This window comes from Schistocerca americana, chromosome 4 (genome assembly GCF_021461395.2).
Source record: "Schistocerca americana isolate TAMUIC-IGC-003095 chromosome 4, iqSchAmer2.1, whole genome shotgun sequence".
Lineage (NCBI taxonomy): Eukaryota > Metazoa > Arthropoda > Insecta > Orthoptera > Acrididae > Schistocerca > Schistocerca americana.
Window position 1 is genome coordinate 561737632 of NC_060122.1, and position 122136 is coordinate 561859767.

Sequence of the window (122136 nt, forward strand, 5' to 3'; positions counted from 1 at the left end):
GTCCCCACCAACTATAACCGTATGAGTGGGGTATTTATTTGTTACGAGACTCAAATTTTCTCTGAACTGTTCAGCAACTATATCATCGGAGTCTGGGGGTCGGTAGAAATACTGACCCGAAAAGCTTGCTGGTAGAGTATATGAAACAAAGCCTTGCTTAAGAGAACATTAAGAGGTTTGAAAGGAAAAAAAATGTTATTAGCGTTCCGTGAACGACGACGGCATTCGAGACGGAGAAAAAATTCGAGTTGGGTAATTGTAGGGATTGTTGGACGAGGACGTTAACTCCATTTCTCCGAAATCCAGGTCCACCGCCTTTAACACTGCGCCAGCTCGATCGGTAAGGGACGGGATGGAACGCTTACGATAAAGCAAGGAAGTTCCAAGTAAGAAAATCTAAACTGAAAGCAGTAGAAGAAGGGGAAGTCACAGATGTAAAGATTGCTGGACATCAAAAAGAATGAGAGAAGGAAAAGGTCTGACTTATTTACCGCATCATCCTAGTATTCATTTCCAAGTGATTTAGGGAAACCACGAGAGTCTACATTGTGTGGGCTCGATGAGATTTGAACAGCGACATGCCTTCAGGCTATTGTGTCATTGCTCCTCTGTAGTTTCCACAAATTGCTATGTTCCAAGCCAAAACTGTTCCTTCGACAGTACCACGGCGGATCCCCTTCCGAACTTGTCTAGTTCGACCTTGTACTTCTGTATCTGCATCTATAGTCCGCAAGCCACCTTGCAGCATGTGGCGCAGGGTACTTTCTGTACCACCGAAATTTCCTCTCTTTCTTGTTCCATCCGCGGATGGTTCTCGGGAGAGCGATAGCCGGTAGGTCTCCGTGTGGGCTCGAATTTATCTAATTTTATTTTTATGATCTTTTTGAGAGATACACATAGAAGGAAGCGATATATTTGTTGACTTTTAATAGAATCGTATGCTCTCGGAACTTTCAGTATACCATATCGTGATGGAGAACGCCTCTCTCGCAGCGTTTGCACTGAAGTTCGTTGATCATCTCCGTGACGCTTTCGTACTTATTAAATGAACCTGTAACGGAATGCGCTCGGCAATATTCGAGAATCCGTTTCTAATGAACAGATTTAGACCAAACGTTGCAGTTTAGCCTTCTTCCCTATATAACTTCAACATTTCAGTAGCGTACAATAGCCAGGCCACTGTCCTAGTGACACATAACCCAGAGCTGCAAAGATTACATTCTCCTCTTCCGAACGTGATGACAGCGCTGCAAACTTGCCGGGGCGGATTCCAGTTTTACCTGCGATGATAATAACAAAAGCACTGAAAGATAACAAATGTTTTAATATTATAATAATTTGTCTACATCGATGATTAGTAGACATTTAACAAGTCTTCCACGAAATAGCAATTCAGAGAAGTACAGCTTTAGAAAGTCATTCGTCCAAAAATGTGTGTCACGCAATTAATTTAACAACTATAATAGCAACAAATCCTCACAACTTTGACATCATCAAAATTTACTCGTTGTAAAGTCGAAAGGCAGATATATAATTATCAGAGTTTCACTTAACTGTGCGATTGCAAACACAGGTCTGCACACTATGTCTGCGAGAGGTAGAGCGTTTTAATTAAGGAAGCGCAGTTTCTTTCGTCTGTCATTCAGGTTTTCTTTTTTTTTAGTTTTTTGGAGGGGTTCTTTCCCTTTCTGTCTTGCTTTACTTAATTATCTTTGATTTGCCCGTCCAGCTGTGAACTCTCGATCCTAATAGGATAAGTTGTCGGCAGCAGGTTTGGTCAGCATCCGACCGGGCACCTTTATCTGAATCGAATATTGTCCACAGGTGGTAGGGACCGATCCAAGTGTGCAAGTAGCTGAAAAGTATCCTGCGTTAAACACACGAGGGGCGCTCATTAAGTACCGCAAAACTTTTGTTTTAGCAGGTTAGCTTTATTCAGGATTTCAGTACACCGCATTATTTCCCACTTTTTTCTCTACAAAACCCTATTTTCCAACATAATCTCCATTCAATGTGAAGACCTTAAGGCCACCTTGCTGGGAGGGTCTGCATGCTCGCATGGTACCACTCTAGTGGCCGACGTCGGAGCCAACCTCTTGCTCCGTCAATAAAATGGTTAAAATGGCTCTGAGCGCTATGGGACTTAACACCTGAGGTCATCAGTCCCCTAGAACTTAGAACTACTTAAACCTAACTAACCTAAGGACATCACAGACATCCATGTCCGAGGCAGGATTCGAACGTGCGACCGTAGTGGTCGCGCGGTTCCAGACTGAAGCGCCTAGAACCGCTCGGCCACTGCGGCCGGCCTCCGTCAATAACCTCCCCATAATCCACCTGCTGCTTCCCGCGGAGATCATCCTTCAATGGTCCAGACATACGGAAGTAGGAAAGTGCGAGATCCAGGCTGTAGGGTCGATGAGGAAGAACACTCCGATGAAACTTTGTGAGCTCTTCTCGGGTGCACAGACTGGTGTGAGGTCTTGCGTTGTCGTGGAGAAGGAGAAGTTCGTTTGCATTTTTGTGACGGCGAACACGCTGAAGCCGTTTCTTATATTTCCTGCGGGTAGCACAGTACAGACTTGATCGTTGCACCACGAGGGAGGACATCAAACAGAATAACCCATTCAAAGACTGTCGCCATACCTTTACCGACTGAGAACGTGGCTGTCAACCTTTTCTTCAGGCGAGTGCAGGCATTCTCGGAGAATTTCATATATGAAGTCTTCACGGGTTGTCAGCCGAGTAGCATCGTCAAGATGATGGAGACGCATTCCATCGAAACGTTGCTACGAGACGACGACGCTATTCGGCTGACAACCCGTGAAGACTTCATATATAACTTTTTCTTCAGATACGAAGTGCTGTGGCGCCACTCCTTGGGTTGCCGGTTTGTTTCCAGTTCGAAGTGATGAACCTACGTTTCATGACCTGTGACGATGTTCGACGAAAAGTAGTCACGATCAGCCTCGTAATGCGCAAGCAATTCCGGCCAGATGGTTTTCTTTGCTCTTTATTGTCCTCTGTTAGGCGGTGAGGAACCGAGCGGGCACACACCTTGAGTACCCCAACTGGTGGACGAGTGTATCAGCACGATCAACAGAGATGTCCAGTTGAGCAGCGAGATATTTATCATCCGTCGATCGCCTACAAGGAGATGGTAGTTCGGTGGTTTTTGACACTACATAAATGACGCAGCAAATAGTAGAATTACCGGTTGTATTGGTGGCATTAGTAGTAAAGGGAACATCAACGAGTGAATGTGTAAGAGAGGAACCAGGAACCACCGACTTTTCATTGTTTTATTTTTGTTATTTTGTTTGATTGTTTATTCGCATGCAATTAGAACCGCACATCGTTAGTGTTAGTCCAGTGCGTATTTTATAACCTTATAGAATATAAATTGTATTTTATAAGTAATAAAAATTAGTTGATCACGCAACTTCTCCCATTTTATGTAATCAAAACAATTAATTTTGATACAAGTACAGTTTAAAGCCACAAATATGAAAACATACATAGTTATTGTTGTTATATTGCGCTCAGTAGAACGTTCTTCGTCATGATCAAAGGCGAGAGTTTCCTGTTGTTACTGATAAATGTGAAAGTTGTTTTTGAAGTAACAGAAACATTTTTATATAAGTTCGGCGAAGTATTGAAGCGATGTTTGATACATTTTTATTTTGCGTATTTTATTTTACCTTTTTGTTCAGAAAATTGGGTTTTCTATTGCTATATGATAAATATGTATTGTGTTCTTTATTTCTACAACATTGCTCTGTTTCACGTTACAAATCAACAATTTTCGAATGAAACCTGAGTTAAACATTGACGGTTTCAGTTTCGCTATAAGTACTGCTTATTTTTGAGTAATAGGCAGGAGGATAACTATTAGCACAAAAATGTACCGGGAATATTCTACGACGTCCCAAAACAAATTCCACATTTTTTTTAGCCAAAATTGGCCGAGAAAAGAAACGTGTTGCATTATTTACTGAACGCCCCTCGTAGATTGTAATTTTCTAGAATTTCTTGTTATGTTAGAGACTGTTAGTTTCATGCTGGTTTATTCTCCCAAAGTTAGCAGATAAATTTCGAAATTTATGTATGTAATAATATATATTTACTGTTTGTGTGGGGACGGGAGAGGAAGGTCATGCCCGCTCCACGCCCCCTGACCCGCGCCCGTAGGCAGCACTACAAACAGTTGAAAGCCTTACGCAAATACAGATGTATACTCTGTGAAGCAATAAAATGAAAGTGGCAGGAGGCATTTTTTAGTGCATCATGTATAACGATTTCTTCTCATTTAGTGCGTGCGAAGTATGACGACATGCTTTCAGGCGTGTTATTAGTCTAATTTACACCCGCAGTTTATACATGAGCGATATATGTGGATCTCAGGAGCCTTTGTAGATTACCTCCCTAAAAACCAGGTCACGGAATTTTCTATCTTGGTTTTCGAAGGACATTTGACACCCTTTTTCGTTTACCTTTCAGCTGAAAATTCTCAGGACTTTCTTTAAGTGAAACAAACAGGTCTGTACATTTCTCTGTGTCTCTTCGTTCTCAACTGCTAATCTGATATGATATGAAATCCACAAACCTGAGTAGTATTCCAATAGGAGCCGTGCAAGTGTTTCGGGAGCAATTGCTTTCGTAGACGAGCTCGTTTAGTTACTATGTCAGTATTGGTCACAAGGAAGTGTCTGGAAACTAATGTTGTGCCACTGACAGCCTTTAACACGACCAGAATTTCTTATTTTTCGGTCCTACGATAGGTTTTTGCTACTGCTGCTGTGCAATAGTCAAAATATTGTTCCTCTGGTAATCAAAAGTGAATCGATTAGCTGATGAAAATAGGGTCGAGAGGCATAATAATGCTGAGCAGAAAGGACTGCACTACAGCACAGCACCAGCAGTTCTCCATGAGACACAGTAGGTTTAAAGTGTCGAACCCTTTCAAACTGACTCTGTTAGAGCCATTAAATTCAAATTTGGGGAAGATGATTCTACGAAAGCAATAAAACCTGACATCAGCAGACTCTGTCATCGACTGCTGAATGCGGAACAGAAAGGCGCAACTCAAAAGCGAGCTGCCCCTACCACAGGTAGCGTGATGTATGACTATTTACACAAACGCCAGCGAGTGGTTCGCAACCCTCCCGGGCGCAACCCGTTAGGAACGCAAGCCAGCCGACCCACTAAGGGCAGACGCGACCTCATTCTCGCTTCCGGTTGCCACAGGGACACGGAAGACATTCCTCCACACGCTGCATCCGCTTACAGATCCATTCACAAATGCCAGACGAAAATACGCCCACCGACTGTGCTTTAGAGTTTTGAGACGAGTGTTAATTTTGTTAGAAATCCGTGTCCGGCCGACATAGATTATTAACGTATAAAGCAGAAGAACCATTCATAACTTTTCACGTTATAGGTAGTACATAGTACAACTATGTGACTTTCATACAATTTACCTTGTTCATCGGTCTTCTGACTGATTTGATGCGGCCGGCCACGAATTCCTCTCCTACGCTAACCTCTTCATCTCAGAACAGCACTTGCAACCTACCTCCTTCTGTATTCTAATCTCCATCTTCCGCTACGGTTTCCATTGAGTACCATAGAAGTTATTTCCTGTCGTCGAAAGACATATCCTACGATCCTGGTCCTTCTTTTCTTGGAAGTGTTATCTTTGCATTCTTTTCTTCGCCGATTTTGAAAAGAACATCCCCGTTCCTTGCCTTATCAGTCCAACTAATTTTTTTAAAAAAAATGGCTCTGAGCACTATGGGACTTAACATCTGAGGTCATCAGTCCCCTAGAACTTAGAACTACTTAAACCTAACTAACCTAAGGACATCACACACATCCATGCCCGAGGCAGGATTCGAACATGCGACCGTAGCGGTCGCGTGGTTCCAGACTGAAGCGCCTAGAAGCGCTCGGCCACTTCGGCCGGCTCTAAATTTCAACATTCTTCTGTAGCGCTTGTATTATATCATCTGAAATGCTTCACTTCTCTTCTGTTCCAGTTTTCCTACGGTCCATTATTCACTACCATACATTTCTGTGCTCCGAATGAACATTTTCACAAATTTCTTCCCCAAATTTAGGCTTATGTTCGATACTAGAAGACTTTTCTTGACCAGGAAGCCCCTTTCTGCCAATGTTAGTCTGCTTTTTATGTCCTCCTTGGTTCATACGTCATGGGTTAGTTTGCTTCCAAGGTATCAGAATTTCTCCACCTCGTCTACTTCGTGACACAAACTTTTGAAGTTAAGTTTCTCGTTATTTTCCTTTGCGCTACTTCTCATTACTTTCATCTTTCTTCGGTTTGCTCTCAATCCATAGTCTACATGCATTCGACTGTTCATTCCATTCAAACTGTTATTGTAATTCACCCTCATTGAGGTAGCAATGTCATCAGTGTCTTACATCCTTTCTATACTCGTTCTTGGTCTTTCATTCATCTTGTTCCCACTTGGTACTTGTGCGACGGTTTTCGCACTTATCGGCGCTTGCTATCTTCGGTATTGCTTGGATGATGTTTTTTCCGTGAGTGTGAAGGTATTGCCAGTCTCATAAATTCTACACACTAACTTGAATAGTTCTTTCACTGCAACTTTTCCCAATGACTTCATAAAGTCCGATGGAGTGTTACGTACCCCGTCTGCCTTACGTGATGTTAAGTCTTCCAGAGCTCTGAAATTCTAATGGTGGACCCCCTGTCTCTTCGATATCGGCTTCATTTTCTTCTTCTATCCCTTCATCAGACAATTTCTCTCCTTCAATGTACTCTTTCCACCTATCCGCTCTCTCCTCTGCGTTTAACAGTGAAATCCTCACTGCACTCTTAATGTTGCAACCCTTCGTTTCAATCTCTCCGAAGGTTGTTTTGACTTTTCTATATGCTGAGTCAGTCCTTCCGACAGTAATTTCGATTTCTATTTTTCACATTTTGTCTGCAGACATTTCGCCTTGGCTTTCCTGCACTTCGTATATATAAGCGATTTATATTGCTGTATTCCTGTCTTCCCCTAATCATTTTTGTACTTCCTTCTTTTGTAAATCAACACTCTAAGACAAAAGAAAGAGGCTCCACGAAAGAACTGTCCGAATGGAACGGAAATCGATAAATATAACGTACATGTAGAGACAAACAAATGATTACGATTTCGGAAAATTTGGATGATTTATTCAAGAGAAAGAGTTTCGCAAACTGAGCAAGTCAATAACGCGTTGGTCCATCTCTAGCCTGTATACAAGCAATAGTTCGGCTTCGAATTGATTCATAGAGTTGTTGGATCTCCTCCTGAGGGACATCGTTCCGAATTTTGTCCAGTTAGCGCCTTACATCGTCAAAATCCAGAGCTGGTTGGAGGGCTCTGCCCACAGTGCGCCAAACGTTCTCAATTGCAGAGAGAACCGGCGACTTCGATAGCCAAGGCAGGGTTTGGCAAGCACGAAGACAAGCAGCAGAAGCCCTCGTCCTGTGTGGACGGATATTATCTTGCTAGAATGTAAGCACAGGATTGTTGGCCTGAAGAGTAATAAAATGGAGCGTAGAACATCGTCGACATACCGCCATGCTGTAAGGATGCCGTGGATGGCAACCAAAGGGCCCTAAGGGATCCTGCTATGAAAAGATATTTCATCCTAAACCATCACTATTGGTTGTCTAACCGTGTGCCAGCGACACTTAGATTTGTATCCCAGCGCTCTCTGGGACATCTCCACACACGTTTTCGGTCTGGAATCTCAGTGACTGGAGTAGACCTGTCTTCAGTGATAAGTCCCACTTTGAACTGAGCCCCAATGACCTGTGAATCGGTTAGCCGTCTCTAAGGCTTTCCCTCTGTGGGTCATTACTGTTTCATTTGTAGTAACTGGCGTAATATATGCACTACCGGAAACTACTTCTGACAGGAATCTTCGCTTCATCGTCTGACTCCAGTTTTGTGTCACACAGGCCGTAAATAATGTTCAGTATAAGCTTCCTCAATCTATTGATCTTTCTCTTATAAGGTGCAGTCACATGAAAAGACACACATGATAAAAAGGAACTACACACTTTGTTATTTCAAAAGTAATCACCATAACTGTTAATACATTTAACCCTTGGTGAGACAGGACGGTCAGTGCCTTCTTGGAAAAATTTTTACGGTTGCCCACGCAACTACGACTGTACCCTGCTGCGCGCCTCTTCGGACCCACATGTTGCCAAGCTTGTCTCGACTAAATTTCCTTGGGAACCCCTATCACATCTTCCATATAGTCCAGATCATTCCTCCGATACGATTTGTATTTTTTTGTAACCCTAAAGAAAGACCATCGTGGCCGTCGATTTGCTTCCGAGAACAGGCGTACGCCTGGGTACAATCATGGATCTGTAGGTAACCCGTAAACACTTTTCCATGAAGGCATTGACCGTCTTGTCCCACAGTGGAATAAATATATTAACAGTTATGATTATTACTTTTAAAATAATAAACATTTTAGTTACTTTTACGAGTTTAGTACTTCAATCGGTAAAAACGGAACTCTTATAGGATCACTTCGTTCTCCGTCTGTCTGACTGTCTGTCCGACTTTTAAGACCTTTTTCTCTCAGGAACGGGTGGAGGTATCACATTGAAATTTATGTCACATACTAAGGTCTGCTGTCCATTGGCGGTGTAAAACATTCTCGAAGAGCCTAGGAATGTATCATGGCATTTCATAACGAAATGTTATGCTACACTACATATTCCCCAACTCGAGTGGAAGATATCACGCGTAATACAACACCTCATATGATTTACACATTTAATGTAAAGAAATTTATTGTTATCGAATACATACTTCACTGCTTTTATTAGTTCAACTCTAACCTTTCAATATAATTATGTGGGCTCTATATTTTTGCCATCAATAGTTTTTAATAAATTATTTATACTATTTAAAATGTGTATTATTACTCAAGAATCCAGTCTTTTGCCTAGGTTTTTCATTACACGTTTTTACGATTTCTCATGGTGCTTGTCTCTTGATTGCTAACAAATACGTATCATTTTCGCCCTGCTACTTATTTATAAAACTCAGGAATGTGCTGCACCTTTGCAGTTCTTTAAAGATTATCTTATAGTACCTTACTATAAGGATAATCCTCAGAACATATAAGTATCCCTCTCAGAACAGGTAAGTTATATAAATTATTTATTATTTTTCTCTTTCATTCTCTTAGTCTGTACGAAGCTTCATCTTATTTCATGAATTTGCCCCTTCATTTCCTTTTAAGTTATTTGCTTCTCCATCTTTCCAGCGACCAGTACTCTCTCTCTTATTAAATAAAAATACGATGTCATGTACCCTCTAGCTCCTTCTCTCATAACAGAAATATGGTTGCCTCCACCCCTTCTACGGGTCCACCTGAACCTCATGTAGATTCTCATCTATGGGGGTAGTCTACGCAACAAACTCCGTAGTCTACTTTAACAAGATACATCAAATTTATCCAATACCCTAATAATAAGTACTCAAGTGCTACTATCTTTCAGGATTCACTACTGTCCAACTTTCCTTCTAATATATTATCCACCAAACATTTCTGACTTCCTGACCACTTCACAGTCTACTTTCTTCAGGCCTCCTCCTCCACATACACTCATATCTATTTTCTTCACATTCCCTTTCTACCTTGTGTGGCGGTGATCATTGCACCTTTTCAGTGTTGGCTTGTCATCTATTGTCTTATAAGAAAAGAAGGTTACAGTACTGTTTACCTCCCTTCGAAAAGTGTAACCGAGCCAGCATCTCTTCTGTCGTGCTTTTCATCCTCCTGGTAACCCATATGTGTGTGCGTATGTATATGCCTTTGGGTCCTCGACAGCTTTTTATTCGAAGTAAAAACACTTATAGTGATGTCATAGTAATGTATCTTAGTTAGTTATCCTCTTGGATGAAATCGTTTCACTATTTATACATTACGCATACACTTTTCTTTCTGGCTTTCTGGCTTTATTTTGCCTTGTATTCCATTTGCATTGTATGCATTATTTTATCAAAGTTTGCAATGGTCATTGTAAAATACTTGCAACATCATTTGTAATTAAAGAGATATTATGCAGTCCTTTATTACAAATGTGAACGTATACTGATTTTCAGCGCTAGCAATCATTTTGAACTGCGTGGTTACTGTTAAATGAAAGCATATTTGATTTGTAACTCCCATTTATGTTACGAAAACGACACAACTTGAATTTTGCTTATAAACTTATCAAATGTAATTTGCGTTGTTAATTTCTGTACGTTACTTTGTTTCCTACTTCTAAATTGTTTATTGTATCAAATACCTAAACATGCTCATCAGGAAATAACGAACCTAAATTAGGCTGTCCACAATTTATCTCTGTGTATTAATTTGCGACTGCAGTTTTATAATTTTTCAACAATACTACTGATAGTTGCTAAAAGTATATACAGGGTGTTAGAAAAAGGTAGGGCCAAACTTTCAGGAAACATTCCTCACACACAAATAAAGAAAAGATGTTATGTGGGCATGTGTCCGGAAACGCTTAATTTCCATATTAGAGCTCATTTTAATTTCGTCAGTATGTTCTTCCACCTACGCTCAATGGAGCACGTTATCATGATTTCATAAGGGATACTCTACCTGTGCTGCTAGAGCATGTGCCTTTACAAGTACGACGCAACACGTGGTTCATGCACGATGGAGCTCCTGCACATTTCAGTCGAAGTGTTCGTACGCTTCTCAACAACGGATTCGGTGACCGATGGATTGGAAGAGGCGGACCAATTCCATGGCCTCCACGCTCTCCTGACCTCAACCCTCTTGACTTTCATTTATGGGGACATTTGAAAGCTCTTGTCTACGCAGCCCCGGTACCAAATGTAGAGACTCTTCGTGCTCGTATTGTGGACGGCTGTGATACAATACGCCATTCTCCAGGGTTGCATCAGCGCATCAGGGATTCCATGCGACGGAGGGTGGATGCATGTAGCCTCGCTAACGGAGGACATTTTGAACATTTCCTGTAACAAAGTGTTTGAAGTCACGCTGGTACGTTCTGTTGCTGTGTGTTTCCATTCCATGATTAATGTGATTTGAAGAGAAGTAATAAAATGAGCTCTAACATGAAAAGTAAGCGTTTCCGGACACATGTCCACATAACATATTTTCTTTCTTTGTGTGTGAAGAATGTTTCCTGAAAGTTTGGCCGTACCTTTTTATAACACCCTGAATAAACGTGTCACAGCTTTGTCGTTGCGCACATAGTAGCCAGTTTTCAGACAGTGAAGATGTAGTCAGTTTGTAACGCCAACTGTTCATTGCTGCACACCACCTATGCAGTAATAAAACAATTCGTTGTAACTCCTGCACTTCCGTTGATGATTTCCACAATGTGGCAAGATTGCTACAATTTGTTACAGCAGCATATTATGGACAACAGGATATCAGCAGCAACGCAGATATGATCTGAGGGTTGAGTATTAAGTTCTACCACTGAATTAACATCGCCCAACAACAACAACAACAATCCGTATCGTTAATTGCTAATACAGGCCCTTTGGTTGTGCATGGAATAACACTTGTGATCACCCACGCCCACGGGAGGTGCACTGTCTGCGTATTTTCTTGGCTCTGCATTAACAGAAGCTCAGCAACTGTGTTTTCCTCCACTCTAGCTCAGTTAACTTAAAATAACAGTTTTTCTCTCCATATTCCCGTGAATATCGTTCATTTCTCGAAGAGCCTAATAGTGTAGAATGCCATTTTCTAACAAAATGTCAAGTTTCATTAAATAGAAAGCGGTCCGGCAGACATTTTCACTCGCCGTCGCTGATTCCGCATGAAGTCCCGATGCAGCTAATGTCATGAATTCCTTGCCTTTCCTTGTCCCCCTTTCCACCTTCAATTACATAAAAAGTGTCTTTGACAATAAGCAAAGAGTTATGGACCAGCACCAGGGTACGAGTATCTCGGAAACGGCAAAGCTGATCGGCTGTTTGCGTGCTACTGCCTTGAGCATACATAGAAACTGGTTGAAGGATGATAAATTCGCGTGTAGGCAACATGGTGTTGAATTCCACACCTAATCGCAGACGTGAAGGTCGGAGAGCCCGCTCAGTAAGGCAGCAATCTGTAGCAGATCTGGCGACAGAATAGTGCTGGTCCACGCACAACTATATCGGAGCACACCGCTCAGAGAAAATTGTTGAATTGGTGCTCCTCAGCAGGAGACTCTTGTGTGTTCCACTGTTGACCCAAAGACAGCCTCAGTTACAACTACAATGGACGTACGATCATTTAGACTGGACTGTGAATCAATGGAAACCTGACATCTGGTCGGATGATGTAACATGTGAAAGGGTTTGACTGTTACTATAAGTCACCTCCACTCATATACGAATCGATCTGCCCATGGTTATTGATCTTGGGGTGTTTTTTTTATTAGTATGTGTGTCTTATACTTTGTTGTTAAATGTTGTACAAATAAGGAGAGGTACGCGCAATGCTGTCATTCGGCTCAGCGATCACTGCCTACTAATCTGCGTCGCTAGCCGTAAAGAAATTATGTCGCACCGCCAGCCAACTAATGTCGAAGGCAGCAATGAGTACCCATCATATCGCAGCTGGCCGCTGGAAGCGTAACCGAACGCCGAGTGCAATAATAACTAAACTGTTGAAAATGACGATATTGTCATTCGTTTACTGTTTTAATGGTTCCGAAAGGGTCCCACATACATCTAATATGCTAGTTCTCATCTAGTTATCATCAGGTTGAGCTCGAGTTCCCATCTGGTTGTGGTTGAGTTCCCAAACTGAAGTCGTGATCATCGGATGTTAGTTTACCCTTAGTGCATTGGTCCTTAATTGTACGAAGTATGTTCCGATTGGAGAAATAATTTTAGGTTCTGTGGAGTATACAAGCGAATGAAGAATATTCACGATAAACAGTGATATTTTGCGGAGATCTTGGTAACCGTAATAAAATATTTCATAGCGAAATACATTTCGGGTTGATAACTAGTAGCAGGTATTGTCACCGATGTAGTGGGAAAAGTAAGTGCGTTGAGAAGATCGGCACAGTACCGACAGAGCTCTAGCTGAATATCTAGTGGTTGTGTAAGAGTAACGCTCTCGTACGGAAGAGGTTATTCCGTAATTGGTGGTTTGTGGAATACACCACTGAGCAAGGTACGGTCTCAGTAGCTAGCTATTGATGTGGATTTGTAGTGAGCAACGAATACGACACTGGTTTCATTGAATACAGACCCTAGTGTGGTTAATTTAGTGGAACTCATGTTCACAGTGTAACTACAAAAACTGTTTACATTCTGCCAAGATCCGTATATTTGAATTTTTGTAAGTTTATGCCCGCTGGAACCATTTATTTAAATCACGACTGGCGATATCGTACACTTGAAAATATTGTGACGAGTGGTTCAAATGGCTCTCAGCACTATGGGACTTAACATCTGAGGTCATCAGTCCCCTAGAACTTAGAAGTACTTAAACCTAACTAACCTAAGGACATCACACACATCCATGCCCGAGGCAGGATTCGAACCTGCGACCGTAGCAGTCGCGCGGTTCCGGACTGGAGCGCCTAGAACCGACGGCCACCGTGGCCGGCTTGTGACGAGTGATCCACACCTACTTGTGTTAGTTAAAGGGGTAGTTTCTGAACAGCACAACGCCTAAAGAGAACAGATTTTGCAGTTTTTCAAGGTTAAGGCCTACAGTGGCGGTGGCAAAGTAATCTCTTTCTCAGCGCAGATCTCCTTGTAACTTCCTTTGTAGGGTTAACGGGCGCTCGTTTACAATCGTCGCTTCGAGAATCGTATTTGAAGGAAACAAATAAAAAAGAAACGAGCTTCACGCTCATGTGTAAATCGAAGTAGAAGTTTATATCTACTTCTTTCGACCCTAGATTTAAAAGTAAGAAAGTTTTCTTTGAAAGAAGGGTGTTATAAACACTTTTAAAATGAAAATCATTAATAAAACAGAACTCACTGTTAACATTGCTTGGTTGCGAAAAAATCTAACAGGGATACAAGGCAATTAGTTCGCTATTCATTAATGAAGAAATAAAGAAATGTTTAACTGAATTTGTAGGTTCAGATTAAATCGAAACAGAGATAGTAGTTAGTTTCTGTGTCTGACGTAATTGGTTGGTTGGTTTTGGGGAAGGAGACCAGACAGCGTGGTCATCGGTCTCATCAGATTAGGGAAGGATTGGGAAGGAAGTCGGCCGTGCCCTTTCAGAGGAACCATCCCGGCATTTGTCTGGAGTGATTTAGGGAAATCACGGAAAACCTAAATCAGGATGGCCGGACGCGGGATTGAACCGTCGTCCTCCCGAATGCGAGTCCAGTGTCTAACCACTGCGCCACCCCGCTCGGTGACGTAATTATTTAGTGAATTATAAAATGATTTATTTTTGGGAGAGGAACCACTCAGATAAACCGATAGATAACACGAGAGTAAAGATTGCTAATTTCCGACTAGAATATAATTTGATCAAAATATATTAATCAGTTTGTTTACAAATATAACAACTGTTTTGAAATAGTTACCATCGCTGACTCATCGTGAGAACAATCTTTGCTAGCGTCAATCGTTGAATTATGAACTAAAGGAGCTTCGGTATCTTTGTTTGTTTTTTTTTGGGGGGAAGGAGACCAGACAGCAAGGTCATCGGTCTCATCGGATTAGGAAAGGACGGGGAAGGAAGTCGGCCATGCCCTTTGAAAGGAACCATCCCGGCATTTGCCTGGAGCGATTTAGGGAAATCCCGGAAAACCTAAATCAGGATGGCCGGACGCGGGTTTGAACCGTCGTCCTCCCGAATGCGAGTCCAGTGTCTAACCACTGCGCCACCTCGCTCGGTCGGTATCTTTCGATCTTATGTAATATATGTATATATTTTATGTAAATTATGTATGTATTATACATTTTTGTGGATTTCATTTTATGAGATTTTGAATAATAAAGTAGTAATTATATACTTTATCGGTAGGATAAATAATGTGGTCACAGGTAATGATCAAAGTCAGCAATGTACAGGGTGATTCTAAAGTCACCATACATTTCAGTGATATAGTAAGTCACTATACATTACAGTGATATAGTAACGGAATATTTACTTCCTGCAGATACTATGACAGAATGCTAACCAAAGAAGAACGAATCGCTGTTGTTTCTGCTCGTCTTCGTGGAATGACGTATGAACAGGTGCAGACAGACTTTGCCCGTCGATTCCGGAAAACAGGCCAGACCAGGCTTGCTATCAAAACCCTCGTCAATAAATTCCAGCGTACTGGTAGCGTTGCAGATGAAGAACGTCGAGGGAGGCCTGCATAACGCCAGACATCGTGCAAAGAGTGCAGGATGCCATCACACATAGCTCTTCCGCATCTGCCAGGAGACTTAGTAGGGAGCTTGGTATTCCTCAAACCACTGTATGGGGAGTTTTTCGTTACAAGCTACACAAACGTGCGTACCATATCCACGTCGTACATAAGCTTGAAGCGAAGCACTACGCAGCCAGACAAGCTATGTGTCATGACCTGCTACAAACTGTGGAAAATGATAATTTGATGCAAAATGTCTTGATCAGTGATGAAGCTACAATTCATACCTGTGGACATGTGAGCAGACACAACTGCAGGATCTGGGCAGACGAACAACCAAGTGTGCTGCAGGAGTGGCAACGGGACACGGCAAAAGTGAACGTGTGGTTTGGGATAACGAGTCCAACAGTGTACGGTCCCTTCTTCTTCGCAGAACAAACCGTTACTGGAACTACGTACTTAGATATGTTGGTACAATTTTTGGAGCCCCAGTTTATATCTGAAAGGATTATGGACACTGTTGTTTTTCGACAGGATAGTGCACCACCCCATTTTGCCCTTGTTCGGGATTATCTGAATCAAGCATTTCCCGGCAGATGGATTGGTCGTGCCTCTCCAGGGATGAAGGCACCCCGCTTTCCTGGCTTGAGACCCTTAGATTTTTTTGCATGGGGGTTTATCACGTCCAAGGTATACCAGGTCAAGATCCGCAGCACTGAACACTTAACACAGCGGATTCGAGCCGCAGCTGCGGAGATTACACCAGATATGCTTGGGCAGGTTTTTCGGTCTACAGTGGAGCGCTGGGAGGTGTGCCTACACATGCATGGTGGTCACACCGAAATGTACTGAAATTATGTCCTATTGTAACATAAGTTGCAGTGTCATTACATATTGGTTAATAAAATTTGTTTAAGTACAAAATGTATAGTGCCTTTAGAATCACCCTGTATTTTAAAAGATAGTACGCCTAATCACATCCCAATCTAATTTAATATTACAGAAGGAGGTTTAAACTGGGGTAGAAAGCTATTACCCAAAGAGTCTGAGCCTCTCTACTAGTCTTGATGCACGAAGGTGGTAGCTGTACCGCGTCTGCGAGGCTGGTGTGGGCGGATTCAGGCAATGTGCTCTCGCAGTTGGCGTAAGAATTCTGGTTGATCATCCCTTGGTTGTGACAGAGTTTGTTTCCAGATGATGTTTTGTTTGTGGGGCGCTCAACTGTGTGGTCATCAGTGCCATCACAAAGCCCCAATTTTTAAACAGTCCAATCTAACCACTCTCATGAATGAAACATCCAGTCCATGTGCAGAGAAAATCCCAAACCCAGCCGGGAATCGAAGCCTGTGAGCCAGATGTAGCAACGCTAGCAACTAGACCTTTGTTTCCATAAATTCCCCTGGATGCCTCAACGTCTTGCTGTACACCATTTCGGCCAAAGAAGCGTCTAGATTTTGTTTAAAATGTTTCTGAGGCCGAGTAGTACCATGGAAGGGCCTTGGTCCACTCAGTGTCTTGGCACATTAGTTCTGCCTTGAGTGAGTGATGGCCAACGGCCTTGCCGCTCGAATAACACCGGTTCCCGTCAGATCACCGAAGTTCAGCGCTGTAGGGCTGGGCTAGCACCTGGATGGGTGACCATCCAATCTGCCGAGCGCTGTTGGCAGTCGGGGTGCACTCAGACCTTTTGAGGCAAACTGAGGAGCTACTCGATTGAGAAGTAGCGGCTCCGATCTCGGAAATTGACACATGGCTGGGAGAACGGTGCGCTGACCACATGCCCCTCCATATCCGTATCCAGTGACGCCTGTGGGTTGAGGATGACACGGCGGCCGGACGGTACAATTGGGCCTTCACGGCCTGTTCGGAAGGAGTTTAGTTTTAGTTTTTTTTAAGTGAGTGATGCCATCTCTCGATCATCCCATTACTGGCCGGGTGATAGCTCATCATTTTGTGGTGAGTTGCGCCACAGAACTTCACGAGTTGTCTGAACAGGTCAGATTCAAATTGCCGTCCTCTGTCTGTCGTGATGTGTAAGGAACAGCCAAAGTGTGACACCCAATACGACACAAATCGAAAGCCAGAGTTTCTGCTGTAACGTTGTCCACTGGTGCGACTTCCGGCCAGTAGGTGTAACAGCTTATCAATGTAAGTATATAGCATTGGCCGTCGCACAATAGCAATGGACCAATGACATCTTTGTGGATGTGACTGGAATGGGCCGTTGTGATCGGAAAGTTCTCCATCATCACTTGCATGGGACTGTGTGTCTTGCTGCGTTGGCATTTAAGACAACACTTCGCCCATTCACGGCAGTCTTTCCATATACCCGGCCACACGAAATGATTCGTCACTAGGCGGATTGTAGATCGAATATTAGGGTGGTACAAGTCCCTTCTGAAGGCAATTGGTAGGAACAGCCGCGGTTTCGACGTGCTCATGTCATAATGCAGCTTTACATCGCTCCCTGGAATTTAGATAAGTTGCAGATTCAACGCCAATCTTCCTGCAGATAATATTCCTTGTAGCTCTTGAACTGATTGTTGAGCAGCGTCGAGTTTGGCGTAATCAATCATGCAAGTAATGGTTCCGACCTGAGACAAACAATCGGCTACCACATTGTCGATACCAGAGATGTGCAGGACGTCGGTGCTGAATTGTGAGATGAACATTAGCTGATTGTGTTGCCTAGGCGAACAGTTCGTATTGTTTTGGCGAAAGTCGTAAGTTAGTGGTTTGTGATTGGTGTAGGTAGCAAAGTCTCTAACTTCCATGTGAGGTCTGAATCATTTGACGGACTCATAAACAGCCAAAAGTTCTCTTTCGTAAGCACTCCACAGCTATTATGAAGGCTACAGTTGGCGCGAGAAAATCGAGAGTGGTTGCCATGTGTCACTACGTCGTTGTTGCAACGTTGCGCCGATCGCATTCTGGCTAGCGTCGACCATTAGTGCCAAAGGTGCAGTAGTCTCAGGGTGCGCCAGTAGCGTGGCGTCTGTAATGCTCTTTTCGGGCACTTCAAACGTCACATGCGTGCTATCAGTCAATGTTATAAGCCGCTGGGCTGCAATCGAAGGTTCTTGTAATTCGGCAGAGTGTGGCAACTGACAGCGACAAAAATTTAATATACAGAGGAATCGACGCAGCTCCTTGGCTGTATTTTGGCATGAAAACTATAAGATGGCTTCCACCTTCTCCGGCAGTGGTAGCAATCCTGCTGCTGTTATCCTATTTCCTAGAAAATCCACTTGGGGCTGGCCAAAGACACGTTTGGCGGTTTCAGGACGGCGCTGTAGTGTTTCAACTGCTTAAACACTTCCGTTAAATGCTGCTGACGTTGCTCTGCTGATGACAAAAAAACTAAAATATCGTCCAGGTAACCGAAATCGAAAGATAGGTCCTGTATCACAGAATCAATGAAGCATGGCCATATTTGAGCAGCATTCCTGAGTCCAAAAGTTATAAATTTGCTCTCAAACAGGCCAAAAGCAGCGATGATCGCTGTCTTGTGAATGTCTCCTACAGCTGCCGGGATCTGGGTGTATGCTTCTGTAGAATCCAGGACGCTAAAAATGACTGCAATGTTTAACGCATAGTTACAGTCATATAACAATGGCACTGGGTATCTGTCCGGTATTGTTCTGGCATTCAGTAGTCACCACAAGTCCGTCATGCATCATCCTTTTTTGGGACCAAGTGTAGCAGTGAGGACCAGCGGCTGTTGGAAGGCCGCATTACATCTTCACGAATCATGCTGTCGATCTCTGCTTTCGCAATTTTAAGACGATCTGGAGGAAACGTCGTGGTCTGCAACACATGGGAGTACCGTCAGTCATCTCTGTACAGTGAACAGTGTCGTGCTCGACCTCCTTAGGCCCTCCAGGGCTCTTGTCAGAGCTGGAAATCCTTTCAGCAACTCCATGTGCTCACCGTTCACCTCGTGTATTACTTTGGCAGAATGAACTTCTGCTTTCCGCTGAAATCCAGGCATTGTTAAGCCTTTGGTGTTGTCAACTAGGCGTGAGTACTTCATGTCCAGCAGTAGATTATAATGGGAGAGAAAGTTCGCTCTGATGATAGGTACGTCTGCAATGGTAAAATCGGACACAAAAGTTCATCGTAAACCCAGGTCTAGTTCCAAGTGCAGGGTGCCGTACATCATTATGACTGAGTTGTTTGCAGCAGTCAGAGAATAATGTATTTGGTCGGTTCCTGTGCAACATAGTCCATGGATAAACAGACTAATCAGACTCAGTGTCAATTAAATATTTCCAGCCAGATCGCCGACCACTGACAAACAGGCACAGAGACACTGAACGGCAATTGGAGGAGGCATCCACTTCCGACCGCAGTTGCCATTTGGGTGAGAGTAGGAGGTTGTGCAACTGCACGCTTGTTCCCCAAATTTCCAATGATACCAGCAGATACCTTCCTGCTCAGGTTCATTTGTGGAAGGTCATCGATGAACTGCTGTGTAAGCATCAGCGGTATCGATACCGGCTTCTTTTGTTACTCAGGTTGTATTCACATATCAGTTCGCCAATTTACTGCGTCAGTAATCTACCATGGCTGCCAAGGTATCTTAATCTGTGAGCGAAACAGTTGGCGTAACACTAGCGCACTGCGCAGTAAGTGCGCAGACAGGAGCCGGTGTCATCGCATCCTGGATTTTATCGGCCAGTTCTGCTACAACATCCAGTGGTGTGTCAGACTGCGGCACTAGAATTGCTTTGACAGGTAGAGGCAAACGACTGCTCCATATTGCGCACAGTAAGCTGTACAGAATGGTTCCCGCATCCACTTTGCTTCATAGGTGCCACAAGTACTGCGAAGTCTTTCTATTTTCCGGAGTGAGAACTTCATGGATTTGCTCTTCCTGCGATACTGACACTCACTGGATCAATTTTACTTCAATCTGGTCATAGGAGTTAACCTCTGGTGGTGAGGTAATTACACTTTGCAATTCTGGGGCGTACTGGTGGTCAAATTGGCTTACAACCATCGCAAACTTGGTAGCGTCTTCCGAAATTCCAGAATAGAAGAAACTGGCCTCCACCTGCACAAACCACAAAGCTGGACTGTGTGGCCAGAAAGGTGGTACTGTTATAGCCAATCTGCACATGGTGGAGATGGCGGGATTCAGGTGAGTCATTTTGTAATTATCTTCTGTAAATGCTCGTTAATCGTATGGTACTACGCAGGTATAACATGTCGGGGTCACCAATTTGATGGCACAAACTGGGCAGACTGTTGTTCAACTGTCAGAACCTGCGTGCACTTCATCGACAGAACCACACTACATAAAAACTCCTTCGAAAAATATTGTTAGCTTTATTGATCACAGCCACAAGAGACGCCAAAGAACACATCACTAGTTCGCTCATTCTGAGTGAACATTTGAAAATAACATACAGGGAACAGAAACATCAGTGTTATCTCTTAACAATGCAGGAAATAAACTGATACGCAGTGTCTCTGGTGGCTGGCGCGCGAAACATTTGACGGCACGGTTTCCAAACACACACAGCCGACCCACGCGATATAACGCTACGTAACTACACAATGTCGCCACATTCTCCTTCTTCGTTCAAATGAACATTCTTGGTACCAATAATTCTGTAACTGTTCCTACCATTGTCAAAAATTATTCTCCAGTTAACTTCACTAACCCTGTCAGAATCACCAGTTTAATTATCCCGCATTTATTCTCCAGTTAGGCTTTATTACTTGTTCGTACAATGATTTTTCCGCGCCATTCCAAGAATATACATAATTATTAGTGTAGCGATCAGGCAAAAATTTTCTGTCAAAATTTAATTTTCTTGGATATAACGAGGAGATAATTGTACTCCTTCTAATCTGTTATTCTTGTTAGTCTTTTATTTCATCTCTGGTAGCCCGAATCTACGGATTTCGCTAATAATTATAACAACACTTATCATTCGTACACCCAATCAACCACATAAACTGCGACTGGCATTCACTCACTTGGGTTTATTCAGGTCAGCTCGCATAGCCCCATCACCTTTTGCCTGCGGGGAAGTTTTTTATTTATAGATGCAACGGCGATTCCCTTGGCATTCAAAAATCAACTTATGATTCGTTCAGAAATCAACTTAGCATGTGTTCAAAAACGTTCATAAACCAACAGGGATGCGTTTCAAAATCACATGAGTAATTGATAGATCAATGTACGCTGGACGCTAGGCGTTATGTGAAAGAAAGGTTTTTTTCTTCAAGAATATGAATTTGGCGCGCCCTGAAATTGCCGCCTGTGGTAGATACCCCGGTTTGAGCCCCCATCCCCTTCCCCTCCCCTAGATCAAGGCCTGCTACTGGGGGAAGGGTGGCCACTTTGCCCGATATAAACTACAAAATTTAAACTGAATTTGTATACTAAATGAAAGGGTATTTTCAAAATAAAAACATTCTTACCATCGCAGAAAAAGAAAGTCTCACACTGCGTTTACTTACCAACGTCACAAATAAAGTCATTGTCTTCTTCTTCACACCCGGCGCAAGCCTCATGTGCCCATCATAAACAAGCCCAAACACCTTATCCATCCTGCATTTTCCCTTGACTTGGAATATAAGTCCCCCCACAGAAAAGGCAATGAGTATCACTCACAACACTGTCCGAGTCATTAAACAAAGCACGCTTCGCTGATTTTGATTTTGTTTTCTGCTTTTCTTTAACTTTTCCTTTGCTTCCTTCATTCCTCTTCTTACTCTGTTTTTCTTTTTTCAGTTCCAGCTTTATTTTCTTAAGTCTTTCCTTTTCTTCTTTTTCTGCTTTAGCGGCTACTAGTTCCATCTTGAAAGGGCTTGAGGTCAAAACTGCAGCTGTTCCTTTTTTCTGTTTATTTTCTCATTTGATAACATTTGCTTTAGGGATTGGAACAATATCCTGTGGGCTTACAGCAACAGTATGGGGCCTATTGGTCTTGGAGATGCTGATTAAATCACATGAAGTACTGCAATGAGGCACTGGGCTGGGGTGACATTTTGAAGTAGGCCTATTTGTCTTTGGCGAGTCTTACGACATTAGAACAAATGTAGAGTCTGGATCTCCAGATCCTACAGTGACATTTTGTCTGTGGTCATTGGAAAACATAGGAATTGGAGCGTTGGATGCAGAGGTTGCTTTTCGGCAATCTATCTCTCCAGAAGGCGGGCTCTCTTTACTTGCAGGTGGTGTCTCTTGACGTCAAGCAATCTTATGTTTCGAATCTGCCGACTCTCTTCCTGGTACCACAGTAGAAGTTTCCTGTTGGTCTTCAACCCCTACTTCTTGATTTTAAGCTTCTTGAAGGGAAGTAGAAGCTTGCACAGAGATTTCTGTGGTCATGGCTGCAGTAAAATCCGTGTCAGTAAACTTCTGTCTGTTTACTGGAACTATGCCACATTTTCCAAACCCCTTTACCGCAATAGTTGGAATATCTGCAAGGGGAAATGCCTCTCCAAGACGTTTAGACACCTGATACTGTGTCATTAGTCTGCCAAGATTATTACGCAAGAATCTTTCCATCACTTGGACATAATAAGTACTGAAAGGTCCCATGAAAGAAACGTTGAGTGGCTACAGTTTATGACTGCACTGGGGGGGGGGGGGGGGGGGGGGGGGAGCAAATTACAGTTGTGTGATTTTCTCTAGCCTTTTCAATGAAATCTAGATTTTTTGTATGGGTTGAATGTCCATCAGGTATGAGCAAGACTGGGTCGTCCTCGGATGGCTTCGCAAACTTCAAGAAATGATCAAACCATTGTGTGAAAATCTCAGTCTGCGTCCACCCTGTCGGATGACAAACAAAAGGTGTTCCGGGTGGAGTGCCGTTTTGAAGTTCCACTTTCATCTGCTGCCTAGGGAAGATGATTAAAGGAGGAATAAAAACTCCCTCAGCTCACGTAGGAATTACAAATGTGGAGAGAACACCTCTCTCTGCAAATGTAAGAGAGCCGACTTGCCGTCGCCCTTTTAGAGCAAAATCGTTTGAAGGACAGTCGTAAGTCCAGTTTCAACAACATTGTAAACCCTATGAGGAGGATATAAGTGATATGTTTGAACATCCTCCAAAATGTCAAACAACTTGGTTACATTTGTTTTGTTAAATGCTTGCGCCCTTGCTGCTGAAGTCGCTTCGGGTTTTCGTACCGTAACACAAGTTCAGGATGGCGCTTTCTGAACCCGGTTACCCAATCTTTGCCTGCTAATTTCATTTTTTTATTGAAATCGTGAGGGATTTTATTCCGTTCAGCCAGTTGGTAAGCAAGCCTGCGTAAATCAGCTACAGTAATTAAAAAAAAAAAAATACCTCCATTTCCAAAAGATAATTTACCAACTGTTGTTCTTGGTCTTCGTTGAAAACAGCTCGAAAATGGCCTAATACTTTTTTATTGTCAGTGGCGTCTTGATTTTTATTTAATACACGACGTCTTAGTGTGTTCCTAGGCACATTGTAAGTTTTAGCAGCCGTTTGATAAGGTTTTCCGTATTTCTTCACGGCTTCGATTGCTCTTTGCATCACTGCGGGGTCCCATGAGTGCTGCTGACTCTTCCTCTGATATTTTGACACCATTGCTACACCTGAAAAAACCGAGCGACGTGGCGCAGTGGTTAGACACTGGACTCGCATTCGGGAGGACGACGGTTCAATCCCGCGTTCGGCCATCCTGATTTAGATTTTCCGTGATTTCCCTAAATCGCTCCAGGCAAATGCCGGGTTGGTTCCTTTCAAAGGGCACGGCCGACTTCCTTCCCCGTCCTTCCCTAATCCGATGAGACCGATGACCTCGCTGTCTGGTCTCCTTCTCCAAAAACAACCCAACCCAAGACCTGAAAAAAAAAACAACGTTTTTAGTATTACATCTTAAATAGCATTAAAATATGAAAGTAAAACGACGTTTTCACCTTAAATAAAGCTGTAATGATCTTATAAAGTAATGTTAATTTATTGTATAATGTAAATACGTGGTACAATAATGGATCTTGGAATATTGTCGCAGAAGAAGCCGAGAAGCGCCGCTTCGTGGTGGTTATGACACTAAACTGTTGCATGGAAGGTCGTGAGTTCAAAACTCACCTGGACTGTACAGTTTTAATTTCTATATTCGGTTCGAGTACATTCTAGAAGTGTCCACAAATGTCAAGAACCATTGTAAGGAATGTTCTGTAGCTGTATATATACTGTATGTGTTCTGGCCGGAGGCAGTTCGCTCCGCGCTCTGGTATGTGCAAGTGCTGAATAAACCTTCGTTAAGTGAAGTTGGTGTTCGTCATTCAGCTAATTACACCTTCTTCTACGTGACATTATTTTGGTGGAGACGCTGGGTATCAGAACTTGTGACAGCGCACGTTATAGACGACACAGTGGCTCCCATCAGGCCACGACAGAGCCGCCGTTTACGTGGCGAGAAACCCGAGTTGTAGCCACATTCAACAGGTTGCAATCTACCGGAGACAGAAGAAGAAGAGGGCGTTACGATGACAGGAACTGTGTGCCACCACATGAGACATCCTTCTGGGTTCTCTGGTGGCGATGGCCAAGATCAAAACAAGTGACTGAAGGTTCATGAGCGTATAGCCAAATTTAACAAATGGGATGACACCGTGTGTTTGGCTAACGTATTTTTCTACTTAGAGGGCACTGCCTAGCAATGGTATGAGAACAACGAGGAGAAGTTCACAAGCTGGGAAGTATCCCAGGCAGAACTGCGCAAGTATTTCAGCGGCACACAACGACACAAGTGCAATGCTGAAGATAAATTAAAGTGCAGGGCACAGCGTCCAGGAGAAACTACAGCATCCTACATTCAAGACGTCTTGGAGCTGTGTAAAATAGTGGATCCTAGAATGAAGGAGGAAGATAAGGTTCCACATCTCATGAAGGGTGTTACTGAGGACATGTATCAAGCCCTACTCCTGAAGGAGGATTCGACAGCAGACGACTTCATAAAATGGTGCCAGTATATCGAGACAATGCATCATAAAAGAATTACACGAAAGAAATTTGAACGGCCTCCAAACGTCGTATCGATGTCTGTGATGGAGGAAGCAACTGATTTCACATGTGTTCTTCGTCAGATAGTGAGAGAGGAAGTTCAGAAGTCACTTGGATTGCAAGCCGAGCTAAAAAGCGAGACGCCTCAAGAGGTCATAAGAGAGGAAGTGGAACAGACATTGAAGCCAATCTCTCGCCCTTATTTCCCTTTAAAACGGTGAAAAAGACGTGACCTAGGCTGAGTTACGTTCCTACAATGCCGCATGAGGAACCTGTTTGGGCACAAAGGAAGACTGACGTCTGGAGAACCCAGGATAACCAACCAGTATGTTTCCACTGCGGACGACCGGGACATGTGGTGCGCTATTGTCGAGAAAGGCGGCGGATATTTGATGACGACCGCGGCAGAGGACAGCAGCCCGACCTTAGCCGACGCCAACCCCGGGATGACGAAGATGAACAAGAAGATGTGGGTGCAGGACGACGTAGGTCACCATCGCCGCAAGCTAGCCGCTGGAGAGGACGCTCCCCAACACGCCGATCAAGGTCTCCATCGCCGTTTAGAAGCTCCAGCCGATCACCTAGCCGCCACAGCCTGGAAAACTAAATGGTGCGACCTTCCTTGGAGGTGAATCCGCCGAAGAGAAAAATCCACCGCCGTCGATCACTGCAAAAATTATAGGGAACTACGTCAATATCCTCTTGGATGGCAGACCAGCCCAAGCTCTTGTAGACTCTGGAGCATCATATTCAGTCATTTCGGAGAAGTACCGTCGCCAGTTGCAGAAAACCGTATTCGTCGACAGCAAAACTTCTCTGCTGAAGGTGGCTAATGGTAAATATGTAAAACCTACAGGAAGATGTACCATTCGTGTGGGTATAAGTGGCCATACACAGCCCTTAGAATTCATCGTCTTACAGGAGTGCAGTCATGACGTCATTCTCGGATGAGACTTTTTGAAAGCTTCTCGGGCAATTATAGATTTTGTCCACTCGAAGGTTATGCTAGACGAGATGAGATACTGTGGATAGGAAGATGCACATCCGAGTGTGTGGTGACTATGTGTGCTGGATGAAGCGATCATTCCTGCGGTCAGCGCTAGAAATGTAACTGTCATGTGTCATGAAATGCATCAACCCATGGATCTTATAGTCGGATGTAAGAGAAGCATACCACTGGAGAATAACTTAGTCATCCCAGCCTCTGTCGTCTCGTTTAAGAACGGAATCGTTGAATTGTGGATAGTTAACTGTCGCCGAGAACCACAGATCCTTCCGAGACCCATGTGCGTAGCAAATGCTGAGGCGTTAATTGCTGAACGGCTGAGTGTCATAGAAACCTCCCTTGCCGAGTCTGTGAGCGAAATTAGCGCTACCACTACGAGACAAGATCTTCTAGCTCGACTATCACCAAATCTCACTAAGGAACAACAGAAGAAGCTACTTGCCATTCTTCAAGAGTTTTCTGTATGCTTCAATCCACAGGTGAAGAGAAAATTAGACAAATCGATGGTGAAGCACCGGATTAGCACTGGAGACCATCAACCAATAAGCCAGAGAGCATACCATGTGTCAGCAACGGAACGCCGAATAATTCGCGACGAGATAGAGAAACTGATGAAGAATGACATCGTTCAGCCTTCACAGAGCCCGTGGTCATCACCAGTGGTCCTCGTCAGGAAGAAGTATGGCAGTTGGTGCTTTTGTGTTAATTACAGGAAGCTTAATAAGATAGCAAAAGATAAATGAAAAGAACGTTTACCCTCTTCCACGAACTGACGATACAATGATTTATATGGATATGGTGTCTATTCTTTTGGACATGTCCGAAAGAACAGACACCATATCTATGTAAGTATACAGTTCTGGCAATACCGGCCATGACCTTCTTCTTCTGTGCGGATGCACACACATTCTCCGAACTCTTACGGGACTTGGTAAGAATGTCTTGCACGAGTAATGAGTGTGTTGGGGTGGGACACTACGAATGTAGTGTGTGGACATAAAAGGTGAGAATGTGTGTCTCACGGGAGGCGTGCGCGTAATACTGCCTGCAGTCGCACTATCTGCTGTGCCCTCGTTGGCTCAGATGGATAGCCGGCACGGTAGCTCAGCGTGTTTGGTCAGAGGGTTAGCTGCTCTCAGTAATAAAAAAACTGAGTTAATGGATCAATAACGAACTTGAACGGATGTCTTACGACGTCCGCCCCGAGCAGATGAAACGAACAAAAGCGAACAAAATGAGATTAAAAAAAGATGGATAGAGTGACTGCCATGTAAGCAGGAGATCACGGGTTCGAGTCCCGGTCGGGGAACACATTTTACGTGTCCCGTTGATATATATCAACGCCCGTCAGCAGCTGAAGGTATTAATATAATTCTAATTTCGTACAATAGATTGTCTGAATGGGGCTAAGCTTTTCTCAACCAAGGACATGTACTCAGGATACTGTCAAATCGAATTACACATGAGGCTGATCGTAAGAAAACTGCATTCATCAGATGGTTCAAATGGCTCTGAGCACTATGGGACTTAACTTCTGAGGTCTTCACTCCCCTAGAACTTAGAACTACTTAAACCTAACTAACCTAAGGACATCACACACATCCATGCCCGAGGCAGGATTCGAACCTGCGACCGTAGTGGTCGCGTGGTTCCAGACTGTAGCGCCTAGAACCGCTCGGCCACCCCAGCTGGCTACATTCATCACCCCTGAGGGCCTGTAGGAGTTTAAAGTAATGCCATTTCGTTTGTGTAATGCACCAGCAACTTTTAAACGGATGATGGATAATCTTATATGTCACCTGAAGTGGACGATGTGTCTTTGTTATTTAGATGACATTAAAGCGTTCTCAGAGACATTTGATGAACATATAAAAAGACTGAGGGCCATTCTTAAGTGTCTCCAACAAGACGGACTGAAACTTAATCCAAGAAAGTGTCTCTTTGGAGCAAAAGAAATCAAAATACTTGAACACTTTGTGTCAAACGAAGGTGTGCGGCCAGACCCAGAAAAAGTGAGAGCTATAAAAGTATTACACATGTGAGAAGCTTCCTCATATTATGTTCTTATTACCATCGTTTTATCAAAGACTTTTGTGTCAAAGCCGGGCCACTCAAAGAGTTGTTAAAAGCTGATGCTAAATTTATCTGGGGTGGTGCTCAACAAGATTCTTTCGATGTGCTGCGAAAAGCTTTGACGACTGACCCTGTACTTGGTCTGTATGATGAGAGAACACCTACAGAACTAGACAAAGATGCCAGTGGGTGTGGGATTGGTGCTGTTTGGTGCAAATTTCAGATGGCAAAGAGAAGGTTATAGCCTATGCTTCAAGGACACTTACAAAAGCCAATAGAAACTACTCGATTACAGAATGTCTTGCTGTGATCTGGGCCATGTGCAAATTTCGACAGTATCTCTATGGAAGGCCATTCACAGTTGTTACAGACCATCATTCACTTTGTTGGTTGACATGTCTTAAGGGTCCAACAGGACGACTTGCCAGGTGGGAACTACGTCTTCAAGAGTATGACATTACCATAGTGTACAAAAGTGGAAGAAAACCCTGTGCAAGACCATCAAGACTTTGATGAAGATAATCATTGTCTCGCTGCACTCTAGGATCTTCCTGGTGAGCAGGAGAAGGATTCCAAGATATCTCAAATTATGCTTGCCTTAAATCGGCCAGAGGATGTGAAAGGATAATTTAAGGTAGTTAATGGATTGCTTTGCAAGAAAAACTTTGAACCGTTTGGAAAGAGGTGCCTACCAGTGATTCCTAAACACATGCGCTTAGATGTTCTACAGAAATTCCATGACACACCTAAGGCCGGACATTTAGGAATTATTAAAACATACGATAGAATCCGCAAGAGATTTTTCTGACCAGGTTTATTTAGAAGTGTCCATCACTATGTGTCACACTGTCGAGAGTGTCGGAGGAGAAAGGCAGTTCCTCAGAAACGACCAGGTCGGCTCAAACCAATTCCACAAGCCGAAACGCCTTTCCAGCGTGTTGGGATTGACCTCCTCGGACGATTTCCAACGCCTGCTAGTGGCAACAGATGGATTATTGTTTGCAGTAATTATTTGACACCTTATGCCCTTACAAATGCCGTGAAAACAGCCGAAGCATCCGAGGTAGCCAAATTCAACATGGAAGACATTGTATTAAAACACGGTGCCCCAAGGTCGTTAATTATGGAGCGAGGGATAGTTTTTCAATCGAATCTTGTGACAGAGATAAACTGTCGGTGCAACATTACTCATCACAGGACGACTGCCTACCATCCGCAAACTAACGGGCTCATTGAACACCTAAATAAGACCTTGGCCGACATGTTATCAGTTTCGTCAATGTTGAGCAAAGCAACTGGGATGAGGTGCTACCTTTCGTGACGTTTGCCTACAACACCGACAAACAAGACACCACAGGATTTACACCATTTTTCCTGGTGCATGGGCGTGAGGCGACTGCGACGATGGACACTGTGTTTCCGTTACATCCTAATGACGTGGACGACGACTACATCAGCGAGGTGTTAACCAGAGATGAGGAAGCTCGGCAGTTAGCTCGACTCCGCAGGCTGCAGGCTCAAGAAAACGATCGCCGAAGGTATGATGTGAGGCACCGCTCTGTTGTCTGCCAGCCTGGTGACCTCGTCTGGATCTTCACTCCTGATCAGAAGGTTGGTCCCTCTGAGAAGCTCCTAAGGCGCTACTTTGGACCTTCTAAGGTTGTAAGACAGTTTTCTGATGTTACTTATGAAGTTGAAGATTTCGACTCCGACACAAGATGACGAAAGATCAGAGAGATACGGTCCATATCCTTTGAATGAAGCCCTACAAGGATGCTGCAACCCATGGTAAATTCGAAGCTCCAGCGACAGGCAACAAGCAGAAAGGTGACAAAGAGCGTAACGGCAAAAGAAGTTCTAAGAAGATCACCGCCAGGGCGAGCATCAGTCATTGGGAGTCAGAGTATGCACTAAACTGTTCCATGGAGGGTCGTGAGTTCAAAACTCACCTGGACTGTACAATTTTAATTTCTATATTCAGTTCGAGTACATTCTATCCACAAATGTCAAGTACCATTGTACTGGAATGTCCTGTAGCTGTATTATACTGTTTGTGTTCTGGGTGGAGGCAGTTCGCTCCGCACTCTTGTATGTGCAAGTGCTGAATAAACCTTCGTTAAGTGAAGTTAGTGTTCGTCATTCAGCTAATTACACCTTCTTCTATGTGACAATATAATTACTAGTCTACATTACTTACTAAAATAGCTTTGTTGCAGGTGAAAACCCCTACACCAGGCTTTAATCCGTATGAATTCATATAAAACACACGCTATTATGCTGTTTGAAACCCTCAATAGTTTTGTAAACAACATAAAATTCTATTATTTTTAATGAAAATACATTTTACTTTATGTCGGGCAAAGTGGTCATGGTCGGGCTACTTTGCCCCCATTACATAAATTCCACACTACTGGCTAAACGAATCGAGCAACGTGTTACACAGACATATCATTTTGTAGCCTAAATACATCTCTTTTAAGATGTTACCATCAATTGCCTGTATTATGAATGAAAGTTTGATTATAATAGTTAAATACACTTACCTTACATCAGGACGTTGAAAAACAGGAAAATATTCAATAACTTTTAAACAAGTGATCAGAACAGCTTCCACCTTCAACACATCTAAGATGGCATACCAATGGAAATAGTTGAAGTGTCTGCCACTGTGTAGCAGCACCGTACAATACAGTAACAGCCAGTGGCCACTACGTCCACCCTTCCCATACTTACATATTCAACAAATGGTTCAAATGGCTCTGAGCACTATGGCACTTAACATCTGAGGACATCAGTCCCCTAGAACTTAGAACTACTTAAACCTAACTAACCTAAGGACATCACACACATCCATGCCCAAGGCAGGATTCGAACCTGCGACCATAGCGGTCGCACGGTTCCAGACTGAAGCACCTAGAACCGCTCAGCCACAACGGCCGGCCATATTCAACATCATTTGCGTGTAGCAATCAAAAAAACTGATTTGTAGAGAAGCATTCAGGGCTCATGTATACATCTGCTCACACTTCATTGCTTGTTCGTGTATTTTTGGTTGAAAAAAACGCTGGAATAATGGCTCGGCCTCAATATTTGGCAGAAATAGCCCACATTGCTTTTTTGTGTTCCTAAAAATAAAGAAAACCTTAAATGGTCGTTGTTTAACATGCAAAAATGAGATTAAAAAACTACACCAAGACGGCGCCGATTGTAAATTGTGGTTGTGTTAACTACCGGAATAAACTCGACATAAACGTTAAAAAGCGCTTAACATGCAAAAAATTTGATGTATATCGTGATGATATGTGTATCGCGTGTTTTGTTATTAAAAAAGTTTCGGAAGGTAGACATGGGGTGGCCCAAAATTGCGACACTGAAATCGCACATGGAGCTAGTACCTCGTCTGACGAATCGCGAGAGCTAATACAAAGCCTTTGCTACTGCAAATCGCTCGCCGTGAAGGGCATAACGTGCATAAACTGTAAAACTGTATACCATTTCGCATGTGTAAAGGCAGATCCAAGACGAAAACTATGGTGTTGCAGAAGGTGTAATGAATATGGCCTAGACAAAGCACTACAGAGGAGCGACTGCAAAGTCGAAATTATTGCTATGCTGTTAAAAGAGGTACACGCTCTGAAATGCAAATATACCAATAACAATCAAAGTGAGTATGAAACAAACAGTGATCTTGTAATCGATAATGATATTAGAACAAGCGGTAACAAATATGATACCAACTGTAAAAAATGCGGGAAAACCGCTAAAAGTGGTATAGTATGTGTAAAATGTAAAACAAAATTCCATTTTCGATGCGCAAAGGTGGACAGCTCATTGAAAGGAAAAGAGAAGTTTACAAAAACGTGCAAGTGTAATACGTGTAGGCCTACCGATATACTAAGCAGGGCCGCAAATATCCCGCTAACAAACAGATTTGAAGTGCTCGATGTAGACAGTAACGATGATGCTCTTGGAGCTCATACAGAACATTCTCAATCATCGAATGTTGCAGTAGCTCTTCCTGGAAGCACTACCGCTTCTGAACTTGAACAAGGAGATCTTCAAGTTCCGTGTGATGCTGCTGTCCCTCTCCCGAAAACCATCTGTCAACATAAATCGCATTATGATATTCCGAGGAAGCTTGTGATTCTTGCCGATAGTCACGGTCGAGAGATTGCTTCTCGTATAAACGAAACTGCAACAGGATTTGTCAAGCTTGGAGCATCTCTCTCTCAAATATGTACGTATATGCATTCAGGAGAAATCGGTAAGTTGTCATCCAAGGATATCATTGTACTGCTCGGCGGCTCTAATGACGTGTACCGCAATGAAACATCAGTAGCCTGCCAAGAACTAAAGAAGTGCTTGTGTTATCTAGGACACACAAATGTAATATATGTAAAAATTCCACAGAAGTACGACTTACATCAGTCGTCTTGTGTGAACAGAGAGATCAAACTTGCAAATGAACAGCTCTCAAACGTATGTAAACAGTTTAAAAATGTAAATGTTCTAGATGTAAGTGGTGTTGATCGAAGATTCCATACCTCACATGGGCTTCATTTGAACAGTCTTGGGAAAAAGGTTCCTAGCACAAAAACTAATTGAAGTAAGCACAGCAACAGTTTTACTACAAATTCAACAGTAATGACAAAATTTGTTTCATCGCCAATCACAGAAAAGAAAAATAGTGAATTTTTTCCACAGCAACACATTCCAGTAATAGTCAACACTCAAATAAGATCTTTTTTAGGCTAAAGAACAGAAGAGAGCACAGTGTAAATGTTGTACCTTTTGATAATTTAACTTGTGTGAAAACTAACATTAAGGAGCCAGTTAAAAATACAATTGATAAGCTATATTGTTTAAAAATATTTCATCAGAATATAAGAAGTCTTTTGAATAAAAAAAGAAGAGCTGATGCTTTCACTGCAAGAAACAACTGACACAGACGGAATTATTCCTGATGTGCTCTGTCTAACTGAACATCACTTGGAAGCCACAGAAATTAATCAGCTACATTTAAATAGTTATAAAATTGATTCTTCCTACTGTCGGAGCAATTTAAGACAAGGCGGTGTGGCAATTTACACACACAATACTATTAGGTCACAAGTTATAGATGTATCTAAATATTGTATTTGTGGTGTCACCGCCAGACACCACACTTGCTAGGTGATAGCCTTTAAATCGGCCGCGGTCCGTTAGTATACGTCGGACCCGCGTGTCGCCAGTATCAGTGATTGCAGACCGAGCGCCGCCACACGGCAGGTCTAGAGAGACTTCCTAGCACTCGCCCCAGTTGTACAGCCGACTTTGCTAGCGATGGTTCACTGACAAATTACGCTCTCATTTGCCGAGACGATAGTTAGCATAGCCTTCAGCTACGTCATTTGCTACGACCTAGCAAGGCGCCATTATCATTTGCTATTTATCTTGTGATGCATGTACCGTCAGACTGATGTTCACCAATTATGGATTAAAGTTAAGTATTCCAGAAGCTACGTACCTTTTTTGATAGTCTCAATTCCTTGTCCTGTTACAGACCTCACGCCAGCCTGCGCGAGCTAAAACGCGTGCCTTTCGGCTTCCTGTCATAGTGGATTGGCTTTCTTGCCAGTCCACAACAGTATTGAACAGCACTTTGAATGTTGTGCAGCCAAATTAGAGCTTGAAAAACAGTTCCTGATCATAGCAACAGTTTACAGGTCACCTACAGGAGACATTCAAAAATTTCTCTCTCAGCTAGAAACAGTTCTTACTAAACTTTATAGAAACAATAGTAATGTCATCGTACGTGGTGACTTTAACATAAACTTACTCACAAAAAATAACAACCAGAAACTATTAGAATCACTACTGTTAACCTTCAATCTGCTCCCCATGATCTCATTCCCAACAAGAGTATGTGGGCACAGCAAGACCCTGATTGATAATCTGTTCCTAGATCCCACAAATTACAATGAAGTGATGACACGGGCAGTAATAAATGGTCTGTCTGATCACAATGGTCAAATGACAACCCTAAAACTTGCCAGCAGAAAAACAACACATGGCCATTGTAACCAAGTTAAACATGTTAGATCAATAAATGCTGAATCTACTTGCTTGTTCAGAAATAGTTTATGCCACGAACAATGGGAGGAAGTATACCAGGCTGGCACAGTGAATGAGAAGTTCAACTCATTCCTGAACTTATTCCTTAAACATTTAGAAGCTTCTTTCCCCCAAAGACTGATTAAAGTCAAACCAGCCTGTAGTAAAAGGAAAGAGTGGCTAACCACAGGCATAAAAATATCATGTAACAAAAAGAGAGATCTGTATGTACAACAGATGACTAGTACAGACCCAGCAGTAAAGTTACATTACAAGAAATACTGTAAAATTCTAACAAGTGTAATCAAGAAGGCCAAACAGTTGCACTATGCACAAAAAATTAGCAATTCAAACAATAAAATAAAAACCATATGGCACATCATAAAAAGTGAGACAAATAGGAACATAAAACCTGACAATAATAAACACAAAGCTGCAGCCTCAAATTTCAACAATTTTTTTCTCTCTGTAGCTGAAAAAACAGCGAACCGTAATAAACAGGCTCCCACAGAAGCTACTGAACTACTTAACCACATGCAAATAACATCTAAAGTAGCACTTCATTTCAGAAGTACAACCCCTAAAGAAATTGAAAAAAAAAAAACATAAAATTACTAAAAAACTCAGATTCCTGTAGATACGATGGCATATCAAGTAGGATTCTAAAATCATGTGCAGACTGGTGTGTTCCCAGATAGATTAAAACATACAGTAGTGATGCCCATCCACAAAAGTGGAGCAAGGGATGAAATATCCAACTATCGGCCCCTCTCCCTGCTACCAGTATTCTCAAAGGTATTTGAGAGAATAGTGTATGATAGGATTTATAGTCACACTATACAAAATGGCTTACTGGCTCCTACACAGTTCGGCTTTCTTAAGGGATCCTCCACAGACAGAGCTATATTTAACCCAACACATGAAATTTTAGGTGAACTAAATTACAAAAGGTATCCAGTGGGGATATTTTGTGACCTTGCCAAGGCATTTGATTGTGTAGATCACAGCACGCTCTTAAAAAAGCTTCCACATTATGGCATTAAAGACAAATGTTTGACTTGGTTAGAATCATACTTACAGAACAGGAAGCAAAGGGTTGTTTAAAGGGGACAGGAACAACATTAACATCAGACTGGGGAAATATAAAGTATGGAGTCCCACAGGGCTCAATTCTTGGGTCATTAAATTTCCTGACCTACATTAATGATCTACCAATCACAATTAACAACAGAGCAAAAATAGTAATGTTTGCCAATGATACAAGTACCCTCGTAAAAGGACCCAACTCAACAATGCAGGATACAGCCATGACAGTCTCTACTCAAGTACACAAATGGTTCACTGCGAATAGCCTAACCTTAAATATTTCAAAAACCAATATGATATAGTTTCTGACAAAAAATAAAAAAATTAAAGCCCCTGAAATACATGTTAACAATCACAAAATTAATGAAACCACACATACAAAATTCCTAGGTATCCAGATAGACAGTCATCTAAGATGGAAAGAACAAATTGATCAGCTGGTCAAGAAACTTAGCTCATTGTGCTTTGCACTAAGAGCTCTCCATCAGTTAGTAGACAGAGAAATAATGTTGTTGTCATACTTTGCATATTTCCATTCTGTTCTCTCCTATGGCATAATCTTCTGTGAAAATGCTGCAGGTGTTGAAAAAATCTTCAGAATACAAAAAAGAGCAGTGAGGCTAATATGTGGGGTCCCTAATGGGACATCTTGCAGAGGTCTCTTCAAATCTCTCAGGATACTTACCATCACAGGTCAGTATATATACTCACTGATGTTATTTGTAGCCAACAACAGGGAACTGCTTCAGAAAAATGGTGACATCCACAACCATGACACAAGACAGGTGAAAAATTTTCATCAAGGCTCTGCATCTCTCACTAAAGTACATAGGGGAGTTACTGAGTCAGGTATAAAGGTCTTCAATAAGCTCCCCATCAATATAAAAAAGTAAATAAATAGTGTACAGGTTTTCAAAAGGAAACTAAAATTATTTCTCGTCGAACAATCTTTCTATAAAATGAATGAATACTTAGAGTTATGATGTACAAGAGTGGGGGAAACTGCCTAAGAAAAGCACACCCTTAAAGATAAAGTGTGATGCTGTTACTTGTAGTTTAACTGAAATTGTGGTGATAAAATGTAAATTTATCTGTATCATTATGAGAAAATGTGAACTCCCATGTATCCCACTCTCTTGAGCATTCACTTAAACCTCTTCTTAAGGAATGCAGCTAAAACTTGTATTCATTCAAACCATGACCATGAAGGAAATTTACTTCCTTATATATGTCAGCAGCATAAAAATATGCACTGTCACTTATCCTACTATTTTAAACAATCACTTAAACTGTTTTTGGCATAATGCAGGCTTTAATACTGCATGCAAGTAATTGTTCTTGTAAAATAAACCAATGTCTGTGCAATGTGATATATAAATGTTAATATACTACTGTAATTGCATCAATTGACTTGTCCTATATCGCTGAGCGAGCTAAAAGCTATCCGAAAGATTGATTACCAAAAGTGTTTTTAAGCTGAAAAAAGCGCTAGCATAAGTGTATAAAGTCTAATGAGGACCATGTTTAGGAGTTAACATTAAGTAGACGAATAAATGAAATTTCCAAACAAGGAAAAATCACGTTATTTTTTGAACACACCTCGAACACAGATGAGGCAGCACATCGAAGATCTACAGTGAATGCCTCAATTTTGGTCAACAGGATTTAAACAATGGTGGTCAGAGTTATCCAGTTTGGCTTGTAATGGCAGATATTTGGGCCTGAGTGCACCGACTTACCTATTCAGTGTAGAACAAAAAAGGTTTTCTGGGATCATCTCCTCACCATAGTGGGCGGAATTTTACCTGTAATTCAGCCTGTTTGTCCTCTGATGAGCCTTGCAAAATCTAGCTATCATTTAATGCCAGTTATTTAACACAAAAATGCATTCTCAGAAAACTACCTAGAACAGAGAGTTAAGAACCCCACTCATGATGGAAATATATTGGATCTAATGGCAATAAACACACCTGACCTCTTTGAGGACGTGCAGTAGTGGCAACAATGATTACCTAAGCACAAAGGACAATTGAAACAAGCAGAAAGATGTGTATGTTCATCTCAATGAAGAACTTGAAACTTTCAGCATAGGGCAGGAACATGTAGAGGAACTCTGGCTCGACTTTAAACTGGATAGGCATGTACACAGTAGAACAATTCATAATGAAAGGGTACCTCCATGGATTAAATTCACAGTAAAGAAGCTTCTCAAGAAACAGAGATTACTGCACAATATCTGTAAAACAAAGTATAAGGCTAGAGATAGAGAGATGCTGAATGAAACACATTTGGCTGTCAAGAGAGCAATGTATGGTGGCTTCTATGACTACCACAGCAGAATATTATCAAGTGATCTTTCACAGAACCCAAAGAAATTTTGGTCAGTTGTAAAAGCTGTTAGTGGCACCAAAGTTAGCGTTCAGTCCCTAACGAATGAGACAGGAACTGAAATTGAGGGTAGCAAAGCAAAAGCTGAAATCTTAACTCCTGTTTCAAATTTTCTTTTACAAAGGAAAACCCACAGGAATTGTCCCAATTTAATCCTAGTACCACTGAAAAGATGAATGAAATAAGTTTTAGTGTAAGCAGTGTTGAGAAATAGCTGAAATCGTTAAAACTGAACAAAGCTCCAGGCCCCGATAAAATCCCTATCAGATTCTATACAACATTTGCAACTGAGTTAGCCTCTCATTTAACAGTACTTTGTGTGCAGGCATGAGGCAGGTGCAGTGAGGCAGAATGAGTAACAAACAAGTGGCACACATGAATGTTTAAAAGATGTACTTTCAGAAGGTCATAACTGAATTCTATAATATGATGTCAAGTTAGTAATGTTTCCTTGTTACAGAGGATCAGTAGAGAATCAAACTAATCCAAAAGGGATACGACTGTGGGATGTGGACATTACTAGACTTGCCTTCACAGATTATGTAGTATTAATAAGTACTTCCAAAACAGGATCAATCTGAAGTACACAAAATTAATACAGAATCACTTACAAAACAGAATTACGTGTTAATAAAGGAAAGACAGAATGCCTGAACGTAAGTAAGAAAATCAAAAGTGATGCACCTTTGGATGTAGACAGATTCTCTTTCAAAACTACCAACCACTTCAAGTACTCAGGGAATCTTGTTAGCGACAACAATACAACGGGTACAGGAATAGATGCTTGTCTAGCGACAGTGGACAGAACACTTTACAATTTCATTAAATGTCTAATGAAATGGTCAATTACCAGGGCACATTTGCAGGTGTAAATAAACAATTTTGATGAGACTTTGTGGGTATGTAGAGATGTCAAAACAACGCAATAGATATTTTTAAACTTTTGCTGAATTTCACCGGAAGGCAATTTGGCATATTAGATTTATGGAGAATATCTTCAATATCATGATTTGTAAAATGTATGTTTGATACAGAAGTTAAAATTTAATTAACATTCTTGAAAATTGGATAATCAGCTTTTGTAATAATGTAAAATTTTGCAAACTGCCCCAATGCCATTAATTAATTTTGAAAAATAAAAATTTTTGTTACAGTATAAATTAAAGAAGCTTTCACAGCACTCACAGCACATCGATCCATGTGTAATAAAACTGGTTTCTGAAATACCATTTTAGGAAAAAAAGCTGTAGCTCATGTGGTATCAGAGTATTTTCAACATACCCAATTAAAACATCTAAATGTTCATTCTTAATCTAGTTGTTTGTTTATTTGTTTTTGTTTTGTGTTTTAAACTTTTTTTTGGTTTTAAACTGTTATTTTATGTTTTCAATTCATGCTCTTTCTTTTCTTTCTTCTTTCTTTTCACACATGAGTATTTTATGAATCGGAAATAATAAGTAACTCAATATTATAATACAAAATCATTACAGCAATGATTATCAGGAAGTAAAGGCTAAAAACATGTTTTTGTACACCATGTACATAAAATGAACAAACTTTCTTCACATAATTCACAAATACACCACCTCCATGTCCCATTATCCTATTGTTTTGATATAAGCTTAATTTTTCCCAGAAATCTCCCTGCATCACTTTCATGTTTTAAGCAGCTTTCTCTCCCAGTAGGCTTCATTGCTTTTCAGGGGCACTTCAAACTCTTGACACTTTACTGTAAGTGCTTCTACAGTTAACCACTAGGATTTTAATATTCTTGCCTGTGGGGGGGGGGGGGGGGGCATTTCTTTAGATCTTACACTGATATTTTTAGGTCTCTTACTGCTCTTGTTATCTAGACTCAATGGAGAGTTACCTCATCTAGAAAACCTTTGTGTGTTCTGATATGTATTGTTCATCTGAGTCACTTGGAGGAGCCATACAGCTTCCAACCCTATGGCACAAGTCTAGGAGTCACAGCCTAACTTGTCCAAGACTTTTGCAGTCTCTGGTTCAAGCCTTCTATTTGACTTAGAGCCAGGGGCCATGATCTGTTCTGGTACAATGCTGCAGAATGTGGGCTTCATCAAAACTTCATGAGCAAAGCCGGTATTCTCAACCTTCTCTGCCAGTCACTGGAATAATTCAAGTATGTCCTCAGGGCCCAGATGACAAACATTGTTTGTTCCAACATGCATCACAACCTGCAGTTGGTTACACCCTGTTCTCTCAATGATTGCAAGAACAGCATCTTCAATGCATTGAATGAGACCCACAGGCATACACACTGAGTTCACGTGATGTTTCTTCCCATCCCCTGCTGCCAATTCCCTAAAGCAGGCTGTTCCAGCTCGTCGGCTCCATGGTGAGCCTGCTCCAGGGAGCCGTGTCGCTCGCTGTGACCATTCAAGTGGGCCTGCATGCCGGCATGTGGCACGGCTGGCTGAGGCAGGTGGCAAGGCAAGCGTTTTGATGTGCCAGCTGCGTCTTACAAGATCAACAACCTCATACTCTTAGCTGCTAAGACGTGTTGACATGCTACACCAGGAAATACGATGTTCAGGAAATAAATAAGAAACAACTGTTTTACAAGAAATTTCATACTAAATTTATTGGTCCACTGTAGCTTGACATCTTCTTTTCATTACAAGATGGGAAATATCAGGCATCAAAGTGTTCGAAACGTTAATGCAGAGGATGGCCTTCATTGTTGCGTCCCGAAGAAACGATCGTTCTTTACTTTTTTACTCTTTTCATTGCTGAGAAAAGCTGCTCACAACAATATGTAGATTCAAACGTGCACATGATTTGAGCGGCATTGTTGTGACGCTTGGGAAATGTTTTTTTTCTGGAATGAACAATACCATTGTGACAAATCCAACGTGTTGTAGTACCTCTCTTTCAACAAAGTTGAATTTTGCAATTGAATAATCTCCAATTGAAGTGACGACGACAAGTCATCGGGGGAAACTGAAAACTGAGTGCTGAACACCTTAAATTCTATTTCCAAATTAGTGGGGGTCTCAGAATCATGTTTCAAACGACGTTATGAGCTGCTTTAACTTTGCTTGGTAATCGCCGAAAGTAGTACCTTCGGGTAGTTTTAAAGAAGCAAGACCATCGAAGAACGTTAAATGTCCATTACTCGTCTGCCTCTCAAATAAACGTAACTTTTCCATGAATGCTTTGATCTGGTCATGCATTTCAATGCCCTGCAATGACAGATTTAAATTATTCAGATGCATAGTTATGTCAGCTAGGAACGCCAGGTCTGATATCCATTTTATATCTTTCAGACAAAAAAGGGATATTTCCTCACGAATGGCAAAGAAAACATCAAGAGCTTTTCCCCGACTCAGCCCACGAACAGTACTGTGGTAAGGTATATCCCCATACTCCGCTTCCATATCTTTCAGGAATCCTTTGAATTGGCGATGATTCATATCGTGACGCCGCTAAAATTCACACACTTCACGACATCTTTCATTACGCCACCTAGCTCTACTGTTTCAGCACACAGTGCCTCTTGGTGAATAAAACAATGAAGAGTCCAAATGTCTTTCCCAAATTCGTCCCTGAGTTTATTATCAAACAAGAAGCAAAACCTTTGTGACGCCCGATCATTTGTGGTGCACTGTCTGTCGCTACAAAATGGAGCTTATCCCACGGCAAATTCATATTGTCCACTGATTCACAAACAGCTTCAAAAATGTCACGTCCCGTTGTGGTATAATCGAGTGGTACCACATTCAACAGTTCTTCAGTTACTTGCAAGCTCCATGTCGACACCATGTGCAACAACTGTAAGCTGAGCACAGTCCGATGTCTCGGTGCTTTCGTCAAGTGCTAGCGAAAATGCAAGACAGCTCTCCCCCTTTTTCCTGAGCTGTGTGTCTAAATCCACTGCCATGTCCAGGATTCAACGAGACATTGTTTGCTTCGACAGGCAAACCCCTTCAATTGCCTGCACCTCCCTGGCAAACAAACTGCTACCATGCACGATTTTACGAGTGGTCCCACCGAAAACGGCTTGCCACTCGTTGCAATGATGTGAGCGACCCTGTAGCTTGCTCGAATTGCAGATTCAGTAGTGTTTTCTCCGCTCTCATTCACCTGAATATTATAAACGCATTACAGAACACGAACTATGTTGCATGTTTGGATACCCTCCGTATTACGAAACCGTTTTTAATCTTACGTCTCTTGGTATGTCGTTCTTAAGCCTGGCTACCAGTTCTCTGCGTGCAACGCCTTCTACCTGATCGTAGTACGCTGCGTGAAGACGTGTATAATGTTGTTGTATATTGTACCTCTTCGCAGAATTAAATACTTTATGACATACAAGACACTGAGGACGACCATCCCTCTCAATGAATAGAAAAGTATCCTCCAATAGAGGTACAGGGCTCCCGTGGCTAGTCATAGCTGTCATTGCACACGTATTATTGCGTCAGTTGCAGCTGCATGCGGCCAGGGGGCAGTGAGTTCGCTTTCCCCCTCCACGCAGGCTCCGAGCTGTCGCAGTGAGCGCTCCGGAGCGCTCTGCCTCCCTGGAGCTCGGTTGGAATAGCCTCCCCTAAAGGGTACCATTATAAAATGTATGTTAGACTATCGATGATTCATAGATCCTGACCCTCTTGTGTTTGCCTCCTCTTTGCACAGGTCAATGCATGTTTCCCCACAGGTGATGTGAGCCTCACTAGCTCAGTTTCCGTGTCAGTGAAAGATAGCAACTCAAACTTGTTGCCTGGGGGTTCTGAGTTCTTCCTGTTCCTTTTTATACTGTGTAGGACACGTAGACCTGTCATTGACATGCCACTTGTGAAGTCTGCCTGCTTTATTTCTACACTGACCGTCCTCTGTGTCGACATACTGTATTGTTATACTGGCATGAAAAATGATGTAGCCCACAGTTGCATAATAGTGTTCACAACCCCCCCCAATATTACACAATTATATGGACAGTTTACTATTGGTAAATGTCGATAAGCCTCATTAATAGGTTGCAGCCCACATCAGCATGCTGTTACAGTAATTTGCTGTTGAACATCTATGAGCAGTAGAAACCTAGTCACACAGTTCACAGTTCTTGCAGAATAATGTGGTACATGTGACACTATTTTTCAAATAAATTAAACAGACATTGTCATTAATTGTTCTAACATACAGCCTATTTGTGTTACACTTATTCCACTGTTAAGTTGGAGCATTGTTGTTAATCCAACCAATATTTGTTTTACTTCTGAAAATTGGGTATGGACTGACTGTCTTGGGACCAAAAATCAGTCCTTTATAAATCTTCATAATAATAGATACTGACATTATACACCATTCAATGTTTAATTTACATAAATTACAATTAAAACATAACTCATTCAATTAAATGAATACTTCAAAAAACTCCTTCTTTTGAACAGTTCCTTCTGCCACAAAGATTGGGCCAAATTATTTGTTTAAATAATGAAATTAACAGGTATAGTTATACAAACAATACTTTTGACAAACATGGTAATTCTTTTGGAATTAGTAAAGTGCTGGTTTTACTAATATGTTTTCAAATAGAGCCAAATAAAAACTGTAAGAATCCTAGTAGTTCTTCTTCCAAATGTTTACAATTAGTAAAGAATTTATATTTGTTTGTAAGTCAACGATAGACTCTAAGTCATGAAGCAATTACTGATTTAGCAAAGATATTAACTAGGAATGATCAAAATAAATTAGGAAATTATTTACATACACAAAGTAAGCACAAAATTAGAGCTGATGCTATAAGTCTTTAAGAATGAGGGCCAACATTTCTCTTTCATGGAAATGCAGATTATACGCATGCATGTTAATGGTAATTAGGCAAAAATGAAAATAAAATGAATTTAAGGAGGCAGATGGCAAAGCAAGAGAGGAAGTACAGAGATCCCAGCTTGCTTCATCATACACTCAAGTCAAGCTGATGAGTAGTGATACATCCTGCACTTCCTTCAGAAGAGACAGTATTCACAGGAGAGATTAGTACTTGAGGTACTTTTGGCACCTCTGGTACATGACTCTTGTAGCCCTCCCACTACACATATTCACAATAGCTTCCAATCACTTGACCATAGTCAAAGAGATTTCGAGCAGCTTATGAACACCAACTAACTCGTCCCTTGCCTGAGAACAGCACAAACAATGGGCTGCATTGTGTATGGTGCAATATTTTTCAGACCAGGACACAAATAACTTTAAACTAAGCTTGATATTCTTTTAGTTTTGTCATTCTTAGATCAATTGCATGACCCATATATGTGTCAAATTTTGTGACAAATGCTTTTCATATGAGTAACAGTATTTCTCAAATTAAATTTCTTTGAAGTTATGCTATAGTGATGTACCAAGTTGTATTTGTAGGAGAGAAAAGCTGGAAACAGAAATTGTGGATGTAGATGATCTACAGTGAAAGCAGCTGACATACTGAATAGCAGAGAAAACTAAGAAGGGGACTTGTCACTAATATCCCATTGATCTGGCCCACACGAGATACCAAACGTATTTCGAAAATCACTCTTAATCATGAAAAAATTGTGACCTCCAGCAGAACCAGAATCGAAGGAGGGACCTTCCACCTCTGGTCATGCATTTGCATTTTTTAGCTGTTACAGATGCACTGGCCATATGCAAACATGTGGTCTTCTAGGGTGTGATATTTCCCACTCACATTATATTCATAAAATAATACATACACATAAAAACAAAGATGAGGTGACTTACCGAACGAAAGCGCTGGCAGGTCGATAGACACACAAACAAACACAAACATACACACAAAATTCAAACTTTCACAACAAACTGTTGCCTCATCAGGAAAGAGGGAAGGAGAGGGAAAGACGAAAGGAAGTGGGTTTTAAGGGAGAGGGTAAGGAGTCATTCCAATCCCGGGAGCGGAAAGACTTACCTTGAAGGCATATAACTTCTCACAAGTATGTTTTGTTCTCGGCATCATTGAAAAACCCATTTCAACAAGCATTCTTGAAGAAGTGGGTGTGAACCATCCACCACCACCACCGCTGCCAGTACCTCCCACAGTCCCTTCTGTGTCCACTTCCTCTCTCCTTATGATATGTTTTCAGCAATTTTACCTTTTTGCTTCAGGATTGTTGACAGCATGGATAATGGAATCTTGAAACCGTTTGCTACAGCCCTTTTTTCTTTTTTCTCTCCATATTCCGTATGCTCAACAACCCGCTCCTCTTCTGTGAATGTCAAACACACTTCTTTGTAGTTATTTTTAAAACTGATTTATGTATTGTTTTCAAGTTATGCATTGTTGAGAAAACAAAATTATTGTAATGAACAGTTACAATGAAACAATTGCCGCTGCTTTGCTTTATTGAGTATACCACAAGACGTAGGTTTTCTTCAGGTTATCGATGGTCCACCCATCATATTAAATTTATTCAAAAGCTTGATTTATTGAGGTTCAATTTAGCAGAAATTGACTGTATTAGAATAGAGCATGCAAAGCATTTTGCATATCTTGAAAATGCCATATGTAAGTCTACATTTCCAAGATATTGTGAGCAATAACACGTCATAAATTAACTAGTTTGTAATCAGAAGCTACTGATGACATAATTGAAGAGACTTCTGGGGCACTGTGTACAGGAAGCAGTAACTTTCTTCTGTGATTGTATGGTCTTATGAGCCTAATTGCAGTTTTGATTGCTGGATCTACATCCCTATCTCTCTTTTCAGTTGTTGTTGTCTCTTTCCTTACCATTGATTTTATCCCAGTAAGGCGATTTATCCCAGTAAGGCGATCTCTGCATGTTTCATATAATGCTGTCTTTGAATTTGGTATTGGGTGTCCTGTCTTTGCTACTTTGTTGTATTACAGTATGTGGCTGTTTACTGAAATATTAGTAAAAAGAAACACTTTTCTGTATCACTGGAAACAGTTATACTACAGTACGTGGCTGTTTACTGAAACATTGCTAAAAGAAGATCAATAGCTACTTTTTTGTATCTCTGGAAATACGTTTACAAAGAAGAATTGCTCAGTATATGTTTATGTAATACAATGGTCTATAAGATAATAAGGAATGGACAGCTGTTGCACAAGCTGTAGTCATTGACAACCAAAATATCGACTTATGAACTGCATGCCTAATTGTCTGAGAGACACCCAAGAGGCCATACACCAAGATGACAACACACAATATGGAAGAACACCCATCCACAACAACCTTCAGGAAGAAGTGAGAAGATGAGCCTGATTGCCATATCCTAATCTCTACTCCTTGGGTGCGACATCAGCACAGCTCCTGCGAATCCTGAATTATGCCTCAGTGCATCAGGGATTGTCTGTCTAGACAAATCGGAAAATCAAGATTGGTTCTAAGACCAAGTATAGTAGTGTTGTATAGTAGTGTAGTCCAGCATTGCACTGCCCACTCACATTAAGTGAACAGCTGTCAAAAGCTCGAATAACTCTTTTTTTCTTTGCAGTGCGGACTGCTATTGAGACATGCAGGAAGAGAGCCAGTGAGCTTATGGCTAGTACCGACAAGGATTTGGAGCCGTACCACCTTCAGTGCCATGACCAGCTGCACTACGTTTTTTGGTTGAGGATCCATGGTGCGAACCGCTGATGGAGGTAGTCCCACAGATTCTCTATTGGGTTTAAAACTTGGCGAATTTGTTGGCGAGGGGGGGTATGGTAAGCTCATCCTGATGCTCTCTCTGAACCACAGACATACACCGCAAGCAGTGTGAGATGTTGCGTTGTCCTGCTGGTAGATGTCATTGTGCTGAGGAAAAATGAACTGCATGTGGGGGTAGACATGGTCCCCAAGTATAGATTTATACTTGTATTGATCCACTCTGCCTTCTTGAATGACAAGATCATCCAGAGTATGCCACGAAAACATTCCCTAGACCATAATATTTCCACCTCTGGCCTGGACCCTTCCTATGATCCACTGGCCATCTGTCCAATGGAGCATAAAACATGAATCACCTGGAAAGGCCACCTGTCGCCACCCAGTGGATGTCCAGTTGTGGAACTGGAATGCAAATTTCAGCCTTAGTCACTGATGGACAGCAGTCAGCATGTGTACATGAAACAGGCGGCTATATACTTATGTGTACATTGGGTCTCAACATTGAAAAATTCAGGACTCAAAGCATTGTCAAACATCTTTATTTACTATGAAAAAATGTACACATTAGTTCATTAGTTCATTAGTTCTCTCTCTCTCTCTCTCTCTTTTTTTTTTTTTTTTAATTTGCCAAGACGATTGGTTTTTAAAACACACAAAAATACTTTGTTGTAGATAGGCACAACAAACAGACTGTCAAAGCTTTTGGCCAAACAGGCCTTCATCAGAATAGATAACACACACACACACACACACACACACACACACACACACACACACACACACTCACTCAACTCAAGCACACAACACCACAGTCTCTGGCTGCCAAGGTCAGGCTGCAAGCAGCAGCGCATGATAGGAGAAGCAGTTAGGTGGTGGGGGTAAGGAGGAAACTGGGGTGGGGTGAGGGGGAGAGGAATAGCTGGGTGGGGAGGGGGGGGGGCAAGGTGGGGAGAGGGTATCGAAGCTACATGCAGTCAGAAGGTTTGATGGAGGACGGGACTGGGAGGGGGGGAGAGGGGGGGGGGCAGAATAGATAGAGCTATCCAGTCTGTGAGTGTGTTGGTGGAATAGAGGGTTGTGTGGTGCTGGAATGCAAACAGGGAAGGACAATGATTAACGAGGGTTTAAGTGAGTATAGTTACAGGAAAGTAGGATACATTGTAGAGAACGTACCTGTAATCCTCCTGGCCTCAAACTTTGTTAGCCATTGGTTTTACCCACCTGTCCCCTTCTCCATTTCCATTCCAGCACTACACAGCCCTCTGTTCCACCTCCCCTACCCTCTCCCCATCTCGACTCTGTATGCTACCACAAGCAGTACTTTACCGTCCCCCACGCCTAACTTGCTATCACTACCCCTCACCATTCCAGCCTACTCCTTACCCCCACCCCCCAATTCCTTCTCCCATTGTGCATTGCTGCTCGCAGTCTGGTCTTGATAGACAGAGACTGTGTTCATATGTGTGTGAGTGTGTGTGTGTGTGTGTGTGTGTGTGTGTGTGTGTGTTATCTATTCTTATGATGGCCTGATTGGCTCAGCGCTTTGTTTGACAGTCTTTTTGTTGTGCCTATCTGTGACTCAGCATCTCCACTATATGGTGAGTATCAATTATCCTTTGCATAATATTGTCATCATTCCATCCTGGATTTTCCACTGTTTGACAAAAATCTCTGCATAATTGGAACTTATTCTATTCATGACTTGCATCATGGTAACCGAGATCTCGAAGTATAACTACTCTCAATGTGTTCTGGAACATGGACCTTGCTTTGGTACAATTAATGTTAGTTTTTTGGGTTAATGCTGCTGGTCTTCATCAGAACTGTCAAAATCTTCGAGTCTCATAGTCATGGAAATTTCTTTGGATAGCATTATTGTGCCTAAATTTTTTGAAACATTTGTTAAGTCATTAGCCAAATGATTTCTACAGTTTAAGGGGACACCCATTTTTCTTTTCGTATTGTCGCTTTAAAACATCATTGTTTGCACATTATCCATGAATTAATGACGGGTAAATCTGTGAGACAATCTAATAGTTGAACAGTCCAATATTTGGTTCTGATGTTGGACATGTAGTAAGCCATGAATATATCACAAAGACAAACATAACAATATTATGTTAAGGATACTTGCTATTCCTCATACAGCTGAGATGCTGAGTCACAGAAAGGCACAGTAGTAGTAGTAGTAGTAGTAGTAGCTTTATTCATCTGTAGATCTCTTTTTACAAGGATATAGGACATGTCAAAGTATTTACAAGTTTAGACCAATTTAAAATAAGCTTATTCATATACACATACATTTACAGAATTCTAGTTAGAGACAATCATTAGATTTACTCCTGGTATACAATACTTTTCTCACAAATAACTTATTAAATAATGTAATGCCACACTATTCACTCATATCTCACTATCAGTCACTGCACACACTATACACACATTGTTTCATAACACTTCACTCACTAGACACCCACGCACACACGCGCGCGCGCGCGCGCGCACACACACACACACGCGCACACACACACACACACACACACACACACACACACACACACACTGGTGATCTCTGGGCCATTTTCTGTACTGCATCTTCCCATTTGCTACCCTGAACAATTGAGTCAGCGTCCCTCTGTAATGAGTGAGATGTTGAGCTCAGAGAGAGGAAGAGGTATTAGTATTGTGCTATGCATAGCTTGGGGTAAGTATTTCTAGACAAGGAAAAAAGAAAGAAAAAACATAGTGTGAAGGTGTTATGTGGAATTTTGGATGTTTTATAATCATTATTATTACTTATTTGTATAACTTTTTTTAATCAAACCCCTACTCTGTTTTATCTAAGTAATCCTTCAATGTATAAAATGTATTACATAACAGATACTTTTTAGCTGCCTTTTTAAATAAGTGTGTTCTTGCAATTTCTTTAATCTCTTTTGGTAATTTATTGTTCAGTTTTATTCCTAAGTAGAAAATGCTGTTTTGATTTTTATGTATATTTTTTCTTGGCAAATGTAAGTTGAGTGTATCTGTTCCATGGTCATGGACACAGCTAGTTGTGTGGTAATTACCAATGTTATTTTTTATGTGTACAACTGACTGGGAAATGTATTCACATGGAGCAGTTAAAATCCCCAGTGTTTTGAACAGATCTTTACAATGAGCTCGACTACTATTGTTGGTGATTATTCTTATGGCTCTTTTCTGGAGTTTGAAAATTATGTTCATATAACAAACAAATTGTCAGAGAGTGAGCTTTTGGCCAACAAGGCCTTCATCAGAGACAGACAACATACACACACATGACTGCAGTCTCTGGCTGCTGAGGCCACACTCTGAATGATACCTCAGTTCATCATCTATTAAATCAAGCAATGGAAAATCCAGGATGGAATGTAACAATATCATGAAAAGGAAAGTTGCTACACACCATACAGTGGAGATACTGAGTCGCAGATAGGAAAGACTGTCACAAACTAGCTTTTGTCCAGTACGGCCTTCGTCAAAAATAGATATCTCTCTCTCTCTCTCTCTCTCTCTCTCTCTCTCTCTCTCACACACACACACACACACACACACACACACACAGACGTAACTCACACACACAAAACTGCAAACTCTGACAACTGAAGCCACATCACCTGTTAGTTTTTCAAGGTTGTCCTCAACAGGCTGACAGTTACACATTCTACAAACAAAAAGCATTTACATAAATTTCACTGGAGGAAACAGATTTTTTCCTCAGTCAATTTGGGCTGAAAAATATGTTGAATTTGTTGTGGTACATCATGGAATATTTCTGCTTCAGGACCTTTATTTTTATGAACTTTTTATATGTGGCAGCACTATACAAGGCCTTCAAAATGGTGTTCATAACAAAGGTGCATTCCAGGCAAAGAGCTGTCATGGCATTTCTTTTGGAGGAAAACCAAGGCATTGCAGATATTCAGTGGACTTGCATACTGTCTGCGGAGACCTCACAATGAACAAATGAATGGGCAGTCATTGGGTGAGGCATCTGTCATCATCGCAACAAAGCCCTGCAAACCTCTCTGATCTCTGACATGCCAGCTGGCCATATACACCACTTCTTCTCCGAAGAAAAAGTTCAAAGGCATACCCTCATCCAGTAACATCATGACGGAGGTCTTCTGGGACTCTGAAGGGGTTATTCTGTGCAACAATCAATTCTGAAGTGTATTATGCTACCCTCAGGACATTGAAGAAACGACTTCAGCATCTTCATCGCCACACCACTGCAAACGTACTTCTCCTTCCCCATGACAATGCTAGACCTCACACAAGCCTGCACACTCAGGAGAAGCTCACGAAACTTCAGTGGACTATTCTCTCTAATCCAGCCTACAGCTCGTACCTCACATCTCCTGACTTCCATCTGTATGGGCCAATGAAGGATGCACTCTAACAAGAAGCAGTATGTGGATGACGTAGAGGTTACTGATGCAGCAAGACACTGGCTCCAACGTTGACCGGTAGTGTGGTGCCATGTGAGCATACAGGCCTTCCCAGTACGATGGTGTAAGATTGACACACCGAACAGAGAGTATGTTGAAAATAGGGTTTTGTAGCCAGAAGTATGGAGAATAATATGCTGTATTGGTATCCCGAATAAAACCAACCTGCTTTCAGAAAAAAAAAAGAAATGTGTTGAATTACTTACTGAATGACCCTCGTACACTGGGGAGCCAAAACTTTATGACTACTGCCTCGTAACATTTTGACCCACCTTTGCAATGAAATACAGCTGCAATTCTGTATGGCATGGATGCAACAAGTGTTTTGTGGGTGTGGATATGGTGCCCCATCACATCCCAAATGTGTTCCTTTGGGTTCAGATAAGGGAAATTTGGTACCGAGACATCATTATTGCACATAAAATTACACAAGATCAGATATATTTGGCCTCTTGTTAATAACATTGACTGTCCTATTAACAAAATTAACAAAGAGATAAACAAAATCTATAAGAAACATTTTGTGTTCAGTACCTCTTACAGTACCAAAAATAGTGATACCTACAAACATGAAGTGAAAGACTTTCTTGTCCTCAAGGATGTTATTTTTGATCCAAGAACATTAATATGCCAATTGAGGAACTTATACAAATTTTCAAAGAAAATTTATTACACCATACACATTTATGTGTTTGCGAAATAAGAGAGCCCACCTTACCTTAAAATATGTTCTGTATTATAATTACTTCTTATTTAATAATAAATGTTATAAGCAAAAAAAAAGGGCTTGAAGTGAGAAACTGTCTTGCAGGAAGCAAATAATTGTTCTGATTTATCTTTTGTGTAATTTGAAGTTACCAAGTCAGCACTGGCAAACATTCCATTAGAGAATTAAATTTCATTCCTAATAAAAATGCATTAAAATGCTTTGAAAAAATGTGTGTCTCCGAGCACATGATAACCTTTGGCCAATTGGTACTGATAGAACACAACAATACCAAGTGGCTCTTATCTATGTGTATGTATCAATCTGATTACAAATCATAAATAAAATATTTGTGAGTAAAATGTTGTTGGTGGCAGCTCTGCCGAGATGCTCGTCCTCTTCCACAGCTCCAAAAATCAGCAAAAATGAAAATCTCTTCATGTCCAAAAGAGGAAATAAACATAAGGTCTGTCTCAACAATAAATAATGATATATGATGTGTAGTAATCACATATCTACATTTGGCAAGCATTTATTTAGGTAGTCAATAGTGCCTGCAATTGCCTCACAGCACTACTGTATGGGAACAATGGTGATATCAAGAAATAGTATATTTAATTTTGGCAAAGAGTGGAATGAGGCACAGAGCGAAAAGTAACATCAGCAATAGCTGCACACACAGAGATTTACTGCATGTAATAAGAGATGGATTCATGAGCATCTGATCATCACCTCTTGGTAATCCACAAGGTTGTTACATTAAACTTTCACTACTTAAAAGGGCCCCATAATAAATGAGAGATTGTAGGACAATGAATATTTTTGTAAACATTTGTAAGAACATGCTGAGAAGAATTAACAAATAAACTATTGAAAAAAAAAAAAAAACATTTTAATTTCCACGTGAGAGGGTAACATTTGTTGATTGCATATCATGTTTATATCCCAGGTTACAAACGTTGCTCAGTTTGACAACCATCTGCATCCACAACAGCCTGGAATCTCACTAGAGATAACATTTCACAACTGTTTGCAGCACTTTTCAAACAGTGGACCGTGTAACGTTCAGCTGTCATGACATAGCTTGTGCACTGCTTGAAGATCACACATTGTGTCCAGCATTCTTAGCCATAGCAACAATAACTTCTTCAACAATTTGTGGCACAATTGCTCATCAGCCTCTCCCAGGAGCAATTCAATAATCACCAGTTAATTAAAACCTCTGAATCATGTTCTCCGAACCCCGTGTGGAAAGAGTACCTCTCCATATTCCATTAACATGTCGAACTCGTGAAGAGTAACAGCACTATTGCTTTTGGTTTGATAAAACAGCTTTAGAAGTACAGACCTGCTCACATTGTCCAGATTCATGTTGACTGACTGCAATTGTAATGGACACTGATGCTTGTGTTTCAATCCAATGTTGTCATACCAGTACTGGTGTCTAATGGCAAGTCATACACTACACTACCAACTACACAAATCCTGCAGTGCACAGTCTTATCATCATTCCTATAAACTTGGGTACCCATAGGGTAAATAGATTTCCATCTACACTGGCTAAGGTAGCAAAAATTTAATTATAACCACTCTGTATTAAAGAAAACAAACAGACAACTAGAACAGTGTTTGTGAAAATAGTTTGAGAATATGAAATTAAGTAGCTAATTAGCTGTGACAGGATAGGTATTTTGTTAGGTATGTTATCCTTGTCAAAATACTTCATGGGTGAACGACTGGATGTCGGTGTCCATCAAGCAGAATATTTCGGGTAATGACCACCTTGCCATCGTCAGGTATGTTGATAACGGCAACGTGGTCGTTAACCAAAAAATTCTGCCTGCTGGACACCGACATCTGACCATTCACCTGTAAACTATTTCAGCATGAAGTATGGCGAGAGACACTGAAGAATCACATCAATGTTACCCTTACTTATTAATAAATACAATAAACTTCCTGAGTGAGTTTGCTATCATTTGTGAATAAAATAGTCTACATGGCTTAATATATTTCTTCATTTATTACAACGTTTCGGCTGCTCCCAGCATCAGATCAAAACTTAGAACATGTAAAGCAACCTTCAGGGTAAGTTTTAAAAAAACCTATGACTAAGCTGCCACATCCCCTGTAGGCAAAGGTTTTATTGAAACTGACAACGAATACCGTTTTACATGTTCTAAGTTTTGATCTGAATATGCCCGTAGGTAGTATCATCATCATAAGAAATATAGGCTAACCCCAAAACACTTTTGACCAAAAGTGTAGGGCAGACAGACAGCATCAAACAAAGCAATTTGAGTGTAGAAACTATGAGCTGCAGTTGCATATTTTTGGCACTACATGAGCATAACTGAACTCTGACTTAAGCACATCTTTACTCAGAAGGAAAAGTAATTCACAGAAAATGTATACGTAAACAAAATGTTTGGACTAATTAATTATCCTGATGAGAACAGAAAAAAAAACTTCAAGCATCACATTCAGGTATATCAACCTTCGTTGACATACCATACAGCACTTCTTTAGAAATGGGAAAAAAGGCACATGTTCATGTTTCACATTACAAAATGTCCTAAAAAGATTAAAGTAAGTGAAAATTAGTATGCACTTATACACAAACTTACCACCACTTAATTAACATACGTACTTTGTAGCAAATGTTCAAAATGAGCACCGTTTTCAAGTGGGCATGGATTATAGTGGTAATGCAGGGATTGGCATGTTCCCTGAAATACACCGGCAGTAGTCTGAATCACTTCTGCAGTTGCCACAATGTAAGCCACCAAGTACTGTTCTTACTCAACTGGTGTTGCCTGCATGCTGTATTTCATGGTGGTTGTTGTTGTTGTGGTCTTCAGTCCTGAGACTGGTTTGATGCAGCTCTCCATGCTACCCTATCCTGTGCAAGCTTTTTCATCTCCCAGTACTTACTGCAACCCACATCGTTCTGAATCTGCTTAGTGCATTCATCTCTTGGTCTCCCTCTACGATTTTTACCCTCCACGCTGCCCTCCAATGCTAAATTGGTGATCCCTTGATGTCTCAGAACATGTTCTACTAACCGGTCCCTTCTTTTTGTCAAGTTGTGCCACATACTCCTCTTCTCCCCAATTCTATTCAATACTTCATCATTAGTTATGGGACCTACCCATCTAATCTTCAGCATTCTTCTGTAGCACCACATTTCGAAAGCTTCTATTCTCTTCTTGTCCAAACTATTTATCGTCCATGTTTCACTTCCATACATGGCTACACTCCATACAAATACTTTCACAAACGACTTCCTGACACTTAAATCTATACTCGATGTTAACAAATTTCTCTTCTTCAGAAACGCTTTCCTTGCCATTGCCAGTCTACATTTTATATCTTCTCTACTTCGACCATCATCAGTTATTTTGCTCCCCAAATAGCAAAACTCCTTTACTACTTTAAGTGTTTCATTTCCTAATCTAATTCCCTAAGCATCACCTGACTTAATTCGACTACATTCCATTATCCTTGTTTTGCTTTTGTTGATGTTCATCTTATATCCTCCTTTCAAGACACTGTCCATTCCGTTCAACTGCTCTTCCAAGTCCTTTGCTGTCTCTGATAGAATTACAATGTCATCGGCAAACCTCAAAGTTTTTATTTCTTCTCCATGGATTTTAATACCTACTCCGAATTTTTCTTTTGTTTCCTTCACTGCTTGCTCAATATACAGATTGAATAACATCGGGGAGAGGCTACAACCCTGTCTCACTCCCTTCCCAACCACTGCTTCCCTTTCATGCCCCTCGACTCTTATAACTGCCATCTGGTTTCTGTACAAATTGTAAATAGCCTTTCGCTCCCTATATTTTACCCCTGCCACCTTTAGAATTTGAAAGAGAGTATTCCAGTCAGCATTGTCAAAAGCTTTCTCTAAGTCTACAAATGCTAGAAACGTAGGTTTGCCTTTTCTTAATCTTTCTTCTAAGATAAGTTGTAAGGTTAGTATTGTCTCACGTGTTCCAATATTTCTACGGATATATGGTACCCTACAAGAAAAATACAACGATGTCATGTCTGGGAGGAGGTCACTGCATTGGGCCAGCATGTCCGATCCATCTGTCACCAAATGTCCTGTCTAGGTGACCGCAGACATGTGCAAAATGTGAAGATGTACCATCATTTTGGAACCAAACAGTACATCTTCCAGGAGAGCAGGCACTACTTGCAAAAACACAGGGTAACTGAGAGCATTAAAGCTCTGACATAACATTTAGAGGCCAGTGAGCGAATCATTCACGATTCCTGTCTCCGCATTTACAGAAATGCTCTTGATGATCATGGACATACGTTGCATGAGGGTTCTGAAGTGCCCAAATGTTGCTGTTGTGCAAATTGAAAATGCTTTCATGGGTAAAGAAGGCCTCATCCATAACCAACACACATTAAGAGAGATTTGGCTGTCATGCTACTCGTTTTAGGAACCCGTCAACAATTACAGATGCCTAGGGAAGTCGTCCAGACCCGTAGCTTGTACCTTTTGTTGCTGGAAAGGATGTAGACCGATCTCATGAAGGACGTTTCAGACACGACAATCATCTTGTCTCTCTCATTTGTCTGTAACATGACACAAAAGTAGTTTTCTGAGACAGCCTGTGATGTGGATAATGTTCCTGATAAATCCTACGAGCTGTCCTTGCATTGCCATTAACGGTGTCGTAGACCACATGCATGTCACCTAGCCCATTTCTTGTGAAATCATATTCCATGTTAATGCTTCACGACACTCACTCACTCATTGAGACCTGCTCTAATCAGACCATTGAACCCACTGAATACAATAAAAGTGCACTTGAAACCAATGTTCCACATAGCACATCAGTCCCACCTAGCGACAGCGAGAGTGTGCAGTATGTTTGTATCTGGCAAACACAAACACATTTCAGGCTTGAAGACTGTCACACAGCAGGAGTTATTGTTGATGCATGTAGTGTGTAATGCTCTCTTCCGGCCCTACACGTTTCGTCAAATTGTTTTTCTGGACCACGTATATTAAGTGCTGATCTACATGGTTTTACCAACAGAAAGTTCTTTCTATTTTAATGGTCATCATACATGAATTTTGAAGACTTTTACCACACACCATAAATTTGTTCCGGAATGAAACTGACTTTTCAGGGAACATTATTCATTTCACAATAAAATACACTGCAGATGACATCACAGCTACATACGTATTACACCAGTGCAAGACACACTTGAGGTATGCTAAACATGTTGTTTATCATGTAAGTAAAATAATTACAAGATCATGAAACCTTACTAAAATTAGGAAGAAACATATAAAAGCATGCTACAATTTGTTCAAAGATACTCTTTGCATGAGAAAATGTACAAAACACACATATCATTATATATAACAGGCATATATATTTCACAGATGGCACTGATGAAGTTAAAACTGAGAATGATTTGCTGATGCCCTCCTGTTGTTCTTATTTGACAACTATTTTTTTAATGCAGTGCAGCTGCACATTACAAAAGTGAAGAATCACAACAGACATTAGTCAAATAATGGTGTCTCTACACACAGCACAATAGCTAAGATTTAGTCATGCCTTAATCTCTAGATATTTTTCCTCATTCAAGACATCAAATAGATGCCTCCAACAACGCACATGGATAGGATAAGAAAGAATGCCACAGTCCTGAATAAAATTTCAAAGTATGTTCTGTTCTACAAAATAAGCATTTAGTTAATTACTTATTCTGTTGTATGATACCTTAGGAGCAATTAATTAATACACACATATCTCTTTTAAGTTTATTTCACAACAAAAACCCAAATGTATACTAATTACACATTTATCAGTGTCTCTAGTCACATTTTTAATATCATTCAAAGACATTTATACAATTAAAACATTCACACTAGACACCTTAGTTCTTCCTTATCGTAAGAGCTCAGATTCTTTGGCTTCGAAAATCTTTGTTGCTTCTGCCAAATATTGGTCTGCGAAAGCAGCAATCTGCAAATAAAATGTTTTATTAATTCATAGGTTTAGCATGAAAAAAAATTAAAGCAAGCAATGTTTAAATGCTGATAGCTTTCCTTGCAAAGAAGCAGAGATTCATGTGTCAGACAGCAACTTCAAAATGTAGGATAGGAGTACATTTTTAAGATAATTTTTGAGAACATTCCTCATGCAGAAAAACAGTGGTCTTGTTAAAATACTTTAAAAATGAGTTAAAAACCGTCTTGACTACAGCAAAATATTTATTTCCAACGGTTGACATTTGTGGACTCACAACATCTGGTCCATTCAGACCAGTTATACCATGAATACAGGTGGTGGCATGACTATACTCACACTTGGAAACCTTGGAAACACTCAACTGTCCAGAAAGCTTACAATATCATACAACAGAGTATATTATGCAATCCAAAGGAAGATAAAAACTGTTGTCAGAGGAAAGAAGGAAGAGTCATAATCCGAGTACTAGTTTCATGAATTAATAGAACAGGTTTATTCATTTACTTGTCCATAATGTCCAACTACAAGCAATCAATGGCTGAGAGAATAAGTATGAAGTAGTAGCGCCAAAGCAGAAAGGTGCCTTTAGTAAAAAAGATGAGTATCTTAAACTCTAAAAGAAATAGCACAGAAATCAAGACTGCAGGCCGTCACCTCTGTCTTATATATATACTTTCATCATGTAACTTTATCCATCGTAGTTACTATAGATTAAATATCTTCTTCACTTTCAGTTTAACATCACTTCACTGAAACTTGACACTTGCACTTTGATGACAAATAATGGTACTGTATATGACAACACAGCAATTACTATTTTGGAAAACATGATCCTGTAAAGGCTGTATGTCTTAAGTTATAATGTTTCAAGCAAACGTTTTGATTTTTACCTCATTTATGACTCTTGTGAATCTTCTGGTATTTAAATGTTAGTTTCCTCAGCAGCTTATGCTCCTGTAGTCCTTACACATTCATTAGCCTTCACACACTGACTGAACATAAATGTAAAGCTTTATAAGTAAACGACACTGATCGGTGATGGAATAGACACACTTTCATATTAAAAAAAAATATTTGGTTTCAGCCATTCACACTGTGATACTGCCCTTGTAAGTTGGAGGACCGAAACTAAATGTATTTCAGTTTAAATACTCATGATTGTTCAATCCAATTAATCAACTGAAAACTCTATTACAAATTTCAAACAAAATTTGCAAAAGATGCAGATTTTTGGATGGAAATTCATAAGGCATGTGACTCAACTGGCTGGAAAATTGGAAATGCTGTTATTGGTACAATGACAGAGGATGTGGAAAGTTATTCACCATTCTATTAATTTCCCAATAGTTGAAAACTGTTAAGCTCTGTTCTTCAAGTTTTGAATAAACTCAAAGAATTACAGTGGCTTAATGGTATTCACCACAATACTGTTGTTTTGCTATCAATTTCTGGGGCTATGTGTATGGAAAAAACAGCCAAGAGTTTACAACTGAGCTACCCTAAAATGATTCACATTGTTTGGCTCACTAAAATGTTGCAGTACGATTTTGAAAGGACCTCTTGCGGTCTGTCCCCTGTTCATGAGGTTTGGTATGTAGTTAAGTGCATCCGAATACTGTTCTGATAATTGTTAAGTGCTTTTTCGTGTTATACAGCAGTTAGATATGGAAGTTGCTTCTTCAGATCCTATTTTGTATAATTTGGATTCCAAAATAAATTTTAAATTAAATTTTAGAAACTTCTGGTCTGCTTTTGACTGATGCTGTATCTGAGGTTGACATTGTCCCTACAGCATTCAGAAAGGTAATTTGAACTAAGTTTGAAAGGTAAACAGGGTTTTGACACCATATTAGTGCTCTGAATGGCAACACTGCTATAACGCAGCATGGTGGATTAATAGGGAAATATCTGGGTTCATTTAAATATGCAGGGTTGACAATATGATACATCAAATGCACTTTTTCATACTACAAAGTTTTGTTCTGGGATACTTATTTACATACAATTGTGTTCATCACCCAATACAGCACAGTCTGAGAGATTTTTCTGCTTTTCCTTTACATTTTTGTCACTTAGTTCTAGGTAGTCACTATTTAATAGGTGAATATTTTCAACTTTTGCCCATAAAATATTTCGTAAATTTTCATCACAAAAAAACTCATGTCTTCGTTATTATCAATACATTGTCACTACCTACTTCTAATCCCATGCAAGCTGTACTACCTTTAACTCAATTTTCAATCTTTAATTAATTATCACTAACTCAGTTTTATTCCTTGGACCACTTCAAGAAATTTTACAGTTACATTTTCTTCATGGGTGATAACTGGAAAAAGGTATTTTTGAAACAGTCTTTTTTTAAATTCCACAAACCAGCCTCCAAATTTACATCTTGATATCTTGATCTCAATCTAATTTTACCACAAACAACATTCATGTCACTCACTATAACAACATCTTCAATTCTACAAAATTACAAGAAATAATGGTTGGTCAGTGCTTACCTAAGGGGGCCAGAATTCTAATTACTGCCTATAGGAACATGCAAAAGCAACTACCGTATTTACTCGAATCTAAGCCGCACTCGAATCTAAGCCGCACCTCAAAAATGAGACTCGAAATCAAGTAAAAAAAATTTTCCCGAATCTAAGCCGCACCTGAAATTTGAGACTCGAAATTCAAGGGGAGAGAAAAGTTTTCAGCCGCACCTCCAAATCGAAACAAAGTTGGTCCATTGTAATACACTCCTGGAAATGGAAAAAAGAACACATTGACACCGGTGTGTCAGACCCACCATACTTGCTCCGGACACTGCGAGAGGGCTGTACAAGCAATGATCACACGCACGGCACAGCGGACACACCAGGAACCGCGGTGTTGGCCGTCGAATGGCGCTAGCTGCGCAGCATTTGTGCACCGCCGCCGTCAGTGTCAGCCAGTTTGCCGTGGCATACGGAGCTCCATCGCAGTCTTTAACACTGGTAGCATGCCCCGACAGCATGGACGTGAAACGTAGGTGCAGTTGACGGACTTTGAGCGAGGGCGTATAGTGGGCATGTGGGAGGCCGGGTGGACGTACCGCCGAATTGCTCAACACGTGGGGCGTGAGGTCTCCACAGTACATCGATGATGTTGCCAGTGGTCGGCGGAAGGTGCACGTGCCCGTCGACCTGGGACCGGACCGCAGCGACGCACGGATGCACGCCAAGACCGTAGGATCCTACGCAGTGCCGTAGGGGACCGCACCGCCACTTTCCAGCAAATTAGGGACACTGTTGCTCCTGGGGTATCGGCGAGGACCACTCGCAACCGTCTCCATGAAGCTGGGCTACGGTCCCGCACACCGTTAGGCCGTCTTCCGCTCACGCCCCAACATCGTGCAGCCCGCCTCCAGTGGTGTCGCGACAGGCGTGAATGGAGGGACGAATGGAGACGTGTCGTCTTCAGCGATGAGAGTCGCTTCTGCCTTGGTGCCAATGATGGTCGTATGCGTGTTTGGCGCCGTGCAGGTGAGCGCCACAATCAGGACTGCATACGACCGAGGCACACTGGGCCAACACCCGGCATCATGGTGTGGGGAGCGATCTCCTACACTGGCCGTACACCACTGGTGATCGTCGAGGGGACACTGAATAGTGCACGGTACATCCAAACCGTCATCGAACCCATCGTTCTACCATTCCTAGACCGGCAAGGGAACTTGCTGTTCCAACAGGACAATGCACGTCCGCATGTATCCCGTGCCACCCAACGTGCTCTAGAAGGTGTAAGTCAACTACCCTGGCCAGCAAGATCTCCGGATCTGTCCCCCATTGAGCATGTTTGGGACTGGATGAAGCGGCGTCTCACGCGGTCTGCACGTCCAGCACGAATGCTGGTCCAACTGAGGCGCCAGGTGGAAATGGCATGGCAAGCCGTTCCACAGGACTACATCCAGCATCTCTACGATCGTCTCCATGGGAAAATAGCAGCCTGCATTGCTGCGAAAGGTGGATATACACTGTACTAGTGCCGACATTGTGCATGCTCTGTTGCCTGTGTCTATGTGCCTGTGGTTCTGTCAGTGTGATCATGTGATGTATCTGACCCCAGGAATGTGTCAATAAAGTTTCCCCTTCCTGGGACAATGAATTCACGGTGTTCTTATTTCAATTTCCAGGAGTGTATGAGACACAATTTAGGTCGAATGAATGACAATACAGCTACAGTAGTTTGGTTCGAGTCATAAGCTTAGCAGTTAAACTTTACCAGGTAGCCATTGCTATGTGTCAGGCGCTCCGTCTGGTTTGAATTGCCTGCTTATTTTTCTTTGATCTGATATGTGCCGTTCTCTTTGTTATAGGTGTTGACGTCACTCTAAGCAGAAGATGCATTACTGTACTGTGTCATGCATTGTTTGTCGCATTCTGATAATGAGTCGCTTAGAGGAAGCCTTCTTGGTTACCCAAGTCTGCCAACCCAAAGTTCGGTACAGATTTATTGATGACATCTTCATGATCTGGACTCACAGTGAAGAAGAACTCCAGAATTTCCTCTCCAACCTCAACTCCTTTGGTTCCATCAGATTCACCTGGTCCTACTCCAAATCCCATGCCACTTTCCTTGACGTTGACCTCCACCTGTCCAATGGCCAACTTCACACGTCCGTCCACATCAAACCCACCAACAAGCAACAGTACCTCCATTATGACAGCTGCCACCCATTCCACATCAAACGGCCCCTTCCCTACAGCCTAGGTCTTCGTGGCAAACGAATCTGCTCCAGTCCGGAATCCCTGAACCATTACACCAACAACCTGACAACAGCTTTCGCATCCCGCAACTACCCTCCCGACCTGGTACAGAAGCAAATAACCAGAGCCACTTCCTCATCCCCTCAAACCCAGAATCCCCCACAGAAGAACCACAAAAGTGCCCCACTTGTGACAGGATACTTTCCCGGACTGGACCAGACTCTGAATGTGGCTCTCCAGCAGGGATACGACTTCCTCAAATCCTGCCCTGAAATGAGATCCATCCTTCATGAAATCCTCCCCACTCCGCCAAGAGTGTCTTTCCGCCGTCCACCTAACCTTCGTAACCTGTTAGTTCATCCCTATGAAATCCCCAAACCACCTTCCCTACCCTCTGGCTCCTATCCTTGTAACCGCCCCCGGTGTAAAGCCTGTCCCATGCACCTTCCCATCACCACCTACTCCAGTCCTGTAACCCGGAAGGTGTACACGATCAAACGCAGAGCCACGTGTGAAAGCACCCACGTGATTTACCAACTGACCTGCCTACACTGTGATGCATTCTATGTGGGAATGACCAGCAACAAACTGTCCATTCGCATGAATGGACACAGGCAGACAGTGTTTGTTGGTAATGAGGACCACCCTGTGGCTAAACATGCCTTAGTGCACAGCCAGCACATCTTGGCACAGTGTTACACCGTCCGGGTTATCTGGATACTTCCCACCAACACCAACCTATCTGAACTCCGGAGATGGGAACTTGCCCTTCAGTATATCCTCTCTTCTCGTCATCCGCCAGGCCTCAATCTCCGCTAATTTCAAGTTGCCGCCACTCATACCTCACCTGTCTTTCAACAACTTCTTTGCCTCAACACTTCTGCCTCGACTGACATCTCTGCCCAAACTCTTTGTCTTTAAATATGTCTGCTTGTGTCTGTATGTGTGGATGGATATGTGCGTGTGTGCGAGTGTATACCTGTCCTTTTTTCCCCCTAAGGTAAGTCTTTCCGCTCCCGGGATTGGAATGACTCCTTACCCTCTCCCTTAAAACCCACTTCCTTTCGTCTTCCCCTCTCCTTCCCTCTTTCCTGATGAGGCAACAGTTTGTTGCAAAAGCTTGAATTTTGTGTGTATGTTTGTGTTTGTTTGTGTGTCTATCGACCTGCCAGCGCTTTCGTTCGATAAGTCACCTCATCTTTGTTTTTATATATAATATTCTGAAGTAAATTTGATAAATTTCTTGCACTCTTCCTGTGATACCATGGCAAGCACAGCAGAAAAGACAACTAATATAAGAGCTGATTCATAATGCAGCTTGCCATGATTAATCTCATGGCAGTAATCTGGTAATACAAAACTTGTTGCAAATGATGTAATAATTGACTCACTTCCATTCAAGTCAGATGCTCTACTCATGCAGTCATACATTTTATGCACACCCTGAGCATATACACTGATGAGCCAAAACATTATGACTACTTGAGTAGTCCATCTCTGGGACACAGCACAGCAGTGATTCTGCATAGCATCGATTTGATGAGTCCTTGGTAGATTTTGGATATGTGTGGCATGGGAAGTCTATGCATACCGTATTTACTCGAATCTAAGTCGCACTTTTTTTCCGGTTTTTGTAATCCAAAAAAACCGCCTGCGGCTTAGAATCGAGTGCAAAGCAAGCGGAAGTTCTGAAAAATGCTGGTAGGTGCCGCCACAGCTAACTTCTGCCGTTGAATATATGTAGCGCTACACAGGCATGCTTTGTAGGCACAAAGATAAATACTGGCGCCAAAACCTCTGCGTCAGTAAAAAAAAAAAAAAAAAAAAAAAAAAAAAAAAAAAAAAAAAAAAAAAAAAAAAAAAAAAAAAAAAAAAAAAAAAAAAAAAAATAGGTGGAAGACGAGCTTTTTTCTCCGCCCCGAGTTTCGACCACTGCATTTTCATACATTATTCAACGAAGTAAATACAAATTCCGTATTGTTCATCTTCGAATGTAGCAGAATTTCAATGTAATACGAAAATCCGACTGGCAAGACTGTTTGGGATGTTTGTCAATATGGCCAACTCTACGTTCTGAATTTTTCCTTCCTGTGAGAAGAGATGGTTGCTAATAGGAACCTGATGAAATGTGAATCACATGCAGTATTCTCTTCACTATAAGAATAATACGAATAGAAACATTTTGCCATGTATTCTTCCGTGTTTGCTGCTATCTCATTTAAATCCTGTCTGCCTAATAAACTACGAAACTAGAGTGAGACAACAGCAAACGCGGAAGAATATATGTATCGTTTCATGTTTATATTCGTATTATTCTTATGCCTAAAAGTGACACAGTCAGAAATGAAGTACGGCAACTGACTAAATTTTTAAATCTAAGGTGACTAATTTCTGTGCAGAATTTGATGTACTAAAGAAGCGGCCGCAAAAATTTTCGACTAACTCTAGTTCAGAACTATGTTCTATCATACGCAGTCTATTATTTGGTTCTTGTTGATCATTATCAAAGAAAGCAGCAGTGTAAGTAACAACAAATAGCAGTCTTTTGCCGTTGTTTCGGTTATGAGACAATTCCTCTCTTTTTTATTATTGTAAGCGGCGGTAGCGCGCACAAAAGCAAGCCATGCCGCGAGCAGCGACAGGCCGTAAACACGAACTATCAGAATGCGACAAACAATGCATGACACAGTACAGTAATGCATTTTCAGCTTAGAGTGACGTAAACACCTATAACAAAGAAAACGGCACTTATCAGATCAAAGCAAAATAAGCAATCGATTCAAACCAGACGATGAAAAAGGAAGGGTACCCGTATAAATACGGATGGAGTGCCTGACGCATAGCAATGGCTACCTGGTAAAGCTTAACTGCTAAGCTTACGACTCGAACCAAACTACTGTAGCTGCATCGTCATTCATTCGACCTAAATTGTGTCTCATATTACAATGTACCAACTTTGTTTCGATTTGGAGGTGCGGCCTAAAACTTTTTTCTCACCTTGAATTTCGAGTCTCAGATTTCAGGTGCGGCTTAGATTCGAGAATTTTTTTTTTTCCTTTATTTCGAGTCTCATTTTTCAGGTGCGGCTTAGATTCGAGTGCGGCTTAGATTCGAGTAAATACGGTAGGTCATGCAGTTTCCTTAAATTGTAGACTGGTTAGTGGCCAGATTGCTGGCACCTGACAGTGTCCCAGATGTGTTCCATCAGTTTCAGATCAGGTGAATTTGCTTGCTGAGATACCAACACGAGTACCTGTAACACTGCTTGAGAACTGAGGAGCTCAAAAATGAAAATCACTGACAGTTTGATGTGATAACAATTCTCATCCAAGTTACAATGATGTAAGGTTCAGGCAGTGGAATATGGAATCTACAGCTACTGATTCAACATGGAACATGGTCCCCTGTAATGTTGCAGTGATCATAGGTGGTATCTTCTCATTACATCCTCCCAGTCAAATACACATCATCATCATCATCATCATCATCATTTGGCAGGTCAGCAGTTTTTCCAAACATACTCATCTTCAGTAAATTTGTATTCAGACCCTTGGGTTAGACCACGCACATCTTGTACAGAAGTATGTTTACAGTAACACCTTGTTACACAATCAAAACTTATGTGAAATGAATATTGTGATACATCATGCACCAGTAGCATTTACAGTATTATGATACTCATCACAAACAACCGAAAACTGAATGTTTCATCTATTCAGATAATATTTTTCCAGTGATTATGAAATAACAATTTATATAAGCGTTGTAGTTATTATTGACAAATTTAAAGTTTATATATGATTTTGTTGCTGTGGTCTTCAGTCCAAAGACTGGTTTGATGCAGCTCTCCATGATTCTGCGCAAGGCTCTTCGTCTCTGATTAACTATTGCAACCTACATTCTTCTGAATATGCTTACTGTAGTCCTCTCATGGTCTCCCACTATGATTTTTATGCCTCACGTTTTCCTCCAGTAATAAGTTGGTGATCCTTTGATGTCTCAGAATGTGTCCTACCAACCGATCCCTTCTCCTAGTCAAGTTGTGCAACAAATTTCTCTTCTCCCCAATTCTATTTAGTACCTCCTCATTACTTACATGATATACCCATGTAATCTTCAACATTCTTTTGTAGACTGAATTTCAAAAGCTTGTATTCTCTTCTTGTCTAAACTGTTTATTGCCCATGTTTCACTTCCATACATGGCTACACTCCATATACTTTCAGAAAAGACTTCCTCACACTTAAATTTATATTCAGTGTTACAAATTTCTCTTCTTCAGGAACGCTTTCCTTGCCATTGCCAGTCTACATTTTATATCCTCTCTACTTCGACCATCATCAGTTATTTTGTAGCCCAAATAGCAAAACTCCTCTACTATTTCAAGTGTCTCATTTCCTAATCTAATTCCCTCAGCGTAACCTGATTTAATTTGACTACTTTCTATTATCCTCATTTTGCTTTTGTCGATGTTCATCTTGTATCTTTCTTTCAAGACACTGTCCATTCCATTCAACTGCTCTTCCAAGTCGGTTGCTGCCTCTGACAGAATTACAATGTCATCGGCAAACCTCAAAGTTTTTATTTCTTCTCCTTGGACTTTAATTCACATTCCATATTTTTCTTTTGTTTTCTTTACTGCTTGCTCAATATACAGATTGAATAATGCTGGAGATAGGCTACAACCCTGTCTCACTCCCTTCTCAACCACTGTGTCCCTTTCACGCCCCTTGACTCTTATAATTGCCATCTGGTTTCTGTACAAATTGTAAATAGCCTTTTGCTCCCTGTATTTTATCCCTGCCACTTTCAGAATATGAAAGAGACTATTCCAGTGAACATTGTCAAAAGCTTTCTGTAAGCCTACAAATGCTATAAATGTAGGTTTGCCTTTACATTTTCTAACCTATCTACCTGACTAAGGGATCCAACATTCCACACTTCGATCCGGAGAATGCCATTTTTGTTTTTTCTGATGACGACATCCTCCTGATTAGTCCCCATCCAGAGATTTGAATGGGGGACCGTGTTTACCTCCAGAATATTTTACTCAAGAGAATGCCATCACCATTTAACCATACGGTAGAGCCGCACATGCTTGGGAAAAATTACAGCTGTACTTTTCCCCTTGTGTCACAGTACCAGCAGAGCAAGGTTGTTTTGGTTGATGTTACAAGTCCATATCAGTCAATCATCCAGACTGTTGCCCCTGCAACTACTATAAAGGCTACTGCCTCGGTTCAGGAACCACACCTTTAGCATCTCAACAAATACCCCTCTGCACCTACATTGCGGCTGTCTGTATCGCTGAGGCACGCAAGCCTCCCCATTATTGGTGAGGTCCATGGTTCATGGGGGGGGGAGGGGGGTGGGAGACAAATGTTTATATTAAAAAAAAAAAGGACAGTTTCACTACATCTTACTTGATATTCCATAGACATCCCAACTGGTGTTACATTCGTTATCTTTCAAAAGTCTCAAAAAGTATGATGTGTACTGATCTATTCTGCAGTGATAATTTGTTTAGTTGTTCTTAGAACTGTTATCACTTCATTCACTTCTAATTTTCTTGAACTATTATTGTTTTGTCTACCAGTAAGTTCTTTGCTAGCCTCGTTCATTGCATTCCCAATAACTTTACTTTTCCCTTTGTATCTTGCGTAGCTATTGACCCATATTAATTTGCCTAAGCTACAGATCTGAATACTTGTAGCATTTTTCACTATTGTTGTTGTTGTGATAGGTGGTTGACAGTTACCCTTCTGGCAATGCAGAAGAGCTAGTCATAGTGAGACCTATGTTAAAAATCTCCTGTATGATATTGGATCTACAGAGAGTTATTTTTATTGTTATTGCTGTTGGCTAATTTCACTAGTCTGTCAGAGATACTCCTAAATAAAAACTTATTTGCCACCTTTGTAAGAAACAAGATTACAACTTTTATACCAGATTTCTGACTTGAGTCAGCAATTTTTTGACATTGATGCAACTCAGGGATTGAAAGACTGAATTTTTGGAACAGCTGTCTGCTAAGATATCCTCTGACCTTTGACTATTTCCGCATATCAATAAATTTAAGCTGAAAACATTTTGAGACAAGCTGAAACGTCATGGCAAATGAATTTTTTTCCAGACCTTCCAGAGCTGCTCTTGAGTTACGAAATCTACCACCAAGAAAACTAATTAACTGTAGTCCTCCACTTGGGTTTTGGGTTGGTGGTGTAATGGATCTGGGAGATGTGTTATTTTCTACCGGATTTGTCGATACCAAATCTAATGAGGGAGGTTGTAAATGTTTTTTTATATTTTTATCAGAATATTTTTTGTGAATTGTAATTTGCCTTATTTTATGCTAATTTGCTTATATGTTAGAGAGTGACAGCATATTGATTAATATAAGTAGATGTGACGAATAATATCAAAGAGACTGGTTACAAGTGGAAGCTTGTGTGTTGTGTGAAATGTCTTTGATGCTGGAGTCATCTTTGACCGTAGTCAGTCGGCAGTGAACACTTGGTGTGTGACGGTGGAACAATGTACAGGTCCCCATTATAATAATTTTCAAGTGACCAGCAAAACTGAGTTATTCTACTACTTTTTTTATATAAACATCAAGAAGGAAGCTCATTCGGAAAATTGGTATTTGAAGCACCAAAAATGAGGCATACACATTGAACCAGGACATTTCCGCAGCTGACGAAACAGCATTATGGAATCATACTTTCACTAGACGACTGCAGCTAACACAAAAAAGTCAAATATCATCTTATGAACATCCACGGAAAAGTGAGTACTGTCACGAAATGTGCTAAATTCAAGTGTACACAAATAGTGAGCATATTTCAGTGGAATTAAAGAAAGGTGAGAGTAAAAATATGTTGAACTGAAGAGGACAGCATCATGAACTGTAACTTCTCTTAAGCAGTGTGGTAAAATAGAAAATATGCATCTGGAAATGAGGAGAACAAATGTTGATTTTTTTTTTTTGTTTGTTTCATAAAACAGCTTATCAAATTATCATGAGTTCTGCACATTTCATTACCGAGTCACTCTGGAACAGCACAAGGCAGCCAGGCATTGCAAGAAGTGGAATTATCTGCAGAAAATAGTATAAAATACCTGTTGAATACTGAGAAAATAATTTTTGTTTGAATGGGGACACTACGATGGGAAACAATCATAATTCAAATGTACATGCAAGAAGTGGACATGAGAATTCTAAATTGTCCTGGTTTATGATGACTGAGAAGAAACTGTTGGGACAATCAAGGAAAATGAAAATGTTTAAAAAAGTTGTGAAAGCTGTATAATTACAAGGAAACAGAATTTGTGGCTGGTACTTAGGTTAGGAGGAGAAATTCTAAGTACTCACAACAGTAACAAAGAAAAGAAGGAACAAGTAGCTTAATCTTTGTACTGTTTGTTTCTTTCTCAGTGAGGACATACATATTAGTCAAGGAATGCCACAAAGGAAGGGAAGGTTTACCCAAGTGGCACCATTTGTGAGGCAAAGAGGAGACAAAGGCGAGGGAGATGTATCAAACAGATTTCTGCCCTCTGATACATCCCCTCTCTCTCCTTTGTCTCAAATTGTTATCACAACTGATGGCTCCTAAGTGAGCTGCGCCTCCTTTGTAACCTTCCCCAATCTAATGGCGTGTCATCTCTGAAGAGGAAACTAATAGTCAGAAAACTAGGGTACCGTATTTACTCGAATCTAAGCCGCACTTTTTTTCCGGTTTTTGTAATCCAAAAAACCGCCTGCGGCTTAGAATCGAGTTCAAAGTAAGGGGAAGTTCTGAAAAATGTTGGTAGGTGCCGCCACAACTAACTTCTGCCATCGAATATATGTAGCACTACACAGGCATGCTTTGCAGGCACAAAGATAAATACTGGCGCCAAAACGCCTGCGTCAGTAAATAAATAAAAAAAAGGTGGAAGACGAACTTTTTTTCCTCCGCCCCGAGTTTTGGCCACTGCGTTTTCATACATTATCCATCGAAGTAGATACAAATTTCGTATTGTTCATCTTTGAATGTTGCAGCGCTTCAATGTACTACGAAACTCCGATTGGCGAGACTGTTCAGGGATGTTTGTCAATACGGCCAACTCTACATTCTGAGTTTTTTCCTACCTATGAATAGAGATGGTTGCTAATAGGAACTTTTATGAATTGTGAATCACATGCAGTATTCTCTTCACCATAAGAATAATACGAATATAAACATTTTGCCATGTATTCCTTCGTGTTTGCTGCTATCTCATTTAAATCCTTTCTGCCTAATAAACTACGAAACTAGAGTGAGACAACAGCAAACGCGGAAGATTATACATATCATGTCATGTTTATATTCGTATTATTCTTATGCCTAATAGTGATACAGTCAGAAATGAAGCACGACAATTGACCAGATTTTTAAATCTAAGACGACTCTAATTTCTGTGCAGAATGTAATGTACTAAAGAGGCATCTGCATTTTCAAATGGAGAAAAATTTTCGCTAAACTCTCGTTCAGAACATCTTCTATCTTACGCAGTCTATTGTTTGGTTCTTGCTGATCATTATCAAAGAAAGCAGCAGTGTAAGTAACAACAAATAGCAGTCTCGTGCCATTGTTTCGCTAATGAGACGATTCCACTCTTCTTCTTTTTTTTTTTTTTTTGTTTTGTTTTTATATATAATTTTTCCCACGTGGAATGTTTCCCTCTATTATATTGATATCATTAATTTGAACGCAACAATTACGTTTGTTATTGTCACTGTTGCATTTCGAAATCTTTTCTGTCGTCTTATTTTCATCTTTCTGTTTTTGCCAGTAGTTTCACTTTGTATTCACCTTCTCCTTTTTACCGTAATCTGCTATACTATTTTATCCCGCCTATATATACTAAATAATACGTAACCCACGTCCAAACCATAACCAAAAAAATTTTTTTGCCGCTTTCAGCACTACCGCCGCTATAATATCCACCGTTTCTAGTTCACAAACAGCTCCTTTCACCTTTTAAACAACCATTTCGGCCAGTTCTAATAACTTTCGCTTTATTTCCATTTCCGTTTTTCCCACATCACTTATAATTTTTAGCCGCTTCCCACAGGTTTTAACGTCATTATTTCTTCGTCAGACAATTGTTAGCCTCATTTTCATAATCTGCCACCACAATACCACTCCTTTTAATACACTACACGCAGTTTTTTCGAAATTTTCCCAAATTTCTCCGTCCTTTAACGTGTTTTGGCGGCAACACAACCACCTAACCTTTATGCACATCGTTGTCTATCAACCCAAGTCCAACATAGCCCAGCTGTAACCAACACCTTTTCGCCTTTTTTCATTCCAGATCTCCAGTTACTTTCCGGTTCACCTTTATCTCTCCCCATATATTTTTATTTTCATTTTCATTTCACCTCATGTTACACTTTCCACCTTCTAATACCATGTCACCCTCACAACACCCCCACAACGACCCCTTTAAGTTTTATTTACATTCCCTCCGCAAACATGCCTTCGCCCTAGCCAGATTACGCTCCCATATTCTATTTTCTCAGGCTTTTCTGACATTTGGCATCACCCCCAAAGGCCTCACACTTAAAGTTCCCATCTCTGGCTGCAACCCTTCCTTCCATCAGTCCCTATACCAGTTCCAAACTGAACAATCCATTGCCCTCACCCACCTAATCCTTCACCTACACATCAACTCAGCCAATGAACACACCCGTCAACTCCTATCTTTAATAAAAGTCCTTAATCTTTCCTCTCCCACATCCACACCGGCTGTTCAGAGCATCCTCCTACAGGCCAACCGTAAATTAGAACAGCATGCCACCCTCCACCTCAAAAAACTATCCAATCTCCTGGTTTCCCACCTCCGGAAAGGCAACTCACTCACCCTTCACAACCTTTCCAGCAAACCTCAACCTCCTCTCATTGCACACAGACCCAGTCTCTCCCATCTACTCAATCTCCCACTTCCAGCTCCACTCCCTCCAAAACCTCAAAATTCCAATCAACACAATCTGGAACCACAACACCCTAATTCAGTAGTTAACCTTTCCTCCAAACCTCTCTCCCAATCCGAAACTTCTGTCCTATCCAAAGGCCTCACCTTCAGCCCCACTCCCAGATTCAACCAAACAGCCCTCGTCAAAGATTTACTGTCCTACACTCGTACTCTCTGCTGGAAGTATCACTTTGCCACGAAGAAAAATGATCCTAATCCTACTCCTAATGATCCGACTCCCCAAGACACCATCCAAATTGAACCCTGCCTGGAACAGTTCCGTCCTCCGTCACAGCGGGACCCACCTCCTCTTCCTCAAAATCATCCTCTCCAAACCTTCCAGGAATTTCTGACTTCCAGCCTTGCATCACAATCCTTCTTAAAAAACCTTAATCCTACACCCAACATCACCACTGCTGAAGCCCAGGCTATCCGTGATCTGAAGGCTGACCGATCCATCGTCATTCTTCCGGCGGACAAGGGTTCCACGACCGTGGTACTTGATCGTCGGGAGTATGTGGCTGAGGGACTGCGTCAGCTTTCAGACAACACCACATACAAAGTTTGCCAAGGTAACCCCATTCCCGATGTCCAGGCGGAGCTTCAAGGAATCCTCAGAACCTTAGGCCCCCTGCAAAACCTTTCACCTGACTCCATCAACCTCCTGACCCCACCGACACCCCGCACCCCTACCTTCTACCTTCTTCCTAAAATCCACAAACCCAATCATCCCGGCCGCCCCATCGTAGCTGGTTACCAAGCCCCCACAGAACGTATCTCTGCCTACGTAGATCAACACCTTCAACCCATTACATGCAGTCTCCCATCCTTCATCAAAGACACCAACCACTTCCTTGAACGCCTGGAATCCTTACCCAATCTGTTACCCCCGGAAACCATCCTTGTAACCATTGATGCCACGTCCTTATACACAAATATTCCGCACGTCCAGGGCCTCGCTGCTATGGAGCATTTCCTTTCACGCCGATCACCTGCCACCCTACCTAAAACCTCTTTCCTCATTACCTTAGCCAGCTTCATCCTGACCCACAACTTCTTCACTTTTGAAGGCCAGACATACCAACAATTAAAGGGAACAGCCATGGGTACCAGGATGGCCCCCCTCATACGCCAACCTATTCATGGGTCGCTTAGAGGAAGCCTTCTTGGTTACCCAAGTCTGCCAACCCAAAGTTCGGTACAGATGTATTGATGACATCTTCATGATCTGGACTCACAGTGAAGAAGAACTCCAGAATTTCCTCTCCAACCTCAACTCCTTTGGTTCCATCAGATTCACCTGGTCCTACTCCAAATCCCATGCCACTTTCCTTGACGTTGACCTCCACCTGTCCAATGGCCAACTTCACACGTCCGTCCACATCAAACCCACCAACAAGCAACAGTACCTCCATTATGACAGCTGCCACCCATTCCACATCAAACGGTCCCTTCCCTACAGCCTAGGTCTTCGTGGCAAATGAATCTGCTCCAGTCCGGAATCCCTGAATCATTACACCAACAACCTGACAACAGCTTTCGCATCCCGCAACTACCCTCCCGACCTGGTACAGAAGCAAATAACCAGAGCCACTTCCTCATCCCCTCAAACCCAGAATCCCCCACAGAAGAACCACAAAAGTGCCCCACTTGTGACAGGATACTTTCCCGGACTGGACCAGACTCTGAATGTGGCTCTCCAGCAGGGATACGACTTCCTCAAATCCTGCCCTGAAATGAGATCCATCCTTCATGAAATCCTCCCCACTCCGCCAAGAGTGTCTTTCCGCCGTCCACCTAACCTTCGTAACCTGTTAGTTCATCCCTATGAAATCCCCAAACCACCTTCCCTACCCTCTGGCTCCTATCCTTGTAACCGCCCCCGATGCAAAACCTGTCCCATGCACCCTCCCACCACCACCTACTCCAGTCCTGTAACCCGGAAGGTGTACACGATCAAAGGCAGAGCCACATGTGAAAGCATCCACGTGATTTACCAACTGACCTGCCTACAAAACCGCCCAGCCCACGCCACACAACCCCTGCTACCCGTGTAGCCGCTTGTTGCGTGTAGTGGACTCCTGATCTATTCAGCGGAACCCGAAACCCCACCACCCTATGGCGCAAGTCGAGGAATCTGCAGCCCACACGGTCGCAGAACCGTCTCAGCCTCTGATTCAGACCCTCCACTCGGCTCTGTACCAAAGGTCCGCAGTCAGTCCTGTCGACGATGCTGCAGATGGTGAGCTCTGCTTTCATCCCGCTAGCGGGACTGGCAGTCTTCACCAAATCAGATAGCCGTCGGAAGCCAGAGAGGATTTCCTCCGATCCATAGCGACACACATCATTGGTGCCGACATGAGCGACCACCTGCAGATGGGTGCACCCCGTACCCTTCATGGCATCCGGAAGGACCCTTTCCACATCTGGAATGACTCCCCCCGGTATGCACACGGAGTGCACATTGGTTTTCTTCCCCCCTCTTGCTGCCATTTCCCTAAGGGGCCCCATTACGCGCCTGACGTTGGAGCTCCCAACTACCAGTAAGCCCACCCTCTGCGACTGCCCGGATCTTGCAGACTGAGGGTAGCTGAGCTTTTGAATTGCATTGTGACCACAATTTTTAGCTAACAAGCAAACGTGTTAACAAGATGACTGGTAAACAGTGAAATGCAAATTTCTTAATTTCACAGGCTGTTCTGGAAAAACTAATGGCACAACTATTGTCAAAATTTTCTTAATTTTCACAGAATCTGTTTATACCAAAATGCATCTTTATTGCTGTTGGGTGTAGCTTTTTTTTCACACACAAAAGTATGAAATGTTTTCAATTTTATGTAGCATTTAGATACGTGTATTAAGCAATGCAGACTCACAAATGGAATTGAGACAACTAAAGGAAGCTTCTGTGACTTGACACTAACTGAAACCTTCAACAACAAAACTGCAACCTTTCAACCTAACCTGAAACTTGGGCAACATTACAGCTCAGTAGTACACCACAACTAATATTACACATTCACATTTGTTGGTTTCAATAACTCACAACCAAACTGGTCACCTTTCAAACTAACATACTTCGGCTTACGCTACAACTAGTCTGACGTCACAATGTATACTCCAAAACACAATATACAAGCAAAAAATATTGTGAATGTTTTGTTCTCTTTATGTTTGAACACACATGATGTGACATGCCACATCATCACTATATCAAGGGGGGAAATCTGACATCTGGTATCAGTAGGTTCAGTTGACCCAGCTTGACATAAAGAATAGTACCTAACTGTACACATAAGCTATCAACCAAATAGTTGAGAAGCAAAATAAACACATGAAGATGGTACAAACCTGTTCTTGAACACTGTGAGATGTATCCTCTGAAATATCTGCAAGAGTTTTCACCTTTTTAATATATCGATTTTGCACATCTTTCACATTATCACGGCATCTGATAAAAAGAACTTTTGCATTCTTTGCAAGAGTTTCTCTGTATTCCTTTGTTACCCTGAAAATAAAAACTGTGTTTTGTTCTACCATAACAAGCATACATTTTATCTACAACAAAAAAGGAAAAGGATTGTAATTTCCTGTAATGAGTTTCTGATGCGTATTTTAAAATGTTAACAACTTATAGAACACTACTCTTAGATGCAGAACAACTTAAGTCACATGGCAAAGGTAAAGACCTCAAGTAGAAAATATGAAATCCAATAGTCATCACAATCTTATGCTACATATTTATTATCAGCTCTTTTCATTAATCTTGAATCCACAGGACAAGGAAGGCTTTGCAGCACAGAGTCTTTACCAACATTAACAACGAAGAGCCCAAGAAACTGGTACACCTACCTAATATTGTGTAGGGCCCCCGCGAACATACAGAAGTGCCCCAACATGACACGGTATGGACTTGACTAATGTCGGAAATAGTGATGGAAGGAACTGACGCCATGCATCCTGCAGAGCCGTCCATAAATCCGTAAGAGTATGAGGGGGGTGGAGATCTCTTCTGAACAGCACGTTGGAAAGCATCCCAGATATGCTCAATACTGTTCATGTTGGGGAGTTTGGAAGCCAGTGGGAATGTTTAAGCTCAGAAGTGTGTTCCTGGAGCCACTCTGTACCAACTCTGGATGTGTGGGGTGTTGCATTGTCCTGCTGGAATTGCTCAAGTCCGTCGGAATGCACAATGGACATGAATGGATGCAGGTGATCCGACAGGATGCTTACATACATGTCACCTGTCAGACGCATATTTAGACATATCAGGGCTCCCATATCACTCCAACTGCACATGCCCCACACCACTACAGAGCCTCCACCAGCTTGAACAGTCCCCTGCTGACATGCAGGGTTCATCGATTCATGAGATTGTTTCCATACCCATACACATCCACATCCATCCACTCGATACAATCTGAAATGAGACTCATTCAACCAGGTAACAAATTTCCAGTCATCATAGTCCATTGTCGGTGTTGAAGGGCCCAGGAGACGTGTAAAGCTTTGTGACATGTAATCATCAAGGTACATGAGTGGGCCTTCAGCTCCAAAAGCCCCATATTGATGATGTTTCGTTGAATGGCTTGCACGCTGAAACCTGTTGATGGCCCAGCTCTGAAATCTGCAGCAAATTGCGGAAGGGTTGCACTTGTCCCACTGAACGATTCTCTTCAGTCATCGATGGTCCTGTTCTTGCAGGATCTTTTTTCGGCCACAACAATGTTGGAGATCTGATTTTTTACCGGACTCCTGATTTTCACAGTACACTCGTGAAATGGTCAAACGGAAAATCCCCACTTCACTGCTACCTCGGAGATGCTGTGTTCCATCGCTCATACGTCGACTTTAACACCAAGTTCAAACTCACTTAAATATTGATAACCTGCTACTGTAGCAGCAGTAACTGATCTAACAACTGTGCCAGACACTTGTAATCTTATATAGGTGTTGCCGACCACGTGCCATATTCTGCCTGTACTTGAATATACATGCCAATACCAGTTTCTTTGGCGCTTCAGTGTATAATCAAACTTGCAAAGCACAGTAGTGGCAACTGTGTCACTGGAGAATTGTGCACTTCATTTGTTGTCCTGTATATTGAGTTATGAGGCAGTAATGACTGCATTTGTTGACTCTGCATACCTCTTTTAATTTGACTAGTGGTTGGTGTTTCCATAGATCCCATTTCTTTTGTTACTGGGGTGCCAGAGCTTCACCCTGTCACTTTCCATAACCCTGCTCTAATGATCAAAAGTTGTTCCATCCTACACAGAAAGTATATTTTTGTCCCCTCCCCCCAAACCACAATTCCTAGCCCCTTTCTCGCCAGATACCCCCTCCTCTCTCTCTCTCTCTCTCTCTCTCTCTCTCTCTCTCTCTCTCTCTCTCTCTCTCTCTCCCCCCTATCCAATAATTGGTGTTGTAACAATGTCTCATCAGGCATCCCCTCATTTCTACAGTACAGTTCCTATGGCATCACAAGCAGTATTCAATAGAAATTCTGTCCACTGATTTTGTATTTTTGTTGGTAATGTAACTGATTGTGACACAAGAAATAAGAGATCACTTCCAAATTTACCACTACAAGTTTCCATGTAACGTGGACACAAACATTACAAACATCAAATGTGTAAAAATAACTTCAACCGCTGACATGAGGTCAAACATACATACTCTAAATGGGTTCAGTTGGTAATTGACAAGACATAGGGCTCAATTTCTGAACTTTTTGAACTTAATAAATAAAAAACCATGAGTATCTTCTTCCCTTGCCTATATGCATGTGAGTTTTCATGCAGAAAGCCAGTATGATCAATAAGTGGAGCTATTTTTGACAGCCCTTCTGTTATGGAAGCAATGTAAAAGTCATAGTATCAACAATGATGGAAAGAACAATAAAAAAGCTAACTTCTTACACTGGAACAGGAATGTACAGCGTTGTTCCATCCTGCTGTGGATTGAGATTCATCCCCGACTTCTGTATTGACTGAAGCACTGACGGAATGGCCTGGGGAAATGTTGAAACATCAATAATTACAGTTTTTGGGTTCTTCCTGATAACTTGTGCAAGTTCCTGCAATGTGAAATCCTTTCCTTCGAATCGTACTTTGAGTGACTCAATTGAACCTGGAATATTAACATGAAATCATAGATATTAAACAGTTCAACTGAAACTATTCCTCGAGTTTGAACAAAGTAGAATCAATTTGACACTTTGTAACATAAATTATTCAAAATATTTAATACACAAATTTGCTATGAAAGCTGTAAAATGATGGCCCTTTACTTACCTCCAGGAGAAAAATTCCAGGATTGCCAATAAACACATTGAAAATAGATGGAACTATTCCCAGCTTTTGGAGCTATTAAATGCTTTGTCAGGGAGGTTGAGATAGGTTGGAGAAGGTTAAAAAGAAGGAAAGATCACTCAGACCCCAGGATGGAATGGACCTACCTGCAACAAGGACAATAGGAAATAAAGATGACAGGACAGGTATCTTGAAGATAAGTACCGCCCAGCTATTCTGTCTCTTTGTAATTTTCCAGAATATTTTATATATTTGACAGAACTAGTTTCACTACTATTCTGCATTTTTTATAGGGTACTTGACAATTAAAATGAATAGCAAGTACTGTAATGAGACAGGGACTTCCATACATCAATCAGTTTACAAATGTGCCTTATACAATCACATACACCTATGAGTGTGACACCACTCGGTCTCTACTTTCCTTGAGTTTTCACCTCTATTGCAAAATGTTATGCCCCTCTAGCACTTTAAGATGACAGAGAGAAGGTGAGTGGCAGCACAACAACCATGTCACCCATACATCGTATTCTGTAGATCCTATCATAAAGCAGAACATTTACCAATGCAGAACAAGTCAACTTCCATATTAAAATAGTGAAGCAACTGTCAGAAACTGCATTAACAATAATGTATCATTAAACCCCTATAGATTACCTGCACCTAGTAAAGTAAATATGGCCAAATTATAGGAAAGCTGCTGCCTACTCAGTTATAATCAATAGTTGCAGATTATCTACTGTTAGTGGCTTAGTATCTCCAAGGCTACAGTGATATTCATCATATAAGAACTGTAATCTACATACCATAAGGATAGTGACTCGTTTACAATGAGCATTATTGTCTGAGGCAGCAGCTTCTAATGGTTTTTGACGACAAGAATGTGTGAAGTTGAAATTCAACCTTCCCACTTCTCTTATACGAGTCGACTTACTTGGTGTATACACCTGATCTTCTTCTCTGGATAGCCAGCTTCTGGGATCTCTATAAACTTCTTTTCCAAAGAATGATGCTAGTCACAGGAACCTTAAAGACTCTCTTACCACTTGTGAAACAATTTGGTACTCGAAGAATACTTTTCAATGACTATTGGTACATTTGAGCTTCATAAGAACAAAATTCATACTTCGCACATAAACATTTAACTTCTCGTAAGTAACTCGTATCATCTCACATTAGAAACAGATTTAAGTCCATTTAGAAAAGAGCTGGCTTAACAACCATGTCTCATCTACAAACATATCATAAAATATGTCTTGCCTCCAGCAAGTCCAAGACATGAATTAACTGGAAGTCTAATCTCATTTCTTCATTTTTTCTTAACAATCATCACAGTCACTAAACCAGCAGAGAATAGCACAGGCTCTTCTCTGAATAGCACAGGCTCTTCTCTACACATACACTGAAACTCTATGGATCATACAGCAGGTACTTGTCGACTGCCGTTCGGCCGCCGCATCCACATTTTGTTCATGACTTTTTTTAGACCTGCACACACAAACATGCAATGCGCAGTAGGCCAGATTCGTCTCTCTCACACTTATATTAAAAATACCATGGGTTCTAGACGGAGGAAGGCCAAGTGGTTCTAGAATTTACGTGGAAATTCTCCAAGCACTACAAGTTCTGCAATGACTTAATTTTGGAAAACACAAGTAAGAGTGAGGTGGATCTATAATTAGGAACAAATTTTCTCATATTTCTTTCTATAGACATGTGTCACCTGTAAGTCTGTCAGGAAGTATCCTTTGAGTCACTGACTTATCGCAAACAATGAGAATCTTCTACAGAGCAAAATGTTTTAATCCATGTGGTATATGCTTTTCAGCAAGAAACTGATGCGACTAAACCTAATTCTTTTGTATAATTTCTGTACTATCACATACAGCAAGCTAACTTCGTCTATCCTTCGTGGAATCTGAATATCTGTCACAAAAGTACATTAGACAGCATTCTGGATAATTTATTTACTGCTTCCAGTAACAAGGTGAAGCTCCTGAATACGTGAGGGGAAGATGTCATTGACAGTTTAGATCTACAACCGTAAACATTGACTAGCAGTTGAATCCAATTATAATCTGTTTGATATGGCATACAGAAAACCACACTGCCAAAACTGATCAGAAGAAACTGTTCTACAGCTTTCTTCAACTTTATTTTGGAACATGTAGTTTGTGAACTAAAGGTTTCAACTTTTTAAAAGGCTAGGTTCTCTGATGCACATTTTCCACTCAATATTTCAAAATGCACAGAGCACAATACAAAGCAGAGACAGCTCAAATGTCAAGATTTTAATATTAAATTGATAAAGCACTAGCACCAATGTCCCTGAATTTACTGTCCTCCAGGGAAATTGTCATGCTCAAATCATACTGAGAACCAAGTGCTAATGAAAGCTGAATTAAAAAGCTCAGAAATATTTAACAAGGACTGGAACATATGTAGAAATGACAGTTTAGTATCATAGGAGGGATAGTGTTCATAGCAGTCAACAAAACTATTGCGTGTGTCAAAAGTTGAAACAGAGTTTGGCTGTAAAGTCATCCTGGCATAACCACCCTATATGAGCTCATATTCATAATCCAATTTGTTTTTTATTGGCCACCCAGTTACTCTGTAACAGTTGTAGAATTATTCAAAGAATGTCTACATTCAGTAGGAAAGACAGGCCTTGATCACGCAATATTAATTGGAGGCAACATTCACCTACTGTATATACTGGGATGTCTATGGATTTGATGCATGTGGCATGGACAGATATTCTTAGGTAAAAGTTCTGAACACTTTTTTTGAAAACTGTCTTTCACAACTACTGGGATAAACCACACACAAAACATTTTAGACCTTATAGCTACAAACAGGCCTGAACTTATTGACACTGTCAGTGCAGAGACTAGTGATCGTGATCTCACCATAGCAACCATGGTTACTAAAGTGAATACAGCCATCACAAACTCCAGGAGAGTTTCTATGTTGGAAAGAGCAGATAAGAAGTTGTTAGCACCCTACTTAGGAACTGAATAGGTCTCTTTTCGTTCCAGTATGACGGGCTTCGAAGAACTGTGGTTAAAATTTAAACTGATTGTTGCTTTAGAGAAGTATATGCTGAGCAAGTGTGTTAAGAACAGTAAAGAACCATGGCAGTTTAAAGACAAAATTTGGTATAAGCTGAGAAAACAGGGATTGATGGACTGTCAGTTCAAAAATGAATGTAGAAATGTCAACATGCAAAATTTAGCAGATATTTTTGCGTCTACAAAAAGATCGATATGTGAAGCATACAATAACTTCCACTGTAATTTGTTAGTGAAACATCTTTCTGAGAATCCCAAGGAAAATATCATCATTTGATCGCCACACAAAGTTCTGCGTGGAAGACTCAGAAATCCCTGGCATAGAAAAGCAGCTGAAAGAGTTGAAAACAAGTCAACTGGTCCAGATGGAATCCCAATTTGGTTTTACAGACACTGGCTGTTTATACATTACAGACAGACTCTTCAACATTGGCCCCTTCCTAAGACTGTATTTATCACGAAATTCTCACCCAGTGGAAAGTCACAAGTGACTGGGAAAAAGTGCAAGTGGCCATCACATATAAGAAGGGAAAAAGAAAGGACTTACAAAATTAATAAGTGATACCTTTAACATTGGGTTCCTACAGAATTCTTGAGCACATTTTAAGTTGGAATACAACAAATTTTCTTGAGAAAGAAAAGTTTCTACCTAGAAACCAACAAGGATTTAGAGAGCATTGCTCATGTGAAACTCAGCTTGCCCTTTTCTAGCACAATATCCTGTGAACCATACATGAACTGAAACAGGTAGATTCCTTATTCATAGATTTTCAGATCATGTTTGACACAGTGCAACACTGCAGACTTTTTGCAAAGATCCTAGCATGCAGAATAAGTTCTCAGATATGTGAGTAGCACAAACACTTTTTAAGTAATAGAACTCAAAGTGTCATCCTGGGCAGCAAGTGTTCTCTGGAAACAGAAGGATCATCAGGAGCGCCCCAAGGACATGACATAGGACTGTTCTTGTTCTCTATAAACATAAACAACATGTCAGATCTACATCTATACTCTGCAAACCACTGTGAACCGCACAGCAGAGCGTAAATCCCATTGTACCAGTTATTAGGGTTTCTTCCCGTACTATTCATGTATGGATCATGGGAAGAACGAGCGTTTGAGTGCCTCTGTGTGTGCTGTAATTATTCTAATCTTACCCTCACAGTCCCTATGTGAATGATATGTAGGGGGTTATAGTATGTTCCTGCAGTCATCCCTTAAATTCAGTTCTTGAAACTTTGTTAGTATACTTTCTTGGGATAGTTTTTATCTATCTTTAAGATTTGCCAGTTTAGTTTCTTCAGTATCTCCCTGACACTCTCCCATTGATTAAACAAACATGTGACCATTCATGCTGCCCTTCTCTGTATATATTCCATATCCCCTGTTGGTCCGATTCAGTGTGGGTCCCACACAATTAAACAATATTCTAGATCTGGTCGCAAGAGTGATTTTTATGCAATCTCCTTTGTAGACTGATTGCACTTCCCAGTACTCTACCACTAAAACAAAGTCTACCACCTGCTTTCCATGACTCAGCCTATGTGATCATTCCATTTCATATGGCCACATTGTGTTACACCCACATATTTGTATGAGTTGGCCAATTCCAACAGACTTATTGACATTATAGTCATAGGATACTACAGTTTTCCTCTTTATGAAGTGCAGAATTTTACATTTTTGAACATTAAAGCAAGCTGCCAGCCTTTCACCATTTTGAAACTTATCAAGATCTGAGTGAATATTAAGGCAGTTTCATTCGGATAGTACATCATTATAGACAACTGCATCATCTGCAAAAAGTCTCAGGTTATTATTAATATTATCTGGATGGTCATTAATATACAACATGAACAGCATGGGTCCCAACATACTTTCCTGGGCACACCCAAAATTACTTCTACATCTGACAATGACTCTCCATCCAAGATGACACGCTGCGTCCTCCCTGTGGAAAAGTCCTCAATCCAGTCACAAATTTCACTTGATCCCCCATAAGATTGTACTTTTGATAATAAGCATCGGTTTGGTACTGACTCAAATTCTTTTTGGAAATCAGGATATACTGCATCCACCTGCCTGCCTTGATCCAAACCTTTTATGTGTCGTGTGAGAAAAGTAGGAGTTGAATTTTACATGACTGATGTTTTCAGAATCCATTTTGGTTGTCACAGAGGAGGTCATTCTGTTTGAGATACCTCATTATGTTTGAGCTCAGAATATGTTCTAACATTCTACAACAAATTGATGTCAAGGATACTGGAGGGTAGTTTTGTGGACCACTTCTACCACACTCCTTGCAGACACGTGTTCCAAGAACTGCGCACTATTTTCTGATCAAGAGATCTACAATAGATTATATTTAGATGAGAGGCTAATTCAACTGCAAGTTTGGTATAAAATCTGATTTCCAAAAAGAATTTCTAATAGACCCTAGAGCTTTGTTCAGTTTTAACAGTTTCAGCTGTTTCTCAGCATCACTAACATCAATACTGATTTTACTCATCTATGCAGTGGTACAAGGACTAAATTGGGGCATTTCTGCTGGGTTTTCCTTTGCAGAGAAACATTTGAAAAAGAGATAAGCATTTCAGTTTTTGCTTTGCTATCCTCAACTTCAGTTTCTGTCTCATTTGCTAGGGACTGGACACTAACTTTGGTGCCATTAACAGTCTTCACATACCACCAGAATTTCTTTGGGTTTCGTGAAAGATCATATGACAATATTCTGCTACGATAGTCACTTAAGGCTTCACGCATTACTCTCTTGACAGTCAAATATGTTTCATTCAGCATCTCTCTATCTATAGCCCTATGCTTTGTTTTACACCTATTACGTAGTAATCACTGTTTCCGTAGAAGTTTCTTTTCAGTGACTGTACACCACGGAGGGTTCCTCCCATTATGAACTGTTCTACTGCGTACATGTCTATCCAGTGCATGGTCAATTATTCTTTTAAACTTGAGCCATAGATCTTCTACATTCTCCTGCCCTATGCTCCCCATTGAGCTATGACACTACTGATATTTTATCTACTTTACTGAGCATATATATCTTTCTCCTTGTTTTAGTCGTCCTTTGTACTCCAGTAATCATTGTTGCCACAGCTGCACAATGGACACTGATACCAATTTCAATGTGGATGTCGTCAAAGATATCAGGTCTATTTGTTGCAATTAGATCCAATTTACTTCCATCAAGAGCAGGGTTGCGAATTATCTGCTCTAGGTAGTTTTCAGAGAAGGGGTTGGGCTGTTTGGGGGAAGAGACCAAACTGCGAGGTCATTGGTCTCATCGGATTAGGGAAGGACGGGGAAGGAAGCCGGCCATGCCCTTTCAAAGGAACCAGCCCACCATTTGCCTGGGGCGATTTAGGGAAATCATGGAAAACCTAAATCAGGATGGCTGGACGTGGGATTGAACCATTGTCCTCCCGAATGCGAGTCCAGTGTGCTAACCAATGCGCCACCTCGCTCAATATTTCAGAGAAGGAATTTAGTAAAGTTTCATAGGATGTCTTATCACACCCACCACTAACAAAACTGTAATTTCCCCAACTGATTGTTGGAGGATTAAAGTCTCCACTGATGATTACAGTATGACTGGGGAACCCCATAAGTGAACTGAGGTTTCCTCAAAAGTTTTCAGTTACATCAGGAGATGAGTCTGGTGGGCAACAGAATGATCAAATTATAATTTCCTGCCCACCCTGATACTGAGTCTTGAACAAACAATCTCACATGCAGCTTCAATTTCTATCTTGATGGATCTGAGTTTTTTGTCTACTGTGACAAATACACCACTTCCATTTCCTATTTGCCTATCCCTTCAATATACCCTTAAGGTTTCCCCAAAAATCTCATTGCTATCAATTTCAGGCTTTGACCAACTTTCTGTACCAGGGATACGACCATTCACCATTTGTTTGAACTGATGATGATTAATAGCGCCCACTCTTTAGCATTTGCCTCCTCTTGGCACCAGACAAAACGGGTGAAGTGAGTCCCTGTGGCTCAATTTCAAAGAAAGACAGCACCTCAAATTTGTTGGTTTGGGGATTGATACAGCAACATAGTCCCCATCCATGCCATACAGAATGCCTACCTCTACCATCGAAATGCCACTCACAGACGAGTAGATAAGTAATGACAGATCCAACATTTTCTGCAGAGGAGACAGGATAGTACTTGAGGAATCTTTGGTACTGGTACACAACTTCAGGAACTCTTCCAACAAAGAACACACAGCAGCTGCCAATCATCTGACACTAGTCAGGGTGATTTCCAGCTGCTTACAAATATAAACCAACTCATTCTGTGTTCAAGAACAGCATTCATAGTACGGCTGCATTTTAGCTGGCGCAATGTACTACAGGACCGTGAACAAATAACTTTAAATTAAGTCTGCTGATTACCTATGAATCTGTTGAGCTAAAAAACTGCTAATTCCCTTTAAGAATTTAAGCAAGTGCACAAAATGAGAATTCTATTAGGGCAACAGAAAAAAATTGCTAGTTTCCTAAAACTTTTTGAGAGTAATTATAAATATTAGCAAACTCAATAAAAGTAGATAATATATAGGGCTTCTTCTCTTTAGGGGGAAAGCTAGACTTAATACAATATGTTGTTTAGAATACCTGCTACAGTAACCAAATCAAGCACACTGATTTACAACAAATTTGATTATGCAGAAGACAATGGTAGCTTCTGAAAATTCTCAAAAATGCATGTTTATCTGTGTTGATATACAACGAAATTCAGAAGTGATCTATTGTTTGGCAGCAAATGTGAGCCACAAATGCTGCCTTGCTATAAAATAAATTACGTATACAAAACACTTGTACCAGAAATTTAAAAAATATAGTTTTGTAGATAGGGTGCGCAGCAATCTGGAACTGTTTTCTGATGATACTGTAGTGTACAGAAAAGTATCATTGTATCATCGTTAGTTACTGTAGGAAGACACAGGATGACTTGGACATAATTTCTGTTTTGTGTGATGAATGGCAGCTTGCTCTAAATGTGTGAAAAATGTAAGGTAATCCAGGTGAGCACAAAAAACTATCCAGTAATGTTTGAATATAATATTAGCGGTGTGTTGCTTGAGGAGGAAGGAACTTAAGGGTGCTCAACAGCGAGGTTACCAGCAACGCTGCTCGACACAGTCACGATGATTAAATATTTAGTGGTAACACTGCAAACATCATGAAATGGAATGAGCATATAAAATCAGTTGTACGGTTAGTGGACGGTCAAATTTGGTTTACTGGAGTAATTCTACAGAAATATTGTTCATCTGTAAGAGCCCATGTACAGAACACTTATGCAGCCCATTCTTGAGTACTGCTTGAGTGTTTGGGATCCCCATCAGGTCAGATTAGAGAAAGACAGGGAAGTGATTCAAAGGCCTGCTACTAGATTTGTTACTGGTAGCTTAGGCCAAATTGGAAGAATTACAGAAATGTTCTGTGAACTCAAATGGGAATTCTCATGGGGAAAAAGACATTCTTTTTGTGAAACAGTACCAAGAAAGTTTAGAGAACCAGTATTTGTGATACACTGCAGAACAATCCCTCTGCCACTATAATACATCTTGTGTAGATACACAAAAGACAAGATACGAGAAGTCAGGACTCATGTGATAGCATACAGTCATTTTCCCCTCACTCCATTTGCGAGTAAAACAGGACAGGGAATGACTACAACGTACCCTCTGCCATTCACAGTATGGTGGCCTGTGGAATATATATGTAGCTGTATGAATGTGGACCAGTAAAAGTGTAAGTTGTGTGTAGGTTCAGATGGTTAAGGGTAAAACTGTTGGTAGAGAACATGGGCATTGAGAAATAAGGCACAGGGTTAAATAGTAAGGGAAGCTGCAAGTAACATTAAGAATACACACACAACTATCAAAAGTTTTATAATAATTATAAGAGTAGTTGCAAAGGATAAAGCTAACTGATATGAAAGATATGCCTGCAGTACAGATGAAGTTCGAATGGGAAAATATGAATAGATGAAGAGAAAGGATGGATCAGACAGTGTTTGATTCAAAACAAATGGCAAGTAAACTTACTAGAATCTAAGAAGATCAGAAACACAAGAACACGAATCAATGTACACACTATATTGTGAAACATGCCCTTAATTACTTTTTGAAAATAATTAATGCTTAACTGTTGCTTGATTACTAATACCAAAGAACATCTCAGCATCACAAAATATTTCCCCCCCCCCCCCCCTTTTTTTTTATGGAGTCATCAAACCTACCAGTTTTTACACACATCAGACATAATATTAGTACCACAATTACACTTGGAATATAAATGTTTAAAAAATACAGCATCTTATGTGTACTTTATATATTTATTACAGTTCATATTCAAGTGCTTCAAACCGATTCATAAAACAGGCTGAATCATGTAATAAATAAGAATTTCCTCTAAAATTCTTTGAAGGACTGTAGTGATAATATTATGAAAAGGAAAGATTGCTACTTACCATATAGTGGAGATTTCAAGTTGCACACAGACACAACAAAAAGACTGCTAAATAAGTAAGCTCTTGGTTACAGGGCCGCCTCCTGTATTGGACACCACCACACACACACACACACACACACACACACACACACACACACATATTCAGGCTAATGCAACACACACACACACACACACACACACACACACACACACACACACACACTCGACCACTGTCTCTAGCTGCTGGCCAGATAATCTGGCCTTGGCAGCTAGGTGTGTGTGTGTGTGTGTGTGTGTGTGTGTGTGTGTGTGTGTGTAAATCACTACACTTATTTGCTCCATTTTTCTGGCCATTAAAAAGTGTAACAAATATATTGTTAAAATTTATGCCTTACAAACATAAGTATTCAAGCTTTATTAACACTTCATAGCAATATCCTCTATGACCTACCCGATAACTCTCATTGCCCTTATCTGCAATGGAAATATTCAGGTTAAGTGTATTTCTGATGCAAAGCCCCATAATGGAATCCCACAGTAAGCAGAGGATACATTGTCCCATAACATACAGTTACCATTATTAATTTTTGATTAGAGACTATCTTTGACAGCTGGTTAAGGAAGTACAAGCTACACACAAAATTAAGGTATGATTCAATTAAGGTATGGTTCTTCAGTTCCTCCTGGCATATTTGTTGACCGAACAGTCCCCAAGTGTACTGTAGGCTCATGTGTCCAACAGACACAATATTTCAGTGATAAGACATGTTGCCATTATCAAGTATGTTGACAAGCTGAGCTCCTGAGGGCATTGTTGACCTGACTTGTTCTGTTCATCTGCAATGACTGTTTCATTTTTCATGATGGCAAGTTTAAGTGAACAACGTGCAGCTGTGAAATTTTGTTTTCTACTCGGTGAAAATGCTCCTGAAACTGTTTTAACATCGAAAACAGCTTACCAAGATGTCGCTATGGGAAAAAGTCAAGTATACAAGTGGTTTGTTCCATTTAAAAATGGTGACACATCGACTGATGACAAACCTCATTCTTGACATCCGTCAACTGCATGAATTTATGAAAATATTGAAAAAATTTGAGAGCTTGAGCTCAAAGATAATTGATCGACTGTCAGAGATTAGTGCATCTTGGAGCTCGAGTCAGTGAAGAATTTTAACGGAAGATTTGGGCAGAAAGGAGATTGGTTCTTCCATCACAACAACATACCGGCACACACAGTCCTATCTCTGTTAGACAGTTTTTGGCTAAAAATGACATGGTCCCATTGCCCCATGCAACTTACTTGCCTGACCTGGGTCCGTGCAACTTTTTCTTATTTCCACACACGAAAAGGGGCATGAAAGGACACCGATTTGACAACATTTTTGAAGTCAAGAAAGAAACGAGAGAGAAGCTGTCAGCTATTTCTAAAGATGACTACAAAAAAACATTTTGAACAGGGGAAGCACTGGTGGGACAAATGTATTAGTTGTAATAGAGAGTCTTTTGAAGGACATAAGGAAAGCACAACTCAAGGGGGATAGATCAGCTATGTTTGAATTAAATAAAGATTTTCAGAAATTAGCTAGAAGAGATAATAATATATTCTTTAATGAACAGTGCAAGAAAGTTTAAGATAATAACAGAATGGGGAAAACAAGAGATCTTTATAAGAAAATTAGAGAAATTAAAGGAAAATTCCAGGCAAAAATTGGAATGATAAAAGATAGAAACGGGAAAGATCTGAGTGAAGCAGAGGATGTTAAGGAAAGATGGGCAGAATATGTAGAAGACCTATACAAGAAAGAACTGCCTAATGACAGGGCTCCTACTGCTGATGTTAATGTTAATTTAGAACTAGAGCCAGATATTTTGGAGAGCGAAATCCAGTGGGCCCTTGAAAATATGGCTGATAACAAAACTAGTGGACATGATGAAATACCAGCAGAATTGTTTAAAGTCACTGGAAAGGATGCAGTGAAAGTGCTGCACTCAATATGTCAAAAAATATGGATCACGCAGCAGTGGCCAGAAGAGTGGAAAAGATGAGTATTCATCCCCATTCCAAAGAAGAGAAGTTCTAAAGAATGCTCAGATTACCGAACAATCGCACTTATTTCACATGCTAGCAAAGTTATGTTGAAAATCTTACAAAATAGACTTCGCCAATACCTAGAGCGAGAGCTACCAGAAGAACAAGCTGGATTTAGGAAAGGAAGAGGAACTAGAGATCAAATTGCTAACATTTGGTGGATTATGGAAAAAGCAAGAGAATTCCAGAGAGATGTGTACCTCTGCTTTATTGACTATGCCAAAGCCTTTGACTGCGTTGATCACAACAAATTATGAAACGTACTGAAAAACATGGGTGTACCAGATCACCTCATTCATCTGATACGGAGTTTATACCTTGACCAAGAAGCCACGGTGAGAACTATGTATGGAACAACGAAATGGGTAAAGATTCAGAAAGGGGTCCGGCAAGGCTGCATACTGTCACCGTACTTATTCAATCCGTATGCAGAACATGTTATGAGGAATGCGAGGCTAGATGAAGGAGAAACAGGAATTAAAATAGCTGGAATAAATGTAAACCACCTCAGGTACGTGGATGATACGATCCTGTTGGCAGAAAGTGAAGAAGAATTGAGAACACTCTTGCTGAAGGTGAAAGACGAAAGTGAAAAGGCCAGTCTTAGGCTGAATGTGAAGAAAACGAAAATTATGGCAACTACACCTACCAATTCATGGGATATAGCAGGAGAAACCATGGAGGTAGTGACCACATTCAGTTATCTCGGTTCCCAGATCTCTGATGATGGCAACTGCAGCCATGAAATCCGGAGACGCCTGTTGCTCGGTAGACAGGCAATGTCAAACCTTGACAAGGTTATTAGGTCCAGAGATATAACACTAGCAACAAAGATCCGTATTGTGAGGGCTATGGTCTTTCCAATTGTGATGTATGGATGTGAGACCTGGACCATTAGAAAGGCCGAATGGCGAAGAATTGACTCCTTCGAATTGTGGTGTTGGAGGAAACTTCTTAGAGTTCCATGGACTGCAAAGAGAACCAACAGATCAATATTGAATCAAATAAAACCAGATTTCTCCTTGGAAGGTCTGATTTTAAAACAAAAGCTGACCTACTTTGGACACACAATGCGAAGGCATGCCTCGCTGGAAAAAACCTTAATGCTGGGGAAGATTGAAGAAACTAGAAGAAGATGTCAGAGGATGAGATGGATCGATGGCATCACAGAAGCAATGGGTTCCAACCTGGAAGGTCTACAGGAGAAAGTGCAAGACAGGAAAAAGTGGCGTGATTTGGTTCATGGGGTCACGAAGAGTCAGAACCGACTAAACGAATAGAGAGAGAGAGAGAGAGAGAGAGAGAGAGAGAGAGAGAGAGAGAGAGAAGGCTGTTTTGTAAAAAAAAAATTGAAAATATATAGCTTTTAAAAAATAATTCTAATTTTTTGACACCCCCTCGTAAACCATCCCATGATTCGCAGACAAACAGTGTTCTGCAACAACTGCCTTGTCAGGATACATCAGTTGAGTGTGTCTCTGATGTTCTTGGCAATGATCTTCAACAGTTCACACTGTCTGTAGAATTCATGTCTTTCGATACTGACATGAATCTGGTATACGCTGATCTTCCACAAACCTGAGATCATCTTTGATCCTATGAAATAATGGTCATGTTTTATTGGCCGGGCAAAAGATAGTTTTATTGGGTGATATTTCAACATGCATTCAATTTTTTCCAATAATTCTCCAGTGTGTGATATAAAGGCAGTAGGCACCTCTTACTCCATGACTTCTTCCATCTCCATAGGTTGTACTGTTGTGGTGGGACACTGAGTGTGCCTAATTTTTCATTCTGGGTACCCGTTTTTCCAAAATACTGTTCTGAGGTGTTCCAGTTCCTGGAGCAGAATCTCTGCATCTGAGATGGTGTTTGCACCGTGTACTAGTATTTTTAGTACCCCATCTCTCTGCAAAGGTTGGTGGCAACCATCTGCATGTAAATACAGATCAGCGCGCATTTTCTTCCAATACATGCCGTGGCCCAGGGTGCCATCAGCTCTTCTCTTGACTATGATGTCCAGGAATTGTTATCTTCCTTCTGCTTCGGTATCCATAGTGAATTTAATGTTGGGATGTATGGAGTTCAAATGTGTAAGGAAGTCAAGGAGTTTGTCCATTCCATGGAGCCAGATGACGAAATATGTCACCCACATAACAGAAAGAACAACAGGTAACTGTAAATTCAGGTTGTGTACATGAATCTTTGATGGGTAAACCACCTTAATTTTAACTGAAATTGTATTGGTCAGAAATTACCCACATTGGTGTGATGCGAATTTAACGTATTAAATGTTAATAACTGGGACTCACTAATCTTCACCTTCAGGCCCTCATCAATTAAGCATTTAGTTATCTACATTAGAAAAATTACTTAAAAACGATTCCTTAAATGAAACAAGAATACATGTTGCTAAGTTAAATTACATAACATCAAAGTCATACTGTGGGAAAAATAAATAAATAAAAACTATGTTACCTGTTGTTGAACGAAGAGAGAGATTCTTAATATATTCATCCTTCAGAGTATCTACTGCTTTCTTCATCTGAGCTTTCATACTTTCAACATCTACAATTTCTCCCAACATGGTCTCATTAATTTCAATCTTTTTCTTTCCTAGAAATATATTTGTAGCATATTTGATTCATCCAGTATAATAGATGAATACAGAAGGTACCTTCAATTAGTAAGCAAAGACTGGTAATTAGAAATATATGGGAAATGAGGAAGGAAATTTCTTAGTAGTATATTCAAGGCAATATTATTTTTACTGGGCACAAATGTTAATTACGTAAGTCTATGTAGTTTCCGACTCAAAATACATATGAATAAAATGACACACATGCTCAAGAATGTTCTTTTAATTAAAATCATAATTTTTCATTCTATCCCATTTAATTTTTTCTGTTTAATACACAAAAATTCTTCATTCTTCATAAAAATAAATATGAATATTTCTCTTTCTTTTCAAACACAGCAGCAATTAAATTTTAAACTTTAATCTTCGCCAGAGACAGGTATAAAAGTTATGTAAAGTTCTGCACACTTCTAATATAACACTTTTCTCTCTCTACTTTGCAAAGTATATGTTATATGATACATACTTCAAAAAGACTACTGAAGCAGTTGACCATTTGCAAATGTTACATTATATGAGCATAAATTGCAGAATGAACATTGAAATTTTGTCACCTTTCTTCTCTTTCTTCTTGTCTTTTCCTTTAGCATAGCCTCTGAACGACACAAAATTTATGCAACACAGAGGCAAGGAGTGGTTTTGTATCACTGGTATGCTGCAAAATCGCATAACTGGCCAATAGGAATTATATGCAGCCATTTGTTGTAACTTATGTGGCAAACTCAAAAATGATCCTAGACGTCTCCCATGGAAGAAGCCTGAAGCCAACATCATGCACGTCCACCTCATAACAGACAATCTGTAATCATAATATATGTTCTCACTATGTTTTAAAAAAACTGATAACATCTGACATAAAATACATGATGTACATCTCTACACATTCAAGCTTCAAAGGAGAGAAACAATTAAAAAAAAAAATCATCACTTAGTTTCACTACAGTTAAAAGCTACACTGGCTCTGTTTGAAAACAGTCTTCATACAATAAATTTTCTCCAAAGCAAAAACAAATCCTTCAAATGATTAGTATTAGATTTTAAAACATATCAAAACCTCGTTGAATGAAACACTAATTGCTGACATTATCTTCCCCATAATTAACACTGGTTTACCAAACACAAGAATGTGAAAACCAGTAACCCTGTTTCACTTGTTATAACAGTCTTAGTATTTCCAACACTGCTGTACCCATTTTAAAACACTGTAAGGTCGTAAGCTCTTGTTGTCACTCTTGTGTCATTCAGATGACACTCTTTATTTTGCAAAGTGCACACAGATACAGTACACACACTGCCAAGACCTTATTAGTAATTATGTTCAGATTTGGTCAAGAATAAAGCATATAAGTAAAGTCAGCCAAACCAGTAATCCACACAAAACCAAGTTCTGTATGTGAGGATCACTGTTAAGCAGATGGCCACAGTCATTTAGAGAAACATTAGCACTGGACACAATGGAACCAGCCAGCTGTGGTCCTATTCTGCTCCTTTATTCAACCTCGCAGGTCACAGATTCATGCAATATGTAGTGACACGATGGTGAGAGCGGTGTGAGAAGTGCAAGATGGTGGCTTTGACAGTTGCAGTGTGTGGTGTCGACAAGTATGAATGACAATCTCCATCATTGCAAGTTCTTTGAATCTGTTAACCTAACAGCCACACCACCTTGCTTGTGCAGTTCCCTGTAAGAATTGTTGTAATGTGGACGTCTGTAATGAAACACACCGAGTCTTACAGAAATGAGTGTGTTTCCTTGGGCTACAACACAACCAAAATCACACAGTAGTGACCCTGAGTAGGAATTCGCGCGCTGCTTCCTTGTATTGCAAGTATTTTCGTGTCTACCGCACTGGCATTGTTTACGCCTTCATTCATTCCACTTGGTCACGTATCCTGCTGCACAGCATGTGAATATCGAAGCTCCTGCACCTAAATGGGATATTTCATCACTTCATCACCACCTGGATTCTACAACACGTTTCCTGCAGGTTCGTCGCCTTAAGACTTTCGCCACTTGACAAAGCAACATGTGACTGCAGACTCAGGCTTTGCCTCTCCAGCGAGTGAGCATCAACACGTGCATTACAAAAACGATAACAAGGAGAGCAAAGTTCCTACATTTCATCAAGCTAATGTGGATACTGTATTTCATGCACACAGTACTGTCAGACACCGGCCACCCAGGCAACCATTACAACAGTGCCGTGTGCAACCTCACCTTCGTCAGGAGAGGCCACTTGTACCGATCATGCTCTCGTGATGCCCAAATGCTTCACTGCTTCATCGGTTTACAAAGTGGACAATGCCCAGTGTATATTATGAACATTTCCAGGCCAGTTTCCGGCCCCAGTGACCGTTCAGCCCCTCAGTACACTTTACTGGCCCCCACCTGTTGTGAACAATGTGCCACATAGTGACACTAATTGAGGTTTCCGCCCCTCCAAACATGCTCTGGCTTGTCATGTTGACAGCCCAGTGGAAACATTTATTATGTTGCTCCACGCATGTCCACTCTCCCTCCCACCCTGCCACCGCAAGTAAGCTTGCAGGGGGTTTTGGCTGCATCCGTTCACCTGCCCGCTTTTCACATGGCACCCGCAATGCCTTCTGTGTCAGATTTCCGCACCGCGAACATTGCATCAGACAGTTCTACAGCATCATTTCTTATTGCTTCAGTGCTGTTGTCAACTGCTTCGACAAACAGCTCGCTCACACCCTCCGCAATGCCATCTCTGTTGACCACACCAGTCCAGCATCCACATCAAGAGTGATACAAAGGACTCAGATACAGAACTGGCTATGCCTCCTGGTCAGCAGCAGATAATGCTGGATGAAACCCGGTGGTCGCTGTGGTTGTCGAAACAACCTACAGATCTCCAGGTTCATTTCCTTCCCCATGCCCCGGAATCCATCGGTTTGCGTCTGTGGATGGCTGACCATGTGTATTCACACACACACCAGCAGGAGCTCATGCAACAGGTTGGCACTCCTGCTCTGATAGCTCATCCAGCTGTAGGCAGGGGCAGGCCGTGCTCCGTCCCCCAGACTGCTGAGCCACCTGGCACCCAGCACGCTCACTCTCTGCCCACCGGAGCCACTGCATACACTGCATATCACGCCTGCGCCGACCACCCCAGTGTACAAACCCAAACACATAGAGGATGATCGGCCCCCTCATTTCCCAACATGCACTGACTGTTGATGCCACACCATATCTGGCGATAACGAAAAAAAAATGCCGCCCCCCCTGTGTAAGCATCTGAAAACCCAATTGTCCGATAAGCGCCAACCCATACTACAGTCTGTCCATGGCTCTGTTCCGTTGAATGGCTGCCTTTAAGTCAAAGACTATTCTTCGAGTCGCAACTTCCTCATGGACACCAGCACTGACATCTCAATCATACCTAAATCGATGGTCACATGCCTCCTCACATGCACATACTCTCTCCTGCGAGCCATGAACTCATCTACACTCCAGACCTGGGGCTCCGTCGAGCTTCAGCTCCGCCTCTCTAATGGCCTCTCCCTCCCCTGGATCTTCCATGTGGCGGGTATTGCAAAACCGATCCTGGGAATTGACTTCTTATCACACCACCACCAGTCTCCAAATGTTGTTCAAGGTTCTCTGTTTCACCACACCTCCAACTCACATCCCATGTGACCATGTTCTGCCACCTGCTCCGAGCGTAAATGCTGTTACCTGTTTAATGCATCAGTCTGTGGCTCTTGCAAGCAGGACTTCTGAATCACGTCCTGGAGGAAAGTACCAAGACACGTGCCCGCCAATGTGAGAAAGCCGTTTTGAAAAACTGCATTGCACCCGCCGAGGACGAGTTTGCCGTGATCACCATGAATTCGCACCGCTTGACAGCACCGACACCCGAGCCTTCATCTGCCGCACTTGACAGCTCACACAGGTTGGCAACATCACACCTATCTCATGTGACTCCAGTCTCAACCACACAGTGTGTTCCACTCAACGTCTCTCTCACCTATTTTGAAGACTGACATTCGCACGATCCAGCCGTCCGGGCTCCAACCACGCCCCCACCCCCACACACGTGCCTGCCTAGCAAGTTGATAAACATTCCCCCCTCTCATGCAACCTCGCATGGCTCGCTCCATAGCCCCATGCACGCCAGCAGCACCACTACCACCGAGTGCGCCTCTCTAACGCACTATGGACAACAGACAGCCTCTATGCGCACCGCTCATATGTAGCCTCATGCTCGGCACTCGCAAACTGCCATCCGCACCAGCGTAAACATACCAAAAATGTAACTTTGTCACTGCCACTCCCCTCTTGAGCAGACAACTACGCTGCTTCCAAGCCATGCGCCCCTAATAAATCAACTGACACCACGCCCCGCCCACACACTGTCATAGGACATTCAGTTTCCACCATCACAAACAGAACTGTTCATCACATCATCACGTCCGAGGGCCCACGTTTTTGCCACAAGGCTCGCCACCTTAATATACTTGAGTTGCGCTCAGCTCACCAGCAAATACAGGAACTTCTTGAGGCGGGAATTTCACAGCCCTCTGATTGTAACTGGTTGTCACCCATACACTTCACCCGCAAACAGGACGGCTCCTTTCATATGTGTGGCAATTACAGACACTTGAATGCTACAACTGTGATGGACAGCTATCCTATACTGAACATTTCTGACTTCATTCACCTCCCGTAGGTGCTCCAATTTTCAGTTTACTGGACTGTGAACGCGCTTATCACCAAATCCCAGTTGCAAGTTGCACCCAAAGACATTCCAAAAACGGCAATCATCACCCCTGTCGGTTTGTAAGAGTAACATTTCATGCCATTCGGGTTAAGAAAACGCCACCCAGACGTGGCAACACTTTACTGACTCTCTCTTGCTCCAGTTCGACTTCTGTTTCGAATATCTCAACAATATCCTGATCTTCAGCAAATCCGCGCAAGGTCACAAACGCCACACCACGATAGTAAAGGACACTCTCTCAGCAAATGGAGTCAAGATCAACACCGACAAACTGCAACTGCACCAAGAATCTGTCCAATTCTTGGGGTACACAGTCTCGGCCGCCAGTATACACCCCCCTGAATCGAAGGTGCAATCAGTCTTACGCATGCCACTCCCTACCACATACAAAGAGCTCCATCAGTTCCTGAGAACAATAGTCTACTAATGTCATGATTTCCCTGCTTCAGCCAACATCCAGGTCACCCTCGCCAGCAAGCAAACTTCAGGGAAGCGCCCCGTTCCACGGACGGAACCAATGCGCGCAGCCTTCCAAGCCCTCAAAGACTCTCTCACGTGAACTATCATCCTTGCTCATCCAATCTCGGATGCTGAACTCTTCACCACCATGGATGCCAGTGACTACATGGTAGGCTTGGTCCTACAACAACACCAGAATGACATGGTCGTGCCATTTCAGTTCTTTTCGTAGAAACTTGGACATGTCCAACAAAAATACTCAGCCTTCGACCACACACTTTTAGCAGTTTATGAGGTGGTGAAACACTTCTGCCCCAACGTCAAGGGCTGACCTTTCCACACCCTGACTGACCATAAACCAGTAGTAGATGCCATATGCAACCTCCAGCCCAAACCTCCCCCCCAATCACTTTCAGCATTTCGATTTCATCTCTCAGTTCTCTACTGACATCCTCCATATCAAAGGTGCGACATCGTTGTAGATTTCCTTTCCCTTATCAGCACCATCTCAATGGTCGTCGACCTTTCCAACTTCATGCCCCTACAGAACCAGGACGAGGATACACACTTCTCAACAGCACCCCTCTTTGCTGTCTTTCACCAAAGCAAAATTCGTAGGCATCCGAGAGGAAGTCTGGTGCGACCCCTCCACTGGCACTCTCCATGACCTCATCCCCAACCCCCCGCCATTCAGTGTTTGACACACTACATTCTCTAGCACACCCCAGAATAAAGTCATCGTCACACCTCATGTCCAAATGACTTGTGTGGCCTGACATGATGTGTGACTGCCAGACCTGGGCCTGGAACTGCGTCACCTGTCAACGCAACAAAGTCACCAGGCACACTGTTCCACCTCTCCTCAAATTCAACATTCCATCTGGCCACTTTCACCATGTACACTTAGACCTCATCAGCCCCCTTCTGCCGTCAGAGGGCTTCTGTTACATTCTTTTTTGCACCAATCGTTTATCTTGGTGGGTAGAGGCTGTACCTCTCACCAACATAACCACCCAAACCATGGCTAAGGCTTTTGTGTCTTCCTGGATATCCTGCTTTGGCTGACTCACTACCGTCACCACTGACCAGGGCTAGCAGTTTCAACAAGCACTCTTCGCCCTGCCAGCTGTGTGGCATCAAAAAATGCCGCACGACTGCCTTCCACACCCAAGCAAATGGACTGGTAGAACGGTTGCTCTCACACTTTCAAGAAAGTGCTGTGGTGCCACAACAGTCTTTCGACCGAAGCCCTCCCGTGGGTACTCCTCGGCCTACAGTCATCGCACAAACCAGATATCGAGGGCAACACGAATGAGTTTGTCTATGGTGAAAACGCTGTGCTCCCTGGGGAGCTGTTACAGCCTACCTCCCCCAACAATTACACCCTCCTTTCCGACTTTGTAAGCCGGATCCGAACGCATTTTGCAAACATTTACCAGATCCTCCCCCCCCCTCCATTTAGCCATACTCCCCCTTGCTCCTACGTGCTCTCCTTTCGTGCAATTTGTTTTTCTCCACAATGACACCATCTGAGCCCCACTTGCCCCACTGTATTCAGGCCCATACAAGGTCATAAACCCCATCACTAACACGATGGACATCCAGGTTAAAGGTTTGCCGCTCACTGTTTCTCTCCACCACATGAAACTGGCACACCTCGACCCAGCGTCTTTCGTGCCAGACGACGTTATGCAGCCTCCCAGCAGTGAGGACTCGCACTCAAGCTATGACCACTCAGAGCTGCTGCCGCACCCCTCACACCCCTCACCTGAACATGTGTGTGTGTCACCATCAATGCCATTCCTCAGGTGTTCGCCTTTTCTCTCTACCTCCTCCCCCAGACCTCCACTAGTGGTTCTGCAAAACTGATTTCCTGCCCAAATGTGTGGAGGACATCATCATCCTCATCAACAACAACCACATCTTCATCCTGCTGCAAGGCAACTTGCCCCACCTGATCGCAGACCCGGTTCGTCAGTCAACTGCCAGCTCCTGACTGCTCCCACACGGGGTCCACCAAACGCTCCTCTGAGCTATGGTAATCCCCCTAGGGAGGGTTACAGTTCGAATGCTGCCAGCCGATCATGCAGGGGACACAGTCCCACCCCACACCGCTCCATCCTCCCGTGTGGGCCGATGCCTCTTACCTACAGGAGTTCCACGTCAACCTTCCAGCGTGGTCCCCGCCGCAACAACCTCCGGAGATGGACATCCCCATCACTTCACTGCTGTCCCTCTCACCACTTTGTCCGCCGGACACGGCCCCCCTTCCACTGCACTCAAACCGTACTCCGCACTGCGGGAGGGAGGGAGGGAGGGGCTGAGTGGCATCGACAAGTACGAACAGCATATCTCTGCCACCCCAAGTTCTTTGACTCTCTTAACCTAATGGCCATGCCATCTTGCTTGTGCAGTTGGCTGTACGATTTGTTGTAATGTGGACATCTGTAATGAAATATACCAAGTCTTACTGAAATGAGTGTGTTTCTTTGGGCTACAACCCAATCGAAAGCCCACAAGTGTAACATCGATTCCCAAAAATATGATACTCGTGTGGTTAATAGTGATGATGTGATATAATTGTCAGTGCTATGAGTGAGTTAACACACAGTCTTCTATGGTGAGAGCTCCTCAACAACTATCAACGACTGCGCGGAGGTGTAAAGTTAAAGCTGAGAGCATCTGCTAGACAAAACCTGGTGGCTGGCTATGCAACCAGTAGCCTACTGTATGAATTCGGGGTGGTACACCATCAGTGACATGCGGACAGACTTGGCGAGTTGGCTGTTTCATTGAACCAGTGCAGACTGCCACTGCTGGCGGCACCTGGCCCAACTGACGCAACGTGGCTGGTGATGTGTCTAGCGGAGAGGTGAGTGACTTCCCCCACTATCATCAGCTTCCTCACAGCAAATAACATGGAGAGGGAGCAAGATTTAATGAACACACCCAGTGTGGGCAAAATGTTTGAGGAAATTATGAACTTTATTGAGTAGAAGCTTTCAGACCTAAGAAGATAGCTATGACAGAAGAAATGAACAAAGTTGCCTTCTGAACATTTTAACAAGCTACCATAATACAGATGTTACATCAATGGGAAAGTGAGAACCTGATATCTGATTTACAGAAAACAACCACATTTTCTTATGCTATTCCCACAGCTTGACGGGCCATTCCTCTCGAAGAATGAGCAAATGTAAACAACTAAATTAACATAGCAATTAAGAAACAGAGCAACAGTACTTTTATAATACCTCATACAAATGATGATGCAATAGTGGTACAGCAGAAATTAACTGCTGCTGTCAACCCGAAAAAAAAAAAAAAGGAAATCTGAATAAAGCAGATGAGTAAAACTAAAAACAGAGTTATCGATGAAACAGCTTCAGAAGATGATACTGCACAATTAATGACTAACACTAAACTGTAACAGTCTTACTTGCAACCTACCATGAAAGAGAAAATCTCTCTTCATAATGTACAATGTCCCTTCTGATGTGGAGGTGCAGCAACTAAAAAAGATAGAATATGCGCAAATTTTTGAAGGGGACTAGAAAAGGATCATTTAGACTCACAGTTTATTCTAAAACTTTAAGACTGAAAGAAAGGAAAGTAGTTCATTACATACTGTAGTTTGGATCTAACATGAGGAAAGCCCTTCTAAGCATGCAGAAGGTATATTTAGGCTTTGAAGTTATAGTTGTGAAGGATTACCTAGAAACAGACCACTACAATACATGTCAGGATTATAATCATGTGGCAAAGAACTGCACCAGAAGTAGCAATTACGTGTGCTTACTGTGGGGAAAATGGGCACAAGAAACTAGACTGTTTAAATAGCAAGTAGAGCCTCATGTGTGACCATGTTTGAAAAGAGAGAGGTTGTGTAATGCAAATCGGAATGCCTGCCCAACATATCAGACATTTCTAGACAGACTTATCCTACACATTGATTATGCATAACAGACTGATGATGCCTGATGATGGAGCACTACGAGATGAGAGGATAACTTGTCGAATATGTAGGAGGTGGAAATCTCCATTTAGGGAAAAGCAAGATGCGGAAAGAGCACGGAATTTCTGGCAAAAAAATAGAAGACAAGATGCAGTTACACAGATGGAAGAGAATTGTTCGCAACCAAGCCACAAAAATGACTGGAATCTGTATAATATTTGTCAAAACAGGAAATCTGTGTTTCACACAGAAAAAGGGCACAACAGCACTCCAACAAATGAAGGTATCAAAATTCAGTACAATGAGGTGTGAAGCACACTTGGTAAAAATTGAAAACATCAAAAAGCACAATCACAGTGCCGAAAAGTACTCACAAAGGAACAGAATCACCTCAAAGAGAAATATCAAGTTGAAAAAGAGATATATATATATATATATATATATATATATATATATATATATATATATATATATATATATATATATATATATATATATATATATATATATATATATATATATATATATATGCCAATGCAGTTTAAAGTCTCAGATCAGCACACTCAAGAGTTCATAATACAAATTGAGACAGGATTTACAGCGACAACTTTAACTGAGAGTAAAACATGCATAAATCTGCAACAAACCTAGGAAGATCGTGAAGATGCGCTCCACCTTGCCAGACTGGAAGAACCTTCAGTCCTGTTACCAGCATTGAGATATATAATAAGAACCAAACACCCAAAAGAAAAGTAAGAACCAAACACCCAAAATGAAAATGTGTCTGCAGCTCGTGGTCTAGTGGCCAGCATTGCTACTGCTGGATCATGGGGTCCCGAGTTCGATTCCCAGTCGGGTTGGGGGTTTTCTCTGCCTGGGGACTGGGTGTTTGTGTTGTCTTCATCATTTTATCATCATCATGATCATCATCATCCATGACAATGGCTAGATTAGATTGTGTAAAACTTGGACTGTGTAAAAATTGGATCCTTGTACGAGTGCTGATGACCACGCAGTTGAGCACCCCACAAACCAAACATCATCATCAAAAGGAAAATATTTAACATTTCCTCTATACACAATGTTGTAGATTGTGTTCAATTATGATTGAAGAACCTACCTTCTGGCTCGCAGCTTTTGGAGAACTTAGAGCTTAAAGTTTATCATAAAAGAAATATAGTATAAGATATTGAGGAGTTTTGTGAGCAGTTTGTTATATGGTATGGTAGAACAGCACTTGACCCTTACATCAATGGTGGTCACACTGGTACTTTCACATATACCATACATAGATAGACATAAGATTTCCAAAAATGAAATATGCTAATTAGCTGAGGAAATGAAGTTCAACATTCTACATGTACAGGAACCATACAAAAAAGGACAAAAAATCCCTGGAATGCCAGTTGCAGCTCAGGTCATCACACACGGTCAAAGACCAATGACAGCCACTGTCATATTTAAAAACAAAATCTCAGCTACAAAAATAGAATAATATTCTATTGAACGTGTTGAAGTTCCGACAGCCACAAAAATTTTATTTTTACCTCAATGTATTTCCATTTTACTGACACCACAGACGAGTACATGGTGCAATCTGAAGACATCAGTCATCTTTACCAAAGGAAGCTGTGAATGCTAAGTCATATTGTGGTTTAGTTCAGTAAAGGACGAATGAGGCATTATACTAAGGAAGAAATAATGGAGTTAAATATGGGAGTGGCAAGCAGAAGTGGAAATTCATCCATGTATGAAGCAAAATCTGGTGCACAGTCTGATACAGACATCACAATAGTTAAGGAATGTGCAGTCAGGATGACCAGAACCTGGAAAGCTGAAAGAGGTGTCACCACAAGTGACCACAACGTTATAATCTTTAAGTGACTACAAAGTTATAATCTTTAGAACTTACGCATGCAGAAATGAACTCAGGGATGGTAATGCATCAGATATGTTAAAGTCACAATACAAGATAATGAAAGCCAACTGGAACCATGTCAGGAGTGTTTTCCACAGTCCAGAGCCAGTGGAAGTAGATAACAAGATGAACACAAAAGCTCAAGAGAGCATGAAAGATGCAACACCAATCATAATACAAATGGGCTGGAGTTCACAGCTATTATGGGACAAGGGGGCTCCAAAAGCTGAAGCCAGAAGACAAAAGGAAAGGAAGATTCTACCAGAAAGGTCACAATGCGGAAGAAAGAGCTCAAAGACTGGGCAGATACAGATGCTGTAAGCAGCAATTTAAAAACCACCTGTCGCAAGTAAGAACAGAGTGCTGAAACCAAACTGTGGCATAGAAGCTAACTCTTGATCCATGGGGTATGCCAAATAAAATCGTCTGTGAAAAGATAAAATATCCAACAATGTGTTCAATTACAAAAGGAGCAACCAGCTGCATGACACAATTCCAGAGGGACACATTCTTTCCAGATAACACTGCAGAGGACAAATTTGATGAACACAGAGATTTGTAGGACAACAGTAGGGAAGCGTACTGTGGAGCTCAAGTTTCATAAATGTTTAAGTTTATATCTGTGCTAACTCTATAACACATGTTTATTGCAGGGAAGCATACCCATATGGAAGAAAGCAAACGTAATTATCTTTAAAAAAGGTGAGCACTAGGATTTCCTTGCTCCAAAGTTCTATAGATCAATTTGCCTTCTCAATATGCTATGGAAAGTGCTGGAAAACTACTATGCAGTAGACTACAGAAGAAAAAGATTTCTTCATGGAATGGACTCTCAATAATATGGGTTCAGAAATGTAAAGTCAACGGAAAATGTTGTTAATGAGGCGATAAGACTTACAACAATTGCTAAGCATAAATATTGCAGCCATAGTGGTGAACACGCTTGCAGTTTTTGACTGCCTGAGGGACTTAAACTGTTCACAATAGAGATGGGCCAAACGATTATTCTGGGGTAACAGTTATCACGGTACCAGTAATTTTTTTATAGCCATTATTTTTACTTTTCACTACTGAATACTCCAACGGGGTTACAGTTACATAACGGCGTAGGTGGAATCCATCAGTTTAGTTATCAGTATAACTGCGAGTAGTGCAAAATGGCAGGAATGTCATATGACTCGTGCCATAACCTTACCTTATTAACTGCAGGTACATTTCAGTTGATGTTTGAACGATTATTAGTGTTTCATATCATATGTATGTAGGTTATCAGTCGCTATTAGAAATATTATCCTCGCAGCTGCAACAGGAAGTACATGGAACTATGCCACAGCACTGTTTAAGTAAAATGTTAACAAATTGCATTTTTAAGTATGAAGTAATAGGTACACTGAATACTGTAGGTTGAATTCGAAGCTTAACTTCTTGTGCCGTTCACTTAACAGGATAAGTGTACAGCCCTGTAATACAACACAAAAACATATGTAATGTGATAGATTTGTTTACTTTTGTACAAGATAGTCCTATAGGGCAAAGTGTGAGTACGCTAATCCAAATTTTATGTGAGATTTGGAAAACTGCTCGATTTCTCCAGCTACAACATGTGTATGACATGTGAAGACATGCAGATCGACAAGATTGACAGTGTTAATTTCTGGGATTACAACTTGATAATAAATTCAGCTGGGAAGGGCATACCACAGAATTCCTGAAGCGCCTAAACAAGTCTGTATTTGCAGTGAGAATGATCAGATGTAGGAGACATAAATATAAAAAACCTTACATATTTTCATTCTATTATGCCAGAAGGGATCATATTCTGGGGTAACTCATCAAATCGAGCAAAAGTTTTTACCACGTAAAAGTGTGTAATAAAAATTATATGTGATATAAATTCAAGAATATCATGTAGACACCTGTTCAAAGAACTTCGTATTCTAACCACTGCTTCGTGGTATATTTATTCCTTAATGAAATTTGTTGCAAGTGTTTTCAACAAATAGTTCAATACACAATATCAATACTAGGAATAAGAACTACAATCTACATAAAGACCTAAAATCACTTAGATTGGTCCAAAAAGGTGTCCAATATTCAGGAACACACATTTTCAATAAATTGCCAGTAGGTCAGCAGCTATTAAAAACTTGGTTTTAGATAATGTACAGTTTACAGAGTTTGAAAGACTTTTTGATATGCAACTCCTTCTACTATATAGATGAATATCTTAACAGGAACTCTTAGACCAGCTTAAGTAAAAATTCTGCTATATTTCAGTTTTGACAGCACTTGGGCACAACAGTCAAGATCAAGTATTCTGTGTACGATAAATTTATTAAAAGTGCATAACTATGTTTTATTATGGCAGTGTATTAATTCTGTAAATGTTAGAAGCTCCAGTTTACTGTAATATACTCAAATATTTTGACAATCTCCTGACAAATGATGAGGAGAATAAGTATTATATTAAAATGTTTTATGTTATGCTTTCTGACATGTTATTGGTAATCACCGTCCCCGATGGCCAGCGGCTGTTTCCGTAGCAGTACGAAAATATTTGTTCACTCCAGTAACTATCCTCTCTGGAAACATCACCAGGATCTACCACCTTTAACTGGAGTCAGGAACACTGTTACTCAGTTACCAACTTCCAGGTTACCTCTAGTGGTAGCCCGTTAACTGCCACAGAACGAGAACTGTGAGCGAATAACGTTAACTGCCAGAGAAAAATACCGACCTCTGTCAGGTATTTCCAGTCACTCGAATTCCTTATGGTTCCTACCTGCCAAAACTAAATTGACAAATAAGGCAGTGGCTCAAGGGAACGACCGTGCATGTCGATGCCTGTACTGCAGCTCCTATCAGCCACTGCTCTGACATTAACTTTATTTGACTGTTTGTGCTGAAGGTAGCAAAGGCTCACGAAATAGTGCACAGTTCTATCAACAGATAGCTCACAGTTATTTTCATGACATATACAACACCCTCCAAATGGTCTATCCCTCTCCTTCGTAGCCAGATCTCCAATGAGTTGAAGCAAAAGCACAGTACGAACTTCGGTCAACAGATGGTGCGAGGCACTGTTGGCAGTTATTAAAATAACTGCCAGTATCAGATGAGCGATTATCACAGTAACTGTTACTTCTCAGTAACTGTTTATTTCAACTGGTTATTTCTATCAGTTACATTATTTTTTGCCACATCTAGTTCACAAGCATTATACCATTTTTTTGAGAACTATTGTCAAAACAAAGAGGCAACACTGTTGTGCCCAGGAGAGACTCTTACAAAAGAACTTTCAAAAGGCTGCCCACACAGCTGGTCTTCTGGGATCTGGTACTTGACCCAGTATTACGAAAGCTGCAGGAAACAGAGCAGTTGTAGGGGTAGCAGCATATGCAAACGGCCTGATGATCCTTGTGAAGGGAAGCTCCAGATGTAACCTAGAAGATGGCTGCTACACAATTCTTCACAATTTCATCAGTTCAGTAATTACATTGACCATTGCAACTAAAATGACCACATATAAGTTGTTAAAAGTGACCCGACCGTGAAATTAAGCAGGAGGTCCACAACGAGGAAGTACATCAACAGCTATTTAGTTATCTTCTCGGATGAGCAACAGAATTATAGTGCACATATTGAAGAAATAAGCAAGAGAAACAAGAAAATTAAAAAAAAAGTTATCCTAGCCAGTTACGTACACTTATAAATACTAATGCTGACAACAAGAACATAACATTATCGTAACTGCAATCATGGGATATTGTGCAAGTGCTTCAGGGCATGGACTTCTGTTCATAACACCAGCAAGGGTAGTTATAGTGTACTGTGGGGAATACATCTTCTGTTGACAGGAGCTATTGGTGCTGTGTCGGCTGAGGTGTTGCTCGTAATACCTAGCATATGTCACTCAATCTGTTGATATGAAAAAAAAGTGATGTATTTGCTGAAGAAAGAACAACACCATAAAGCCTGAATTTAATAGGAATATGGGCTACAAGCAAACAGAAAATTTACAGTCACTTGTCACCTGTGGTAGAAATAATGGGACGATGTCCAAATGTTGAGGCACACCTATGGTTTTCTCCCAAATCTAAAACAGAGACTAGACATGAGGCACTCAAATTCTTCAAGAGACCTGACACTCATCTTGGTGGGTTGCTTTATGCCTTGTACTGACACTGAACTGATTGAAGACAAACCTTCCAATATGCCTGCAGTGAAGAAGATACAACAGAACATACTACCTGGGGATGTCTGCTGTATGGTGATGTTAATGTTTAATATCCTGTTGAAGATGAGCTCTACAGAGATGGAGAACAAGTTTAGATTCAGGAAGGATACGCCTTTTCAAAGGAACTGTCCTGACATTTGGCTTAGGCATTGTAGGAAAATTACAAAAGAAACCTAAATCCGAATAGCTTGACCGGGATTTGAACTGTTATGTAGTACACTTAATTCCATTTATCATAGTTGATGTACAATACATGTATGTAATAAGCACTAAAATGTCTGTCACAGATACAGGGTGTTTCAAAAATGACCGGCATATTTGAAACGGCAATAAAAACTAAACGAGCAGCGATAGAAATACACCGTTTGTTGCAATATGCTTGGGACAACAGTACATTTTCAGGCAGACAAACTTTCGAAATTACAGTAGTTACAATTTTCAACAACAGATGGCGCTGCGGTCGGGGAAACACTATAGTACGATATTTTCCACATATCCACCATGCGTAGCAATAATATGGCGTAGTCTCTGAATGAAATTACCCGAAACCTTTGACAACGTGTCTGGCGGAATGGCTTCACATGCAGATGAGATATGAGATGTACTGCTTCAGCTGTTCAATTGTTTCTGGATTCTGGCGGTACACCTGGTCTTTCAAGTGTCCCCACAGAAAGAAGTCACAGGGGTTCATGTCTGGCGAATAGGGAGGCCAATCCACGCCGCCTCCTGTATGTTTCGGATAGCCCAAAGCAATCACACGATCATCGAAATATTCATTCAGGAAATTAAAGACGTCGGCCGTGCGATGTGGCCGGGCACCATCTTGCATAAACCACGAGGTGTTCGCAGTGTCATCTAAGGCAGTTTGTACCGCCACAAATTCATGAAGAATGTCCAGATAGCGTGATGCAGTAATCGTTTCGGATCTGAAAAATGGGCCAATGATTCCTTTGGAAGAAATGGCGGCCCAGACCAGTACTTTTTGAGGATGCAGGGACGATGGGACTGCAACATGGGGCTTTTCGGTTCCCCATATGCGCCAGTTCTGTTTATTGACGAAGCCGTCCAGGTAAAAATAAGCTTCATCAGTAAACTAAATGCTGCCCACATGCATATCGCCGTCATCAATCCTGTGCACTATATCGTTAGCGAATGTCTCTCGTGCAGCAATGGTAGCGGCGCTGAGGGGTTGCCGCGTTTGAATTTTGTATGGATAGAGGTGTAAACTCTGGCGCATGAGACGATACATGGACGTTGGAGTCATTTGGACCGCAGCTGCAACACGGCGAACGGAAACCCGAGGCCGCTGTTGGATCACCTGCTGCACTAGCTGCGCGTTGCCCTCTGTGGTTGCCGTACACGGCCGCCCTACCTTTCCAGCACGTTCATCCGTCACGTTCCCAGTCCGTTGAAATTTTTCAAACAGATCCTTTATTGTATCGCTTTTCGGTCCTTTGGTTACATTAAACCTCCGTTGAAAACTTCGTCTTGTTGCAACAACACTGTGTTCTAGGCGGTGGAATTCCAACACCAGAAAAATGCTCTGTTCTAAGGAATAAACCATGTTGTCTACAGCACACTTGCACGTTGTGAACAGCACACGCTTACAGCAGAAAGACGACGTACAGAATGGCGCACCCACAGACTGCGTTGTCTTCTATATCTTTCACATCACTTGCAGCGCCATCTGTTGTTGAAAATTGTAACTACTGTAATTTCGAAAGTTTGTCCGCCTGAAAATGTACTGTTGTCCCAAGCATATTGCAACAAACGGTGTATTTCTATCGCTGCTCGTTTAGTTTTTATTGCCGTTTCAAATATACCGGTCATTTTTGAAACACCCTGTATGTCTATTATGTAACAGAGCTTTCCAGGATTTAACTTGCAGTTTTAGTTACATATTATGACAACCATGTCAAATAAAGAGTGGGTATATAGACCTCTGATTACGCAACATATCATACTATCATCTCGATCTTTACTTCATATTCACATTTGTTATTTGTTGGCTTTGGCAACTAGCAACCAAATTGTCACCTGCCAACCCAACTTACACTTAAGGTACAACTAAAGATCAGTCTGCCACACACAACCTAGATTTCAAAGGGACACATCATCACACTCATACCATAGATGAGCATTATTTTGAAGATAGAAGGAAAACATTTATTTATTTATTTACATTTTCTTTGTGTGGAGCCATTGTAATGATGGCTTTTGCAAATGTCAGACTTAATACTATGATTATATTTACACTTATAAAATACACTATATTCTGTAGCTGTTGCTTCTTATGTCTATTTTTTACATTTATCACATTACAACTGATATGCTAATGCCTCATGTTACAATCACTATCTTAAAATTCGTTGAAAGAATATAAACATTTTTCTATTACAAAGGATTTTAATTTTGTTTTAAAAACATTTCTCATGTACATTCTTAGAGCATTTGGTAGCTTGTTATACCAAATCAAACCACTGATATATGGACTTCTATCAGTAACTTTTAACGTTGTTCTGTTATGGAAATAGTTACACTTAGTTATAGTGTTGTGATCATGTACATCACTGCCCTTGATAGCTTCTGTTGGTTGACTTATAAAAAATACAACTATTTTGAAGAGAATATATAGTCAGATTTTTGCGCTGCACGAACACTTCATGACAAGAATCTCTACTATGTCCCATCCCATGTATATGTCTTATTGCTCTTTTCTGTAGTAGTAGGATTCTTTTTAAACGTATGTCAGCTGCACAGCCCCATCGTTCAAATTCCGTAACTGAGAAAGGGGTAAAGTGATCCGCAATATACTAATTTCAGTGCTTGGCTAGGAACTATCTTTGCGAGCTGGCTGAGGAGATATATGGTACTACTGACTTTTCCACATACGAAATTAATTTGGTATGTCCACCGCAAATTTTCATCAACATACTCACCCAGTAATTTACAGTTACCATTTTCTGTTGCAGAGATATTAAACACACTATTCATATTGTTGTGGTGAGAACTTCCTGTTTTAAATGTCAGTAGTTGAGATCTGGTGATATTCACCTTGAGTCCCTGATCATTGAAGTATTTTGTTACTTCTGTTACACCACTAGTAGCAAGAGATTCTAGCTCATTAGATTCACTCCCGTAGAATAAGAGTGATGTGTCATCTGCATAGCCTACATTATCTACATGTTAAGCTGTTGAACATGCTTCTGTAGCAGCATTCAAATCATAACCAGGCAGTTCAGATACTGGTAGTAGAAGAAACTTTCACCACCATATCACCAGTATTTGATTGACAATGAGATAATAGATGATGGCATCAAGTTCCTGGTCACCAGACCTTGCATCAACAAAACTGAAGCGGTCCACAATTGAAATGTTGGACTGAACAGTACAGTGCTGTTATGGGCATGGTCTGATTGGAGATGGTATGAACCTACCTTCGTCCAACTTTGAATTTAGCAAGCAACAATTTTAACATGGATACAAAGCCATAGTGCAATTTGACATTTCTCACATGCATAATATCTTCTGTTTAAACTCAAAGCCAATCCACAGTGCCTCACGAAAAGAGAGCATGTGACACAACTGATAGTAGTTTATCTGTTAAATGTGGACATTAAACTCAGCAGCCTCAGTTAAGATATTCAAGAGGAGTAAGGTGTGTGCCATCACCAGATTTCACTCTTATCATTCTCTCTCACTGCCATCAACAACTTAAATATGACACCGTAACACTGTACACACTTATCAGATCACAATACAAACATATTTATAACAAAGGAAAAGTGCCATAGTGAATGAAGAAAGAAAAAGTTTCCAATTACACGGCTAAGTCCAGCCCTCAGGGTCTCCCACACAGTAATGCTGTATTACTAACTTCTTTTTTTATATATTTAATAACACACAACTACTTGCTATGCTGCTGATGATGGCACTACCTTTAAAAAACGACACAAGGTGTTTAAAAACATGTGTCAGAAACTTTCAGGATTTATGCTTGACATCAAACCGTTCCAAAAAGTCTGATGAACATGGGTCCAAAAATTCTTCATTAGGTAGGTGTGGTAGGACTTTCCAGCAGTGGCTTTTGATTGTGTAATGTGCCTCGAACATGCATTTTTACTCACAGTTGGTCATTTCATTTGTTTTGTATGATTGCAGGCCTAATTTGTTATGTTTTAGAGTAACTTCCCTCATAACACTTCAAAAAGAGGTATTCAGTGTCTGAAATGATAGATATGTACTACACGTATGGCCTCACAGGTGGGAATGCAGATGCAGCACATCAACTTTCTGCCGAACATTACCTGTGGAGGCAGTTTCCTTGTGCAAGGATGCCATCACTCTACCAACACTTGCAAGACACAGGCTCAATCTGAGAACAGAGTTGCAGGTGGTAGGAGACCATGTGGTGTACAAAAGCCTGAGATTGAAGAATGGATTCTTGTGTTGCGGGTGAAACTCCATCAACTAGAACAAGAATAATTGTGAGGAGGGAAGGCATTAATCAGATGGCTTTTCACCCTGATGGGCACTTCAGTTATCATAACAGTCATGTCTAGGGTTACGAGAACGCTCATTAAGTGTAACGAGATAGACATCAACAGAGGTTCAGCCTCAATATACGGGATGGAATCTTTCATCATCATCATCTTACTGCATTCTACTTCTTTCTGCACTGTCTCACTGAACAAAAATATCTACAGTTCTTTAGGCGTTGTTGTTGTTGTGGTCTTCAGTCCTGAGACTGGTTTGATGCAGCTCTCCATGCTACTCTATCCTGTGCAAGCTTTTTCATCTCCCAGTACCTACTGCAACCTACATCCTTCTGAATCTGCTTAGTGTATTCATCTCTTGGTCTCCCTCTACGATTTTTACCCTCCACGCTGCCCTCCAATACTAAATTGGTGATCCCTTGATGCCTCAGAAAATGTCCTACCAACAGATCCCTTCTTCTGGTCAAGTTGTGCCACAAACTTCTCTTCTCCCCAATCCTATTCAATACTTCCCCATTAGTTATGTGATCTACCCATCTAATCTTCAGCATTCTTCTGTAGCATCACATTTCGAAAGCTTCTATTCTCTTCTTGTCCAAACTATTTATCGTCCATGTTTCACTTCCATACATGGCTACACTCCATACGAATACTTTCAGAAATGACTTCCTGACACTTAAATCAATACTGGATGTTAACAAATTTCTCTTCTTCAGAAACGCCTTCCTTGCCATTGCCAGCCTACATTTTATATCCTCTCTACTTCGACCATCATCAGTTATTTTGCTCCCCAAATAGCAAAACTCCTTTACTACTTTAAGTGCCTCATTTCCTAATCTAATTCCCTCAGCATCACCCGACTTAATTAGACTACATTCCATTATCCTTGTTTTGCTTTTGTTGATGTTCATCTTATATCCTCCTTTCAAGACACTGTCCATTCCATTCAACTGCTCTTCCAAGTCCTTTGCTGTCTCTGACAGAATTACAATGTCATCGGCGAACTTCAAAGTTTTTATTTCTTCTCCATGAATTTTAATACCTACTCCGAATTTTTCTTTTGTTTCCTTTACTGCTTGCTCAATATACAGATTGAACAACATCGGGGAGAGGCTACAACCCTGTCTTACTCCCTTCCCAACCACTGCTTCCCTTTCATGTCCCTTGACTCTTTTAACTGCCATCTGGTTTCTGTATAAATTGTAAATAGCCTTTCGCTCCCTGTATTTTACCCCTGCGACCTTTAGAATTTGAAAGAGAGTATTCCAGTCAACATTGTCAAAAGCCTTCTCTAAGTCCACAAATGCCAGAAACGTAGGCTTGCCTTTCCTCAATCTTTCTTCTAAGATAAGTCGTAAGGTCAGTATTGCCTCACGTGTTCCAGTGTTTCTACGGAATCCAAACTGATCTTCCCCGAGGTTGGCTTCTACTAGTTTTTCCATTCGTCTGTAAAGAATTCGTGTTAGTATTTTGCAGCTGTGACTTATTAAACTGATAGTTCGGTAATTTTCACATCTGTCAACCCTGCTTTCTTTGGGATTGGAATTATTATATTCTTCTTGAAGTCTGAGGGTATTTCGCCTGTTTCATACATCTTGCTCACCAGATGGTAGAGTTTTGTCAGGACTGGCTCTCCCACGGCCGTCAGTAGTTCCAATGGAATATTGTCTACTCCGGGGGCCTTGTTTCGACTCAGGTCTTTCAGTGCTCTGTCAAACTCTTCACGCAGTATCGTATCTCCCATTTCATCTTCATCTACATCCTCTTCCATTTCCATAATACTGTCCTCAAGTACATCGCCCTTGTATAGACCCTCTATATACTCCTTCCACCTTTCTGCTTTCCCTTCTTTGCTTAGAACTGGGTTTCCATCTGAGCTCTTGATATTCATACAAGTCGTTCTCTTATCTCCAAAGGTCTCTTTAATTTTCCTGCAGGCGGTATCTATCTTACCCCTAGTGAGATAGGCCTCTACATCCTTACATTTGTCCTCTAGCCATCCCTGCTTAGCCATTTTGCACTTCCTGTCGATCTCATTTTTGAGACGTTTGTATTCCTTTTTGCCTGTTTCACTTACTGCATTTTTATATTTTCTCCTTTCATCAATTAAACTCAATATTTCTTCTGTTACCCAAGGATTTCTACTAGCCCTCGTCTTTTTACCTACTTGATCCTCTGCTGCCTTCACTACTTCATCCCTCAAAGCTACCCATTCTTCTTCTACTGTATTTATTTCCCCAATTCCTGTCAATTGCTCCCTTATGCTCTCCCTGAATCTCTGTACAACCTCTGGTTCTTTTAGTTTATCCAGGTCCCATCTCCTTAAATTCCCACCTTTTTGCAGTTTCTTCAGTTTTAATCTACAGGTCATAACCAATAGATTGTGGTCAGAGTCCACATCTGCCCCTGGAAATGTCTTACAATTTAAAACCTGGTTCCTAAATCTCTGTCTTACAATTATATAATCAATCTGATACCTTTTAGTATCTCCAGTGTTCTTCCATGTATACAACCTTCTTTCATGATTCTTAAACCAAGTGTTAGTTATGATTATGTTGTGGTCTGTGCAAAATTCTACCAGGCGGCTTCCTCTTTCATTTCTGTCCCCCAATCCATATTCACCTACTATGTTTCCTTCTCTCCCTTTTCCTACACTCGAATTCCAGTCACCCATGACTATTAAATTTTCGTCTCCCTTCACAATCTGAATAATTTCTTTTATTTCATCATACATTTCTTCAATTTCTTCGTCATCTGCAGAGCTAGCATAAGTTACCTCATTTACTTGACAATGTACCTCTAGAGGTCATCCGATGAATGTGGTTTATGCCCCATGTAGCACGATCCCAGTGTACATGGGTAGTTAGCCAAAAGCTAAATAACCAGTTTCCAAACATGTTGGTCAGTCGAGAGGAATCTATTACGTGGCTTGGCTGATCACCAGATCTCAATCCAATAGATGTTTCCCTTGGGGGACATTTAAAATCATTGGTTTATTCAGTTCAAGTAATTAACATTTGTACTCTGAGAGAGTGTATCCACAAATGGATTCGACCAAAAACAGAACATGCCATAAGTTTTTTACATCATACGACAATTCATGGAATGCAGGGTCAGGGGATGCAGGGAAATAGGAAGTGGTTACTTCAAGCAGCTTTTGTAAATGTAAATGTATCATTTTTGTACTGTGAATAACAAATCCTTTCACATCTTCCTAGCAAAGGATTTTTGGACCCATGTTAATATGAACTTTTAGTAATGTTTTGATGTCAAGAACAAATTCCTAAAGTTTCTGACACACATTATTACACACCGTGTATAGGCCCTACAATAATCTGTGATGCTTTCATAGTCAAGTTTAGCTCTATTTACAGTTTATGACTGACTAAAGATAGAGTGTGATTTGTTACAAGAACAGAGATGCATTTAATGTACGATGTAGAAGAATGTAGTACTCAGAAAGCCAAACAAATGTATCGCCAAAGATCTGGGTAGCTCAAAGCATTGAGGCACAGCGTATTTGGGATGGATTGTGTGTGTGCAGAGGTCATGTTGGAGAAAGTGGTGGTGCACTCTAGTGTGGGATGTTTATACCTCTACATTGTAAGTGATGTTTCTGTGGCACTGAACTTAGAGCTGCAGTACCAATGTTTTGGGAATTTGTTTTTATTGTCTTGACAGTGAGTTGTTTTAGTTTCTCTAATTATTAGCTACTGATTTGTGTGCAGTTTTGAAATTGTTGTTCTGTCATGTTGTTAATAGTTTGAAAGTTACTTTTTGGTGTTTCATTTGATACTATGCATGGATTTTACAACGAAAGTTACTAGTCACTGGGGTCAACAGAAGCGTCCGATTAGACCCGTCTGCTTTGACCCATTATGTAAGGGTGTTGTGTGTGACATAATTATGGTGTGGGGTTTATGAGTTGGTTCTGTTAGTAGATGTTGTCTTGTTGTGTTTGGTGGTGGCAAGTAATTGGTTTTTAGGTCTATTTTTCTCGAGTTTTAATGTTTTGTGTATCTATTGTGTATTGAATGTGTTTTCATCTACGTAGGGATGTCTGACTTTTGAATTTTTGATGTGGTGTGGTTTTGGTTTGTTTTTTGTAGTTGCAGGTGTTGGTTTTTTCGTATCAATAGTTGTGACTGACCTATAAAGGTCAAGTGAAATGACTGATTCCAATTTTCGTAGTTTTATATGTAGGTATTGGTGTTTTGGTATTGTCAGCTGTGGTCAAGGCAAATGTCTGATTCCAATTTCTGTAGTTTTTGCTGTAGGCATTGGTGTTTTGGTATCATCAGCTGCAGTTGGCCTATATAAGTCAAGGGAAGTGTCCAATTCCTATGGATCTTGTAATTATTTTTTTTTTACAATTAAATCAATACAATGAAATTAATACCCTTAGCTGAATACAGGCGTTGATATACAATGGGGACAGTTGAAAATGTGTGCCCCGACCGGGACTCAAACCTGGGATCTGCTGCTTGCATGGCAGACACTCTACCCATCTGAGCCACAGAGGACATGTCTGAAAGAACAGATACCACCTTCATATATACAGTTAAGGCTCACCGGCCATTTGACCATCTTCTGTGTGGATGCACACACATTGCCCAAACTCTTACGGGAATCGGTAAAGCCGCGAGTAATGAGTGTAATGGGCAGGGACGCTACGAATATTGTGCGGGACAATAAGTTGGGAATGTGGGTCTCAAGGGAGGCTTGCCAGAGATAAGTCCCTGCAGTCACACTATCCTCTGTGTCCTCAGTGGCTCAGACGGATAGTGCGTCTGCCATGTAAGCAGTAGATCCCGGGTTCGAGTCCCAGTCGGAGCACACATTTTCAACTGTCCCCATTGACGTATATCAACGCCGGTATGCAGCTAAGGGTATTCATTTCATTGTATTGATTTAATTGTAAATTCATTGTAACGAGCTGCACGGTCACCATTGGTATCTGTTCTTTCACACATGTCCGAAAGAACAGATACCATCTTCATTTATATAATTTTTTTTTCGTCATTCTGTATGTTTTGGGATCGTGGTGTGTGTGTGTGTGTGTGTGTGTGTGTGTGTGTGTGTGTGTGTGTGTGTGTTTTACTGTTATGTTTAGCTTGTCCCCTCCCAAAAACCCCCAAATTCCTGCAGTTGTGCCGTTAGTTTGATTGTATTTTAGGAGGAAGATGTTATTGTCTTATTTATTTGTATTTTCGTGTTTGTTGCCCTGTGTATGTAGTGACATCAAAGGCACCATATTGGAGACGCTTAGAATAGCCATTTCCACCATATTGATGACGCCATGGGCCAAAGCAGACAGATGGAATCGGACACTTCCGTAATCACAGTCACTATTTGTATGCTGCTATGCGGGATTCTTTTATTTTATTATTTTTTTTTTTTTTTTTTTTGGCTCCTTAGATTTTGATAATAGTTCTGCTAGTTGCATGTTTTGGTATCGTTTTCTTTTGAGCTAAACTGGCCAAGTGAAATCTGTGACACTGGTTTTTAATGGTGTGTGTGTGTGTGTGTGTGTGTGTGTGTGTGTGTGTGTGTGTGTGTGTGTGAGAGAGAGAGAGAGAGAGAGAGAGAGAGAGAGAGAGAGAAGAGGGGGGGGGGGTTGAGGTGGCTGGCTGTTGAACTTTTTGTTTGAGGTATATACGTCAAATGAAATAGGCCCTATTTGATTCCAGTTGTGTATTTTTTTGTGAGTTCTTGTTAGGTTTATTCTCGAGGAATTTGTGTGCGGTGTTTTTCGGTTTTGTTTGTTTTGGAATGGTGACGTTATTCTCAGAGTTGTATAGTTAGCTTGTCCACAACTTAAAGGCATCTACTTCCCGCACTTGTCCCAGTAGTTTTATTTTATTGCTGGAATGAAATATTTCGTGTCATTTATATCTTTGTTCATGGGTGTATTTTGTGATGTTATGGTCACCATACTGTATACACTTGAAACAGGGATGTCTGCTATCTCAATTGCGTCATTGTGGAAGCAGAGAGATGGAATCTGAATTTTTGGTATTTCCTCTGGTTGCACGGCAAAATTTGAGGAAATGGGTACTGGATAATATCGTAGGTTACTCATCCACTGAACTGCCTGGGAAATACACTCTCTGAAACAGACAATGTGGATATTATGTTACTGGTGAAGCCACAATTACACCCACATCACAACAAATGCCTGCAACCAATTAGGCCAAATGATGTCATTCTATCTATAGATTATCTTAAAATGCACGCATTGTGACTGGTTGTCCATATAAAACTAAATACGCATTTCTTACTAATAATTCCTTATCAGAGTTCCCAGCTTATGATTTTATATGATTTGTATAAAATACATCCTATAGGTTTGGGGATCTTGATAAGTAAGTATGATGGTGTCCATTTGCATAGCCCTATAACAGCTATCTTGAAACTACAAATATCGTGGGTACTGTGTACTGGGGTCAACAGAAGCATCTGATTCCATCCATCTGCTTGACCCATAACGTAATGGTGCTGTGGTGTGTGACGTCATTACGGCGCGGAGTTTGAGTTGGTTGTGTTTGAAGGTGTCATCTTGTTGTGGTTGATGGGATGGTACCCTTTGGTGATGTTTTGGCAGTGTTTGCTGTTCGGGACGTAAGGATTGGAAGTTTTTTCAGTGAATTATCAATTAACTTTTTTTTGTTTATGTGTTTGGTGTTTTTGTTAGGTATAATTGGTGCGCTGTTTGTAGTGCAATAAGACGTTTAATTTACTGTGTATCTTCTGTTGTTAGGCATGGATATGATGATGAAATACAACAGTGTTAGATTTTTTATTTTTGTTGTGGATGGTTGGGGTTCTTTTTGTTTGTGTTTTCCTTGTTTGTTTGTGTGGGGTGGGTGGATGGTTAGAGTGCCCGATCTATTGTTGGTGGTAAGTAATTGTTTCTTTGGGTCTATTCTTCTAGAGATGTAATGTTTTGTGTATTTATGGTGTACTGATTGTGTTTTAATTTCTATAGGGAAGTTTGATTTTTGAGGTGGTGGTGTGTTGGTTTTATTTTTTGTAGTTGTAGATGTTGATGTTTCAGTATCGTCAGCTGTGGCTGACCTACATAGATCAAAGGAAATGTCCAATTCCAATTTTCGTAGTTGTAGGTGTTGTTTTTTTGGTATCGATTGCTGCGGTTGAGCTATAGGTCAAGGCAAGTGTCCGATTCCTGTGGATTTTGTTTGGGTAGCGGATGTTGTCGTTTATTGTTTTTTAGTTCATTTTGTGTTTTTGAGATCGTGTTGTGTTTTTTTTTTAATGTTATATTTAACTTGTCCCCACCCTAAAACCCCCAGTTTCCCGCTGTTGTCCCGTTAGTTTGATTGTATTTTTGGAGGGGATGTTATTGTCTTACATATATGTATTTTCGTGTTTGTTGCCGTGTGTACGTAGTGAGGGATAAGCACCATATTGGAGACGCTGAGAATGGGCATTTCCGCCATACTGTTGACGTCATGGGTCAAAGCAGACGGGTGGAATCGGACACTTCTGTATATTATAAATTCATTACAGTACTAACAAGGTTCACAGTGCCGAAGAAGTAGGCCTATAAATTGGTACCTACTCCTTTACTTTTATTTTGACCTTTGCGAATTACTAAAACAACGTCTGATATAAGGGTGTCACTTGGTGAAGCACTTGAATACAGCATTTCACCCAGAAATTCGGGCAATGATACTATGTCTGTTTTTTTTTTAAATTTTTCTTTTATATTTTTTTTTACAAAATCGCACAAGATTGCAGGCTAGGGTGTGATAGTGAAGCCTGCTCGATATCTTGGCTGTGGTGACAAATTTAACTGTTGTTTAGTCCGAACTTCAGGTAAATTTGGAAGATGTTAATTTGATTGTGTTTCGACGATATCAATGAATGTGAATGCGCAACAAAGCTAGTGCTAACGGATTGATTTGAGGTGCGGCTTATACATTTTGCGCATAAACTACGAAAACTGTAATGTTGTGAGGGATTTCACTGTGTAACTTTTACCACGTAATAATTGTTGCAAGCACATGTGGCCAATGACACGTAGCATCTGTGCAGTTATTTCTGCATTACAATTTTAAATGCCTTACTTTTTTGCAAAAAAAGAAGAAAAAGAAAGAATTATGACACATGACATGCCGCGGCCTTCTATCATAAACATTAGACTGCCAGAAGACAAAAACACGCAAAACGCCATATCGTAATCTACAAACCTTGGCAGCTGACTTGTTTGGCAACCCGATTTTATTCACCGTTTGTATGCAACGTCAACCACTCTGTAATGAAACAATAATGCGTACCGGCGTCAGTATATGTAAACAAATCAAAGATCTTGCCAATGAAGTGGACTTCGTGTTGCATCTTTGATTGTACTCCACCTAGCGCGCTTCCACATGCATTGAACAACTGCACATGCTTGCACCCAACAGCAAAGCCTTCGTATGGCAGTGCGTGCTTAGAATTTCTACTGCTATAGTTCTTAAGATGAAATCAACTGAAATAATTCGTGCAATCGTAAATGCAGTTTTGAAGATTGCAGAACAATAACTTCAAAAACAGTAATAAAAAAGACGTGTGAGATGATGTTTACTATTTATAACATACTGAATGTGCATTGGAAAGTAAGGCTCTTAACTGTGAAGTACTGTTTTGTTTTTATTCTTAAAATCCGCTAGGGGTCTGTAACGTCACAGATGCTGAAACAATATTTTTTCCGTACTCAATCTCGTAAATTAGTACTAGTCAGTAACGCAATTCATTTTTCAGTGATTGCATCAGTAACAAAACTGTTGAGTTTATATGGGTTTCATTTCAGCTTATGAGCAGCTCTGTGAAGTCACAAATATGTTTTATATTTTCATTTCACTTTAATCGTTACACTCAATAATAAAAGCCACAATGTAGTACAATTATGCTGAAATCAAAACAGCTTCAAAATATTGGTAGTTTAGCACTAATGTGAATACTGACAAGAGACTACTCTACGTCAGTGGTCGTCAAGCTTTTTTGCTCAAGAACCAATACTGACATTGCAGGGTGGCACCTAGAACCATACATACTGTACTGAATACTAATTGGCAAGCGACAAAAATTAGTGTATTATAAGCTCCCAATAGACTTGCTATAATACGGGTAAGACAAGTTGGCCGCCAGACGCAGTTAC

The 122136-nt window shown here is 41.1% G+C and overlaps 1 protein-coding gene across 1 annotated transcript; it reads right to left on the minus strand.

Moving 5' to 3' along the window:
• Nucleotides 1-57205: 57205 nt before the first annotated feature.
• LOC124612652 (ribosome-recycling factor, mitochondrial) lies at nucleotides 57206-121336 on the minus strand. Its single transcript, XM_047140963.1, has 6 exons — nucleotides 121187-121336; nucleotides 93718-93962; nucleotides 93004-93141; nucleotides 78485-78695; nucleotides 75915-76071; nucleotides 57206-57822 (listed from the first exon to the last, which is right to left on the minus strand). Exons 2-6 carry the CDS (start codon nucleotides 93950-93952, stop codon nucleotides 57745-57747), a joined length of 819 nt encoding a protein of 272 aa, XP_046996919.1. The 5' UTR covers nucleotides 93953-93962; nucleotides 121187-121336; the 3' UTR covers nucleotides 57206-57744.
• Nucleotides 121337-122136: the final 800 nt, after the last annotated feature.

What these genes read in the sequence shown, in the direction of transcription:
- LOC124612652 (XM_047140963.1), bottom strand. Translation starts at nt 93,952, where the DNA reads ATGAGGTGGACGTGCATGATGTTGGCTTCAGGCTTCTTCCATGGGAGA. An exon ending in CTCTCTTCGTTCAACAACAG is followed by an intron (nt 78,696 to 93,003) that starts GTAACATAGTTT and finishes TTAATATTCCAG; the next exon opens with GTTCAATTGAGTCACTCAAA. An exon ending in CTCACAGTGTTCAAGAACAG is followed by an intron (nt 57,823 to 75,914) that starts GTTTGTACCATC and finishes TTTTATTTGCAG; the next exon opens with ATTGCTGCTTTCGCAGACCA.